The sequence below is a fragment of the Meleagris gallopavo genome, chromosome 6, assembly GCF_905368555.1.
Source record: "Meleagris gallopavo chromosome 6, MGAL_WU_HG_1.1, whole genome shotgun sequence".
Lineage (NCBI taxonomy): Eukaryota > Metazoa > Chordata > Aves > Galliformes > Phasianidae > Meleagris > Meleagris gallopavo.
In genome coordinates this window covers 49,086,889-49,223,302 of record NC_139409.1, presented here as the reverse complement: position 1 = coordinate 49,223,302, position 136,414 = coordinate 49,086,889, and the positions used below count along the sequence as shown (strand labels likewise).

At 40.1% G+C, this 136,414-nt stretch overlaps 3 protein-coding genes across 6 annotated transcripts; 1 reads left to right on the top strand and 2 right to left on the bottom strand.

Annotated features, from left to right (window-relative positions):
• Window positions 1-15,047: 15,047 nt before the first annotated feature.
• Window positions 15,048-41,621, bottom strand: RALA (RAS like proto-oncogene A). Of its 3 annotated transcripts, XM_085226685.1 has the most exons (6): window positions 41,454-41,621; window positions 30,472-30,517; window positions 24,848-25,000; window positions 23,651-23,859; window positions 20,158-20,332; window positions 15,048-16,986 (listed from the first exon to the last, which is right to left on the bottom strand). In XM_085226685.1, the coding sequence occupies exons 3-6, from the start codon at window positions 24,959-24,961 to the stop codon at window positions 16,864-16,866; spliced, it is 621 nt and encodes a 206-aa protein (XP_085082811.1). In that variant the 5' UTR covers window positions 24,962-25,000; window positions 30,472-30,517; window positions 41,454-41,621; the 3' UTR covers window positions 15,048-16,863. The 3 variants fall into 3 exon arrangements, with proteins under 3 accessions (XP_085082811.1, XP_085082810.1, XP_085082812.1); XM_085226684.1 differs by lacking the exon at window positions 30,472-30,517 and having other exon boundaries at window positions 41,454-41,619; XM_085226686.1 differs by lacking the exons at window positions 30,472-30,517; window positions 41,454-41,621 and adding an exon at window positions 28,550-28,691.
• Window positions 41,622-54,175: 12,554 nt separating this feature from the next.
• On the top strand, window positions 54,176-69,329 carry LOC109368347 (mediator of RNA polymerase II transcription subunit 1-like). The gene is made up of 17 exons (XM_085226675.1): window positions 54,176-54,458; window positions 55,460-55,563; window positions 56,648-56,732; window positions 57,101-57,155; window positions 57,582-57,714; window positions 58,725-58,753; window positions 60,398-60,469; window positions 60,574-60,648; window positions 61,701-61,771; window positions 62,577-62,642; window positions 63,162-63,270; window positions 63,980-64,104; window positions 64,437-64,549; window positions 66,052-66,247; window positions 66,568-66,663; window positions 67,097-67,205; window positions 68,224-69,329. The coding sequence occupies exons 1-17, from the start codon at window positions 54,395-54,397 to the stop codon at window positions 68,582-68,584; spliced, it is 1,863 nt and encodes a 620-aa protein (XP_085082801.1). The 5' UTR covers window positions 54,176-54,394; the 3' UTR covers window positions 68,585-69,329.
• YAE1 (YAE1 maturation factor of ABCE1) lies at window positions 69,105-76,762 on the bottom strand. 2 transcript variants are annotated; one of them, XM_003207324.5, is made up of 4 exons: window positions 76,528-76,762; window positions 75,254-75,557; window positions 73,884-74,005; window positions 69,105-71,041 (listed from the first exon to the last, which is right to left on the bottom strand). In XM_003207324.5, the coding sequence occupies exons 2-4, from the start codon at window positions 75,476-75,478 to the stop codon at window positions 70,612-70,614; spliced, it is 777 nt and encodes a 258-aa protein (XP_003207372.1). In that variant the 5' UTR covers window positions 75,479-75,557; window positions 76,528-76,762; the 3' UTR covers window positions 69,105-70,611. The 2 variants fall into 2 exon arrangements, with proteins under 2 accessions (XP_003207372.1, XP_019472237.1); XM_019616692.3 differs by lacking the exon at window positions 76,528-76,762 and adding an exon at window positions 76,264-76,463.
• Between the last annotated feature and the right edge of the window lie 59,652 nt (window positions 76,763-136,414).

The window sequence follows — 136,414 nt, the reverse complement described above, 5'->3', positions numbered from 1 at the left end:
GCAATTCTGGCAAGTTGAAATAAATGTCGAAAGCGTAAGAATTTAAAAAGCTTCATTGTCAAGCTTCAACAGATCTGGGAAACTTTAAAGCAAGATGCTGTGGTGGATAGCAGCATTACAGGGCAGTTATTTCTCATAGGTGTGAACAGCTGTGATTTATAATGTCTTTAGAAGAGTAGTAATTTAATTAAGTGAGTTAGCTCTGTGCAAATGTCCGTACTGAAACACATAAGATTTCAGCCAGGAGGAGCTGAAGCTCAGCATAGGAGAGTTATTGAAGCTGTTCATAAGAGAATTGTATTAGAAAATGAGTTTCTTCAGCTCTGTACATATACAAAGACTTAGGCCACAACTACTAAGAAGCAGCTCTAAGCTCTCTACTACCTAGCTAAATCATTTGTCCCAACTAAAATTTTTCACGTTATTATTTCACGTGCTAATTCCACTGGTAGCAAATCTGTTTTCCTCCACTCAAGCACAACACAGACAGACAGACATCCGGGCAGTGCCTGCTCTTTGAGGAGAGTCCTACTTGCCACGTGTCTAAGGGAATGAAACCCCTTCTGCATGGTATTATTAAAGCAATACAGGCCAGGTATTTCCTCAACCTGGACACTCAAGAACAAGAAGCATATGCAGATTAAGGATTATCATCTCCAAATCCTTAGTTTTACATCAAAAGTCTGTATAGTGCAGAGAATCTCATGCAAGCAGTTATCCTGTCTGTTGCTGCTTTGTTCCACAGAGCAACTTGAACAACTTTCTTATAATAATTGCACAACTGCAAATTAGGTGAAACCAAAGGGGAGACTACACAAAAATAAGAGTTTTAAAGAAGTGAATTAAAGTGGGGTTGTTTGTGGTTTTGCTTGTTTGTTTGTTTTTGTTTTGTTGTTGTTTGCTTTAGCAAAATATCATGAAATTTACACATTTTGTATTTTTTCTGTATGTATATGAAAACAGTTCTCTTTGCTATTCCCAGTTTATCCAGAATGCAAAGTACTACTAGATAATAATCATAGAATATCTCGAGTTGGAAGGGACCCACAAGGATCATTTTGTCTAACTCCTGGCTCCACACAGGACTAACCAGAAATCTAATGATATTTTGGAGACCCTTCTAGAATTCCATCAGAAACAGTTTCCTACTCCCCCTCCCTTGACACAGCTCCGTGCCATTCCCTCAGCCCTGTCACTGTCACACAGAGCAGAGCTCAGCGCTGCTCTCTGCTCACAGTGAGGAGCTGCAGCTGCCATCGGGCCTCCCCTCAGCTCCTCTGCTCTGGGCTGAACAAACCAAGGGACTTCAGCTGCTCCTTATACACTTTGCCCTCCAGACCCTTCACCATCTTTGTACCTCTCATTTGGATGCTCTCCCCTAGTTTTATGTTTTCTTACTGCAATGCCCTAACCTGCACATAGATCTCAAGGTGAGGCTACAGAGCACAGCAGGACAACCCGTTCCTCTCACCTGGCTGGCAGTGTGTCCCTGATCATAGAATCATAGGATGGCCTAGGTTGAAAAGGAGCACAATGCTCATCCAGTTCCAACCCCCTGCTATGTGCAGGGTCGCCAACCAGCAGACCAGGCTGCCCAGAGCCACATCCAGCCTGGCCTTGAATGCCTCCAGGGATGGGGCATCCACAACCTCCTTGGGCAACCTGTTCCTGATACACCACCCCTTGGTATGGTTGGCCCTTTGGGCTGTGAGAACATGTTGCTGACTCAGATTGCTGCCAACTAGAACCCCCAGATCCCTTTTCATTGAGCTGCTCTCCTGCCTCCTGTACCCGTCTGTATGGGTTGCCCTGTTCTAGAGGCAGAATCTAGAAAATTATGTTTTTAATTCTCACGCAGTTGGTGATTGTCCAGACCGGGACATTAATGTGGTTAAACAGGACATGCCTCTTATGAAACTGTATTAGCTGTGACCAGTGACTGCAATGTCTTTCAGGTGTTTTTAAATAATTCCCAGATCTTACCCATAATTTTGCCAGGCACCGAATGGAAACTGACAGGCCTGTAATTAGTGGGGCCTTCTTTTTTACCCTTCTGAAAAAAATGGATAATATTTGCCAGTTTCCAGTAAAGTAGGACCCCTTCAGATTCCCAAGAGCATTGAAAAATAATTGAGAGACTTCTCATGATCACATCAGCCAGCACTTTGATTAACCTGGGATGAATTCCATTGGGCCCCAAAGTCTTAAATGCATGCAATTGGAGCAGACAGACAGAAAGCTTGGGCACACCCTGCAGCCTGAGGCTGGGATGGCCACATGTTCCCTAGGAAGCTCTGTCTGTGTAGCTGTATTGGCTCCTGTGGCTGGAGAGGGCACAGGGGTGCAGAGGACATGGCTTTCTGCTGGATGTGGGTGATAGCTGCTATTTGAAGTGGCAGAATGATAGTGCCTTCCTTGCACACACTTTTGGGAAAAAACTCAACCACAAACACTAAAAAGTTGTTGATTTTCTCTCTTTCCCTTTCCTCACTCCTGCAATGAAGCATAAGGAGGAAGCACTGCTTCTGTCCTGATCCTCCTCCACCTTCTTGTCTTGACATCAAACAAAGGCAATTCCCTAAGCCTGCCCTGAGATGCCATGTGAATGAGCCCCAGTCCTGAGGAGCTGGGCCCAGTCCACACAACACACAACAATGACATTTCTTTACTGGGGAAATCAGGAAGACACATGGGTAAGCAAGGATCATTCAAGCTTCGTGGGTCAGTGGAAGAATTATCAGGAAATGAATGCACCATGTGAGCCTGTGGGACAATCTTGCAGTTGGGGCTGTATCAGCTGATGGGAAAATCATGGGATTTTCCCTTGTGGAAGCAGGATGGCCATCTAGGGGAAGAGGACCGAGCTCAGTCCTCCTTCAGTGCTTAGAGAAAAGGGTTTTTTTGTTTGTTTACTGACTGCCTGAGAGCAGTGAGCCTGTGATTCCGCTACAGCTTCACCTCTTGCAGGTGGTTCCAATTCAGTCAGTTCTTCTTCTAGTTGTGGATCTACATCCATGGGCTCTCCATCGCTGTCAGGAAGGGCCAAGTATATGGGCGCATTGGCACTGAGCCTCCCTATCAGCCACCACGTCTTGTTAGGAGGAGGAACAGTCAAGCCCTTTAAGAAGAAAGAACACTAGTCTCACTTGCAAAAAGACTCAGGTAGGAGAACTGACCTCAATCCTCCTTGACAGTTCTGGAAAATATTTCTGTCCTAGCTGCCTAAAAGCGATGTGCCTGTAATGGGCCTGCCCTGCTGCAGGTGGCTCCAGTTCAATCCATTCTTCCATTTGATGTGAATCCACCTTCAAGGGCTCTCTCTCTCTTTCAGGCATGTCTACATTGGCTTGATTGTACTGCTGCTCCCCATCAGCCACCACTTCTTGTTCTGGAGAGGATCCGTCCTTCCTCTCTGGATGAATTATAACTGTTGCTCACACTGCTATCAGACATCGGTGTTTTCTGTTGGACCTGCTTCTACAAAGTTCTGTTTGTATTGGGAAACGTATTTGCTCAGTGACTTGTGTTCTTGCCACAGGCTCAGTAGATGAAGCAGTGAGGTGGCTTGTTACGTTGAGACGCCACTTTCTCATGGTGACAAAAATGTGGCATTCTGGGGAGTTGAGACCTATGGCATGAGAGTTTCCCAGTTTTGAAGGCAGAGGAATGGCAGAGGTGCTTGGTAGCTCTTTCCTGGGAATGGCTTCCTGATGCCTTTTATCTTGCCAAAGGGAACATCTGTTCTTTTAGCACAGGTTGGGTCTCCAGCCTCCTTTTCATTTCATGCTTAGGGTCTCATCAACTCAGAGTCATCTCTGTCCTCCCCTCTTCCTCAGAGCTCAGAGTAGAGTTGATGCCAACTCTTTAGGAGAGATGAGGGTGGGAAATGGGAAAGCAGGGCTCATACAAGCCTTGGCCATCAATAGAAGAATTGCAGGAAATGAGTGCTCCACGTGAGCACATAGGTTGGTGCTGCAGTTGGTCTGTTGTGCTCGCAGTAAAATCACAGGATGTTCACTGGTTGATGTGAGCTGGCTGGGAAAGGTGTACAGACCCCAGCACCCCTTTGATGGTTGGGGAGAGGTCTCTGCAGGCTGCCTGATACCAACAGTGTGGTGACCACTCAGCCCTGTTGAAGATAGCTCCAATACCATTGCTTGTTTGACATATGGAGGAGAATCCACCTTCCGTGAGCTCTGCATCATTCTAGGAGGTCAGTGTTCATGGATTCCACATCTCTGCTCCTTCCTAGAAGCTGTAGCTTCTTTATGAGAGGATCATTCATCTTCCCACATTCAAAGAACCCCGTTAGATCCTGGTTTTAGAAATCCAATAAGTTTTGTTTTTGTTTTGCTGATAAAGAAATGTTTCATATTCAGAGAGAAGCAATTCTTAAATATTTCACATAGCCTTTCATTTTCCTTTCCCATTCTCAACGCTTTCAAAACAGCTGTGTTGATCAGAGTCTGGTTTATTTATCTGGACTTCTTAAGGCTCAGCCAGCACCTTGAACTGTAGTTGGAGCTACTAATTTGCTGTTTGTGCTTGCTTCAATTTAGAAAACCTACAAAACATCCAAAATACATACAAATCTATCCAGCCATCACACTGCAAGTGAATGTTTCTCATGGGTAGCACATAGCCTGATTTCCTCCTTAGAGAGTGCATAGACCAGCAGAGATGCTGCAAAGCTGAACCCACACCCCAGGGTTGGGACACACTGCACTCTGCTTGCTTTTTGGTAAGCACAGATAATGACCATACGAGACATTAGAAAGTTCAGTCAGGCTGATTACGTCTCCTCTAATGCTAAATGTTTGTAATGTTTAATATTACTTAGGAGGGCTTTGGAGGGTAAATGATTGCTTATCTGCTATGCTGACTTGCTTTTCTCAAAACAGTCACAAGAGAAACATAATTCACAGTGCAGTTAAGGAGTGACTGCTGGACAGGCTTAAAAGGGAGCTCCAGAAAGCAGTGTACAAAAGTCGAAGGCCAGGTGACTGTTAAACAGGTGACACATAAAGCAATGCTATGACTTCCTGAAAAATAAACATTCTGTTCTCTTACACTACTAAAATTAATTTCAATTTTGTGCACTAATTTTTTCCTCCAAGCTTCTTGACTCTTGATTTCAGAACTTAATGGGGTCTCAAGCTCTGTGGTTTTACCCTTTTTTTTGTCCTTCTTATCTTTTATTTTACACGATTACTTTGAATTTTCTCACTGGAGCTGTGACTTTACTGCTTTCAAGTCAGCACCAGTTTCTTCAGATGATTTGGTTTTGTTAAGTATCTCTGTCATATCATCTTGAATGCCATTCCAAGTGCTTTAAAAGCAGAATTTGTTATCTTTTTGTTATCTTTTCTTGTGGCTGTGGTAGTTTTCTAGCCACACTGTTATCTAATTGGTGTTACCTAGCCTACATACATGCTACTTATGCATCTGCTCTGCCAAACACACACAAAAGAAACAACAACAAACCACAAAAGCACCTACTTTTCACTGTTGTATTTTGATACCTTGAATGCAAAAATGATAGTCTTCTATCATTTTTCCTAAACCAAGCTGAAGTAATCCTCCTGCCTGAGTTCTGTAGATCTCCTTCTATGAGCCTTCTTTTACAGGTATTATTTAACTCCAGTCTTCACATCTATTCCACTTCATATTTCTTACTATCATCAAAGCATTCGTTATGTATTTTTCTATTCAGACACACTGACTTCAGGTTTTCTCTTGTGGAGAAAACATCTCATTCATTTTTCTTTTCTGTAACAGTGTCCCATAGGATGGTGATGGAAATAGCTGACACACCTGCCATTTCAGGAGAGAACATTACTGTCAAAGGAAGATTTTTGTAACCAGGGCAATGCTGCATTTATTTTTGGTAGAACTGTTTGTTTATGAAGACGCTCTGCATTATCAAAATTCTGTGCAATTCTGGGGTCAGCAGCAGCACACTTTATCTCTTCCCCGCTGTTGTAAGTGGAGCACTTCCAGGTTTAGCCTGAAAGCAACAACCTGGAGGTTGGTTGTAGCTTTGCCAGTATTCATTCTTGCTGACAGCATAGGTGAATATTCAATAACTACGAAGAGGTTACTCAGTGCATGGTGTGACACATACCCAAGCACACTCAACCAAACAAGTACCCCATCAGGCTGCTAGCACATTAAAGGCAACAAAAACAAAGCCCATAAAGCCGACAACCACACATCACAGAGCCAGGCATAGAGAGCGTGGATAATTACGTAGGACAGATCTGGGGAATTCAATGCAGGCTGCAATTTCCAATTTACTCCCAAACATTTGACGGCATTTCTGGAGCACGAATGTATTATTTGGAAGAGTTGTGTGATTAGCAGAAGTGAGCTGGTGTTTTTGCATGTGGAACGTGCCTCATGACTTTCCAGAGAAGCTTCCTAACGAGAAGCTAAGTTTCTGATGACATTGAGTTTACTCTGCCTTGCAATTATCTATGCCAGATTACAGAATGATTTACCAACAGCGGTCATGCCGGTGTCAGCAGCTTTCAGCCAGCAAGCAGCGGAGGCTGAGGATTTGACACTGAAAACTTATAAAAATCTATACATTCTTGACATAAAGCATTTCTGAAAAGAATTCATAAAATGAAATTCCTTGGAAGCGTTGAAGGAACTGATTGACAGCACAGTGCCAACTGCTCGCTTCCGGAGGAACCGGGAAATTTAGGGTTCATCAGGACTTGTTTTCACAAGGCTTGGCGGTGAAGAGTAAATAGGAGGGGAAAAGAGAATGAAATTAGAAGATTCATTTTAGCAGTGTTTGCTGCGATGGTGTGGAAATCAGCACTCTGGTCAGGTCTGGCCTGATGCTCCATAGCAAAGCCAAAAATTTACACCTCAGGAATAGTGTTTGCAGTTATCTGTTATTCTGAAAAGTGTTACTGTGTGCCCAGCAGATGAAAACAGTGGCAAACACTGGAAAAACAAACAAACAAAAAAAAAAAAAAAAAAAACACTTCCAAAGCTGCAATCTGGTATCTGTGATTCTTTTCCTTCAGTTACCTAGAGTTCTTTGAAGTTTTGTTTCTAGTTTTCCATGTCAACTTGCTATTCTTCTTACAACAATAATACTGGTCTCCCAAGCATATGGAGAGCTAGAAATTTATTTTATTTTTTTTAAAGGAGTCTCTTGTAGTGTCTCTTATACCTGCCATGAATTCAATTAGTTTATTATCTTCAGAGGCTTGTGTGTTGTTTGTTTTTGTTTAGTGTGGAATCTTAGAAGACAGACATTATTTTTACTCCCTGAAGAAATAAATATGTAAATTTCTTCTCACCATTTAAAAAAGGTAGTAAGAGGTCCAACTGTGCTATCTTTTTGTACTTGTTAATACCTCTGCTATTTCTTGGCTGCTGTTTTACTTGTACCTTGTCCTAAGATTTTTTTTTTTTCCCAACCAGAGGAACAGTTCTGTGAATTGGGATATCCACAGTTGGAAAAGACAGAAGGATGAAGACCTTAACTGATCATGGCACAAATGAATTTACCATTGAAATTGGCAAATGCAACCTTTATACCTAGAAAAAGTTGAGAAAGATTAATGCCTTGTTTCAGTCAGTCAGATCATTGTTTTTGATCATTCTACTTCAGAGGATGATGAATGTACAACAGGTGCAGAAAAGGCTATGAAGATCAGTGGTACCAAGTTCCTATTTTTGGGAGAGACTGGCAGAGCATGGTTAGTCTAGCATAACAAAGACAAGGAGGAAGTTGTGTGGTTTTGTAAATTAATTTGAGAGTAGAAAAGGAAAAAAAATGCCAGAAAGAAGAACTGGTTGCACTAAAGGAGTGCAACAAGTGCAACTAAAGTTAGTGCAGGCAGTTACAAACAGTCATAGTGCAGCCTGCAAATGGACATTTATTACTTATGAAAACAATGGGGTTTTGGGGTCCTAGTAGAAGAAACCTAACAGTGAAGCCCAGCAGCCTTGATCAGTTTAAGGAAGGCATTTCACTGTTCATGAAAGAGTGATGTTGCCTGTAATAGGAGGGCCATGAACTTGGTGGAAAACAAGTAGTACTTCTACTGTATGTCTTCAGCTAGTTAATTTCTGTTAGGGTTTTGGCTTTTGTAAGTGTTCAGTACCAAACATTCCACACTGGGATGGAGTTCTTCTGACTGAATGAACTGAAGCAGGTTAATTGAGAAACGTTTCTCTGCTCTTGAACAACACTCATTAACAGGGACTCACTTTCACCCTTTTGCATCTATAAGGAAAATGCTCCTGACCCACAGCACATTTTCTCAGTCAGGTAACAAAGAGAACAAGAAACAAGATATCCCAAGGCTTTTTATGGATTAATAGAGTCATTTTCCTATAGTATATGTGCATTGATCTATCTAAATCTCTTCTCTTTGCTTTAAAGCAGTTCATTTGAAACAAACAGAATCTCTTCAAAGCTTTGTTGTCTATTTCCTTTCTGCAGGCACCACTGCTAACTAACAACAAACTGAGCAGAGCTTTCTGGCTTTTCAGCAAATGAAAAGTCCCTTCTGAAACAGACATATTACCTGCTAGTGGGAGGCATGTGCATAGTCACTTTTGCCCAAACTACTTTGAGAAAGCAAGCTATTCTTTACAAAGCTATCAGGCTAGAACTTAACTGGTTGATACCAACTTTATCTGTTGCTGAAGCAGTCTGAAAAGCGCGTGTCACCCTCCTTCCACCCAGACTCAAAATGCAGAGTCCTATTCAAATATTCAGAAGTACCATGTCATTTCTTAACAGAGGATATGCTTTCTCTGCTGACTGAGCTCTGCCCAAACGTACCAAGACCTTGACTCACTCAAACGCGTTGGGACCAGCAGAGGGAGCAGCAAACAGCCTGCAACTTCATGTGAAGGCCAACTTATTTGGCATCATACGCGAAGCCCTAAACAAAAAGGGCAGTGATTGTTTTGAAGCCATGCTAGTTCCTTATACAAATGCTTTGGCAAACCATTTTGCAAATGGGAAAAGCTTCCCTAGAGGTCAGCATAGCAAAGAAGACGAAGTTTGGAGCCTGAGTTAACAGCAGTATTTGTGCTGCAAAAAGTCTGTTCATCCTCCAAGAACTCTTGTAGGCATTGCCTCGGATTCATTGCCCCCAGCTCTCGAGGCAAACTAACACCATTCACACTGATCTCCCTCTCAGTCTCGGGGATGAAAAGTAACATGTTGAACAACTTGAGACTTACTGGGAAGGTGATAATCCTACATCAAAATACAGACTTCTGCCTCAGAAGTTGTGGGAGCTAATTTTCAGAGGTGCTAAACATTCAGCTTTATAAATGAGGGTGCAGAACCATAAAGACATTTCTAGTTTACAGCAGACATCCTGTATTATGTACAGGAGCCTTCAGAGGCTACACCAACAAAATACTACATAGATTAGAAATGTGGAGTTTTTTGCAGACACCATTTATCCAAGTTTCATTTCAAAGGCAGTCAGAAACCTCAGACTGCAACCTGAAGCAAAAGCCTGTTTCAGTTTTTTGACCACATTAATTATGAACGAAGAGCCACGTATAGAATGGCCTGCAGCCATTCAGCACTAACAGAATGCTAAAACAGTAACAGATTATTTGTCAAAAGAATAAAGAGATGTAGGAAGTTGCAACAGAACAAATGCAGAGATTAAGATAAAAATTGATGTCTCCACTGCACTTATCAAGTCTCAAGAGTCCCTCACCAGTGACTGCAAGTGGGAAAACCACAGAAGGGGCCGTGCACACTGCTGTGCCTTGCTCCTGGAGGCCTGTAAAAATTTGACTTCAGCTAACTTTCCTCTGTTCTAAAAAGCCACTTGCTTCAGTTTACTCACAGCGCATCCTTTTTCTGTAAGGCTGGAATAAGTTACTACAACGTGGTCCTTGATTTCAGCCTCTCCTCTCTGTGAAATGCACCGTCACAGAAAAACCAGCCAAAACGCTGCTTCAAACTTTTATCTTTCTACTAGTTCAAACCAAGAACAATTTTTCATCTCTTTCTTTGAAGAATTCCAGACGTGGGGAACAGTAGCATGCTTGCTTCTCTGTTCTTTGGGCTGACATTCTACACTGGCATAAAAATACTTTGTTTTGCAATTGGGTTGTTTTTGTTTCACATTTCTCCATATTTCACTTGTGCAGTTGCAAACGGGCTGAATGATAAACTGTAACAGTGCCTTTGGACACAGCCACTTCAAACCAAGATGAATTCTGCTCATCTACGTGCATACCAGCACTGTGAGCAGCGGAACTTGAGCGATCCAACCATCAGTTGGACACCAAGGTAAAAGAAGTTACGCAGGTCCTTCTTAAGTCTTCTGTCACTTTGTGAAATTAAGCCGTAATATTTGCTAGCATATACATTATTCCAAGTTCCATAATGGTCCTGAGAAGTATTTTGCTCTGCTATCTGACTTTCCATTCCATTTCTCAGGGCTGTCCCATTTTAGTCCTGACGCAGATACCAGATCTGCTGCTTGGTGCTACCACAACACCCCTGTTACAGTCAAACAGCTCTGATGTGAGTGAGCTGGGTGTAAATCTGAAATTTTCAGCAGTTTGTGGGCTTACCAATGCAACCAAGCACAGCACTGAGGTTGCTGCTTGGAAAGACCATCGGCCAACAGCCACAGATCCAAGAGAGTCAGGTCTGGTCTTTGCCATTCCCACGTCAGATGTTAGCACCGTGCTTCCAGGCACACAGTGGAGGAAAGGAACTGTCAGCTGAAGGAACATCATTCATTTCTACCTTCAAATAAAAGCACCTGACTTGAAACCTCCGCTGGATTATGGTAGCACTGGTTGGCTGGTGTAGCACACTTGTGTGAGCCATGTGTTAGCTGCAAGAGATGCTACCTGCATCTAAGAGAAGGAAGAACAAAGGTAATCAGCGGAAACACCTAACTCTGTGGTTTCTTCTTGCTGCTGCTTTTCTGATTTTGCTTAAAAAATAACCGCAGCCAACTATGATAAGCTTTTCTGAGTGCAAGAGGGATAATCTAGTTGTATTATGGAAAGATTAAATACTTTTGTTTTTAATCTCACTTTCACAGAGAAGGATCAAGATCTTAACATCAAAATATAATGCAAGGTAATGAAAAACATTCGTACATTTTCTTCTGCAGTCCATCGTCATAAGTGTACTCATGTGACTAGAGGATTATAAATTGTTTAAAAAACAAACAGCAAGGAGCTTGTTCTAAACATGGTTTCTTCTGCCTGCTGATACATCAGCAAACAGAAGCATTTAAGGAACCAACAGCATTGTCCTATTTGGAGTTGGGTATTGCCCTGGTGACTGCAGCAGCTGTTCCTGGCATGGGAAGCACTATGCCACAACCTCTCTCTAATGCAGACAGGAGCTGGAATCATAGAATCCCTGAGTTGGAAGGGATCCCTAAAGGCCATCTAGTTCAACTCCTCTGCAATGAACAGGGACATCCACAGCTAGATCAGTTGCTCAGAGAGCCCTCCAGCCCAACCTTGAGTGTTTCCAAGGACGTGGCATTCACCACATCTCTGGGCAACCTGTTCCAGTGCCTCACCACCCTTACTATAAACGACCTCTTCCTTACATCCAACCTAAATCTGCCCTGTTTTAGACAGTTTCCCCTTGTCCTGTCACAACAGACTCTTTAGTAGAGTCTGTCCCCTTCTTTCTTAGAGATCCCCTTTAGATACTGAAAGAAAGTATGAACTAACACCAGTGTCCTTGTACTAGGGCAGCTCTGCAGCGGTCCCTGTGGATCCCTGTCCTCAGGGTAGGACCACATGGAGAGGTCTGATGGGCGTTCAGTAGCACCCCCAATCTAGATACCTCAGCTAGGCATAAGAATGCTTAACATTTATGAAGTGTTTGGGAAGTTGATGAAAAATACCCTTGTTGCCTTGCGGATTTAGTTAACAGTGCAAAACAGCAGCAGTGCCACAGCCTCATTTTTATCTACTTAGTCCTTCTCAAGGCCCTTCTGACACTTGCAGCAGCTACAACAACCCACAGGTACCTGTAGAAATGGCGTGTTAGCTTATTGCTCTTTTTACACTCCCCCAGGCTATTTCAGGCTATTTCAGTAGGCATTTTGGTACTTACCAGACAAAGAAGGAAGATTACTGTTATTTAAAAAAAAAAAAAAAAAAAAAAAAGGAATGACTACTATTAAATACAATAGTCTGACAGCCTTTTACAGAACAGGTCCCCCATTTTTAGCATTGAAAAACTCTCTCGTAAGTCTTCAATAGACAAGAGAAAAGCAAAAATAAGTACCAGAAGCATACCAGACATGCTGAAAGTGGTTGAAGGCAAATACCAATTCATTATCTCCAGAATTGCAGTCCCTGTCTAAAGTACAGCATTAAAAATGCATGGGCACCCATGAGGCACAAGCCTTCCCAGTTTCCTCCTTTTCCAACTACACATCTGCCCATCCCCATGCAGCTACAGCCACCTCTGTTACACATTTGCCCCAGTGGGGACAGCCTCCTTACTATGCTTTATTAGCAAAGAGCAGATTTCATTCCCAGATCCAACAAGCCTCTCACCATTCCCCTGGTTCACTTAAAAACTCCACCCATAAACACTGAGATGAGTCGTTGCCCTCTGAACATGCTTTAAAATGAATGCTGTGTTGCTGGACTACAAGGAAACAACCAACATTTTCTTAAAATATCAGAAATTAAGAAAAATTAAGTTAAACTGCAGCTAATGCCAAACCACTTAGGAGCTCAAATTTCTGAAGCTTCTACATGAAGCACAAAAAAATGATTGAAAAAATAATTCTAACAGACTGTCTGCTACAGGCTTGTTTCTCTTTCCAAGAAAATTTCCAAAGTAGTCCCTGTCGTTGGGCATTATTAAACACACATCCTCACCTCTGTTCACCTAAGAGCAAGGGGAACAGTGGAGCGATGAAAGATTTTTCCAGACATTTTAATAGCATTCTGGAGCCTGCTTACCTTTAGCACATAGTTTTATGTTGTAAACTATCCCTCCTTCCATTCCTTACTTATAACACCCTGTCATATTAAGAAAAGCAGAAATCAGGTAAAAAAAAAAAAAACAACACAACCATAATGCCCTTAATATTGCAGGACAATGTTACACAAATCAAAACAAGCACCTGCACATCATTGTTATGGGTCTGAGATGCAACCACTACTGCTCTCGTTCTTCTCAGATTTGTATTACATTATTCCCCTCTTAACTCCTCACAAGGGTGAGTTGTTCCAAACTATCTTTTATTTTATGTACAGGAGTTTTGTCTGCACAAACAGGAGCCCACAGCAAAACTACAGCTATGCAGCTGCTTGAGGGCAGCTACAAAACCAGCAACTTCCACCTAGTAGGAAAATCCAGGATCTTGGTAGAAGGCAACCTTGTTTTGAATCAGTGATAGCGAACCACTCTGGTAACTGTGGAAAGCAGAACAAAAACCCTGTTAAGGTTTTTTCCAACAACTTAAGTTTGGTATTTTTCCATTATACATGGAAGAAAGAAAAGGTTAAAAAAAAAAAAGACCCTAGCAAGCAGTATCAAAACTGGATCTTCTGAATATTCTCCCTAAATGGATTGTATCAGTGGTTAGTAAGATCCTGTGAAAATCAGAAGTCTCATCATCTGCCTGACCCTGGGCAGATCTCAGAGTTTGAACTTCACTTTATTGACAAAGAAGCTTCAGTCAGAAATATTCCAGTTTGGTAAATGTACTTAGAGCAAAAATTAGCTTGAACTCAGCACTAACAGCACTGGTGCCTTTCCTACCACTCGGTTTTAGTAAAATGCAAAGTCCATGTGGCAAAGCTCGGCATCCCCAAGAGGTACCCAAGATTTTCAGTAAGTCAGTTTCATACATAGATAAAATATTTCATTCCTGCAGATTAATATGACTGTAAGGCTCAGATACTGCTTATATTTTAGTGTATTATGATTGCCATTTGAACTTGCAGAGTATTTATTCTCTGCACTGCACTGACGCTGATGTCCCTCTGAATGGGAAAGCACTTCCTGCACACCATGATGCTTTTTTGGAATCAAAGAAAACTGTTGGATGTTGCCTTTGTTAAGCTGTGCTCATCAGGAGGCTTCAGAAGCTACCAAACAGACCGCTGAGCCCTTACCCAATATTTCTGGAAGTCCCTTGGGTTTATAAAGCTATAAAAGAAAAAAGTGAGTTAGCATTATAATATTAGTTTCGTACACAACAGAAGACAACTTTATAGCTTGTTACAAATTAAGGAATCTGTCTGGCCTGCAGTTTTATAATACAGCGTATTTCACAAAAGGTGGCAATAGGATTACCAGCATGTTAAGCTAACTTGGGAGTGAAATCCCACGGAAGGCTTTAATCCTGCCAGTGTAAGAAAGCATCCTCGACTTCTTGGAGGAGAAAGAGGAGAGAAAATGCTTACTGAAAAGGCACTTCAAGCAGGTGAACCTAGCAGTTTCAGGCACAGAAGTAGGCTAAAGCATGAATTCATGATGCAAATGGATCACATATTGGATGACTCTCTCAGGATGTACCAAATCCTATTATACACAGTTCAACTTATTTTCCCTGCAAGCTGGAGAAGCAAATTTACATAATCCCAGAAAATGCTAGAAGACACAGCTTCAGAAGCACTTTTTTTTTTTTTTCTTTCCTTAGACTCATACAGGATTTCCTTTTTTTCTTTAAAGCAAACAGCAACAAAAAAAAAAACAAACAACCCATCAAAACAAAACAAAAACAACACTTCCCGTTCTTATGGAAAGGTACTTCTGGAACACACCTCAATTTTGTCTGTCTGCTTTCTGATATTCCCTGGTATAGCAAGTAAGGATGAATTAGCACTGGATAAAAGGTAGCACATGCGTAGTCTCAGCTTTCACAAAGTGGATTTTTTAATCAGACTAGTTAAATTTAATCTACAATTTTGTTTCATTCACATACACTAAAAAGACCTCTGGAATATTTCAGTGTAACTGCTTGACAGCTGGTCTCAACTACAGCAAAGAAACGTAACACATACTGTGGTCATCAATTAACACTGCACGAGTATTTAAAAAAAGTGGAAGTTTATTCATCTTTGAATGGCTCAAATAGCAAATAAAAGGACAGGGTAAGGCATCAGCCAAGACAAGTTTCTTATGTCTGGTGGCTTCATAACACCTCAGCTCCCAGCAGACAGATTCCAAAGCAAAGTCACAATGTTAGTGGTTAGACTCCCTGGCTAAATAGACCAAAATGAGTACACAGGAAGATGATGTCTGGCTCATTTGCCATAGTTACATGAGTAACTTTAATTCTGCACTTGGCAGTCTACTAACACACATACAAAATTCCTACTGATAAATATTTAACGTGACAAATATTACTTCTAAGACTTGAGTCCCTAAAATGTCTGTTAGCATGAAAGTTAAATATTTGTTACCTAGTTTGCTTGAGCACATTTTAAATTGTCAGTTATAGGCTTACACATGTATAAAAAGTGTAACAGTTTGTGGAATTGATCCAGTCCATCTTACCCCAGAGGAGTCCAAAACCCTCAAACGTTCTGGTATATTTTTAGTTAAGATGCAGCACACTCATCATGTGCAAGTATTCCTGCTATTCTGAAGCAACTGAGGCAGTACATTTTGTTTGGGGATTTTGGATGTCCACGGTAAATGTTTCTGTATTGCAAAAGCATCTTTGATTGTTTAATATCAACATTAACTAGAAAAAGTAGCTACAGTGTTCCCCATTTTAAAATCAACACAAAGTAGACTAAACAGTACAAAACCTGCAGTGAGCTTCAGCATAACACACTGTGTTCCTGCAGCTGAGTGTCGGGAACACAAAAGAAATTAACCGATGACACGGAATTTCCCGGACAACATCTTAACTCAAAATACAGTAGCGCTACTGAATCAGCTCCACTCCACCCTACTCCAGGGAGTTAAAACCCAAGGAACATCTAGACAAACATCTACTTGCAAAGGGAAGCTTCAAGGTATCAGTACGTTAAGTTTTAAGCAACCATTCCAGGCTCGGATGTGCCACAGGCTTTTGACTTCCATCTTACACGTATTCTGACCTTTTAGCTATAAGATACCATATAGTTCACCAAGCTACAGATGACTGAATATGCTCTGTATTATTCACAAAACCATAGTATGGCACACGTTTGAAGAACAGACACCGCTAGCAGACAGCTAGTTAGCGAGATCATTCATGGAACTGCACTCTGCAGAGAGGGCAGGCTCGCACTGATGCACAGGGAGAGTCTCCATGCAACAAGCTGAAAATACACCCTTGACTAAGCAACCTGCTATTTTAGGTTTTAAAATTAAGGCATATTCAAATGTTTCAATGTAAAAGATTACATCACTCTTCTAGGTTAATCAGGTAACGCGGAACCACGTAGAATTTTCCTCAGCATAACTGTTGGCATATACATTATTCTTTCCTGATTTGCATAACTCCATGGCAAAACAACCTCTTTGTTAGGTATCACGTTCACAACTGGAATTTTCAAGGCAACAAAAGACAAGACAAAGTGACAATTATCAATGATAAAAAAGTATGCTTTACAAGAAACCACAAAGTAATATTTCCCCGTTTACTAATAAAGAAAAGACTCCCCATGAAACACTACATTCAGAAGAAATGTGAGAAGGTAGGCGATCATGAAATGGTTTGCTTCTCTTGAAGCCATATCAATCTTTTTCAGTGAATTTGACTTTCAGTGCAGCTCCAATTCATGCTTTTAGTGGTACATTACAATTTCCAACATGTTAGAGTAATTTCAGTCACTTGAGCCTTCAATGGCATGCTTATAAATTATGGTTTTTTATTAGTATGGTCAAAGTAGGAAAGGAATTCGGGGTTTTGATTATAAAATGCAACATCTTTCTCTGATCCTCTTAGCTAGGCTTTTTCTTTTCTTCTTTCCATTCTTCTCTTTGCTGTCTTCCATTTTTCTGGCTCTAATTTCTCTCATCAAATCAAAAAACACCTGGAAAAGATGGAAGAACGTAAATGCCAAAACACTGTCAGACCTCTGAGTTACTTCAGGTTATCACTGATGACATCTGCTTCTGGTGGTTAGAATATAATCAGTTATACATTATCAGTCTGAGCAAACAAAGACTAATCCAACAAATCTCTCACTGGTTTTCAAGGCCAAGTCCATGCGATGCATATCTGCTTCTTTCATGGTACCTGTAGTTCAACTAGCTTCTGCTGTTTGCTTATGAATCTTGTCAGAAGAATTAAAGCAAGATTCATGTCGCTATCTGGGGTTTTATTTTTTTTTTCCCCATTTTCTATCTACATCTTGCTGAGGAGACTCAGGGAAATCTGTTTGTATTTTGAGAATATTCAGTGATGAACTGCAAAGACTGAAGCACTGCTACAATTAGTTCTAGTAGCACACACTACACATTTCACAGTCACTATGCCCCACGATGCAAATCTAAACAAAAAGTGCAGAAAAAACAAATTAGCATTCCCTTTAAACACGGGTTATCAACCATGCAACTACATAAGCTATTTTTAGATTAGGTATCTCAAAGTATGCAGAAACTTCATTATTATCAAGTAGCTTAGTAGGAAACAGAAGTTGGAGACGTATCAATGACTCATTTAAGAGAGGAAAGACTGTAAGCTAAGGCCTGTGACAGGGAGCCTAAATTACTTCATTCATTAAGACAATCTTGCCTTAGAGAGAGCTACAGAAAAGAACTATTTCATCTTTGTTATCATAGCAGATCATTTGAACAGTTCTAAAACTTCTCCATCAGGAAGACTTCCCTCCTGATCTGTCAGGGGGCTTGATCCATTTCTATGCAGCACAGACAGGGCAAGGACTGAAAAACTCTTCTACAGACCACAGCAGGTATTTTTATCTGCAATTACACTAATCTCATATTGTCTGCAGAAAAAGCATAAACTTTCATTACAGAGGATATGAGAAAAATCAATGCAACTATGCGTTTCCATCAAAAAATACAACTGCCTTTAGGATACTACATGTTGAAATTGCTTGCTTTTACTTAAATCTGTTTTAATGGTATGCTGCAACTGTCAGCTTGCTTAAGCTCTGGCACTGTATCACAGCATCTGGGATACGTAACCTAGTGTGAGAAAATGCTCGTTTGCTTACTGTTGTTACCAGAGTGAGTGAAAGCCCAAACCCACCCTTCTGGAATTTAGAAAAGCACAATTTTTTATAGAATACTAACTTAAGTTCATATAATTAACCCCGTAACTTCAGATGCTTTAAGAAAACAAGTAACTAATACCTGGTATTTACTAGGGCCAACAAAGCCTCCTTGGGAGCAGCCCTGCTGAGGAGGACTCAAGGGTTCTAGTAGATAAAAAACTTAACAGGAGTCAGCAGTGTGTGCTTGCAGCCCAAAAGGCCAGTGGTATCTCCTGGGCTGCATCAAAAGAGGAGTGGCCAGCAGGGTGAGGGTGCTTTCCTACTCTGCCCTCGTGAGACCCCATCTTGAGTACCACATCCAGGTCTGGGGCCCACAGCTCAAGTAAGATGTGGACATTTTGAAACAGGTCCAGAGGGAGGCCATGAATCTCTCTAAGGAAGAAAGGTTAAAGAAGCTGGGCTTATTCAGCCTAGAGAAGGATTAGGGGAGAATTCACTGTGGCCTTTCAATACTTAGAGAGCTTATAAACAGGAGGGCAACCAACTTTTTACATGCATAGACAGTGGTAGGACAAGGAGGAATGGTTTCAAACCAAAAGAAGGAAGATTTAGATTATATATCAGGGAGAAATGTTTTACACAGAGGGTGCTGGAAAAGGTTGCCCAGAGAAGTTGCAGATGCCCAATCCTGGAGGTGTTCAAAGCCAGTTTGGATGGGCAGCCTGACCTAGTGCCCGATTAATTTTACAGGCAAACCTGCCTGTAGGACGGGGATGGGAACCACATGATCTTTGAGGTCCCTTCCAACCCAAGCCATTCTATGACTAATTCATGTCAAATCAGAACTCTATGTAATACATATCAATCTGGATCCATAATGCCACCTGTTCCAAAAAGAAGCCTTGAGCTCTTTAGTAGCCTGTCATGTGAATGCAAAAGTTATTTGCATAGATTTATATTTACTTTTGCCCCCCTGCTGCTAAAAGATGATGAAACAGATTTGGACGACCTCAGAATTTCTGCAAGACTGAAATAGGTGGATGTTAACTGCAGTTATGCACCAAAACTGAAAGCAACTGAACTGCTCTGCATTTAATTGACTTAATGTTCCCTGCAGAACAGCATGACATTTTTACTTTAGCACTGAACAATCCGTTTGTTCACAATGACAAGACAGATGACAACAGTAAAGTTTAAGTTATTGCAAAACAGTACTCCTAATACTGCTGTTATGCTTCAACTACTCATATGTAAGCATTTACATTAGAAAATTTCTGGGTCACCAAGTCTATCAAGAGATCTGAAAGAAAAAAATCTGCACTTTAAACTGAGCTTCTTACTTTTGCCAGATGTCTATTACTTTTTTAGTCTACAAGGCTGACAGTTATTCGAAATGCTATGTTTCAAGAAGTCCTGCCTTCTCAAGATGCAAGTGAAATACTTAGAACTAATCAGTAATTTATCATCTTTGTGCTTGCTTATGACCTTCTGATCCAGGCTTTATCCCAAAAAACTCTGGAGGCACTTTTGGGTCATTTAGAACGTAAGAGTAAGTCCATTCTTCATCGAAACAACACACAGGCATGTGGTTAGACGAGGGTAGACAAGATTCCAATCCCTCCCTTAGTTTTCTAAGCCATTTTATTCCTCAGACAGCATTCTCACTGTCTAGAAGCAGTTTTATCTTCCAGTTACAGAAAACACAATAAGGCAAGGCTAACACAAGTGCCTCAATAACTTTTTAACAATAAAAGGTCTTGTCTAATGACTTAACTCATCACAGTTTAGGATGCAATACCTTGCTGTGCCTAATGCATTCTCACTGTTTTATATTAAGCAACTTAGTCATGCAGTCATCACAAGCTATAGTAGAAAAGCATTTGTTTTAAGATCCACACCCCCCCCAAAAAAGAGGCTAAAATAACTTGAACTTGTAAGCTATGACCCATAGAAGACAAATGTAAAGTAAAAACTGACAGAGATTCTTTTCATTATTAGGTGAGTTATGAGGCAAGTTATTACCTTGTCAACGTTGGCTCGTGTTTTTGCAGAAGTTTCCACATAGTTAACATTCCACTGGTCAGCTCTGTTTTTTGCTTCTTCTATAGAAACTTGCCTTTTATCTTCCAAATCTGATTTGTTACCTACTAGCAAAAAAGGAACATTCTCATCTTCTTTTACTCTTAAGATCTGCTCCCTAGAGAAAAACAGAAAAGCAAGAAGAAATTATTTTATGGAGTATTTTATGGAGTACTGTTCTTAGAACACAAAAATAAGAATGCGGACTTAAACATTCTTCCATCCTATTCCTTTTATACTCACTCTTTTTATGAAGCTTACATAGCAGACCAAGACAGACTATTAGTCTTCCAGGAAGGAAGGAAGATGAATCAGTAACAAATTAAACAAAGTAGAACAGGTGAGAATTTAAACTAATAAAGTTCTCCTTTTACTAAAGTTATTACTTGACAGTAGTTCTCACTGCCTTTATGCTGCTATTAGCAATCATAATTTTTAATATACCCAGACTACATTCTTACATTTGACTTTTTTTTTTTTTGTGCCACTGATGAAATTAACTAATTAGGTAGTAAGCTTAACAAGAGAAAAATCTCATCCTTTCAGGAATCTTTCTGAAGTCACTTATATTCAGCCCCTACAGAGATCTTAATTCAGTTATAAGCCAGTGTAAGGATAACAAGTTGCACATGCATCAGATTTTTAAGGAAAGATCCTGTTTGAACCACTACAATGAAGAGTTTAAATTTATAAACAGAACCAAGTACTACAAATGCTTTGGTACATCCATCTGAAGAACGCTGCTCCTGGAAGACGAGCATTCTCTCTTTCGCCTCAGAAAGTTGTACAAAGTTAGCAGTGAAATTTAGCCCTCCATCGTGGAACAGTTTCTGAAAGATCAACAAGAAGCACAAAGAACCACATTCCCTTTTCTGGCTGAGGTGAAGCCTATTAGCAGATTTTATGTAGAACAGAAAGAAACTGGAAAGATTCAACTGATCCTGTCACTATCCTTTGATTGGGCATACATCAGAATCCTCTTGTTGGTGTAAGATGTTTTCCTTTTTGTAGCATTTAGTTTTGTTGAGTTAGCTTCTCTTTTTTTTTTTTTTTTAAACCAACAGATATGCATTGGAGGCAGCTTGTAACACCACATTCATCTCTCAGATGTAATTAAAATAACATTCCTTCCCTCCCTGCTAAATAGAGCAAGTGTCACAACTGTGCTTGCAGATATTTAGTAGTTTGAATAGCCAGTGGATTAGGATGAGTGGAAATATGAGAATTCAGGACAATGACAGAATCTGTTAAAATAAGACTTTTAGATAAAAAACTAGATACACCAGATTGAAGTCTAAAACTTAAATTCTCTAGAGCCTCTTCTATTCTACTCAAAGCAGGAACACATTTTATCAAATCACCTTTCAAATATTTAAAAATTTAGTCCTTGCAGATCTGCCTTCTATTGAAAAAAAAATTACCTAAAAGAACGATGGTATTTCAGAGCCCACTGGAAAACCCATCGAAGACTGTAACTGGTAGTGAACAGCTCCCCTGATGCCATTCAAGGAGAACAAATTTCTATGGAAAAGCTAAAATGTCCAAATTCTTCTTCAGTCATTTTCTTTTGCATCCTTGTCTCTTAAGTGGTATTATCTCAGGCTGCTCAACAATGCCAAAGGTATTTTAACTGAACCTTCCAGTAGATACAAGGTATTTTTACACAGAGCAGAAAGAATACAGTTGTTATGAGGCCTATTTTAGCACTTAGGCTTCAGTAGTTTCAAAAACAACTTGAAAGGCACTTTAAGAATTGTACTGGGCAGTGTTTTAATCTCTGCATCAAAGGGCTTTTTTTCTTCCATTTCTTTCCTGTTTCAGCATACATATTGTCAACACTCACCTTGGCTTAAAAAACAGGACTTTTCTTCTAGATTCACAGAAGATGGCAGAGGGCCTCTGAAGAAGCCATTTGGCACTACAGAGCTCAACCATACTAACCAGCCCTCCAGGACTGCCATAAGTAGCATAAGCCTGTTAATCAGCCTGGGCTCCTCTCTCTCTCTTTAAAGATACAAATACATGCACTTACATACTGAGAAAAATAAATTAAGAAAAAAAAAAAACATACACCAGAAGGGGACAAGCTTTCTTTCTCCCCCCTCCATAACTCCTCCTCCACCCTTAGAGAAGATTTTAAATGTATTCTATACTTAGTACTAATTAACCTGAGCTATGATAACATCTCTAAGAATGCTTATTTCAACGAGATGCAGATCATTTCCTTTTATATCATCTCCCTCCAATTCTGCTTAACTTTGAACTGCTGAAATTTTGGAGGAGTGGTGACTTTATTTACTGTATATATTATATAGCAATGAGATATTTTTCTCTGTAGATACGTGGAGGGATGAGTGTTTTAAATAGGCTCTCAAGCAAATTTAAATACACATAATATGATGATGTCTAAATCTCCTACCATTACAAGGGTCTTAATACTTTGCATGCTTGAAAAACACTTGAAAAATAATTAAAAAAAACAACTAGCCTAGTAAATCTTCATCCATACCTAGCTGACAAGAGAGAGAGGCTGTGGATGTGATCTACAAAGATTTTATTAAGGCCTTTGACTCTGCCTCTCACTGTACCCTCCTGCAGAAGCTAGCAGCCACAGTTTGGACAGGTACACTCTTTGCTGGCTAAATAAAACTGGTTGGAGGGCCAGGCCCAGAGAGTGGTGGTGAATGGAGCTAAATCCAACTGGTGACCAGCCATGAGTGATGTTCCAAAGCAGTCAGTACTGGAGCCAGCCTTGTTTAATATCTTTACTGACAATCTGGACGAGTGTACCCACAGTAAGTTTGCAGATGACATCAAGATGGGAGGAAGAGTCAATCTTCCTGAGAGCTGGAAGAGCCCACAGAGGTGGCTGGATGAGCTGAAGCCTATCGTATGAGATCAAAAAGACCAAGTGCCAAGTCCAGCATTTCAGTAACAGTAATCCCATGCATCACTACAGACTTGGAGCAGAGTGGCTGGCAAAAGCCACATGGGCCAAAAGGATTCAAGCATGTTAGTTGACAGCTGGCTGAATATGAACAAGCAGTGTGCCCAGGTGGCCAAGAAACCAGTGGCATCCTGGTTTGGAACAAAAAGTGTAGTCAGCAGGATTAGGGAGATGGCTGTCCATCAGTACTCAGCACTGGAGAGGCTGCCTATTCACAAACATGATTCTTTGCACTGTAGTGTAAGTGTAAAGCAGCACTGATTTACAAAAGGCATCTGCTCTGTTGCAATCATCTGTTCAGTATTCAGAAGCAGAGCAGCAAAGATATCTGAAGTGGTACAAAGATAATAAAGTTTGTTAGGCATCTCTTCAAAGTAACGTGACTACAGTCATCTATTCTGGACTACCAATGATAGTGCAAAAAAAAAAAAAAAAAAACCCAATTATAAGAACCTCACTATAATTGCAATAACTTGCCTTGTAACCTACCTGAAATCTGCAGTAGCTGCAAATGACTCCAGCTCTGTAATAGAGAAAACGCAGAGAAAGCCTTCTCCACTTCGGAAGTAGTTGTCTCTAATTGCAGCATAGTCCTCCTGCCCTGCTGTGTCCAATATATCAATTTGGACTTCTTCCCCATCCAGAACCACCTTTTTCCTGTAGCTGTCAGCTTTGGTGGGCTCATAATCTTCTACAAACTAGAACCAAAAATTTTACTGTTTGAAAACCAGGTCAGTACAAGGCAAATGCATCTATTTTCTTTATGGATATAACAAACATTTCATATGGTTACAATAATAAATAAGCCCATGTATTTAGACTACATAAGATACTCAGTTATTCAACATAGCTGAAAGCAGGCTCCTTTTTTCAGCCATTACAAGGAAATTTTAGAAGGAACTGAAAAACATCAGTGGCCATGCACCAAGTGTCTACTTTTGGTTAAGCACAGCATCTGGCTGCATTTCATTAAAGTATCAGACATTTCTGACTGAGTACATTTAGTATCAATTTTTAAGGGACACTGAAGGCGTAACTTCCATTTCCTAGTCAAAAAGAATGACTTTCACTGACAAAAAAAAGTAGGGAAATGAGAAAAGATTTTTTCTTCTTCTTCAACAGCAACATAAATAAAGGAAAAAAAAATTGGTCACTTCAAGCATCAAGCAACTTATTGAAGCGAAGTATTTGAGTTTGAGTTTCAATACTGAAGCTTTAACAGGTCTAGTAGCCAATGTGAAAATATACTGTGAAAGAGTAAGTTCTACAACCACTAATTGCCTAAAAATCTGAAGGGAGGGGGGAGGATAGAAAGGCATATTTACATATTTACAGGTGTCTCTAAAGGAGAAAACTCAGAATTTCAGAATCACAGAACAGTTTGGGCTGGAAGGCACCTTAAACCCCATCCAGTTCCAATCCCCATGCTGAGGGCAGGGACACCTCCCAGTAAACTAAGCTGCCCATGGCCCCATTGAACCTGGCCTTGAACACTTCCAGGGATGAGGTGTCCACACTCTGGACAGCCTGTGTCAGTGCAAAAATATTCGTGCTCAATTTAACAGTTGACATTTGTACATCATATACATGTAGGCCTTTCCAGAAAATAACTGTACCAATTAATGCTCAAGTAACAACACTACACAGTAGACATCACACAGGATATTTTATAGGGTACCTTCTTACCTCATCATACATAAACTGTAGTGTTAAAGCAGATTTTCCTACACCACCACTTCCCACCATGATGACTTTATGTAAAGCCAGCGAATTCTGCCCTTTGGGCTTATTTGCTGCCATCTTTGGATTACAGAAAATTCACTGGTATAAAATGAAAACCTAGAAGAAAAAACATTGCTTCGTTAGTTTTCTCCCTCCCACATGCAGTGTTTAAAATGCATTCATTTCAAATCCCTGCATATCTCAGATTTAGAGATATTCGTTTCAGTTCTGTTACCTTCACTGAAAACCACTTCTTACTGGAAATCATTCCACAAATTATAACAAGCTCATCTTTCTTTTTTTTTTAGTGGCAAGAAAGCCATCACCACCTGCAAAGGGCACAGGCAGGTTCACAGCATCCATCAACAATTAAGGGAAAAGATTTACATTTTGGTACGTAATGCTTTCTGTTAGAGACATGGCATTTGTCAGGAATTCCTCTTAGTTTACTAAGAAAAAATTGTAGAAAGGAAACCACAGTGAGTCAACACAAGAAAGCATGAGATATGACAGCTGCAGGGGAAAAAAAACAGACATCTGAAGGAATTTCCAGCTTAAATAGCAGGCACTGGGACAACAGTTGCATCAACAAGGATCGGTTTTGTGCACTTTTTCAGAGAAAACCAGGCAAGTGTGTCATTTCAATCCTAAAAATAACCTGTTTCAGCAGGTCAATCAGGAGCTGAAAGAACAATCTAGTTTAGGCAGAGTGCAAAGAATCAACTTGTCTTTGCAGACTACAAACACAGTTACCCAACGTACTACAATAGCTGTTCTAGTCCCACAACTGCTTGGTCAAACACAGATCTCTGCACCTCAGCAGTATCGAAGGGCTCTGTGACAGTTCATTCCCACACATGCTCTAATGTGCATGTGCACATATACAGGAAATAATCCCATTAGATCCTGGGTGGTTTGTTTGTTTTTTTGAATCACATAGTTTTTAGCAGAACCCCAACCTTCTCATCCCACACCTTCCTTTCACTCCTTACCTACCCCAATAATAGCAGTACTGTACTTGTGTTTAAAGGAAGATAAAACATTCTGTCTTAAAAACGCAACGCAGGAAAGCTGCTGCACAGATTTACAAGAATGCTTAAAATCTCATCAGAATCCCCTTCCTCCAGAGATTAAGGTCAAAAGCTCTAACGTCCAAAATGCAAAATGACTCCTGTGTTACAGAGGATGTAAATACACAACACATCTACAACAGCAACAGAACCAAATAGTTGACAAGAAAGCTCAGGAAGAACTCACATGGCAACACAGGTTACACACAGAACTATCAGATAATAATACAGCTCAGTAATAAGATGCCTTTACTTCTGACAACCTCACACTAAAATTACGTTCTCCTGCATTGTGAATCACCACTGTGTGCAAATCAAACAATTGGAACATCAAGAACAACAATTTCCTTGAAACTTACACCAAAGTCCTTAGCTGAGGACACGTTTTTGTCAGCAGTGAGGCACTTACATAGAAAAGCATGCTGACTGAAATGTCATTAAAGATTGAACCAATCCTTCCTGCAATTAAGATAAACACAGAAGAAATCTACATGAAGAACTCTGGATCACAACAATAACACTACCTATTACGCTGTCAAAGAACTCTGAAAATGCACTGAATGTTAAATGGCTTAAATTGTTTCTTCCAAAAGGGTTATCTAAGAGAAATGAGCACGAGTGAGCTGCTGCACTAATTACAGACACATAGCAGAGAAACATAACTAATGTTACGTTACCGTTTTTTTTTTTTTAAAAAAGGAGCACAAGAACAAAACAAAATTGGGTTTTGGTCATTGAAGCTTAAGAAGAACCACTGCTTTCTTTGTAGTCAAGAGGGAGCATAAGAACATGAAAATAACTCCAAGCTGGGTACATTTTCAACCTACTACACCACATTTTGAACTACTCAATAACGTTTTGCTTTTGCATTTTTCTCTAAAGAGAACGTATACCAAAAGTTGTGCTTCTTTCTTTGTAACATGTATTTCATACAAATAATACATAGAAGCATTCCTCTGAATCAGCAACTGACAAGAGCTAATTTTGACAAGTTTACAATGCAATAAATACTCCTGGATGCACAAATACTGAGGCACCAGCATACACAGGTATGGCCACACTAATTCTACTGAGCAACAAAGCAGAGTATTCTTCCACAAGAACGTCAATAGTGCAGGAAATTCAAACGAATTCAGCAGGACCGCTGTCAGATGTGTCTCTGCAAAATCAATACCACCATTTGCTCTAATATATGAGTCACGTTTCACTGTAACACTTGTTGTAAATTAACTTATAATCTTTAGGCAGACTGATCAATAGGAATATTCCTATTCTATGAGAAGCTCCGATTCAGCTAGTAGGATTCCAGCATACAATTCGCTGCCACTTGTTCTTTGTCCAGCTGACAAACTGCTTTCAAAACAGGAAGATCCTTAGAAGCAGTCAAGTTAGTGAAGATGCTTCTTGCCACTGAATGTTCTTCTAAGATCTTCTGGCAGGCAATCATTTTCAGAAGCCCTGATAACATCTTTTCAAAGAAGAGTAAGATACAAAGTGAAAGAAAAACTCAGAATTAAGAAAAACCTGACCGAACCAGTCATCAAGTCATCAATAACCATCAGTGAACAGCATCCCAGTAGAAATCAAAGACAGCTAAACTTCATGCTACTCCATTTCAAATCTGAAAGATAAGCTTGTCACCAATACTCCGTCCCACTTTGTAGTGGGAGGAGGCTCGGTGAGGTCAGTTTGCTTTCAAGTTCTTCACAATCCAACAAAGAGAAGACTGGCAAATTCAGGCCTGCTGAAGGGAGAGTACAAAAGCCCAAGAAATAAGCTACAAACTGAGCAAGATTCTGTGCAAGTGACATTCAATCCAGAGAGACGTCCCAGAGCAAATACACCACTTGAGAGAATACAGACCTCACAAGTGATGTTACTGCCACATACCTCTACCTTTTCCAGTCTGCCTTTTAAAGCAAAGAGGAACATAAATTTAAATTTTAACAGTAAAGTATGCAAGATGTTTCATGCAAAGCAAATGTTCCTATCCTTAATTCATGTAGCCATTTTTTTTTGTGTTCATAAAGATACGAGTTTTGTTCATAGCTGAAAGTACACTTTCATATTTTGTTGTAGTGTGATTTATTTTTTCCACCTTGACAATAAAAAATTGTTTTGAGTTCCGAAGACAAACAGAACAGGCTGACCCTGCAGTAGAAGCCCACGTTATGACACAGCGGAGGAGCTCACAGGGACAAGTAGGGTGTTGTCAAGAGCTGTGTAATCCGTCCATACAGCTCAGCTTTTTACCACACCCACTGGCAATCCCCACCCCAGCAATAAAGCTGATGTGATATACCAGAGTTTATTTTTAAACAGTGCTTTGCGTAGTCTAACAAGTCATAAGAGAAGTGAAAGCTTAACTGGCTCGACAGTGTACTCCCATATCTTCATTTGAAGGGTGAGAGCTGTCTAAGCACCACGCTGTGGATCTCTCCTCACCTATGCTGCAGATAAGCTCCTAGAAACTGTCCTTCACAACATGTATGAGCACAGAAATGCACAAACAGATGTGTCTCAGTGGCTGCTCAGCTGAAGTAAGTTCTGCAAACCCCTACAGCTGCTCATTACCTGCATGCAGATAAGTGCTCACCCCAGTTCTGTGCTCCGTCTCATGGCAGGCTTCCAGCTGGAGCCAGGATCATTGATGTAGAGCCAGGTTAGGGTGTGCTTAGATTACATCAGAGGAACTGAAGGAGAACCATCTAGAATTCATGTTAGCATCAGCCACAACAGTCCAGCTGCAGAAATCTATTCGAAAGGATGAAGAGTAGGGAGAAAAACAACCTAAGATCACTCTGGATAGCAAAAGGAACTTGTAGCTGGATGAGTAAAATGTATCTCTTTCGAATGACTAGCGGCTACCTGTAGTAATGCTAACTCTCCCAGAGCTGCACACCTTGCACAGCAGGTCCTCTGTTGAAGAAATACTGAGTGCCCACTGGATTTAAACATGGCATGCAGCTCCACCCAGCACAGGAACAAACAGGAGAGTGTTCCTGTAGAGGGACCCGAACAAGGAAGCTAAGTGTGTTTGCATCATGTTAACTCTTGTATAAAGTCTTGAAGCATGGAGCAGCTATCCAAATTCACAAGAGCAAGTAAGACGATCAGGTACCAGTACAAAGAGAGGTTTTCATCTCCAGGAACAAGGTTTTATGGCCAGATATCTTTGCAAACATGTGACAGTGAAAAAAACCAAAGTAGTAATTTCTGGTCTCTCTACTGCAAGTGTCTTTGTCATCTAAATTCTCAGATTCTTTCTGGAAATTAATTCTTACAGAAAAATGTGCTCCAAAACAACTAACCAAAGCATTCTATAGATGTGCAAACATGGCCTTCTGTGTACCAGCTTAAACAAAGCAATGGATGTCCAGCTCACATTGCATCTTTTCTTTTAGAAGGAGCACTGATACAGATTTCTCTTTAGCTAGCAGCAAATATTCAGCAAACATAGTGAACAATCAGATCCAAGGCATCTACTCCTGCCAGAAGGTACCTGACACTGGCCAGCAACCCAAAAATTAAGGAAGAATAGATCATATGATAAGTTGGCCTTATTTTCAAGGGAAACTGACTAAAAGGGGTCAAGAAGTTACGCTGTCCATTTTGATCCCTCTAGAGTCTCATAAATGCAATCACAATGAGAGCAGACCAGGGAAGGAGAAACATTACACTAAGTCACGTCATCACAGGCACGAATTCAGCTGGCATTTTCTGCAGTGCTATACATAAGGCTGAATGCAGGCTTTGTGAAAATGCAGTTGTCCTTAACAGGAGAACTTTCATTTGCTGCAGGCATTTGTGTGAAGGAGACTGGTTACACACAGCTCTGTGTTTTAAGATAATTGGTACAGTTAGCATACTAGATTCTAGTTAATAAGATGGGATAGTGGTGTCTTCCTTCAATTACAAAACAGTTTCTTATTGTTAGTAGTTTTATAGCCTTCATAATGCTATGGCATCAAAACTGAACTCCAATTCCTTTGCTTCTGTTCACTTTAAGGGAAAATTATGTAAAGATTTGCAGGATGGTAACATTGAGTTTATTACCCTCTCACTTCTATGATGAGCACTGAGGACTGTTTCACATAGAGAGCATCAATAACAACTTACACGTCACCTGATTTTGTTGTTTTCCCATTCATTCCTCTAGAATTCAACAAATTTGGAGGAACACAAGTGATTTCATTGAAATACACGAGCTATGGGTATGATATCAAGAACTACAATTAGTATGCTTTGACTGGAATACCTCCCAAAAGGCAAAAATTTACCAATTGCTTACTGAACAATAATAATGGAAACCTATGATCCTCTGAACGAATTTCTTTTTTAAACTAAGACCTATTATTATGTTATTACGTACTTTAAGCTTAGTTTAAAGTATCATACCAGAAACATTAGCTGTAATTTCTTTATTTCATTCTAAAGTGAAAATTGACTGTGACTCAACAGTCCTAAAGTAAATTTCAGTATTGTCCAGTTTCTCAAATTCTCTGCAAAGTGACTCACAAATCTGTTGTTCCATATGCCTTAGAGGTGACAAAAGTTCAGCATTCTGGGGAAAAAACAGAAAAGCAAGGATAAAAAAACCAGAGTGAATACATTTCATTTCCCTAAGGACCATCAATAAATTTAGTCTTATTTATTATTAAAATATCATGGTTTCATCCAGTTACTTCATTTCTTATCGAGTCCAGTAGCTTCAGTTCAGTTAACAACAACAAAATCACTTCAAAATGCATGGGTCAAAAATGATCAGCACAGACTAGAGTACTGGATGTAGATTATCTGGAAGACAACTCAGGAATGACTGAGATATTCCTGCAAGAAAAATGTTCCTTGAAAAGGAAGGAGGCAAATCCAGGCAAACAGAGCCTAGTCAGTCATCCCTCCCAACAGCTGGTTGCAATTACAATATTCAAACCAGATCAGCAGAAACACCCCATGACCTAGGAACAGGCAAGATACACGAGGATGCAGCACAGTGCCAGCTGTTTTAAGAATTGGAGAGTAAGGAGTCTTTTTAGGTTAGATCAGCGTTAGCCTAATAAGCAACACCCCATGTCTCAAGTTTGATTTGTGTTTTTATTGCAGTTTAAACATGCAACATCTGTTAAGCTCAGCACAGAGTAATGCCAGTATTGTATTAAGGTAGAACAAATACTTCAAAGATTAAATCATCACTCTGAACTCTTAGTAGCAGCTTAAAGAAAGAGGAAATCAAACTTAAATTTTCTATCAAACCTTGGAAATAGCTAGCTTCATTTGAAAAAAAAAAAAAAACAAAACATTATTCCATACCTCAGAACAAGTTAGAAACACTTCCACAATAAGTCCTCTCTCCTAAAAATAATCCTTTGACACAAACTGAGAATTTGGATTCAATTTCCCATGACTTCAATAAGCAGCCAAACCATATGCAAGCTTCAGTAAGAACCTTCTTTCCAAAGCTGCCTAATGCTCACCGTAAGAGGCACATATCTCCCCCACACCCACAAAACAAACTTACTGAGGTTCCTATACTTCTACTAAGAGCAGTAAAGAACAGAAAACTGATTGCAGATCAATCTCTCAGCAGTAGGAAATATCCTCAGGCAAGAGACCTGCATTTCCCAGCTTCCTGATATGGGTACTTAGAGCTGTAACTATACTCAGACACTGAATGAGAGTCAACCTCATTATCAACAACTCCTCCTCAAGTAACTGAGGCCCAATCCATTTTAAAAATTATATTGGGCTGCTGTAGAGAACAGTGGCTCCCTACATGGCAGCAGCACTATGCTCTTAAGGTATCACCACAAGCATCGAGACCCCTCCAAGAAGTCACTCAACCACAAGCAAGCAGTGACCAAAGCTCACAGCCCTGCTGCAGCCAGGGCTCCCACCAGGCCTTGATGCCAGCTTTTGGGCACAGCTGGGAATTGAGCAACAGCTTCTACAATGAGACCAGGGATGCATATCACATTCCTTAATTTCAGCATTTGGTTCCCAAAAAAACCTCTAGGCATCCTGCAAGTAGAGGAGGCATCTCCACAAACATTTCTTGAAACCAATATGGAACGGCAAAGAAAAGCCTTCATGAATTGAACAGCAGAAACATTTTGGAACACAACCAAAGTCTTCAAATTTTAAACCTCCCAGAGTTACTGAAAATGAACAAGCTGTATCACCATCCACATAAACTGCTAATAAAACACACAAATGAACCCAACTGCATGTCTGCAATACTGCTATATATGAGCAGTATTCCCACCCTCACCTTTCTGGCAGCACTGATGTTAGAAACAACGAGGTGAGAAAGCAGCTCAGAAGTCTGCCTGGACAAAAACCAACCTCCACAGGCTTTTGGACAGATCTAAACAAGCTTGCTGGCACCAATGACAGATGAGAAAACACACACAAGGGAAAAGCTGGACTGCAGCAGCTCCAGCCTACAAACACTGCTGAAAAACAATGCAAGTGTTACAAGGCTCCTCAACTATTTAGTACCTGCTGAAGATTCCTCACCTTTTATAAGTTACCTAATGCCTACCCTTACCCTGCCTTCCCCTAGAATCACCAGTGCTGGAAAATACCTCCAAGATCATCTACTCGTCCAACCACACACCTACCAACAATATTCCCCCATAAAAGCCGTGTTCCTTAGCACTACATCTAAATGTTTCTTGAATGCCCCAGGGACAGTCACTCAACCATCTCCCTGAGCAGCCCTTTTCAGTATCTTACCACTCTTTCAGAGAAGAAATTTTTCCTAATTTTTCCTGAACCTCCCCTGGCACAACTTGAGGCCACCCCTTCTAGTCCTATCCCTAATTACACAAGAGAAGGCTGACCTCCACAACCTCCCTTCGCATAGCTATAGAGTGTGCAACTGTCTCCCTCCTCTTCTCCAGACTGAACAATCCCAGCTCCCTCAGCTGATCCCCTTAAGACCTGTGCTCCAGACCCTTCACCAGCTTCACTGCCCTTCTCTGGACACACTCCAGGGCCTCAATGTCTTTTTTGCAGTGAGGGACCTGAAAGTGAACACACAACTCCAGGTGCAGCCTCACCAGTGGATGATCCCTTCCCTACAACACTGTTTCTGACACAAGTCAGGAGGCCATTAGCCTTTTGATTACCTGGGCAATACAAACCCACACTTTTACATGGTTAATTTAGAGAATTAAGGTATTTGTTCTGATATAAATTAATTTACCACTGTAACAGCAGTCATGGTACAAGACTGCACAGCCGTTTCGCTAACTAGCCTGTCACATCCATCCATGCTAGGGTCAGAGAACTTGCAGAGGTTAATCCAGCAAAGATTTCCTAGCACAAGCAAAAACTAAGGAGGAAGGAAAGGGTAAGACTGAAGAGGGGGACATAAAGAGAAGCAGCTTTCCATACCAAATACTTGTAATTAAGTATCTCAACAGAAGTCAATTCTCACTCATGGGAGATGCTATGTAGAACAGCTGCAAATATTGAATTGTACTCAGCATTTCCACAGCGAATAAAGACAACTTTTCCCCCTTCAGATAAACATAAGTGATAAGGCATAGCCTACATGGATAGATTTTACTAACAGAATCAACAACTGAAGGCCAACCAAGGGAAACACTTTGTGAGCATCGTTCAACTAGTGTCACCAAAACATACTAGCCAGAGGTATTTTCACCCTGCATTTCAGGTGCAATAAAGCATGTTAAAAAACCAAGATTTTGACTGGGACAAGTCAATACATCAAACACACTTGCAAAGAACTGCTGCTTTTCAGCTATTCTGGAAAGCAAAACTGGAGTTCTCTAGAAGGCACTGTGCCAGAATTTGCAGCATGAGCCTCAGCATTACACTTTAAAAGCAGTTAAAGAGCTCTGCTTCAGCAAGTTGCTCACAGCATGTTCAGTGCTTTTTAAAAAGCCTTTTTTCCCAACCGTATTTCAAAAGAAATCTCAAATCACAACAGTGTGCCTTTTTTGTCCTTGTACACTTACCCTTCAATATCTATTGAACGTATTTAAAAAAGATTTAAACGCAAGCATTTTGACTTGGCTTGACAAAGTCAAGTGTTTAAACAAAGTCTGAAGAAAGCTTCCAAAAGATGTATTTGAAATACACAGGTTTGCTAGTACAGGTCCATAAATAAACATTTTCTCTAACATAAGTACCACATTCATTGTTAACAATCCAGTACTTCTTTATTCAGAAGTTCAGAACATCAGGTGTTCATTTTCTAGAAAAAGCAAATATCGGTACAGTCTTTTTAAAAAAGATAACACGAGATCCCCACTCACAAAGACTGGTGCTCCAGCCAAATAGTTTCACTGCTCTCTAGGCAGAAAAGTCAACTTGATACAGGGAAGTCTTGAAACAAGTGGCGCCAGCAAGAAACAAATTTCCTCATGGAAAGCTGTGCCAGCACACCAGCCAAACTGAAGCTAACACAAGAAGAACTTGCTGGATTTTGCATTTCAAGACATTCCTTTTACTCCTCTAAGGAATCATCCAGCTGCAGTAAATAAACATCATTAGTGAAATCTGTCCTGGCAAAATAAGTAACCGATCATTTCATGGCTTGGCCACATGTGGTATCACTCATTTACAAACATGCACATATTCTTTCCTGCTAATACTGTAAAAGTATTAATTTTGCAGCCATATTTCCTTCAGTAACTTCTTCCTCTCCTGTTAACACTCCACACAGTGCAACTTGCTCTTCCTAAAATCCTAATCATTTTTCTGTTTTATTCATGGCAGAAGGATTTCATATGCAGGACTCACTGAGACCGGTTTGCAAATACACGAGGACTTGCAATTAACCTTTTGAGCAGGTGATTCAAATACAAAGCAGTTACAGACCTGATGCTGCATGTTAATACAGCATTCATGAAGTTGAAACACCACTGAGTCTGATCCCTTCCAATTATAGATACTGTTTATTCTACAACTATTAGGTCTACCATTTGAAAACTCAGCAAGAATCCATCCAGTAGGTTTAAACGACCCAACTAATTGCTTTTTAGTTTGATATATGCTTGCCAGTTGTATGACACACGGCAGCTTAATGGCTATTTAACATATCACAAAACACTCAGCCACTAGAAATACAGCGTTTGGTTCATGAACTTATTGTGAAGTTTGAAGTATTCAGGTCAATTTGCCACTTTCCACGCAGTGCCAGTGCAGAATTAGTTTTGCAGTCACATTCCAAATTCAAGAAACCCTAGAAAAGCCACCAGTAAAGATGTATACATCTCTAGGTGGGTCTCGGGCTCTCTTCCTCTGGTCAGCCACACAACATAAAAGCTACAGTGGCATTCCAGGAGCAGTCACAGGCTACATCCAGCTTGTTTTCAAGGTCAGTCTTTCCAGGGAAGTACTAGAGAAGTCTATGGTGAAATCTGGTATCTTCATCTACATTTAACCAAATTAATTCTACACACATTGCAACACTAAACACTGCCCAAGTGTGAACTGTATTTCCTTGAACTTGTAAATTCCAGTCAGAAGTATGTGACCTAATATCCTCTCAATACTGCACGGCATAATATAGGATTTCCCCTGGCCTGAAAAACCTTAACTAGTGCCGACTTACAAAACCATTTTACTTCTAGCTGATCACTTGCACGCTTTCAATTCAGCTGCAGTAATCTCTAATAGTGTCAGGTCTACAGAGTCAGAATCTAACTCTACAGCCTTTTTCCTTAATACACGTACAGGCTGAATATTGTATAAAGTCTGGAAAAGTTTCATGTGTTAAAACTCACTTCTGTTGTTGCCAGATAACAGCCAGCAGGAAGGACCTTAATCTGTTGAGAAAAACACTTCCCTGAAAATCTTTCCTTCAAATTGCTGACAAATCCAAGAGTAACTACAGCAGCCTGAGTTAGCTATAGCCTTTTCGGTGTTGTATTATGTTGTACCTCACTGCTCACGTTTCTGTTAAAAATAAAACACCAGCATTTGGTTACAAAATTCTTCCTCCTTCAGTTTCTCCTCCAATAAGTAGCTTTTCCTCTGTTTGTTAAAAACAAACAAAAAACAACTTAGAAAGACCACAATACAAAACTTTATCAAACAGAAGATGATTTTCTTCCAGTTGGCCAAACTACAGACAAAATCATTTATACTAATATCGTTTCACAATGTTCTTCAAAATACTCAAACTGTGCATGTTGCACATGTGACCTCATTTCTAACTGCTGTGTCTTATACAGAATGTCTTCACTGGATAATTTCATTCTTCTACCCCTTCTGACTCCTAAAGCTGTTAACCACAAGCACTTGCAAGACAGAAAATAAAACAGATGTTGGTTAACCTTCATTCAATTAAAAAACAGAACACAGTCACATAAGCTTTCCTCCTACAAAATTTCCACATGCACCAAATCAACATTACCTGGGAAGACCAAGTATGTTAACAGGCTAGCAAAGTTTCCCAAAAGCAAAGCAAATGATGCCACCACCAAAAACAAAACCACAGGGCCCTCCCAAGCTATTTGTATCATTTAAAAAAAAAAAAAAAAAAAAAAGGCAGTTCATATCCCAGTCTCTGGTAGCTGAACAAAAAGCTGCTGAGAAATAGCAGCATTTTGGTGATTGGTAACTGCCCTACAAAATTATTTTTTAGGTGCAATTGTGACCATAAACCCATCAGTAAAGCTAATAACTATAGATGCCCAGAAACTCAGAGTTTTTGGCTGAAGCCAGCTGCATGGTAATACACAGATAGTTGTAAAATACTTTGTGCATCACCACCTATGGGCCTCAGAACATTATCCCACTACAGCTCATAACCCACCTAGTTCTGAATGCACGAAATGCTGGTTAGCAATGTCTGCATGGGGTGTCCTTACAGATGTTGAAGATGTACTGGTTAAAAGCAGGCTTCTTCCTTCTTCAAAGCAGCAGCAGAAGGGTAAACAGCAGAGATCACAACTTAAGATCTAAGTTATTATCAAAACAAGATTTAAACAAGAAGATTGAGACATAACTTGGATAATGGTTTAGAACATAACTCTGCCAAGTCCAAAGGGCTGCAACAGCTCCAGCACACAGCCACAACAGCAAGACAAGTTCTTCTCTGAAAGAGTGCTGCAGCTGAAAGACATCATTCAGGTAACATGGCACTTTTTAAATATTCCTGAAATAAATGCCACTGTGTTTTTAAATGGATTGTTCTAAAAATGGCTCCTTACGTTGCACTACAGTTAAAACTAAATTAGTAATGACACAAACCAAAGTAGTAATTCAGACTAGCAGCTTTCTTAAACCTATTATTGTTCTTACTGCAATCTTCAATTAACAGGGAAAAACAATCCAGTAATACCATTTTATGCATCTCAACAAGTCACACTGCACATCTTCCTTCCTGGTACTCCAAAACATCACAGACCACACAATTTCACTACTGAAGTTACATGCAACCATCTCTTTTCACTGCAACATGAAGTTCTTAACAATTTAAGAAGGTGAACTTGCTTAGAAGAAAGCCATTTCTCTGACAGTTAGCCCAAAAGCACCTGCTCTGCAAATTCTGAATGACCATGCATTCCTAAGTCCAGACTCTAGTGCTTTCTTCCCAGGCTAAGTTTTTTTGTGTTATTATATACCATAACTGTATACCAGTGCATAAATATAAAAAAATACACACCAGGAGCAGGAAGAAAGGAGGCTTTAGCAATTCAAATTCACGCAGACTAGTGCTGCACCACTGATATTGCATCATGAATCATGTTAGTTTAAAAAGCCCAAAATATGTATTATACAGTTAAAACTCAGAGACCATTTCAAAAATGTGAAAGTCAAAGGATTGAAGGCACAAGAAGGTCCAATGAGCCTCTGGTGATGGGCACACAGGACCAGTCACTGCAGCACTGCAATGAACTCTCAAGTTAGCTATTGTTAAGTACAGATTTTGACCTTATAGAAACCAGATGTTAGAATGTGTGATTTAAAGCATTATTCTTTAAAATCCAAGAAACCTGGGGCTTGGAATGAAGTTTAATTTGCACGTTATATGCAAAAGTGGAATTAAGTGATCAACTGTCTAAAAACTGTGTAAAAAGGTACTATCCTACCAAAAAAAACACACTCAGCCACACAGTAATTACTTTTATTCAGTTCCTGAATTTGCTCATTTTGACCTCTGTAGTAATACTGACATAGTTAAGAAAAAGCTTCTCCCAGCCGTGCTGCAAGTAGAGCCTTCATGTCCATCATTTCAAACACTCTCCATGGCACCACTTGACAAGCCAGTGGTGTCTCCAACATGACAGACATCACTGGGCATATTGCACTGCTCAGTAATACTCTTTCCTGTCTTTACCAGTTATGTCATTTTGAAGTCTGAAATAAATTCCATAGGGTAAGGTATGGAAGTTGTTAATTCCAGCTAAACAAATGCCCTTTAAGGAGAGCACAGCTCTACTGTGCTACACTGGATACCAGACTACCCTGGGAGAGGCTTGAAATGCCAGGTTAGCTATCCTCTGTGCTGCTGGACATGCTTCATTCAAGGGGAGAACTAGCAAAAGGACAACATAGTGCATAGATGGCTTTTCTTGTTTTGAATAGGACCTCCACGTTTGGAAGACTTCCATGTTTACCACACTCTACTCAATGTTGATGGAAACATTTCTGCTTGCCTACATGTGGGTGTTACACATAAGTGTTCTCAGACAGTGGGAGACAAGAATCAGAGTTAAAGATGGAGTCTAACAGTGACACAGAAGAGGACAAGAGGACTTTGGAGTAAAATGACACATGAAGCAGGGCCTGAATGCATGGCAGGTCCTTGCTACCCACCCACTAAGCACAGGTGCAAAGCTCCTTTGTAAAGCCACATTTTCTTTAATTTCCAGAAATTCTCATTTGGTCATACAGTGTATTTACATGCCAGTTTTCAATGAAGTTGCGTGGGCCACCCTGCACCAGGCATTCCCTCAAATGATGAGGTAATAAGCTTTCTGTTAGAGAAAAAAATACAGTATATTAAATGAGCTGTACGGGTAGGAATTTCATCTATAGTGTAATTACTTGAACTAAGGAGCCAATACCACAGAATAAGCATCATCAATTCCACTAGGTAACGACTGCAGAGTTACTATTCAACCCACTCTATCTTGTGTGTGCTACCTTTTTTGCATTCCTGGCTCCCTTCTGTATTACCATCGTAAACTGATTACAGCATAGCTTCTTTTGAATTCTCTACAGTAACTGTTTTTCATTAGACTTCCTCTTTACATTGTCTAACATCTCCTACACACTTGTTTTTCCATCTTTCCCCGTTGTGCACAGCACACCCATCTATGCCCCAGCAGTGCTGGGAATTTTGATGACGCCAAACTAATCCTAAACAAAACATGAGCAATAATGACTAAGTCACCCTGTATGCAATCAATTCTCTTTCATCAAGAAGTTCTAGAGCAGCATTACTTAGCTTGTATGGCATTTCTTTCCCATCTGCATCCATCCCTTAGTCCAGTACTGTTTTGTTTGTTTTTGGAGGAATTTTCGGAGGAATTTCAGATTTTACTGTTGTGGAAAGCTCTTAAGACTCAGCCTTACGTGCCCAGCCCTTTGGACACATGGGTTCACACCTACCAAAAATACTGGACACACCAGTCCAGTGGTGGCAGTGACCACCAACAAACCCTTGGTTGGCAGGTGCTCGCTCCAACTCCCACTTGTTAAGGAAACGTGCTAAGAAGCAAAACAGGATTTAACAATTCCCTGGTCTGTCTGCAAACCAGATCTGCTCCAGTTTAAGGGACTCTAAGCTCTTCACATCCACAAGGACTGGACATTTAAGATTCTGCATACTTCACCAGTAACATTTCACAACTATCCTGAGCTGGTTTTCTGCAACAGGCAGAATAACAGCATGAAACAATTTATTCCCTTAGAAATTCACATGACGTTTTGCAGAATGTCCAGTAGAATTGCACTAATTATACCAACTGTTCTATTTTCTTGCTTCATCACATCCATTCTTCATTACAAAGGAAAGAGCCTTAAAACAGCCACCTGGTAATTGAATGTGTGATGTGGGTAGGTTGTAAGGTATTCATTAGAATACTGTCACTAGCATATCAAACTGCCTCGTTCACTTAAAACACATCTCAATTTAGATTCAAAGTAACTTCAGTAGCTGGGAGATACTGGAAATTCACTGGAATTTGGCTGTAAGCACTCCTGAGGGGGTGAGGAGCTTCCTGCCCAGAACACAGCATGCATGTGATCAGTAGCTTACTCCCAAGGCCACCGTATCCTATAGCACTCTCCTGGTTGGCAAAGCAAACAAACCTAATCAAAGAGCTACGTGACTTTTTTTCTCATACAATTATTTTTTCTCCAATTGAGAAGCTGCAGGGCAAACAATGCTGTTGGCAATTAGCCGAGATGTTTGCCTCAACAACTTTTTATGTAACAAGATGCCATACCTACATTACTGTTTGTGACTCCCAGTAACTGGAATACATCAGGTTCTAAGCTGGAACATCCTCTGCTTCAGCAATTTTATCCTCCAAGTCAGATGCACTCGAAATCTAACAGGGGTAAAGGCTCATCATGGACAGAACATTCCTGTTTCAGGGAAACCCCTTTAAAAACATTTGCAAGGATGCCAACGTATGGCTTAGTGGTGGTTAAGAACACAACTGTGTTTAGAAAAGTAAACCTGACTATGATCTGCCATTCAGTAACACAGCATATGTAACCCCACAGCTGACTTCTCATGCAGGGATCTGGAGGTTTCCTGGACTGTTCTGTGCAAGAGCAAGTCACTTTAATTTTTAACTTTTATCACTTGAATGTTGGTGGGAAAAAAAAAAAAAAAAAAAAAGCTTAAACTCTCACGAGCATGGATTAAAGATTTTACACCCTGCAGCAAGAACCTACAGATCACACAGCCCTGCCATGAATGCTCACAAGCTCCCAGAACTTAAATATTGAGCTATTAGATGAGTAAGCAGGCTAAGAAGAAGAGGCTTAGGGTCATTTCGAGCCAGGGAACCAACGAGTGCTTTCTGTCAGGGCAGCACAGCGATGCCACAAGACAGACACACGGCTCGGACGCAGACATCTCCACGGGAGACTCCTGGGACGGACACGGCCCACTTCACACCTTTATTCCGAAAGACGTTCAACCAGAGGGAAGGCGTGGAAGCCAGCAGCCGCCACTAAAATCCCCAACTCCCGATCAACCCGAGGAGCCGAGAGCCGCTTTGATTCGGGGAACGCGCTCCGCACCTTTTGTATGGCAGAAAGCCGCCTCTCCCGGCCCTCGCAGCGCTCCTCCTGACGCCCCCAGCCGCAGGGCGGCAACACGAGCCGAGCACCCGCAGCGCCCGGCGGCCCCCAGGCCTCCCCCCACGGCCGCGCCGAGCCCAGAAGAACGGAGCTGCGGGGCCGGGCCGCGGTGCCCCCCCGCCGTCGCTAAGAACGGGCGCCGGCCCCTCCCGGACCTCGACTCCCCCCTCCCTTCCCGTTCGCTTCTCCCGGCTTACCTGCGGCCGGGCTGCCCGCCGGAGGAGCGAGTGAGGCGGGCGGGGCCGGGCGGGGCGCGGAGGGGAGCCCTGGCACCGCCCCCGCGCTCGGCCGGCGGCGGGACGAGGGGCGGGGCGGGGCCGGGCGGGCTGCGGAGCGAGGAGAGCCGGCGGGGAACGGCGGGCGGAACCCGCTTCCGGGAAAGGGGCGAGCGACTTCCGGTTGGGAGCGCGCAGGGGCGTGGCTTCAGCTGCGGGTGGGGCGGGGCTTGGGGTGCGGCCGTGTGGTGAGGCGGGCGGAGGTCCGCAGCCGGCTGTGTGCTGCCTTAACCCGCCCGGTAACTCACGTTTCCCGCCTGTTCCGGCCTTATCTTTTGAGCGCGACATCCTTGTTTCGTGTCTGCTGCTCTCCCCCCAGGTGATCTTTGGTCACGAGGCGCGTTCTTCAATGCTAAGGAGATAAGTCGCAGACATCTGTCGCCGAGTTTATCAGCCATGATTTTTGGCGTGGAAAGCAGAAAAGGAGCCTTCCCTGAGGGACCAGTGCAAGCTGCACCAGCACTCACTGGCATTCACTCAGCATTAAGTTCAGTCTAGAGCTTAGCAACTATTATCATTCCCACAACGGACATGAAGCACCAAGATTCCTACATTATTATTTTTTAATATCCAGGGATATAAATATCCATGCGTGAAGGGTTCTATAGCCCCCAACCAAAACGGGGCTGAAAAAGGAGAGTTCCCATTTTCATAATCAAAATTCAAATAGCAGCTTCCCCAGTATATCTTTCATTATAAAGTCAGCAGCTTAATTGGGAGCTTTGTGTAAACACGGCGTGAGCAATGCGGAGTAACCTAATGATAACATAGAAATGGGCTGCTAAGTACATATTTGTATTTTATGAGGCTGCAGCCATTCTGGTGTTTGCTTCACTGAAGACACAGCTGGCAATCAGAGCTTCAGCCAGCTGGGCTTTGTTTTTTTTTTTTCAGAATGCTGGTGAGAATGGGGGAAAAACATGAGCAGAAACTACACAGGCTGTCTTGAGCACTTTTCTCCTCCCTACAATGGCTGTGTGTGGTTTCCAGGTTTGGTAGTTGGAGTTTTTATCAGCTCTGATGGAAATCTTCCACCTCCGTGCTAGCACAATGCAGCCTTTGTGTGCAGTTTGCAGAGCGGGTGCATTTTAAGACCTGTGCTGTTCTCTGTGCTCAGCTTTGTGCAGGTTCTGACATCTTAGACATGTAGCCAGTGTTTAGGCCACCTCCCTCTAGGCTTTGGTTTCTTGGGCCTCACATTTCAGTATGAGCTAATTTCTGCACACTCCTCAGAGTCTGAGAAACTGTTAGCAATAAAAGAGCAATCCAGATGCAGTTCTTTATGATTTATTACCAGAATAAACTCATTTACACAAAGAAATTTTGGATCCTGTTTAAACTAGAGAAGGAATGCTGGTAATACCAAGTCAACAGAACAGTGAAAAAGAGACACATTTTGGGTATTTCACCACAGGGGAACGTTTGCATACTAATTAGGCTTAGTCTCTTAATGAGACCATAAAATTGTTGAAGAGTAATAGAATGACTCTGTACATTCTGGCTCAGGAGCCTTCAAGAATTTCTGGTCCAAATTTGGCATCTCTGCATATTTACACGCTGTATTAATTTATAAATACCTATTTGCAGCACTCCTCAGTTGAAAGAGTCGTAGTTCAGGTGGCATTAATACTGGTTCAATACTTCCTACTGTGCCAAGAAGTCAAAATTAACATGTTAATTTTGCCTCCAGTGATTATTCTGTCCCGAGCATCCACATTCACCTGAAATCATGCAGTTTTAGGGATCATTAATTGTAGGAAAGACATCACTTGTGGCTAACAAAATATATGTGCAGTCGCTGGTGTCTTCCCTTTCCTGATCCCTTCACCTTTTATTAATCAGTAATCATACCCCTTCACATTGCATGGAGGAAGGAAGCTCCACTACTGACACTGACAAAGTCTTTGTATTGCTTTGATAGCTGTTTGCATCATAACAAAAAACAAAACAAAACAAAAAAACACCGAACAAATACATTTTTTTGGTCACTGGCATTATGGTTAGATCAGGAGTGAAACTCTGAAACTAAGCTGTTGATTGTCCTGCTTTATTCTGCTTTGATTTGCATTGTAGAGTAGTCTGTGAGCACACAAAAAGGGTTTGCTTAGGAAGAGATGCTGAGGTGCACTACAGGAGTGCACCTAATGCACTTACACTGCTACTGAGCATTCTGTCTAGGGAGCAGACCAGAGCTGGTTGAGCTGTTCCAGAATGACCTTCCCTCTGTAACAGATACAGTGTGATTGTGGTTACCAGGTCCTTAATCCAACTGTTTCATGCTATAGATACGCTTCTTCTGCACCACTCTGCTTGATAACGTAAGCACAGCCTTTCTCCTTTTGAACTCCCTTTATAGCTATCTTGTTTGAGACAGCAAATGATATTCTATTCTGAGTTTTTCCCATGGCCCAAATTGCATATTATAATGCAATAAAAAACAGTTTATAGTAAATCCCTCAACCTTTGTGTGTGCCCTGGCACCTTGCCTAAACCAAGTGGAAAAAAAATCAGCTCTTCAACCTCAAACTAGCATAAATATTTCCATGGAAATGCGTTACATGAATATTTCCCATTCGCTCGCTAACAAGTGACTGTAGTGAAAGCATCTCTACAGAACTTGTGACACTTTAGGACATTATTCTGGCTTTTCAATGTCAGAAAGCAATTGGAGTGTCAGAGTGAGTGTTGTAACTCTTCCCCTCTGTTGACTGCATCAGAACTTAGGGTTGGGCTGCACAAGGTAATTGCAAGTCTGAACTCATCAATGCTTTCTGCTCTTTAGTGCTACACAGTGGGCACCCAAAGCAGATGTGGCAGATATTTGTGTGTAGCTCTAAGGATTTACATAGTAATTGTCCTTTCTTGTTGTTTTTAAATGTATTACTGTATGTGCCAGAACAGTTCTGCGCATGAGATACTTGCAGAGAAAAATTACAAACTGTAATTAAGCAGAAATTTAATTAAGTGCCACTAGTATTTTCATTATTTACCATAATTATAGAAGAATTATATAGAATATAGAATATAGAAGTTATTTCAGAAAGCTGAGGATAAACGAAATACACAAAACATTTCCAAATCTTTCAGAAAAGAACAGTGATGTGCAGCTTCCTTACACAGGTTACAAAATTAAGAACAAAACATACATGTTCCCATTACAATAGCACACATTTTATTGCACACAATAGGTATCTACAGCATAACAAATTTAACACTATCATTTTATTTTAGATTTCTATTGATATGAATGAATGAACCCTGATCTTTGGAAAGTGCAGTCTTCACCACCATGCCGTACGTAAAACAGCTGTTCTTCCTTCGGAATCTCAAGAAATCTTCCAGGGTGAGAGAGTCTTCATTTTGCTGAGAACAAAATGGAAAAGAAACAAAACCACCTACTGGTTTTTGTGGATACCCTCCAATTGCAGCACAGGATCAATTAGGCTGGCATCTGCAGTGTCTGTGGGTGTGGAGGCCTTTGTGTTGAGTTCCTGAGCTGAAATCAATACAGAGTTGATAGGATTTCTTGGTATTATGGGCAATTTCTTTTATGCTGCCTGCACAGCTGTATTAGAATTTATTAGAAAGCATTTTATTACCAATGCAAAAGGATGTGAGAAATGTATTTGTGATTTAATGGAGTTTCAAAGTAGCAGGACTGAAGAAAAGAAACCACCATGTATTCTGGGAAAAATCACCCACCAACAAAAGGAAAGAGCTAGAAGCTTTCACTTGCCACCATCTTGTACCAGTTACAAGAGTTCTACATTACAGAGAGGATGGAGCTACAGACATATATACTTCTGGAATCAAGTTTATTTTCGTGCCTAATACCAGGTTCCACAACTGCAGGTTTTGGTGGACAGCCTACTGAATTGGAATTCAGGTAATTTTCATTTTAATCTCACTTTGTAAGTGACTCTGGTCTTGACTAGTCCATTGTCTGCCCCTCTTCCATCCCAACTTTCATCTGCCTTCTATATGTAGAAGTTGAACTCTATAGGGTAGAGATGGCCTTCATCTTTGTTTTTGAAACTTGTATAGCATGTACAGGAATGTATTTATGATGTGCACAGATAAATGTAAGCTGCTAACAAAATGGAGCAATCCAGTTCAGATTCTGAGTACTACACATCAACACATACACATATGAGAAGTTTGTGTGGGCAGTTGCTCCTACTACTCTGACTCAGTGCAAGGACATTTCAGTGTCACTTGACTGAGGGGCTTTCCATCATCAGTGACCACCTCCAGTCCTGTTACATGTATCCCCATACACTTGCAAACAGATACGTACAACCTAAAAACAAGATAGTGGAATTACTGTAATAAACTGTTGGCTAATGAGATACCTGCATTTGCTTAACTCTCTTTGCTTTCCAAGTGATGTTATTCTTAGTACTCCATCTAGGCTAGTCATGGCACTTTGCCCTCACAGCTTTCTTACCATTGTGTCTATAGAAGAAATTCTTTGAAGTGTCTTGAATGAGAACAAATCTGAGAGTAATGTGTTTCTAGTCATTTATGCCATTGTTCAGCGGAGTAGTGAGAAACGACATAACGTTAGATGGTGACTAGGAATCTGGAAATCTGAGATTCAGCTGTTGCAGCACTACTGGCTTATGGGATGTGAGAGCAAACACAAACATTACTAGGAACACAGTTAAGAAATTACCAAATTTCTAATTACATACAAGCACTAAAATACATAATAGTGTTTGCTACATTTATAGTTTAACTAGCTTGATTTTACAAAATAGGAGAGGAAAAGTACGATTAAAATGCTTAATCCAAGCAGAATGATATAAAATACGTAGTTGGGACTGAGCTCCATTATGGTATTATATTTCCTGAAAAATGTGTTCCTCCCACATACACTATTTTACTGAAATCAGTATTTTCCACTGAGTGCTGTTTCTTTTTCAGGCTGCATATTATATAACCCAGTTCCTGATATATATTCAGCCAGAACACTTAGACCTAAGAATCACCTCCTGACCAATGTTGGTTCAGAATAGCTCGAAGTAGAAGTCATTTTGCACTTGTGTATAAAAAATAAAACAAAAATATTGTGGTTTTTTTTCTTCTAATCTTAGAGATGTCTATATCAATATTTCTTCCGTCTTTTTCCTTTAATGCCTTTTCTGCTTTCCATACCCCTCCTCTTCTCTTGCTCCCATTCTTCATAGTTCTACTTTTTCACAATTTTTATGTGCTTTTTCGGAATCTTTCCTCTTGTGTTTCTGCAGTCTCTTTCTTCGTCCCTTTCTTTCTTCCTTTGAGGGCTTCCTTCTTACTTCAGTTGGAGATTTGTTACAGTGGAGCCTGTTAAACTAACTAAGCTGCAGCTTAGTTGACTTCAGCTGTCACTTTCTCTCCCCCATCTCCTTTTTTCCCAGTCTGGAAAAACAAGATAATTAACTTTGTCTCCTGACCTTTGAGACCTACTAATGGAAAATTCTCCTTTGCACAGTTGCTCTGTCTTTCTCTATTTCACCTCTTCTCTACCTCAGTTGCCTTCTCAATGCTTTTCATGATTTTCAGCTCCTCAACTAACTCTTAGCTCCCACTCTCCCTCCTCCCCCCTTATAGCAGTAACATTTTCAATGCGGACCTCCAACATATCAGTGTATTACTGATTTTGCCATAATCTACGGGCTATTTGCCCTTTACATGCATTTTGTCTTGATTTTGAAGGAGTGCTGGAGCAGCTTATAAATAAATGGTTCCACCGATTTCAGCTACAGTCACCAAAGAACTTGAATAATGGTGCAATTTCTGCTTCTGGCTATAAAAATGATGAGAAGTCATAGAAAGATGAGAGTTGTGGATGAACAAAGAATGCCCAGTTATGAATATCGCTTATGCTGTCTTTTATAACCCTGGAAATGGAAAATGTTTGCGTGTGAAGCCAGCCTTTCTGTGTTCAGTTCATGAGGTTAGTTTAAGTCACAGTCACATGTCCCTCATACCTTTAGGAAAAGACTCAGACTGTGAACACTTGGAGAGTATAGTGCTAGCATCAATCAGAAACCAAATGTAAGCCAGCTCCTGACTGCTCTGAGGAAAAGATATGCACTGTCAGAGTCAGTGCATTTCAACATCCATGACCATTTGCTACCAACCTATTTTTTGATATCTTTCTATACATCTGGCACAAAAAGATCTTAATCATTTTCAGTGAAAGGAGGAAGCAGTCAAAGCTTGTCAGCCATTACATGCCTCAGTCTGCAGTGCCAGAAATGTATCCAGTAAGCTGTGATCTGAACTGGCTCAGTCTATATGGCTGTAGTGAAATAAAATATAGAGAAAAGTATTGTGATGTTACTGTCAGGGACAAAATATTTACACTCCATAACTGTGGAGATGATGTAGAGAGTTAAGGAAAGGTGAAAAAACATCCTGTAGCATTTATGGATAGCTATAAACTGTAGACCATATCAGACTAGGCTATGAACTTGTTGCTTCATAAAAGCTAAGCGGCATTGGATTTAGCTAACGTTGGATGGCAGAACAGTTAGGATAGGTAAAAGAATTGAATGCATCATTATTTTTGATAAACACTGACTCATGTTCCTGTTGCATGCTCATTTTGTAACCGTGTCACTGCTTATTGCTGTAAAATCCCATGGCACTTCGTGAAAAAAGGCAGTATTACCTCTGATCTCCTGACCAAGCATCGATTCGGATAATCGCAGTGATACCTCACACATCCTGCAGTTCTAACTGGAAACCCTGGTTTCCACTTACAGCTCTGTGTCCCAGTTCTGTATTTCAGCTTACTGTGGGCTGTTCTTTTCTCTGATTGACAGTTCAGCCGAGGGCTTCTGGAAATACGCGATTCCAGTACGCTGCTGGAATTGGGCCAGTGAAGATATTGCAGTGATTTTTTTATTTTTTATTATTTAATTCCTTAGCTGGAAAAAAAACAACAACAACAAAGTCAACACTGGAGGAAAGATTAGTAGAGAAAGTGCCTATCTCCCCCCCAAAAAAACAAACAAATGGAAACACAAAATGCATGTTGCTCTGAATACTGTATTCCCAGAATATCTTCCAAATTGTTAAACTTAAAAAGGATCAACGATCTGCAACATTTTCCCTTTTCTGTAGAAAACCTAGAGCATCTTCATGGAAACAATTAACTCAAATACAGGAATATGACTTGAAAAGCTATTGATCCTTTGTCAGCAGAACAAAGTACCAGTCACTGAAATGGAAAAATCATCAGAAATGAATGAAATACGAAATTACTGAAAATGTTTTCACACTAATCCCAATGCTCCCACGGTGCATGCTGTCAAGCTTATTACTGTGCCAGGAATATAACAAGATGCAGAAAACAAATGACAAAAAGTAAACAAAGTGGCAATAATAATGGATTTCTTAGGAGGTTTCTAAGGAAGCATATGAATTTTAGTACAAAGAGGATAAGATAACCTCTCATTATCTGAGAGTAAGAGAAGATTTATCTGGGGAAAATTATTTTGTAACTGTGCACATTAGAGTTTCTCTTAGAAGCAGTTTTTGCTGAACACACGAACTGATAGTAATCTAGAGCAGGTGGGCATGCAGGATTCATGCAGTAGTTCCTCTTATCTGCTATTGGCTGCTTAGCCAATTGCTCTTTTTTTAATCCATTAACTGACCCAGTTAAAGATTATTGTATCTAATAGCCCTGAGATGCTATACTTAGAACACTCTTAATTATTTAACGTCTAACTCTTCTCTGGAGCATGGAAATTTGATGTGGTAGTTCTGAATACTGGAACAACACCTTGGTCTGAGGAGCTTTCTGACAGTACTTTAGTTGTTTCTCATGTGTGATCTTATTTAATGTTGCAGTTTTGTGTTGGTGTGAAGGGCTACTACTTGTCTTGGAGTATCGTTATGAAAAAATGGCACTGTCCCTGTGGTGGCAAAACTATTTCAGATTGTTTACCTAAATACATACATCTGAGACAGTGGAAAATATTGCATATTTTAAAAGTGAACCTGAGGCTTATCAACTATTCCAGACTGTGACTGCTTACACTTCAGGTCCTTGTTTGTTTGCAGGACGGCTACTGTGCAGACAAAGCAAGAGTGACTTTGCTCCCCTCCATTACTTTGGGATCAGTCTTTTCAAGAACAAATAATTCACTTTTCTCCTTATTCAGAACATGATCAAACCACAGGAGTCACTGTCACATTCACAGGGACTTCAATAGTCCCTGTGACCTGGGTTGACAATTATGAAAATAACCCCAAAAATACCAAATACTCCAAATACTGTGATATGGTATGTGCACATGATCTCATGTTCTGGACTGAGGCAACCTACTTATTTTGCATTGGCCATGATATCTGATCTTGCCTAGCAGAAAAACATTTCAATACTTTTTTTTTTTTTTTTTTTAAGTAAAAATAAGCAAAAAATGCTTCCATAGCATTGCTGAAAATATTTTTAAATGGGTACACATTTAACTCACAGTCAAAGCTCATGATTACACCTGTAGGGATTTTAATGCCAGTTTTAAAAACAGATGAATATGTAAAAGCATAAGCCAAGCTAAATTTAAGGATGTGAGATCTATCACAAGTGAGCAACAACATCATCAATTTACTTAATCACCTTTCACCTCCTTTGTAAAGGCTGAAATGCCAACATATTCATAGAATCATAGAATCATAGGATGGCCTGGGTTGCAAAGGCCCACAATGCTCATCCAGTTCCAACCCCCTGCTATGTGCAGGGTCACCAACCAGCAGACCAGGCTGCCCAGAGCCACATCCAGCCTGGCCTTGAATGAGGCATCCACAGCCTCCTTGGGCAACCTGTTCCAGTGCCTCACCACCCTCTGGCTGAAAAACTTCCTCCTAATATCCAACCTAAACCTCCCCTGGCTCAGATTAAAACCATTCCCCCTTGTCCTGTCACCACCCACCCTCACAAACAGCCGTTCCCCCTCCTGTTCCTCCCTTCAAGTACTGGAAGGCCACAATGAGGTCTCCCTGCAGCCTTCTCTTCTCCAAGCTAAACAAGCCCAGTTCCCACAGCTCCCAGCTATGCACAAGACCACCCAAAATGCAAACCCAGTGTCTTGAGAGCATTGTCCAAATGCTCCTTGAACTGCAGCAGCTTGGGGCCACGATCACTGCCCAGGGAAGCCTGTTCCATGCCTGACCACACTGTCAGTGCAGAACCTTTCCCTCACCCCCAGCTGCCCCTCCCCTGGCACAGCTCCATGCCGGTCTCTCAGCCCTGTCACTGTCACACAGAGCAGAGCTCAGCACTGCCCTCCACTCTCTGTGAGGAGCTGCACTCCCGTGAGGCTCTCACACAGTTTCATGTCCTTCTTATACTGTGGCACCCAAACTGCTTGAGGTGAGGCCCTTCCCTCGCTGGGCTGGCAGTGGCCCTGATGCACAACCCCTGGGCACGCTGCTGGCTGAGATTCAACTTGCCATCAACCAGCACCCTCAGATTCCTTTCCATGGTTCTGCTCTCTTGCCTTTTGTCCTCAAGTAGGTGCGTAAGTCCTGGGCTGCCTCACTGCAGGTGCAGAATATGGCATTTGCTCTTGTACAATTTCATGCATTTGGTGGCTTCCCAGCCATCACATTTGTCAAGATCTCTCGGCAAGATCTCTCTGCCCTGGAGGAGGTGAACAGCTCCTCCAGCTTAGTGTTGTCCTCAAACTTAGCATACATTCGCGTCCTGCATCCAGACACCATCTCCAGACCAAGCCTTACCTTGACAGATTAGGCACTTGATCCTGTAGAGAGAAGTGTGATTTAAAAGGCTTAAAGAACATCACTGATTTTGTTAGCTTGCTTTCTAAATCTCTAAAGTATGAAATAAAATCGTAGGAACCAAATAGGAATTAGGCATCTCCTGTTAATGCCATCAGCAAAATACACTTAGTGCCTTTTTCTAGTTGGACCTACAGATGCTTACCTCAGATTGCTGATGTTGAGAGCAGAGTCAGTACTGTGCAGAAGCCTTGCAGAAATTTGAGGAGAATAAAGTTGTTTGTTCATTGCCCTCTTGCCAGAAGGGCCAGAAGGGAACGGGGAAGGGAAAGCAACCAGGTAGGACTGATCCGTTAAGATAAAATTATTTACTAAGTTACAGAAAAGGAAAAGGATAATAGTTATGACTATACATGTATACATGTATATAACATGTGATGCACAAGCAATTGCTCTGCACCTCCAAACCAATGCTCAGCTAGCCCCCTGAGCAATGGAAGAGCCAGATGAGCTCCCACCTCCTTCAAAATTCCTTTCATGTGATGATATATATGGTATGGAATATCCTTTTGGTCAGTTTAAGTCAGTTGTCCTAATCTGTTCCCTCGCAGTTCCTTGGGCCCTTTGCTGAGAATGGCCTTGGCTCTGTACAGAACTGCTTAGCTATAAACATCGGTGTGTTATCAACATTATTTTTCTCCTAGAACCAAAAACACAGCATCATACCACACACTCTGAAGAAAAATCCATCCCAGCTGAAACTAAGATAGCCAGTATCTCTCCTGTCCTCAGCTTTCCACAGAAATTCTGTGGCTGGTTGAAAGTGACCAATTTAATATCATTTGGTAGGGTCATGGTGGAAACTTTGTGAAAATTTTGTCATCGATGAATAAATGTTTAAGCTTGAAATACTGGGAAGGAATGGATATTTGAGAGTTTTTCAATCTGAAAACATGTCTCCCACAGTATTCTAGAGGAGCTGGCAGCCCGTGGCTTGGACAGCTGGGTAAAGAATTGGCTGGAAGGCTGGGCCCAGAGAATAGTGGTGAATGGAGTTAAATCCAACTGGCAACTGGTCACGGGTGGTGTTCCCAAGGGGTCGATACTGGGACCTGACCTATTTAATATGTTTATTGATGACTTAGGTGAGGGGATTGAGAGCACCTTCAGTAAGTTTGCAGATGACACCAAGTTGGCAGGAAGTGTTGATCTGCATGGGGGTAGGATGTTCCCTACAGTGGGATCTGGACAGGCTGGATCGCTGGGCTGAGGCCAATGGGATGAAATTCACCAAAAATCAAGTGCTGAGTCCTGCACTTTGGCCACAACAACCCCAGGTTATTTAGACTTGGGGCAGGGCATCTGCGTGGAAGAAACTGACCTGGGGGCATTCATTGATGATTGGCTAAATATGAGCCAGCTGTGTGATGAGGAACAGGGAGTGATTGTCCCTCTGTACTCAGCACTGGTGAGGCTGCACCTGGACTACTGCGTTCAGTTTTGGGTCATCACTACAAGAAAGACATCAAGGCCTTGGAGCATGTCCAGAGAAGGACAGCAAAGCTGGTGAGGGGGTGGGAGCACAAGTCTTATGAGGATTGGCTGAGGAAACTGGAATTGTTTAGTCTGGAGAAGAGGAGGCTCAAGGGAGACCTTATTGCTCTCTACAACTACCTGAGAGGAGGTTGTGGTGAGGTGGAGGTTGGCTTCTTCTCCTTGGACAGGATTAGATTCTCCTAATGGCAGGACTAGAGGGACTGGCCTCGAGTTGTACCAGTGGAGGTTCAGGTTGGACATTAGGAAAAATTTCTTCTCCGAAAGCGTTGTGAAGTGCTGGAGTGGGCTGCTCAGGGAGGTGATTGAGTCATCAGCACTGGAGGTGTTCAAGAAACATTTAGATGTTGTATTAAAGGACATGGCTTAGTGGGTAAATATTGGTGGTAGATGGAGGCTTGGACTGGATGATCTTGGAGGTTGAAGGTCTTGGAGGATGACCTTTGTAATTCTGTGATTCTATGATTCCATGAAAAGCTTCATCCATCAGCTTAATCTTATGGATTCAGCAAAATACACCATGACTGCAAAAGATCTCCCTCAGTTTCTGAATTTCCAGTAGAGGAAGAAGTATTTGTGGCTCGTAGGAAGGTACATCATTTGTTCCACACATAAACCAGCTCTCACCATATTCTAGTGGGACAGATGGAAGTTCTAATAAAATAAAGCCCTAGTGATAGAGGAGAAGAGGATGACAGTAAAAGTTCCGATCTCCACTTCTTTCTCTGGATGTTTCTGGGTACTTTAGAGGTAGCTTTGCAGGGGATGGACCAGCACCCTAGCATGGGACCCACTGCGGACAGCAGGGACAGCAGCACCAATTACAAGTTCATAAGTTGAGAGGTCATAGATAATTCTGGAAAGATGTCTGAGTAATAAATCTTCTCTGTTGTCAGGCCCTTTTACTCATTCATTTAATGGTGAAATCTCAGAGCGAATCTGTATTTTGCCTCTCAGAAGGAAGTAGAAGCAATGGTTGTAATATTTTGGTTGTGATTCCATTGGTTAGAAACATTCTGCGTACAATAGTTCTAAAAATGTAATGTTTTTCTCTAAGAATCAAGCACTAGATTCTTAACATGGACATAGAGTCTTTTTCTAGTAGGACCTACAGAACAGCTTTCTGTTTGAAGACAAGTACCTGCTTTTTTGCACGTACTTCATAGCTCTCCTGAGATTTCCGTGCCCATTTTTTTCTGTAATCTCAATGAGGCCATCAGGCTATTTACTTTTTACTCAGGTACATGCAAGCAAGCCCCAGACCATCTCCCTTACTCATTATGAGGCTATGTCAGGCACTGCAGCACAACTGATGACACAGCTGAAAACAGAAAGCATGCTGTAAGACAATTTGAAACAGCCATACAGGGTTTTATGTAGGAGATATGCTTATCTTGCTGTAGACCTAGCATTTAACCTAGCATAAATTTCAAGTGAGTGCCTGTACAAAGTGCCTGCCAGCTCCTGGGACCCATCTTGTGAGGGAGCAAGCTACCTGCCTTACACAGCACCTGTGGGTGCTCTGGTGCAGCTGCTTCAAGTAGGAGCCCTGGTTTCCTGTGGTGTGGGTTGAGATGGAGGAGCGTGGTGGGCAGCAGCAACTGCTGCTTTTCCCCTTCTGCAGGCCTCAAGGCATGGGTGAGTGGGAATTTTCCCTTGGTAAGGGTGTTTGCAAGAGCTTTTTGGGGTTTGCTTCTGTTCCTTTCTCCAGCTGAATGAGGTTGCCTTCTTTTTAGTGAGTTGGGATTTCTGCTCTTCTTCTGCTAGGAGAAAGATACTGTCAGGCCCCACTCACCATCCCTGCTTGCTGTATGCAGTAGGTGTAGCAGTCTCCATACAGCCTGCTTCTGAGAGGATGGTTCTAATGTAGCAGCTGTGTCCTCTTTGTCAGAAAAGCATTTTGCTATGCTTCTGGTACTAAGGAGTACAGGGCAGTGTGGGACAAGCTGCAGGGCCTTGATTGCCATTGACTGATCAGTCTGAAGTCTCACTGTCTCAGGCTGGTTCATTAAGAATTAACCGCTCCTGGTTAATTCCTGAGTGGTTGTGGATGAACCAAATCTCAACCGAAGTACTTCATTTGAGTCTTTAAATTCTGGATGAATGTTTATAAAGAGACCAGTGATGGGCTGAAAACACTGTTTCTCCTGGCCTCATTTTCCTTTCTTCCTATTCTAATGAGGGGGGAAAAAAAGAAAATTGCAACGCACTGCATTTTGAGATTACCTCCCAGCAAGTTTTGTTTTAGTGAGCTCTAAGTGGGTATAGAAATCTCAATGCCTGAATCCCATGGCAAGTTCAAGGCTGTAGTATTTCTCAATATTGCACGTATGAGATCGTGCGTAGGTAAAGAAAGTCAAGCTGTTTAACAAGCTGAAGATCTTGCAGCATCTCTGTATTTAGTATGGAGATTACTTGCCTATGCGGTATCCCTCAACTTCCTTTCTTCTGTCAGAAGTCTTGCAAAAATTAGCTATCTGTATGCAAAATTTGTTGAAAAATAAACCATTGTTTTCTTTCCTCCTCTTTTGAAACATAACACCTATGATCTTAGTTTTATAATTGTCTTTCTCCAACTTTTCTAGTTGCCTATGTAAATACATAGCATTATATTTAGAACATTTTGACATATTTTTTAGGTGCTGTGGCAGTTATTTCTACAAATGCTTTAATGGAGCAGTTGTATCTAAAATATCAACAAAGACCATGGACTGAAACTCTGAAACTTGTCCATTTTTGCATGGTAAGAATCTCAGATTAGGTGAGAGAAGGATAACTCACGTTAGAGCAAGTTGCCAAGATAACTCAATAACTGCTTGTCTTACAAAAACAACAGCAACAAAAATTTTAAGCACCCATTGAGGCCTGGCTTTTGACTTAACAGTAATAAAATGCACAGATTTGATACTCTAGTAGTTGTTTCTTGCATTAGTTTAACTTTTCTGGGATTGGTAGTAGTAGTCTGATACTTCGATAATGAATTTCCATTCATTATCACTAGTGTATTTGTAGTGTGTAAAGACAACTTCTTATTTATAGAATTGGGAAAAAATGTTATTTTTGCAAAACTATCCTGATGTGCTTCAGCTGCTCTTTGGAATTCTTTCTGCTGTGATCTACCTTAAATCAGTACATGCTTCTTGCCTTTCCAGTGGCTCATGATATATAAGAATCATCTCTGTAAAAGGCAGCTTACTGCAAGTGCTATGAGCGTAATATAAAAACTTGTTTCCGTGCTTCTTCATTTTTAATGCTTAAAATGCTTTATTAATGCTTAAGTGTTCCTCTGAAAGTGATGTCCTGACTTTGACAATGCTGAAAGTGTTTCATCACTGGCTGTTCTTTGTTACTTGAAGTGTGAAGGAGTTTTCAGGGAAGAATACGGAGAGTTTACTTGCCAGTTCAGCTACAACTTATACCCTGACTCTAACCAAGTCAACCCATAGTGCCTACTGAGCTCTCCCTTTCACTCATTCCTTCTAAAACATAAACCTTTGCGTTTTTCTGGTTGATCTCTGGAAGCGTGGTGAAAACAGCTTATGTTAGGAGACACAGCCTTTACTCAGCCTAAAAGCAAAGGGAATGGAAAGTGGTTTTCTGCACCAAAGGCCTCCAATATGTGATTACTGCACTGTAGAGTTTTCATGAATCCACTCTGGACTGCCCCTTCAGAGAGAGCTACAATCATAGCTCACCTCTGTGCTTGATAAAAAGAAGTATTGTTTTGTTGGACTGCGCGTCAGAGTTCTGAAACTTGCAGGCAGTGATGTGCTTTTGTGGCTGTTAATTTATGGGGTCTTTGTCTCTTCTTTTCCCAAATGTGCTAGGATAAGCCACGTCCATCTCCTATCAGTAATGCGCCAGATGGTCCGCTGCTCTCATGCATGGAGAAGTTGCAGAGGACTCTAAATGGTAACAAACTGTCAGTTATCTCAAAGTCTATTTTTTTAGCATTCTTTCCCAGTTCAGACAACTGTATGATTCTCTCTGCTGGCAATATTCTGCATGGTGAAGCCAAACGTGCAAACACAGAGGTGGATGTGTTACAATACTTGTGACTCATCTTTGGGTTAAGCCTTCAGGCTGCAGCTACTCTTGAAGTCTGAGCAGAAGCTCTACTCAGCACAACACTCATTAATCACAGTTGTCATTAATAACAAGAAGTCATGCAAGAGATATCATTTTTTTTATTACCTAAATCACCCTATTTAGAGCAGGATGATAATGTTTCTCCTTTTCAATCATTGCAACTTAATTAAATAACGTTTCCCTTATTACAGATAAATCTTTGTTTTCTGTGATGAACAGATTGGAATCTTTAGCCAAACAAAAAGGGTAAGTTTGTTTATTAAAAAATGCAAATGAGCAAGCAGGGCCCCATGTCCAGTGAGGAATACCATCTGGATGGCTTATCAACTACATTTTTAGCATGGTGTTTTTCTGGGATGCATCACTTGGAGTGGACTTAGCAGGCTAATTGAAAGTGGCAGTTATGGAGGAGGTTGAGGGAAGAGAGGGAATTTGTATCTAGGTCCCAAAGCTGCAAACTGAGATAAACAGTTTCCAGCGAACTGACACGACAACATAAAGAACAGAGAAAGGTTATATTGCCTGGTTGGATATTTTTTATAAGCTGAGCCAAGGAGAAGTTATTTTTAAAGCATCCTTGGTGTCTCTTCCCACAACCAAGTAAACTATACTCATTTCCTTTTTTCGAGTGACATTCAGATACACAATTTTTTTTTCCTTCTCTCTCCTTAGGCTTAACTCTCATGTTAGCCCCAGTGGGACTGCCTGCTACATAACCTCAAACATGTTTTATATAGAAGTACAGCTGGAGAAGGATGGAAGGGTGATGGATGTAAAGCTGGCTCACCTTGGAGAGGCTCCTGTGGTAAAGTTAATTTTCTGGCTGTCACCTCCCTGTAGTTTCTCACCTGGCTTTCAGCTGTGATGTCAGAAAGTCTTCAACTTCCTTTTGATTTTGTCACGCCTGGCAGTCTCTGCATGACACTAGGCACCCATTAGGCATCTGAATTCTCACCTAAACTTACAGCTCAGCACAGATGTTAATTACTGTAGCTCTAAATATCAAGGTGAAACTCAGCTGACATGCCCAATTTCCAAGAAGTTTCTGGTACCCTGCATAAATATAGAATTATAAAATAGTCTCCTACCAAGATGTAGTGCAATATATGTTATCAGTGCAGATGTCTTTGAATGTCTTGGAGCTTTTACCAGAGAGCTTTTTCCTTCTTCATTCTTTTTAAGTATATGCATTCCTGCTAATAAGGATCCTTTTTTCCTGCAAAATATTTGAGGTATTGGCAAAATACCACTCCGCAGTTCACACAGCATCTTCTGCAGTTGTTTGGTGCTACAAGTGAGCATTTGGATCACAGTTAAAACAACTAGCTGGTGCAGACTAATTGTCTGTGGGTGGAAGCATAAACTATGATCAATAGCCCTGTGCTACTTAAATAGAATAGCTTGAATTTCCTGGAAAAAAAGGGACCAAACTAACTGCAAATTAATGTAAAGCACAAATGCTTACTGATAAAAATCATTTGATGCTGGACAGTATTACTAGGGAAATGCATAGCCAGGGAATTTTAGCACAGTAACTGCCTATTAAAGGAAAAAACTGGCAAAGGTGCTTTTTTTTTATTTTTTATTTTTCCCCCTGAAACTAATATACCAACAAGTTATTTCAGCTAATTATATCCTCTTCCACAGAGTTCTCGTAGTTATGATAATAAAATAATATAATGATGTTAGTTTGATATTTTTTTAATAATTTATAATTTAAAGTAGTAAGGAATAAGCTTATCATTATCAGTGTGTTTCTCAGAGATGTTTCACGAATGGTGATAAGAAACACGAAACTGTTCTCTCCTGTTGTAGATTTGTGATGACTTGGTGCAGCACCTAAGGTAAAGAACTGTGTGTGGAGTCTCTTGTTGAATGGAAAGGAATTCCTGAGTCTTGTTTCCCTGAATGCTGTGGAGAAGTCAAGGCTAGGATGGTTTTGGTGTAGTAACACAAATTTTTTTGTAACAAAACAGTACAAGAATCTGGAAACAATAATTGGAGTTGAGAAAACAACAGACTGACACCTTTTATGGAATTTTATGTGGGAGGCTGGTTTCAGTGCTCTGCAATTGAAGGTTGATATTGTTATTTCCAGATTACAATCTGTAACTTCAAGGATAACATAGAATTTTAAAAAGATGCTCCGAACTTTACTTTTTTCTCAAGTCACTTCATTGAAAACAGCTAAATTGCATCTGCTTCTGTGGGTGGTAGAGAGCAACGTTGTACAGCAGTACATTGGCTCTGGCTGCCAGTTGAATGTAGCTGTTGGATACTGGTATTTTTGTTGGCTTCAGGGAAAAAAAAATAAAATTACAAATCAGGCCTGCACCTTACACATCCAATCAGAAGTTCCCCAGACAATCTTATCAAAATTCCGTATTTACTAATAATGAACATGTTTAAGGAACTCTATTCCTCTTTAAATATCTTGGCAGAACATTTGAAAAGACAGAATAATGATTGATTGCGTATTTCATCTCTCTTTTATGTGGCCCTGTAACGCATCATCATTTTTTTTCTAGTCCTCTTTCCTCATAAATGAAGTTACATTTGTTTTTATAGGTGTAAACAGCTGTCTTGGAGCTTTAACTTGCATTTTTGTAGGCTTTTTGACTCCTAGAGGCGTTAACTGCCAGCAGTTCTGTTCTGAGTGATGGCAGATAGTACTCATAATGCCTATGGTAACTACTTGTCAGCGTTCTTGTTTTTGTGAGGATATGACATAGAGTGCAAATATCACTTCTACAGTGCCTAGTGCAATATTTCAATTGGTCCTAAGGCACAGCTTGGCACCACGTGTGTGCCTGTACCTACATGCCTGCTTCCCCTCCCTTTCCCCCGCTTCCCAAACAGACCAGTTGGAAAGTCATAAATGAAGTAGAGCAACTTGCTTGCATTTCTGTGTGGGAAGGATTTGTCCCAGTGTGAAAGTCCAGCAGGTTTTACTTGGCCTGTCTATGGCCACACACTGCAGCCCTACCTGCACACAGAGAGTGGAGATAAGCCTTGAGCATGGCCATCAGTGTGACTGCAGCATGGGAGAGTTTAGCAGGGTGCTGTGAAGTGCAGTGTTAATACAGTCCTTGATATTTTGATGAAAAGAACATTGTATGAGTGCACGGTGTTAGGGAAGTGTCACTAGATGACTAGCTTTATTGGAACATCAGGGAGAGTGCTTGCAGCTGATGAGCTACATCTTGAGCTGTCAGATTTGTGTATCGTGCACATTTATTGCTTTCAGTAATGCATATTTAAATGGTGTCAACTATAATTACATTGCTTTTTGCAGCAGAGCCAAGGATTTACATTTCCTGGTATCTTCTAAGAAAACTCAAAAGCAGTACTGTTACGTGCCAGATCTGATAAGAAGGGAGACTATGTCGTTGTTTCAAATGATGCCTTTTCTAACAAGTTAGGTATAAAAAAAACTTACTATCCATCTCATTAAGTGGTGTGATAGTAACTGGTTTTTTTATTGTTAGGATGAAGAATTATGACGCATTTGGAAAGATTCTAGAAGACCTGTCAAATCTGTATCAAATTCCAGGAAACAGGTTGCAACTAATTGTTACTTGGAAGATTTAACTATCCATAGACTATCCATAGTCTAGCTTTTGTGTACTTATAAGCACAGTAATGTATCTTCTCTCTCTCCCAGTGAAATGAAAGCTAAGGGTTACCTTGCATTGCAGTCCCTTGAAAAAGATCTTTATTCAATGTCTCTTCTACACAGGTAACTTGAAGTCTACTCCTTTCCCTCCTTCCTTTCCCTTTACTTCTAACTCTGCCCCTGCATTTCACTACAAAAAACCAAGGCAGCTGATCTAATTACAGAACAGGATGTGGAAACCTAATGAATTTTCTCCCATTGGAAAGCTGGAAGACTTTTGTGGTTTGCCAGCCTCAGACACACCAAACAAGATCAGCTGCTGAGCTCCTGAGGTTTATCTTAGAGACTTGCAGTGAAATTGGTTAGCCACCAGCCTGGGCGTGTGTGTGTGAAAACAACTGCTGGGAGAAGACAGAATGTTGTGGAGTCATTGAGAACTTTTTTTTTTTTTTTTTAGTCAATCATTTTTTTTTTAATCCCATCTATTTTTGCAGCAGTAGAATATACCTTTGGTAGTCCTGCTTTTTTGGGTATCTCATTTTTCTCTTCAAGATCTAGAGAGGAGAATGGGCGCAGTATCTTTCCCTCCATCCTTCCTTTTCTCATTTCTCCTTTTGAGGAGCAGGCTTACAGATGGATGTGAACAGATTTCCCAAAGCCTTCTGGTAATTCAACAGTGATTTTTCATTCTTTTCAGAAAAGCAGAGTTGAGGGCAATGCTTTCCTTCTTGACATGACATCCTTGCTAATATTACTTCAGTTAAATAGATTATTTGTCCCTTTTATGAGATCAGTTAATGCACTGCAGAGCTTTAATGCACACCTACATAACTGTACATTTACAATCATATTTGAGGTTTGAGATCAGCTCCATTTGATTCAGTTTATCCAGGTTATTTTTGCCACTCTTTGCTCAGTCATGCCTGTATTTTTGTTCCCTTCAATTCTGGTAAACAGCACAACAAATTTCAACCTGAAAAAGCTGAGGTGCAGGGCTAAAGCTGGAAGCCTAAGTAATGCATGAGTGGAATGACAGTATTTTGGAAGCTGATGTAACAAATGGAAACATGATCCACTCCCCAAGAAAGCACTGTGTAAATAGTGCAAAATATCCTTTACATCAACCTCACCAGCTCTGCAACTTAGGAAACACTAATCAAGATGTTTTGAACTAGATCACAGGATGTAAACAGAATTACTGAAGTACTTCATGGAAAAGTAGGACACCTGGTGCCAAGAACTGGAGGTGATTATTATTATCGTTTCCTTCACTAGTTCAAAAATACTGTAATGAAAAACCCCACTGCACTGATCTTGTTTTATTTTATTTTTTTATTTTTTTAATAGAAAAGACCCTCTGTTTTAAGTGCGTGTGCTTTATGGACTTACTGGGTCTCTATTCTCTGATACTGTAGAGACATCCACCCAAGGAGGAAAGACAAGGAGGCCAGGTGGCTTATCAGCTACTGTAGCAATTGACTTCGCAGCTGCCTAAAAGCAAAGCCACAAAACTTTGAGGTTATGTGGGAAGCCACATTTTGGGAGTAACTGTGAGATGGCAATGGCAGCAGCCCAGATAATACCAATGTTACATAAAAGGCAAATACAGTAAATTTTTATGCCCTATCAGTAGTGAGCTTCAATTGTAAGCATGTCACAGTTCATAAAAGTACTTCTAATAAGTGCTAACATTATGCTGTTGTGCAGCAGTATTATGAGTTCTTATATTGCAGACTAGTTGCTAAAAGCTAGAAGTTCAGCTAATATCTCTTAAGGCACAACAAAAGGTTATTGTGCAAGATAAAACTTTTGAAAGATGTCTGATGACTTCGTATATTGGGGACTAACCTGTTAAACACTAAGAAAATGCTGTGATTTGAACATATGCTGTAATTAGAGATTTTAGTAGATTAGTAGATCTTACGAGGTATCCTTTCTGCCCATCCTGTACTTTTCTTTTTTTTTTTTTTTCCTTTGCATCAAGATACCTAACAATTTTTCTGTATTGACATGTATACTGATGGTTTTTTTTGTTGTTTTTAATTTCTCAGGAACTCCTATGAACATTGAATTTTACATTTCTCCATATCAAATTTTGGAAGCAGAGCTCAATCCTGGTAAAGCTAGAAAACCAGAAATATATCATTTACCCTTCTCATTAAGCAAAAGACATTAATGAAACTCAAAAATAAGTCAGAATTGTTACTGTGTCCTCACTCCACGTTGAAAGTTTCCTACTGGAAAACCTAGGACGTTGTTTGTTTTGCTGTCATTTCCTGTTAAGTGAAACAGAACGATTTATGTGATGCTGCTCGGCACAGTTGCAATGTTCATCAGCAAACTGCTTTCCCATTTCTTGCCTATTGATGCAAATTGAAGCGAGTGTGGTATCAAACAGAACAAATACCTAGCCAGCATGAAACAACAACTCCAACAAAGTGGTGGGTTGATCTATTCCGTGGCATAGCCCAGCTACTGCTGGAACCACCCATGGGCAGCTCTGGCCATTCAGTGTGTGTGGTCTGCACTTCTCCTTTCTGCCCAGCTGCTGTCAGTTGAATCTCAGCTTTCCTGACTGATAAGTTTTGTATTAATTTACTCTGAAATGGGGAAAGTAAGTCTCCTTTCTCCCCCAGGTTCTCTGGTGTGTGGAACAAAAGCAGTCGTAACTGTTGAAGGCACGGATACGCTCCACAGACTTCCTCTTTCTCCGCTGCTTGTAGACTCTCAAGCTGGAGAAGATGGGTGAGGTTCTGAGTGCTTCTGACTATGGCAATGGATTTACAAATTGCTGGCGTGGACCCCAGCATAACTTGCATTTAGACTCTGCTAATAGAATGGATACACAGCTTGCCGAGGAAGCTCTGTGCTGTTGATGTCCTTATCCCCTAGAAGCTATAACTTGCATACCTGTGGCTTTTACTGTTTTCCCAAATGAACTTTAAATTATTATGTCGCTATTCAACTGTCAACTGCACAGAGTTATGGGTTTATTCATAGATTTGAAGCCAGAAGAAGCCACTGGCATATTACTTAGCATCCTACTATTCAACAAGCAATACATTTCTAGAATAAATGAAGCATGCATTAAGGTGTATTATACCTAAATCATGCAAAGTAGTTTGTCGTGCCACCATAGACACTGACACCGTATCTCGTTCCTTCGGTACGAGCCAGCAGGGAAAATCTGAAGTCATTCTCCAAAATGAGTCACTACAGACTGATTGAGAGCAAATCTTCTTGTGCCCTGTTCCTCAGTTTTCCCCACAGCTCATTTTTCCTTTCTGCCAGTGTTCGCATTAAACTTGTTTTAGTACACAGGGGTTGTAGTTGCACTTAGAATGCAAAAGGTCAGAGTTTACAGGTCAGAGTAAACCACTAGAGACGTGATTATGGCCTTGCCCTAGAAGTCTTTGTTTTATATATAAAAATCTTTTTTGTCTCTTCTCTCCAGCAACCCTACTTTTTTGCCACTGACTAATGAACTCAGCATGGATTTGTCAGCTTGTTTTTTGCTGAAGTTTCATCAGCCTATTCCTCTGTCCCTATCCAATATTGAAGAGATACAGATGCTCACAGGCATGTTACGACTGTTTTTAAGACTAAGTAATTTCTGACCACTCATTGCTTACTTGCTTTTTATTTCCACATGGTAATGTAGTACAAGTTAAAACTGGATTCTGGGGTAGAAAATCTTCTGTACTATATCAATTTGTACATCAACTGTTAGAAGCCAAGGCAAAGTTGTTAAACACTATCTAAAATATCTTGAAGTTGTTGATTACCATCAGCAAAAAAGGAAAGAAGGAAGGCTAATGTTTTTATGTCTGTGCATTTTCTTTAGTTTGTAAAAACTAGCTTTCATGTACAATCTAATCTAAAAGCTAATAAAAAACATCATCTGTTTTCAGGAATTCAGATAACTGCCTTGAAACTAGCTCCTTTGTATGAGCTGATTATTCAATCTGCCCTTAAAGAAAAAGGCAGTGAAGATTTGTCTACGCACAAATCCTGTTTCATTGTGGTGAGTATACTGCATGTTTGACAGATGTTATCCTTGTGCAGTGAATACACTGAAATATATTTCTCCATTAGTAAACAACACAGGTTTCCCAGAACCCCAAAAGGATTTAAATACTCTTTAGAAAATAGTTCAAATTACTTAAGAAATAACAGATCCTTTGAAGTAAGCAAACTTGTCATCTGTGCTAATGAGACACTGTATTCATGGCTGCTGAAATACTAATTTGTCTTTGTGCAATCCAAATACTTTTTAAAATATTGTTCAAAACTTTATCATTAATGCTTTAATAAGAAGGAAACTTACTGTCTGGTGTGAGGAGCACATCTAAGATTGACACTTAGAAGTGATAAACATGCAGCAAAACACTGTAACAAAACCAGGCTTCTTGATTGAATAACACTGAAAATACTGATTCCTTTTAGAGGGACTGGCAGGAAGAAAAGTGTAAAGCATTACAACTGTGATGTCAGTTACTATTTAGAGCCATGGCCACTTAACTGCAGATGGCTTCTTTTCCAAGAACTATCTTATTAGAAAAATATTTCATTTAGGCTGTTTTAGAATAGAAAATGGTGGCTAAGATGCTTTGTCTCAAAATGTGTGTGCATGGTAACTACAAGACAAGCTTCAAAGATCTCCTTCCTCGGAAACACTATATTTTTTGCAATTCATGGCAACAAGAGAATACTTCTTTCCCTTCAATTATCAGCATCACCAAGCTCACTGCCTATGTTCTTGGATTTGGGGTTAGTGCTGCAGAAGATAGCAGTAGTGAACTTACACCACGCTGTAATCAAGTAGCAAAGTTGTCATCTATAAGACCCATAAGATAGGAAGTTTTCATTTCCATTAGGGACACATGACAGGTTCTAACTATTCAGCAGTTCTCTAAAATACTTGATGATTGTTTTGCTTCTGAGTTTTAAGACTTTATTTACTAATTCATTTCTAGAAATAGAGTTCTAACCCTAAAAAAAAAATGTAATGGAAATCCTTCTATTACACAGACACACACAGAAAAGCTCTTCTATTTTCTTATCCAGCTCTTCTTAATTTAGACCTTGCTAATTAACAGACCAGCACTGTTCTTAAAGTGACAGCTCCCCAGATGGTATCCTGAATTAGGCAACATAATATTCCATTTCTAATTGATCCGAAAATCACTGCCAGCTCTACTTTGCTCCTGAGGGCAAAGATCTTGGTTGTTAACCATTTCTATAGTCTGTAAGGCTGCTAAGAAGAATTGGACTTGAACTCCTGAGTACTTGACTTGTAGCTTTGGATAAATTACACCAATATGCTTTTGCAAAATGATCTCATTTAGCTTCTGTCTATAGATTATACTTCTACTGAAATGCAGAGATACATGATGAAGTTGCTAGAAGCGTGCCTTCCAAAAGTACCTTTGCTGTCAGATCATGCGATTGCTTGGCAATGTTGGGCCTTAATTTCTTTGTTTTTTTATTTTCAGTGTTTCAAATGTCACCGTATTTGTTGTTCAGTCTCTTCCAGATTGCCCAAAGCACTCTTATTTCATAAACAAGGGCCCTGAAAAATCAAATTTAGCAGGAGCTTTGGTGAATAAAATCCCATTTACCCACCCGAAGTGTGTGCCTGCTGTAATAGAGATTCTTCGACATCAAATGGCATATAACAGTCTTATTAGCAGCTGTGTCTCTGACAAGTGTATAAATGAAGGTAGGTTGTGTGGTTGGAAGTAATGACAGAATATGAGAGGAACTAACTTCTAAACTGGTTGTCAACAGATTTACTACCCTCTTGCCAAAGCTGTCATTACTTGCAGAGTATTTTAAATGATTGAAAATCCTTAATTCTAATTATGTACTCTGAATATTAAAAAAATATATGTATTAAATCTCCTAGAAGGATAAAATATGCTGTAATGTAATGAGTAATTTGATTCTATTGCACCAGTATTTGTAAAATTCTGACATGTAATTCTGCCAAGAGTCCAGGCTTAATGGGGAAATACCACTAAATAGTAATTTTATTTTTAGATGACTCAGAACTGCTTTACTTTGAAGTGACACCACACAAGAACACCAGCTTTTCTGTCTTCTTCATTCATCCGATGAGAGAGAATTTAGCCTGTGGTACGTGTGGAATAATTTCTGTTATCCTTTTTATTTGGCTGACAAGGAGCTCGGTTTTATCACAACTCCTGCCTGTGCTTCTCAGTTACAAATTCTGTGGGCTGCCCTAGATGGTGTGCAAGTCCTTGGAAAATACAAAGTAGCATTTGTTTGTAGTTGTCTTAAGTGTTCTGTATTCAGGCTAAAAGGGAAAGTGAATTCAAATGTTCAAGTCCTTATTCTGTCTTGACCTGCAGTTAATTAACAAACTTTGACATTTATTACTGATCGTTAGTATGTAAGGAAAAACAAGTCTTAAGCAAGAGTATTGCTGCAAGCCCCCTACCTACTGGTTTCAGTATTGACTCTCTTGATGTTTCCAAAACAGATAAGATCGTTTTTTGTTAAAAAATACATATATATTTTGAAATACTCATATTCTGTTCTTGCTTAGTGACTATTGATGTTGTAACCTCCAGAGAAGTCCAATGCAGCCTTCATTTACATCCCCAAGATCCAACTCTAAATTCTAGTGATGGCTTTATATCGAGATCTGTGAAGTGGTAAGTAGTTTTATTTCTTAATACTTAGAGTAAAGGTTATATGTCCATTTAATAACCAAGTCCATGCAAATATCATGTGCATTAACAATGCCATAGACTCATCAGGCTGATCAAAAAAATTCCCTTTGAGTTTTAAGAGTGAGAATGAGTTACTTTAGTTTTTTAAGTATTTCTTCCACAAATTTAAAAAAAAAATGATGATGAAAAGTGTTTCTTTCTGGTAGAAAATTTGTGCATGGTGTAATGGACAGAATAACATTTACCTAATATCAAACAGTGCTTCTTTTTTCAAAAGATAAGGCTACAACACTGTCTCTGGCCTGCTTCCTGAAGTTAGAATTCCAGGAAAGGCCAGTTGAAGTGGTGTATGAACGTATGCAACACAAAGGGCTAAGAGCACTAATTCATTTTGCATAGGTTAGCACACAACTATTAAACATTTAATGACAGCAAGATCAATGCAGCCTGGATTTTGGATTTGTTTAGTTAGTCTTGTCATAAGACACTAGATACTATTCTTGGAACTACATATCTCTACTGATAGAATGGGGAAAAAACACAAAGACCTGCCAGTAGAGATACTGGTTTAGAGAACAAAGGCTCTGTACCCATCTCATACAAAACACAAAAAGCTACAATTAAAAAACCTCAGTGAAAATGAATATATTTCAGTATCATTACTTTAGGTTTTCATTTAAAACACCTTTTTTTGACCTCACCCTCCCACTTTTTTTTTTTTTTTTTTTTTTTTTTTTTTTTTAATAATCAAAACCTCTTTGCACTGGTAAACATGAAGGATGAATCTCTTGAATTTGTTGCATCAGCACAGGTTTCCAGTATGGCACATGTAGGTATACTGTAGTTACAATGTAATGCCTATTAGGTTGTACAATGCAAAAAGCAGCTTCTTTCACAAAGCATATGGTTTATGTGTCAGCCACAGTTTAGAAAAAGTAGTACTAATTTGAAGAATGGATGAAGCCTGTAGTAGTGATTAATGTTTCATTTCCTCCTTTAGCTGCATGTCAGTCCCAGTTGTCATGAGAGCTATTTTCAGGAATGCTGCCAAGGTGGGAGCTGATAGTGAAACACAAGGCACAGAAGTAGACACGAAACAAAAACCCAAACTGCAGTGTGAGCAAATTATTGATTCTAATAGTCTTGAAGAAAGTCTTTCTGTAGCTGGACAGCAAGATCTGGTTAAGACAAATAAGGAAAGTGTTCCAGACAGCCCAGAACAAAGACTCTCTACAGCCAAACTGGAAACTTTGGGTGATGAGATGGAAAAAAGTAACACTACAGTCAACACAGAAACTTTGTCCAGAGTGGAAGGAAGTAATTCCACAGCTAGTACAGAAGCTGTAATGCAAGATAAGTGAAATGCATCACATAATCTATTGTTTAATAATTAAGCAAGAAAGCAATACGTTCCCAAGCATAGCTTGCTTTTGCAGTAGTAGTTGGAGAGAATTTGGCAAGCTTGCTGTCTACTTAATTTCTGAATGGAGTTTCCTGTTTATGCACTACTAACTACATTGAAATAATACTCTTCAACTTGCACTTCTTCATTGGTAACCACTGGTTTTGTTTCATCATATCCTACTGTAGGATAGAAAAAAAAATCATTTTGATTTATGTGATGCAGGTCGTAACATAACGAATGCACTATAAACAAAGTATTTATCAGTGTGTCAGTATTATGTTAAATAAATTGAGAAAAAGCTGTTTGAGCAATTTCTGTCATATATAACATATGCAAATAGCCTTACTCAATTCCACTATTTCAGTAACAAGTTCAGTATGAGATTTTTAATTGCACAATTATTTGTTGTTGTTGTTGTTCATCTAATGCAGAAAGTGCTACTGAACTGCAACCGAACTTAAGGTATAACAACTCCATGGGAGGATAATAGCTTTTATTAAAAAATTTACATTATTTTTTCCAGACAATCAGTTCTTAATTCTTGGTTTTGGCTTCAAAGTATAAAACCACTCTAAGCCTTTTGTTGTTGTTGTTGTTCTAGTTAAGTCAGTTGTTCAAAACTTAAGTTTTCTCTGTGTAGACCTACTTTGCCTGAAACGTGGAAGAAATTTAAAAGCAAAATAAAGTACACGAACTCTTGACTTAGTGATTAATTACTATAAAAAAGAGATAGGAAATCTTTTCTTTGTGAATATCTAACCAGAGGAATTTGCAGCTACAGTTTAGGCATATGTATAGGAACCATTAGGTCATGGTGAAGGGGTGTAGCCAGCCCTGATAGCACAGGTGAAAGCAATTCACCTGGGTGACTGGAAGGGGTTGATCTTAAGGGTCCACCCCTACCTAACTTTATTTAAGGGCTGGCAGCCCCAAGGAAAGCATCACTACCTGGACATCACCCTTTGGGATGCTTGGTGAGCCCTGATCCTCAGAAAAAGGTAAGGGGTTCCTTCTTTATTACTGCTGCCTTTTATGGGTGATCCAAAACTCGTTTAAAGCAACTGTATCTGCTGCCTCCTATCCTTATAGCAAATAAAAGGAAAAGAAATCAAATACAGAATGTTGGAACAGAAATACAAAGTTGTTAGGTACGTGTTTGGCTAACCATGTTTTCAAGAGATGGTGAATAAACCTGGTTTCCTTCTAGAGCTGGAGAAATACACTGTAAAAAGAGAGAGTTCAAGATTAAGGGACTAGCAAATAAACACAAAAATAACACAAGGGCATTCATTAGACTAGAAATGTGTGATGTAGTCTAAAATGGTAAGAGCAGTCAGTTTTCTGTTAGAACAGCAACGCAACGCAAGTTTGACATTTGAAAAGAGTGGTGTGCCTTCAGCAAAAGTGAAATAAATAGAACTGTAAGAGGGGGAAAAAGAAAACACAGTGAAAGTGCATTACACGGTGATTATAAAAGGTGAGAGAAGTAATCTGGCAAAAGATGAAAAAAAAATTTTTTAATATAGTAACAACGGAAACTCCTGGCACACTGGAAATCAGCAGAGCCTGTTCTGTTTTGTATAGTTAGCATGTAATCAACAGCAGACCGTTTTGCAAGACTAGCTTGTCCACAGCACTGGTCAGGTTTTTTCTTTGTTGTTTGTTTGTTTTTAATAGCAGAAGATGTTGCTTGAGGGTCCTGATCTATTTTCAGATACCAATAGATAAAATGAGGTGAGAGGACAGATTTTGACATAGATGAGAGACATGACAGTAAATCACTGCAGAGCTTTAAACATCACCTCCCTTTTCTGTGGAAGATACACTTCTGACTGAAACCAGCTTTTTGGGGGCCAAAGTGTGGTAAGATTTACAACCTCTGCTTGGAAACATCAGATCAGACTTCCCTAAAGTGAAGCCTGGACCCACAGAGTGAGAATCCAATCCAGCTGAGATAACTTGAAATAGCATGAGACAGAAGAACTAATGTTCCAGTTGACGGATGTGATGGAGTATATCCAGTGATAAGCCCAGTTGTTCTACCAACCAAATAGTTTGCTTTTTAACCCAAGCAAGAGTTGACTTGTCAGGATCTGTAAAGAGTTTCTCCCTGCTGTAATCAGGCTGCAAGGAACCATCCTCACCATTATTTCTACAACAATTTTCACCACATCCGCCAACACGTTCATATTTTTCAGCATTAACTTCACTGCCCTCTGTTCCAGCTGGAGCTATATGACTAAGGTCCATGTCCTGAACAGAATCTAAAATGTCTCCAACATTTGGTTGTAGTTGAATAGAATTCAGAGACTTAAGTAGCTCTTCTTCGTGCTTTCCAACGACCTCTAGAAGGTTATTTATCTTTCCTAAAGCAGAATCATGTCCATTAAGATGACACCAGGATAAGAGAGCACTGAAAAGTGAAGAAGAAAATAAAGTCAGTGCATGTAGTCATACACGTTTCCAGCTGCTGAAGGGAGAAAGCAGTGTGACAAGAAATCTGCACTATACGAAAACTTCTGAACATTTCATTTCCATTTCCTGGGAAAATTGTGTAGATGAAATAAATTTCCTTGAGGGGAAGTGTTCATCTGCCTGAGGCTAGGAAGGTCCTACAGAAGGATCTGGACAAGTTGAATCAATGAGCTGAGGCCAATTGTAAGACAACAAGACCAAGTACCAGATCATAGACTTTGGTCACAACAACCCCGTGCAATGTTACGGGCTTGGGGCAGAGTGGCTGGAAGGCTGTACAGAGGAAAAGGATCTGGGAGTGTTGTTTGATGCTCAGTTGAATGTGGGCCAGCAGTGTACCAATGTGACCAAGAAGGCCAACAGCATCCTGGCTCGTATCAGAAACAGCTCTGATAAAGCTGTACCTCAACTACTGTGCTTAGTTTGGGCTCCTCACTACAAGAAAGACATTGAGGAGCATGTCCAGAGAAGGGGAATGAAGCTAGTGAAGAGTATGGAGCACAAGCCTTATGAGAAGCAGCTGAAGGAACTGGGATTGTTAATCTGGAGAAGACTTGGGGGAAAGCTTATTACTCTTGACAGCTACTTGAAAGGAGGTTGTTGCCAAGTCAGGAGCTGGCCTTTTCTCCCAGTGATAGGACTGAGCTTGCACTGTCCCGGCGAAGGTTCAGGTTGGGAATATTTATTCTCTGAAACAGTGGTGAAGCTCTGGAACAAGCTGCCCAGCGAGGTGCAGGGATGGTGCAACCTCGAGGGATTTATGAAATGTGTAGATGTGGGCATTTAGGGACATGGCTTAGAGGGCAATGCTGGTGGTAGGTGAATGGCTGGAGTCAATGATCTTAGAGATATTTATCAACCTTAATGATTCTATGAATAGTAAGCTTTCTGATGTAGACTCGGTTCTTAAAATACAACAGAAAAAGCATTTTTAAGAACACTCTACACTCGTGTATGTAATTCATAGAATCATTTGATTTGGAAAAGACCTTTAGAGGTCATTTAAGCACCCTCTGCTTGGGGATCAGGTGGCTCAGAACCTCATCCAGCCTGACCTTGAACATTTTCAGGGAAGCATCCACCACATCTCTAGGCAACCTGTTTCAGTGCTTTGCTATGCATATTCTAAAAAGGTTTTTCCTTATATCCAGGCTAGATCTCCTCTCTTTTAGTTAGAAACCATTTCCCCTTGTCCTATCACAACAGACCCTGTTAAAGTGTTTGTCCTTTCTTATAGCCCCCCTCTAGATACTGAAAGGCTGCTATCTGTTCTCCCTGAAGCCTTCTCTGCTCCAACAATCCAAACTCTCTCAGCCTGTCCTCAAATGAGAGGTATTTTATTCCTTGATCAGTTTTGTAGTCCTCCTCTGGATTTGCTCCAACAAGTTCATGTCTCTCATGTACTCAAGACTCCACATCTGGACACAATACTCCAGGTGAGGTCTCACCAGATTAGAAGGGCAGAATTACCTCCCTCAACCTGCTGGCACTGCTTATTTTGAGGCAGCTCAGGATACAGTTGGCTTTCTGGGCTGTGAGGACACACTGCTGGCTCAAGTACAGCTTGACATCCCCCAGCAGCAGTGATAATGGAGATTGTCATGACCCAGGTACAAGACCTCATACTTGGCTTTGTTGAACCTTATGAGGTTCACCTGGGCTTACTGCTCAAGACTATCCAGGACTCTCTGGATGGCATCCTCTCCCTCAATCCTGTTGACTGCACCACACAGCTTGATGTCATTTGCAAACTTGATGAGGGTTCTCTTGATCTCACTCTTGATGTCACTGATACAGTTAAAGCTGTAGAAGAGCATCAGACCTAGTATTAATCCCAGTGGACACCATTCATCATCAATCTCCATCCAGAGATTGAGTACGATTGCACAACCAGTTCCTCATCCATCAAACAGTCCACCTGTCAAATCCATATCCTTCCAATTTAGAGGGACAGATGTTATGAGGTACTGTGTCAAAGGTCTTATAAAAGTCCAGATAGAGGACTTTTATAAGTGATGAGTAGCTCTTTCCTTGTTCACTGATGCAGTTATGCCATCATAGAAGGCATTGTTTGGTCAAGCAGGACTTGCCCTTGGTGGAGCCACGCTAGTTGTTTCGTATCACCTGTCTTCCATGTGCCTCAGCACTGCTGCCAGGAGGATCTGGTCTATTATCTTCTCTGCTACAGAAGTGAGAGTGACAGGCTAGTAGTTCCCTGGGTAATTTGTACCCTTCCTAACAGCAGGTGTGAGGCTGCTTTTTTTCCAGTTACCAGGGACCTGACTGACATGACTTTTCAAATATCATTAAGAGTGGCTTGTCAACTACATCAGCCAATTCCCTCAGGACTCTGGGATGCATCTCAATGGGAACCCGTGCACTTTTGGATGTTCAGGTTCCTCAAGTGGTTGCAAACTTGATCTTCGCTAACAGTGGGAGGGAGATTGCTCCTCCAGTCCCCACCTTCCAATCCATCCACTCAAAGGGTGTGTGAAGAGCAGCTGACAGTGAAGACTGAGGCAAGGAAGTTGTTGAGTACCTCAACCTTCTCCTTACCTGTTATTACCAGCCTGCCTGTACACTGAGGATATACGCCTTCCTGCATTTGTATTCCCTCTATTCAAAAGACTTCTCACGCTGCTTGCTTTGGATAGACTTACAAAGCACTTTTTAAAATTAAAAAACAAACGAGCAAAAAACCCAAGCACAGCCACATATGCACACGCAGCCTCCACACATACCTTCCACATGGACAGACTCCTAAGAGGTTTGTAACTTACTTCAGGGTCCCTCTGAATTGGCCACATGTAGCCATCAGCTCAGCACCTTGTCTATAACCTTGATTGAAGCCTTCCTGGAGTGCAAGTTCTTTCCCAGCCTCAACACCATCTCTATAGCCCTCCTATAACAGAAGTGGTGAAACAGGCTTTTCACAATGTGCAGAATTGAACCAACAAACATTTCACAACAATAAAAAAAACCTAAAACAAGCACCCAGTCTCTTAAATCACAGCTTTTTTTTTATTTGAACATCCCACTCAGCTACACCACTGCCAAACCAAAACACATTTTTTGCAGTGCATTATCATTTACTGTTAGTGCTGCTGATCTGTTAACATGCAGTTATTTTCTAAACAGATCTCCATCTAAGTCAGAAAATAAGGAAAGTGTTTTGCTATAGACAAGTCTGCAAGAAAGCACTTTTTTGCAATGCCCAACTCCCTTAAAAAAATTTCCTTGGAGAATTCAAATTTATTTCTTCATCCTCTGATCACTTTATCATACAAAGTAGAATAATTCTCAACTCTTTTCACGTTATAAGAATGAAAACTTCTATTTGATCATGAGAAAATAAAACTGGTGGCCTTGCTACAGAAATAGCCAAAAACATTATTTTGCCCAACATACAGCTCTGTCTTCAAGAGATTTTATGATTTTTGTAGTATCTACTCACAAAATATCAGGGAAATTCATTTAAGAATGATAAGCAGCTCCTTAAAAAAGCCAGCCTTTATAAGGGACAGAGATGCAGGAAATTCTTCCTTGGAGAATAATATGAAAGTCATTATATACTTCCTCACCAAAGCTTCCATTTATGTTCTTCAGCCTATTGTTGTTCACCCACAAGATAAGCCCTAGTGGGCCCAGTCTGAATGAAAACATTTGTCAGAGAAACCTGGGTTTATGTATTTGTTTTGTTCTCTGCTTTCATAAACTGTATTTTCCACTAAGAGAATAAATAAGCCAAAGATCTACTCAGACCCTTAATAGTTCACAAGAAATATTAAAAAAAAAAAAAAAAAAAAACAACCCACCAACAAATATCCTGTATTCTCTGTTAGCACTGATTAACCTACAAGTATGAAGCAAATGGGTTACATGAGAATTTAACACTGCCTTTTAGAAATCACATGGTTGTGTAGAGGGAGTCAATGTCTCTTCTGGTATAACATTACTGTGTCCTGACAGGCTACTAAGATACTAACTCCCTGCTAAATTTTCTTAACATTCAGAAGAAACCAAGCCACAATAACTTTTGTACAGCCCTTCTTAGTTTTCCCATTTAATTCAGCCACATGTATAGCAAGATATGTTATTGATAAATCTAAAATACTTAAAAAGACTGTAAAAATCATGCTTATAGAAATACCTTCAATCTTTTTTTCATGGTGCTATTCCATTCTTTCTGTACTGGATACATCTCGTCTGCATCTTCATCAAATATGTCCTCATTGGATCGACTGGCTACGACTTGTACCCAGGACATAGCAGCAGTGATGACACTTAACTTTTGTTTATGGTGTAAAGCAAATACTGAGAAACTCTCAGAAGTCTCCCAGCTAAGCATCAGATTAGAAATAAAAGTAAAAAACATGAGTTCTGAAGAGGTGATTATTCAACCGGTACGTTTGTTTCCACATGTAAACTGGATGCCATTTACCACTGGAGCATATCTGTCAAAGGAGACAGAAATTATCACTGGTAAAGCACCGTGTGTGATTTACAAGGACAATTTAAGACTAATTTCTTCCCTTCTTCTTACATCAGTAACAAACATGCACACCAAACTAGCATTTCTAAATGTTGCTAGTTACATGAACAGCAGACAGAAACAACGTTATGCAGAGCTATAAAATTTTGATAGCAGGCATACAGCTTGTAAGAGTGTGTTAAATTATGTGTGCATCTAATTGCCTGCAATATTCTGACCTCGATAACTGATGATGACTTTCACCTTTGATTTTCCGTTTCCCAGCTTTGCCAGATGCTTAACATAGTCTTATAGATCTTAAATAAAAAACTACTGCTTTATTTTCTGTATAATTTTTTTTGTATAATTAGTTAGTTCTGATGTAAAAAGAGGAATAAATAATGTGATTATTTCATCTTTTGCACTGAGAAAACCAATCACAACTAATTGGTGGATATTTTTACAACCCACAAAATGGTGTTTCTTGCCATTATGTCTTAAAATAGAGAAAGTGAGAGGAAATCACACTTTTGGGCTCACCATATCCAATTTTTACCTTAACCAAAGCTTTCAGAATTTCTGGTAACATTTCATAGAGCCTTTGGGAATGTATTAAAGCAGTTAAACAGCTGGTCTGAGAACTGCAGTTCTTAAATACAGAGATCACTAATGTGAACTAACTGCTTTACCAGCTTATCCCTTCCAACGTCCAAAGAGTGGTGAAAACATCCAAGTAGTCACAACTTTACAGCAGCACTTCAGGCTTGAGAAATTACTGTTTTTCAAAATACTCAACAAGACAGCTCGCTCGCTACCGGATGTTACATTTCCTTAAACCACCGGCTCCCCACAGGCTGCAGGACTGAGAAGATCCAGCCCTCTTCCGACCTGACGGCAGGCGGAATCCCCCCCCAGCCGGTCCCAATTGAGACCCCGCCGCCCTCAGCCCTCACCGCGCCCGCCGAGTCGCGGCGCTCCTCCGCTCTCAGGGGGCCGCCATCTTGACTGAGGGCACGCCAGCTTCACTGCCGTCGGAAGCAATAGGGGAGAAAACCCTCATTTCGGTCGAGGGCGAGCTCCGCAGCCCGTAAAAAACCGCCACCTTAATCAGCAGCTCCGTGACTTCAAAGCCCGTCTAAGTCATTGGAGGCTGGCAGCCATATTGAGTACGGGCACGGGCTTACAGTTTCCGCAAAGAGGCGGGACGGGGAGGCTGCAGGCTCGCGCCATGAGGGAGCGCGAGCAGCGGATGAAAGGCTGTTCTCAAGCTGTCCTTCACAGCCTCAACAGATTTGGACATCGCAAGAATAAATCCTTTTTAATGACAAGGGTGCCAGCAGGAGTCAAGCATTTCGTTGTTATCGCAAACAGTAACATCATTTTGACACAAGTGCAACAATTATTTTGTTTTTCTTGCTGCTCGCAGTATTTGGTAGATGAGCTTATGCTAATGTCTCATCATCATAAACATAATATGCGCCAACCTTGAATTCAAGTTGTGTATTTCTTCACATTGCCAAATATAATGAATGCTTCTGCATGTCCGTGAGCGCACATGCACCTTGTTTAGAGCAGTGGATCTCCCATAGAACTATAGAATGGCCTGGGTTGAAAGGGACCACAATGTTCATCTAGTTCCAACCCCCTGCTATATGCAGGGTCACCAACCAGCAGACCAGGCTGCCCAGAGCCACATCCAGCCTGGCCTTGACTGCCTGCAGGGATGGGGCATCCACAACCTCCTTGGACAATCTGTTCCAGTGCCTCACCACCCTCTGTATGAAAACATGAACTGGGCTGGCTGTGCTGCTGCACTCACATTCACTCCCCAGTGACTACTAGATGTCCAACCTTCTGTCCTGCAGAAGGCTGGTGAAACTCACCAATGTAGAGCAAGGGTTGTTGCCATGGAGGACAGACAGCAAGCCTGTCACAGTGCCACAGGAACGGAGAGATGGATGATCCCCTGCTGGGACTCAGCCATAGCACTCTATTTCCCCTAGTCTCTTTTGTTTTGCAGGCAGCCTGTTGTCCTGCTCCCCTTTCTCAGACATTCATTGATAGTTGCATGCTGGCTGAAGAACCCAAATATGTCTGGAAACTGTTGTGTGAGGGAATGAAGCACCAGTGGTGCCTTTGAATGTCCAGAATTGTGCCTTAGCAATTAATGTATATGGCACGATTGCTGATTTCCTAGCCCTCTCCTGTCACTTCCACCTTCTATGTGGTCTGCCATTTTTTAATCAGGCAACGATGCTGAATACACAAGTGCAGGATCACAGAAGAGCCTTATAGCAAGAGAAATGCATGAACTCTCATGACTGGTTGTAATGCCATGACAAAATATGGGTGCTACCGCCCTGGGCTGCTGGATCAGCCTATTTCTTGCTTATCACTTTACATTCTTTACCCTCAGCTGCTTGCTATTTTAGGAAAGATGCATAGGTCATATCTCAGAGTCAATGTGAGTTCCCTATATTCAGATGATCTCAGTTTAAATGTCTTATATTTACCATGGTTGATAATTCTACACACGTCTGTTTAAGATAAATCCTTGTATGAGGAATAATGATGAAGGCTCATATTCTCACCCCTTTCTTTTAGAAGTAGATAATTTGGTGACTCATATTGTGTAAATAGAGCAGCACTATTGGATTATGAAGTGCACTTGCTGAAAACAAGTTAATTGCATGCTGCCGACCTCTACAGGGCTGCTAGCAGGGCTTGAGAATGAGGTGTAGTGCTTCAGGGTGGCGGTGTTTTCCTAACCTGTGTGTTCAACATAAAGCAACATCTATGTATTATGATGATGTTTTGCAATGACGCATTCCAGAGGATTAAAACACATGAGCAATATTTCACAGGCTACAAAACTGTTCTGGGATTTCTGCAGAATAAGTACATAAGAAGAGTTATCCCCACATAGTGTGAAAAATAAACAAGGAATCGATTTGTGAGTCATTGCCATTTCTCATATTAAAATCTGCATAATTTTAGCCAGATATCTGGCATACAAAGGTACCTTAGAACCAGAAGTGCTTGGCTCAGCAGTTTTTCTCTGCATATCTGGAGGGTGTGTGTGTGAGGTTACAGGGGGTCTTTACGCAATTGTGCAGAGCTTAGGATTGTCAAGGCATTCCTGGAGATCATTTGGAAAGATTTTTATCAGTATGATCTTAGCGTTAAGTTCTGCCATTAAGCAATCAACCAGCAGAGATATCCAAAAGTAAAATATATGAATGTAAAAAGAGAAGCTGCACCTTTATAGTTACAACTGTGCATAATGGTTCTGAGAAAGGATTGCTGCCATTCAGATCAGTATCACACACGCTCATCTTTCAGTCATCAGAGCCCTTAACCCAACTTAAAGGAGGAAGCAGTGGATTTCCTCATAATTCACAAGGACCTCTTGGGATTCCAGACTTTTTTGAAGGGTGATTGTTTACTGTAGCCAGGACTTGTTTCATGTATGGGCTACTCTGCAGGACAGGATGATCAAATCTTCAGTTGAATGATTTCTATTATAGTGTACTGTTGTCTCTGGCAGAAGTAAGGCTTTTGAAGGGCCCAGGACAGAGTGTAATCTCATTTGCAATGAGATTATACTGTCAGTTATCCCACACTCTTATTACTTCTCTGACATCACATTGTTTTTTGTATTGAACCAACACAGCTATGTCTCATTGGCTCTAATTTTGGAAGTAGTTTAATCCTTTTAAGAAATTACATCTCATGGATGGTATTTGGATGGATTTCAAGAAAATCATTAAATCAGTGTTCTCTTGTTCTCTGCAATAAACAACATTAAAATATAATGGGTGAGGAATAAGAATATTGAAACGTCGGGAGAATAATGGCTATCAGTATTTAATAAAAAATATATGCATTGTCATCATGTATATGTATGATATTTCTAACTGTAAATCTCTCCCAAAATGTGTATTCTGCCTATGGTCAGATCTGTTGTGTTTTCCAGATATCTGGCTCTAGTTCTTGGTCAGATTCTAGGCTGCTTTCCTTGTATATTTTGAAGAACAGGGCATGGATAAGCCTCCCTACATGAACAGGGACAACCTACTCATGCTCACGTGCAGCCAGTGTTGCTGTTCTGATCTTGGCTCTTCTGTGCATTTTGCCTTCGTGTTAGGAGTGATGGGGTTCTCTGCTAACAGCTGGCTGGTGCAGTAATAATACAGAGACGTCCTTAAGTCTTTTGCTTCCAGACCCACCACAGAGAAGGAACGTGACAAAACAGTGAGCTAGCGAGTTAATTGCAAGGTCATAAACTTAATGAGGTTTTAAATATTGCAGCTCAAGCATAGGAGACTACAATGACCTTAAATTAAACAAGAGGGTTAAAATAAACCTCTGGGATCTATGTTTATTGTCAGGGCATGGTAATAAACATATATTTCTGTGTTTTCCTATAACATCTTTTATTCTGTATATTAAGGTGATTTACTAGTAAAACTCTATCACTGTCTTGTGAGGGTAAGTAATACACAGGAATCACTGTCCTTTTCTTGTGAAATAGCTTGCCTCTTCTTCAACAGCATACACTAATATTATACCCAACAATTCAGGTCAAAATGTCTCAGTTATTGTCAGGAGAAAATGGAGGAATATGGAAGAGAGCTAGAAATTAATGAACGTACCAAAGGTAAATGTCAAACATTTGCTTCAAAGCACCGCAGGAATCTTAATGACTATTTTGCCTTTGCTTCTCACCCAAGAGTTTTTAAGGGAGAGGATAGTTTTCTGCTTATTCCTTTCCCTGAACTAACAAAGCACAGAAATGTGATAGTTAAATGTTACAACAGGGTAGTTTTCCTATTTGGTTAATCGTAACTATTTCAGGAACCAGAGGAGAAACTTGTTAAAAATTCCATTTGCCAGCTTTTACTGAATTCTAAGTGGAAATGGTTAAGCAAAAGCAGTATTTTTTTTTTCCTTCTCTTTCTCCAGGCTTGCTTTGAGCATCCCCAGGGAAGCCAGGCTTGCAGACTAAAAAACTACTCCGAATTACTGTGTACTAAACAGAGCAGCAGGTACAGTTTATTAACACTGACAGAGTTCCCCTGCATCTGTCATTTTCTTTGGTTTGCTCCTTGGATGAGTGAGGTTTGTTATCTCCAGGTATATTCCATATTTTCATCCTGAAGCTTCAATAACAACGCCATCACTGCAAAAAAGATGGTATGGCTGAGATTAAAACAAGTTATATGTATCTAAGAGAATAATATAGGACTACCTGTGCTTGTTAGACTGTACAACAGAGATGCAAGGAAGGAATATTCTTAATTCTCAGCAGGGTAAGGTCTTCATTCAATTCATAGTGAGAGTCTTTTTCAGTGTGAAATTCCACATGAAAAGCAAAATGTTATGTCAATAAGAACAAGAAAATATAATAGATTTTACATTAAACACATTTTAGCTGTGTAGCTGTATCATGTATCTAATGAAATTGAAATATCTGACTTTTCTTATTGTCAATAAATCGGGACTCCATAGCTTGGTGACTCAGATTTCCTTTAGATAGCTTTTTCTATATTACTGATTGCATTATTTATTTTATACAGAGCTGCATTTTGTGTTTGCCTAACAATTGATTATAATATGCCAATGATTACTGTAAATGCAGTTGCTCCAAGGGAACTACAGAATTCCATTTATGAATTTCTCCAGTGAACTGCATCTCTGTTCAAATCCCAGAGATATTACATCACACTTGCACAGCTTCAACAGGAGAAAAATGCAAGTTCTTTTCCTTTGGCTAAGAGACGAATTGCCCTCTGTTTTATCCCTTGTATAAACTCAGGCAAATGATGAAAAACTGCAGGAATAGTAGCTGTACAACGCTGATCCAATTGTCTGAAGTAACAGAACTGCTAGAAGGCATAAAACTTGTGGAGTGCGTTGATTTCTTTGGCATCTGAAACCACAAGAAAGCAATTGTATCAGTAACAATGCACAGTTTCTGAAAGGTTGAGGTTTTGACAAGGGTGTTTAAATGGTGGATTTTGAATTGCATACATACTGTGAACAATACCAGTACAGCATGTATGCCATATCTGCAGCTTATAATTGGTTGTTTGGCTGTGCTAGCATAGAGGCTGCTGGGCAACTTGTATCCTCTGCTGTAAGAGGAGCAAGCTGGCATTGCTAGGCCTTTGCCACCCTGCTGCAGACAGAGACTACAGCACCTGCAGGGCCATTGTCACCTGCAGTTGTCACAGGGTTCTGAGGAGGATCTACTCACTTAAGACAAAGCACAGTATAGCCATGCACGGCAAAATGTTTATACCCCTTTTACCCATTTTTAACTCATGACTGCTGCAGCCAGGTGGGTTATTAGATATTACTGTTTTGCCCCTGCCAGAGCAGCTGGGCAGTGACTTTCTCCTTCTCTTTGCTCCTCTTCTCCCATTCTTAGTCCTCTCCTTCCTGTCTGGAGGAACAAGTACCACTTTGCTCATACCTCTGGCTCTGAGTTGTGCTCAACCACCTGGAGGTGATGGTGCTCAGGAATTTATTCTCCTGCCTTTCCTTGAATTTGATCATACCACTTCTCCCAGTTGCTTTCTCTGTAAGTACAGATATGGTCATCCTTCATAATTTTTGTTGATGTTAATGGCACTTATCATCTTTAGTAGCAAGTGCAGAGTCCAAGTAACTAAAAGACTGGAGAATTTGAGATTTATATAAGATTGACCGTTGCACTTGCCATGTCTTGAATATTACTTGCTAGTCTGGAATAGACCAAGCATAATTACTCCAAATTTATTTTTAAGGACGTAACTATGTACATACCTACCTTTACTTTGCCACTGAATTTTTCCAGGCATAAAACCAATGCAAAAACCCCTTCAAATACCGGCCATCTCTTCAAGTAGAATTAGACATTTATTTTCCCATTGAATTCTTACAGTCCAGTGCTTGTCACACAAGTTACTTAGACAAATGCGCTGCTATTCAGGCACTTACAGATTTCTGTGGGTTTGGGTCGAGTTGGGGCAGTTTGTAGTGTGCAGGATCACAGAGGAGAACTTTGTCATCATATTTTCAGAATGGAAGACTTGCTAACTCTTTAAGAACATCGAAAAAACAGTGGTCACAAAACCACCACCAGATCAGGTGCAGACTTTAGGGTAATGGTATGACACATGCAAAATCCCAAACTACCACCTTTACTCATCCAAAAGCTCCAATGAGTAGAGTGCTCTGTGGTTGCTCGCAAGCAAGAGGCTTGGATCATCTTTCAAATAGCAATAAAGAGCTTCTGAGGTCTTCAAAGAGCAAAAAAAAAAGGAACAGCCTTCTGTTTTGTGAAATAAATGAGGTTCATGCCTTCACCTTCAGCAAATGATACGTGGCATTTTGTCACTGACTTGCAAAACAGAAATTAATTCAGCACCACCTAAAGGCCAGAGTCAAATCCATGCCAGTGTAACCGCAGTCTGTTACAGAAGCTGAAGTGGAAGGAAAGGAGGTTTGAGGCAATTTGTGCACAAAGATGGCAAAAAGATATCCAAAGAAAAGAGATATTTTATATCTTCTTAAACCAGCTTCCAGTCTTTTCTCTAACTCTCATGTTTGGTAACGAATGACTCTGATAAACATGTTTCATAGCAATAGCTTTATTTGGATAGTTCATCTATGGTGAAAATCACATCTTAAAATGGAAACTCTTATAATTCTACATGTGTAGCAATGACAACGTGTGGTGTAAGCTTTGAGAATATCACCCATCTGTAGACTATAGGCTCTATGTCTGTTATTTCTAAACATGCTATAAATCAAATTTAACCATCAGTTCTGCTCCCAGAACATCAGAATTTTACATTTTAGTGTTTTTTTTTTTTAAATAATATAACTAACTTAATTGTGACTCTTTCTGGGAGAGAAAATATTCTCTATCATGTTCCGTTGGAGAGCAACCTTTATCATAACATTTGGCAAAGATATTTCCAGTTTATTAAAGTTATTATGATTTAACAATTTGGCCAAGGAATATCTCCAATATTCCAATATTGGAGATTCCAATATGGAAAATGTGTCCCATTTTTTTCTAGGGAGAAATAAAGTAGTTTCTAAATAATTTACTCATGTGCTAACAAAATGTACGATGTACATTTTATCCTCATGCAATATTAGCTTCTACAAAACAATCTCAGAATATATTAGGATATAAGATGATGCATGAAAACATAAAGCCTTATTTTGTCTGTCACACTCTCATTCCTGTGCAATGGCTGCTTTCTTTTTTCAGAGGCTCAAGCAACACAGAAAAACTTTGTTTGCTGAGTGACTGATGGAGTAATGGAAATTAATAGTAGCCCCTACAAACACCATTGATTTTTTAAAGTCTCAAAGATTGACACCTTATCTTTGTATTTGAAACGAGCGTATGTCTGTGCGTTGTAATAAATGTAGGTATGCATGTATACCCTGATACCTGTGAGCATCGTCTGCAGACTCTGAGGTGCTCAGGGGTGTATTTCAAATTCACTTCAACAAGGGCACCAGGCTGTGTTATAAGGATTTCGTAAAACTCCAACCCTTAGAATCTTGTAAGTCATCTCTTGGATATCCTACAGGCGTTCTTTCATAAAGCTTTCAATACAGAGCTGAGAGGACTGTGCTTGTGTGTGCGAAGCTGCCCTGATTGAAATGCCAATATTCTCTCTTGAGCTGCACTCTGAAATTTACTATTGCCATAAAATGGAAGCAGTCCCTGGCATACCAAACTAAAGTGGCTATGAAGAACAACGGCTAAAACCCCTCATTTATTTCATGGTTTCAGTTTAATTGACATCAGCATTCAATCCTTCCTACTGTCCTATTCATTGTCTCCCTCTCCTGGAGATTCAGTCTAGATTCAGTGGATTCAGTGTACAGCAAATTCATTACTGAACTGCAGCACGTCCCCCTCTGAAAGGAAGGAAAAAGGAATTCACACCATAGTTAGAATCATAAGCATCTAATTACTTGTTTTTCTCCCAGCCAATTCATTTATTTATTTTTTTAAAACATTTAGATATTTCCCACAACAACAGCAAACCCATTTCCTATTCCAAGACTCTGTTGAAGGAAACTATGCTAAAAGGATATTTTTATCTGTCTCTCTTTCTCCAGATGACCTGCCAGAGTGTAATAACGAACATTTCTGAATAATTCATGAAATGGTTGATGGGCAGAAAATATTGAAAACAATATATTTTAGGTATATTATTTAATCAGTAGCAATAAAAACCCTAGTTTTGCAAAGAACATGAATAATTTATTTTAATACTAATAGATGAGAATTCCTGAAATATACTATTTGTAAACATGGCTTAACCAGCTCTAATCAGAAACAGGGAAGCACGTGCACTAGCATCGTACAGTGAAAATGTGTAGGCAGTGATGATGAAAAATGCTTGAGGGTCAGTGGTATCCATTTGTCCTGTAGGGGTTGGGGCCCAAAAAGTCCTTGGAATTAGGGTAGAAGACATGGTGTAAGATGAATAGAGCAAGGAGGCAGATTTGGTGAATATTAAGAATGATATGCAGTGGTGTTGGGGATGGGACACAGCACGTGGAACATAACCCTCATGTCAATGCAGTTTCTTGGGAAAGAGGTTTGAGGAGAAGGATATAGTGACGTATTAGAGGTATTGTGCTACAGAAAATGTTTTTTAATGCTGAACACACAATCACCCTGACGTTCTTTTCGGCTCAAGGCAATCTGTGTGGTAAAATCACCCTCCACAACCTGGCTTCCTGGTAGTCCTCTTGTGTTTGTGGGACAAATCCTCTTCTAGAGCTCTCTCTGACATTTGTGTGACAGTAGTGACTGTGTGGGGACTACATATTGGGGCTCAGCTATGGTGAGGGTGTTATTTGGGTTAAGATGTTTACACACTCTAGGATAACTACCAAAAACACGAGTTCATTCTGCACTCACCACCTTTCTAAAACACACCAAAAACACAGTAAAAGTTAGAAGCATCCACTGATGAGATTTTGTGGCAGACGCCACATCAGCGCTGTGCAACACATCAGCATCTGGACTTTCTTCTGGTGAAGGCAGAGCCGTTCATGACATGAAGCAAATTTGCTTTGGCTACTGTAGATGAGAAATTAGAAAAGATACTGTCACTTAATGTTAAATCTGGCTAAGTCAAAGGATGGTCTACTGTGAACTTAGATTCTGCGTGCATACCTGGTAAGCAGCCAGCAGATTCAAAGTACTGAACCTAAAAGAAAAAAAAAAGAAAAGAAAGAAGTTAAGTAGATGGTAGAAGCACTGTCTATACTCAGTATACATTTCCTTTAAAAAAAAAAAAAAATAAAAATAAAAATAAAAATAAACCCCAAAATATTGATAACTCTAAAAATAACAACAGGATCAAAAGAGCTCTCTGCTAAGAAACTGTGATGTGCTTTACAGTAAGTAAATAATGTAACAATGCGTATAATTCATTAAATATGACTAAATAATTTAAAATGATCTGTAATTTGAATTGCTTCTGAAATTACATCGTGTCCCCTTCAGGAGAGTTTTGTGGACTTATTTTAGTTTAAGCTCTTCATTTTGAGTTCTTCCTTGTAGTCATTAGCATTAAAAAAAAAAACCAGAAGAACAGTAGGTAAACCATTATTTGGGATGAGTGTCAAGAATGGAAAAGATTGCTTGGGTTGAGAATGAAACCTTTCTTTGTCAGATTAGCTACTGGCTCCTAAATGTTACTGTTGAGAGAAGAGCAGGCAGAGGTAAGAGGATATTATGTCTGTTCTTTCAGCTAGATGTTGGCAGATTTGCAAGGAGTCCATGTCTTCTCTTCAGTATCTCTCGTGCCCCGTTTTAGGGCAGCAAGATGTAAGAGTGGGCTGTAGGTTGTTGGTGAAACTGGCTTTGCTGACACTGGTACAGCAACTCCTTGACTCCATAGGCAGAATTTCAATCCATGTGCCGCAGCTCAGTGCAGCCTCTATTATAACGGGGGGCATGGGGGCTGGGGGTGAAGGGGGGTGGGGGATGGAAGAAGGAGGGGTTGTTCAGCAGCGTTTTACATCTGTGACAATGAGAGCTTTGTGAGTAATTGATGTGCTATTCCTTTTTTGCTGGATCGGAACCAGTGGCTTGACCTGAACTATGTCACTGTCCTCCTGCTGTATACATTTCCCCCTCTGTAACAGAAAGTGAGAAACTTACAAATTTTGAAGCCAAAGTAATGAGAATTTGTGTAGCTGTATGAAACATGTTTTCCAATATACTGCCATAGATAAAAATCACAACAAGTGTACTTCAGATTAAACAAATGAATGAAATTTAAGACTGATACTGAAGAATAAATTTGGAGTGGCTTTTTCTGGTGGGGGGAACTCATTAGACTATGAAAGTTAATCACACTGTGCACGGTACCCCACTGGCAAGACATTACTCACTGCAAAATAATTCTGTTTGGGGAGTTTGCATGCATATTGGATTGATAGTGATTCACTGTTTATTGAGATTTTTGGTTCGCATCTCATTTATGTTTATGCCTACCAGACAGTCTTTATTTGTCATAGTATTTCTTAAGAAATTCTTTTTTGATCTTGGATTTGAGTGTATGCATGAAGAAGATGCTGTACAAAGAAAGGAAATAGCAGTGGAGCAATATTAGACAACACAAAAGACTAGTGATTGCTAAGGGTAAAGAAAGCAGATAATGACCACAAATAATAGTTTAAGAGAGAAGTCTGAACTAATGTGGATTTTGGTTCTAAGGACAGAGTCTTAAAACAAAATATACATCTTACTGTATTCCTAGACTTCCTTCACTTTGGGGATATAAAGTCAGAAAAAAAGGCTAAAATGGGCTTTCTAAGAAATCTCTTTTCTTATATATTCTAAGCTGGTAGAATCTCACTGCCTGAGACACAAATAGAAGTCCAGTATGCTTAACACTGTGTTGTAAGCATAGCATAGAAGGAGCTAGGTAAAAAGCAGCAGATACCTAACTCAGTCCCTTCTCAAAACAATAACTAGGTTTGTGTCAAGTGGGCCTAAGTTCAGTCTCCACTGTTGAAAAACAAATCCTGTGGTACTGCATGTTTGGAATGTTTGCATGTTTGCTTTTTTTTTTTTTTTTTTTTTTTTTTTTCCCTCCCCCCTTTTGAACTGATTACTGGAATAAGAAAGTCAGACAAGGATTATGGAATCCATGAGAAATCTTTCAGCGATTCAGGTAATGGAAGAGTCTTTTCAATCTGTACCAAAGCTTTATGAACAGGTGTTAGGGTATACATCCTTGAGGAAGAGTTTTCCCAAGTAGATACCAGAAAAATTTTTGATAAATTTCAAGCAAAAAGGTCTCTTGCTCTGGCCAACTCTGATAATTCTTCAATATGCAGATGTAGAAACTGGCACAAACTCTTGGTTTTGTCAGTCTTGCAAAATTCAGCTACTATTCAGAGATGATGTTCATGCAAATTAAAATAAGAAAACAACTATTTCAGCTCCATAAATATAAATGGGGGAAAAAATAAACAAACAAAAAACAAAAACCACTAAAGAACAGTCTTAGATAAACCTATCAGGCAAAAATAATAAACCAGGAAGTCCTTCTGTTTCTATCATGTAGCTAATTATCTGCTTTCAACTGTGAACCGTAAGTCTTGAGACATGACACTGAAGGAGAGCTGCAGTGAGTTTTAGTGAACTTAGCTCTCAAAAAGGGACAATACAAACAAGAATTAGTTGCAGCACAACATTTTTTTTGTCATTTAACAAGACGGAGAATAGGAGACAGTGGCATCAATTGCTTGATATAAACTTTGAGAGGAAAACTATTTTCCGTTAAACTGACATAAATCCAGAGTGACTGGAGGAGATGGTAGATGGAGTTGAAAGATATTCAGTAACAGTTGAATCTTTAACTCTACAACATTAAAGACAATCATGTTAGAAATCTTTCACTGTTATAAACAGAGCTTTTGCTCAAGTAAATTGAAATAAAATGCATATTTCCTCCTTCAGGATATGATTTTTCCCAATGGAAAGTACTCAGGAGGCAGTACCTAGGAAGAACAATCATGAACTATTTTTTTCAGAGGAAGAGGAGAGGACAATGCAAGGAAAGGCTGGGAGATTTGGAAACCCCTCAAACAGACACCAGATATTTTGCCATGCACAACAAAAAGAACAAGATCTTGGTGTCCAAAACAGCTCTGATGACTAATCCTGTGGTACATCTGTACTGTGCATTAAGAGCTGAAAAGCAGATACTGCTTGGTGTTAAATGAAGTTCACTTTTTCTGTTCAAGCTTTTACATGTAGTCTGTTAACCAAGAAGTGGCCCCAGTAACATAGAACATGCCTAAGGAGCTCACAGGAAATTACAACTAGTGATAGATATTTCTCAGAAAATATATCTGGTCTTCAAGTTCTGAACATTTTTTCATTTCATAGAGTCACAACTGAAGTGATAATCACAGCTGGATTGGGCACCGTGTCTCACAAGACCAAGACAACTCAAATTCATTGTTTTCATGGGGCCCAGTGGCAAACAGAAATTACAGCATCCCTTGCCCTGTTGCAAACATTGATTTTTTTCCTGACCTCTTTCAATTTGAGGAAGATTAAAAACTGTCACGATTGTTTTCAGACAGTAATTTTTCAATAACCATTGATGAAAAAACACTCTATTTTAATATCTGTGTATTCTTGTCTGGAACAATGTAGATATACAGAGTGGGCAGATTTTTGGTAATTACACTGCCATTTTATCAAGTTCTTTCTCATTATATATAGCTATGCCTTTGGAGAGCTTTAGGGAACTAATTGTTTGCTCCTGTTCTGAATAAAAACAAACCACAAATGAACCGTGCAAATTCAGTACTGTTAGCTCAGTAATGTGAGTGATATGTGTCATCATAAATATCCTTTCTTGTGATGGAGTGCGTGAGAAAAGATTTTTCTTCTTTTGCCTACAATTATCTTCACTTTCGCACAGCTCTCCTCTGGCCTGTAGGTGGCATAGTCAGAATGTGGATGAAACGGATAAACAGTAATATACTTCTGTGAAATAACTAATTCTGAAAAACAATGCTTTTGATATGTATCTACTATTGTTTATTGAAGATTTGGAAGTGCAGAAATTGCTCTAGTTTTAGAGAAGCATAAAATAGAAAGGATTTTGTTGCATATTTCCACTGCTAGCTGTCTCAGGTTTATCAGCTAAAAATATTTTTTTCTGAAGTCTTGTTAAGATGCCTCCAGATCTGATCTTGCCTGTCTTGATCCCATTCTTTCTCCATCCTTCTTCTTACTCTTGTTTCTTCTTAATGCCTCTCTATCTCAGAAAAAGATTTCCTCTATGGAAATTCCACTTCATGAAGGAGAGAGATTTTGGAGCCTTGAACTCCTGTAAAACATATAAAAGAGTGAATGCTTAGGAATGGTTTTGAGTATGTCAGTTTAAAGGTTTCCCTTTAATAACTACCTGAAAAATGGGACTAAGGAGAGAAAGTTTTATATCTTACATTCTGTGATAAAATGTACAGTGCAAAGAAGGATTATAATTTAAAGAAAATTTAGCCATGTGATTAATTAGAATTGGTATCTTCTTGACTTGAGCCTTCTTTACTCCTCAAAGGTGAGATGAAATGATAAGCCATTATTTCATATTATTTGAAAGACATTTGACTTGGGAGATAGGACCCAAGGTAGTAAAAAAAAAAGAATCCTTGATTTGAACCATGATTTCCTGCAAGATTTCCATGCTTGTTGTCATAAACAATCATTTATATAAATGCATTAAATTATAAGGCAGTGCTAATTATTGCAACATGAAATCAGACTTTAGTAATTTTGGATAGGAAAGACACAAAAATGTATACAGAAGTTCCTAGATCTTGACATTTGTTTGACATGTGGATCTATATACTACTTGCTTATGTATTTCCAGATAACTATACAATCTTCTGCAGAAATTTTAAAATATATCTAGAGATCATACTCTTGGCTTTTTTAACTTAATGTTGTCATTTCCCTCTGACTACATGAAATAAATAATTTAGGATTTCCCTAGCTAAAGCAGATAAGTGCTACTTTAGAAAGCACTAATGGATGTTTCCAGCAAATTTTAAGATCCAGTTTCATTACCTGACTATTTGTGTTCTGATCCAAATATTTAAAAAACTTCTTAAAGTAGTATGAATGGAGCCTTGAAGTAGAAGCTCAATAATAATCCTCTTGCTGACCATGCTGCACAGTTAAACACTTTGCCATGTATTTGCCTCAGACACTTAACCCCTAGACAGTTGCAACACACAGAGTATCACACACCAGCATGACAGTTCTGCTCATGTTTTAAAACTATCCCCTCCTTTCAGATACTGTTGTATATCAGTAAAACATCTTTTGCTACTAGAAAAAACTCTGTGGTTTGTCATTTTAATCTGCTTGACAATTAGCATGGTAAGAAAGTGTGCTTAAATCTCATTAATTATGTTGTAGCTGACACCACACTTGAATTGATTGAAAATGGAAGGTGTAAAAAAAGCCCAGAATCAGTTCTTTACTTTGAAAATAGCAAGATGGGAGGACAGCATTTCCAAGCGGATTCAGATCAAGTTACTGTGAGGGTTTTTTTTTCTTTTTTTAAATGTGATAAAATCAAAAAGAGAACCAGAGAGAACGTTGATTCATTACTTGATTAGAATGGCCATTTTATAAACAGGGGCATTGAAAAAGAAATGTTTAATACCTTATTCCCCTGTCTTCAATACTGATAGTAAACTCTGAGACCTCAGGTGTCCCAAGGTGAAGGACCATGTCTGCAGTAACGATCTGCACCTAACTATGACAATTCCTAGTTACTTCATAGAATCATAGAATCATAGAATGACCTGGGTTGAAAAGGAGCACAATGCTCATCCAATTCCAACCCCCTGCTATGTGCAGGGTCACCAGCCAGCAGACCAGGCTGCCCAGAGCCACATCCAGCCTGGCCTTGAATGCCTCCAGGGATGGGGCATCCACAGCCTTCTTGGGGAACCTGTTCCAGTGCCTCATCAGTGCCTCATAGGCTGCTGGTGGTAGAACCAGAGTTTGGAAAAATTTGATAGAAAAGAAAGACTGAATCTTCTTTAGAAACCCTGTTTTTTTTTCTTTCTTTCTTTCTTTCTATGCCTGGGGATTTCTTGTATCTCTGGAAATATTCTTTTTTTTTCCTTTTTTCCTTTTGTAGGCTCTGAAACTTACTTCTGCAAAAGAGAAGAGAGATGCAACAAAGGTTCCTACTGGAGACAATTTTCCTCCTTCTCACTGGATAGTCTATTAAAACCATAGCATCAATATTTGGAAAAAAAATCACAATTTTCTTCATTTTATAAAAGCAAAACAAGAAACAGTCATAAAAAATTGTCAAGAAAAAAACATTTCTCAAGCCCTGGATGAGACCCATAGCAGAAAACTTTCATGATCTTCATCAGAAAACAAACAGCATATCAGAAACTGAGTTCAGCAGCCCTAACTCACTTCAGCAACCTTACCAAATAGATAATTATTAAAATTACTTGAGTGTCATAAGCACTATTCTCATGAGCACTGATTCCTGATGTTTCATTTTAAAAACCAAAAAACAATCCCTCTATATTTCTCAATAATACTGGAACGTTTGTGGTTCAAAGGCACCTATCACTTGGGAGACTTACCTAGCCCTGTGGATTTTAAACTCAGACAGCTAATTAGCACGTGATTTATGAATGCTTCGTATCAGGGAAGAAATGTCAAGTTATTGGAAAATCTCTTCATTTCTTTAACGAAAGTTTTACAAAGTGTCTTTACAAACTGCATTATTTCCCATTTTAGAAAAAGGGAAAAAATCCTAAAGAGCTTTTTAGAGTCCTTTCATTTTTCCATTTTTCAGAATGAATTATTGGCTTTTTTTTCTTTTTTTTTTTTTTCTTGTTTTTAAAGCTTTTTGGAGGAAGAGATGCAATGTGCCTGTACATTTTTTTATCACATTCTGGCAAGCAGAACTCTTTTTTTTTCTTGTATATTATTTATTTAAGCATTTTTCTATGACTTACCAATGTTCCCATTCTTTTAGAGAACGCTTTACAAGAAACAAAAACTTTAACTTTAGAACCCGCTGCTCCAGTGCACTACAGTTTATGAAGACAAAAATGCTGTGATACGGTATGGGCTCTGCTCTCAAGAACATAATGTGAAAATGGTAACTAAACAAAATTAAAGATAATAAGAGCTGTTTTGAGGGAACTGCTGCAGGTTGGGTACAGCATGTGTTCCTTAGTACAAATATCAGAATAAAAAAGTTTGGAGCCTGACTGAGCTGCAGCAATAAGGATGGACATGAATTATATTTTTTAAATTATTTACAACTTCACAGTATCTGTGGCTTTAAATTATTGATGACAGTGACAGCAATTCTCAATGAGACAAAGCATCCACTGAAACAGCAGCAGAAAGCTGTAGTGCTGGGGACTGGTTTGGTTCAGTCCTTCCAATCCTTCTTATTAAGGAAAAGTGACACTTCTCTCATGCTTGAAGAGCAGAAAGAATAGGAAAGAACATCATTTTTAAAGGAGAAGTTTCCTGCAATAGTTTTTTATTATAGAGTATCTCTCAGAACTCTTGGTATAGCAGAAAAGTTCTAATTGGATCACTTGCTGCAAAGATCTTGCTGGATCTTTGAGGCAATTGACTGCATAATGTTTGCTGTAATACTTTTTTACATGAAGGGTTATAACAGACAAAAGGTCCTTGCTACACTGTGAAGGACGAGGTAATACTGTTAGAGACACGCTATGGGCCACATTTTTTCATCACCTTTGCCCCACACTGCATTGTCCAGAGCAGTGCAACTCCACATCAAGGAAATACCTCTAGACAAGGCTATCAGCTTCTCCAGACTTGATAGAAGTACTTGCACCTCTCCCTAATGGCAACAACCATCGTAAGTCTTGCAGATCATCTATCTTTTTTATTACTGCCTCTCTCTCCTGCTGACCTATGTGGCTGTAATCTCCTCAATCCATCTCCGTGTATGTGAGTGCTTCCTAAAAAACTTCTGTCCTGGTAGATGCAACAAACCATGCCTGTTTCAGTATGGTGGTGTGGGGCTCTGGTTTTCCTACTGATTTATTCGACTTCACAACAACAATGCATTAAGTGAAATTCAGGAAGAGAAGCAAGTAGCTTTGTTGAGCTGTCTGGATTTGAGGGGCTGGTTAGACCCACTAATAACAAAAGAAAAGATTCCCAGTGTGAAAACATCAGTGAGCAGTATATTTTGGCAGATGTACTTGGGAGTGGAAGAGCACCGTGTGCAATATGAAATTGCAACCTGTACTTCTGGGGATCAGGTGCTGGACTGGGTAAAGACAAGTGGTGTATTAAGCGTGAGGAAATGACTGAAGAACAATTCTCTGAAGGTAGTGATTTTCACTGGAGGGGAATCATGCCTCTTCTGTGTTCTCTTAGGTGTGAATAGAGATCACAAGTCCCGTGCTGTCCTTCAGGAAACAAAGATCTTAATGATTTACAAAATAGTTGTAGGTGCATAAACACACGCCAAGCAAACTGCAGTGCTGCAAGGATGGAAGTGTGCTACTATGATTTTGGCTAAATATCACTGATGGGCTTGGATTAATATTAAAAGGCCATGGCTGTCCTCTGGTTGCAGGACACTAAAAAGCAGGAGTTCCACTCCCGTACTCCCTTAAGGGGATCTAAATAAGGCTCATGTGTATAGCCTAGAGAGGCCTTCAGCTCTGCAGCTTTCCATTGCCCAGGGCCATGCAGAAAGAGTAGCCCAAACCTACATTGCTTGAGGGGATAGTCCTTCTCTGCAGGAGAGCAGCCTCATCATTTGCAGTACATATTGTCTGACCTGAGCCCCATGTGGTGGCCATAAGATAATTAAAAAAAGACATGCTTTCCTTTTCTCAATCCCTTCAAACTAACTATTGACAGCACTATGTGTAACCATGTAATCCAAATACCCTAAGGAAGATCAAGAGATATGGACTAACTAAGCTATCTGACTATGCAAGTGTACTGTACAAGATGTAGAAATCCAGGAATGGATTTGCATAACTGTATTCAGGTAGTCATGATTGAAGCAGCATATTAAGGTGAGAATTAAAGGAATTAGACAGACAGATAGAATTCGGTAAGATGGGCCTGAGAAAAAGCAGTGTGAGGAAGCTTTTCATGGGAATACCCTTTGACTGAAGAAGCCAGGAGTAAATAAACTGTCTTGTTCTAGTTCACTGGTATTTAGGGAAACAGAACACTGCTATAGAAGTACACAAGATTGCCAAGATAACCAGGATGCTTGGTTCCATCATCCGTTTGTCTTCTTTCTAACAGCAGCCCAGTGAGCCCTGACATCTGGTTTCTTAGGTCAAATGTATCTTGGTTCCACCTCCTCAAATCACTGAAGCAGCGTATTACTTTGTCATCATGTAGCTGATCTTCATCACAGTCATACCATGCACGCTCACAGTATATTTTTTGTGAGCTCAGTTTCTTACACAAGGATTTTTCCAGTAGTAGTTAATAGTGAGATTGCTGATATCATAATAAAAATTGATTACATAGTTTTTGATTCAAAAATACTTGGTATTCCAGGTCATTGGTACACAGTGCTGACATCAGATAGCAGTTAAAAACATAAGGGTTTTTAATACTATCTTGCAGAATTCAGAAGGAATATTACATTTTGTAGTTTAGCCATCAGTTAGTGGTGGCATAACTGAAGAGATGATGATAATGAGGAGATCTCTTTGATGACGTGCTGTGAAGAGATGGAAACAAATGAAAGCATGTAGAACCTACCTTCAGACTCCTGTTTAGGCTAGTGCTCTCCACACTGAAGACTTCTTCATGGACAGAAGAATCCCAAACTCAGCTTGCCTCACAGTAACACAGAGGCAAAGAGCTGGACAGGTGCTACAATTCCTTCCACTGAGGGGGAGAAGAATTTCACTTTATATTGCACTTTCTCATCACCAAAACCGTGGCTGGAAAGTTGACCTAGGGAGGAAACTTGTGGGTTATCATGGGTATAATTCCGTGTATCAATCAGTCAATACAGGCTGCTGCTCATACAGGTCTTTGGATACAGATCTTTCTCTTCCCTGTACTCAAATACAACTTATTTAATTTATGGATTTTTAACCAGGACCTATACAGATATATTTAAAAATGAAAGAAAGCCACAGTAGCTAACAGCAGATGGTGCTAAAAGACCTGGGATTAAGAACTCTCCAACTCTTTTCAGTTGTCACAGAATAAAGATACTGAGCTTTTGCTCTCATCTAAGATATATCTAATTAGAGATAATGCAGATACAATAACTAGTACAGTTGGACTTGAGAGAAAAAAAAAAAAAAAGGAGATCTTCGGCCCTTTGATACCAATAATTTACATGGATATTTAATACTCTAGAGGACAGTGAAGACAGAGTGATATTCAGCCCAATTCATAGAAGGCTCTTTGTTCCCCCACATTTGGACTTCTGGTAGAACCTCATGGAGGAGATGTTCAGTGCTGGTAGGAATCTCAGTATGGGGGAATTTTTGTCTGCCAAATCGCTGAGCCCTATCAAGGAGATGGAAAGACAGGATCTTTCAAAGGGATGAGAGTCAGAAGACACTTGCATTGTATTCCAGAGGAAAGAGAAATAGGAGTTATTATATTTTTATTTTTATTTCTTTCTCCTTACTTATTCTTTTCTGTTTATAAACAACATGGTAGATAGAAGAATAACAAATCCATCATCAAAAAAACCCGTTACAGTTCCTTCACTATTAGTACAGTGCTTATTTGCTATCTCTTCAGACACCTGATCCCCGATGTTGTTTTACACTTCACTCAGTTTCACAAAACAAAGTTTGGTGGTTTGTGCCACCAGATTAAAAAAAAGTTTTAACGCTCAGAGGAGCCTGTTTCAAGCTCCTCATTAATCTCCCACTGCATGAAACTGGTCCTCAGCTTTTACATGGGGTAGAATAATGTGCTGTATTTTAAGATGCTTACACTTTCTGCATAGATTCTGGAGTACAAAATAGAAAAACTTCAATAAGAAGCATAAATTCATGTAACTGCTATCAAAGATGTAAAACCTTGCACAGAAAATAGCTTTATATTCTTAAATTGTCATATCTGCATTAAAAACATTCAGGCAAGTGTATTAAAAAAAAAGGGGAGGAGTGAGCAAACTACTAATTGCATTTCATAGTAAATTTTAAGAGGGAAAAAGGGCATTTTTGTTGTTTTGAGTTGTCACCACCCAACAGATTCTAAGCTAAGAAAGCCTAATATAGAAATGAAAAGGAAAAGCATGCAAACTTGGTTTTAAGCTTAGTAACACTGAAATATTCATGCATTCGGTTAGTACAACAGTTATAACGCTTTATCTTCCATTTAATTTTCCTATAGGGTGAGAACTCTAAAACATGGATCCAACAATAATAGATGGCAGCTATTTTAAAATATGTGTAGACTTCAGAAAGACTAATGTTTAACTGGATTTCCTTGGCACAGTTAAAACAGTGACATTTTCATTCGTTTTACTCAAAGAGAGAACTCTCTGTTTTTCTAACACAAAATCATTCACTAATTTAAATGTGTGTTTTAGAAACTAAGAATTAAAAATTTCCTAGAGGTGTGAATTAATTGAGAGAAGAAACAAAGTATGATTTTTTTTTCTTCTGATTTGATTTTTTTTTTTTCTATTTGACAGTGGGAAATTCCACAAACATATTTCCTCACAAGTTTTATGGCTTATGATACTGAATCCAAAAACATTGTAGAGAAACATAAGTTCTATTATCAGCTGGAAATTCCTCCTTCCTGTTTTCATATAGCAATGTTACAGGTGACCATTGGAGTACATTAGAGACAAACAGAAAATCTTTATGGATTCTTTTGGCATTCACTGAAAACTTTCACACAGCTTCAGAGTAAACCTCTTGCAAAATTTCTAAACTGCAGTAGGAGCCTATCTGGTTGACTGCCTTTAATTATGTGGGAAGACACTTCCTTGTAGACACCTATTAGCAGAAAATTATGTGCTTAAATACAGGATATCTCTGCTTGGATGTGCACTGTTATTTCTGGTAGCTCTGTAACTGAGTGTTCAGACATAATATTTGAAATGAGAAGCTTGATTTTCTTCCTTTCTTGGTTGGCTGTTCAACTGCCTATGACTTCTCCCTGCTGGACAACCAGCCACCTCAGCAGGGGCATCATTCTGGACTCTATTATGTGTAAAGCCTGTGTACTGCAACATCAAACCTAAATACACCTAGAAAAAACTGTTGCAAATTGCCTGCTTTTCCTCTCTCACCAGCTCTCCTCAGTTATTGGTGTGGCTTCTCCAAATGCTTATATACTGTGGCTTGCTCCCTCCTTTCTATGCTTGTGGAGCAATATTTGGCAGTCTTCCCTAGGGACTTCAGAGGGAAGTTTTGCATTTGAGAAAGTTGTCATCAAAACTTCTCCTGCCTTCCTGATTCCCTCAGATTTGGTCTTGGTGTTTCTCAGCTCAGCATATGCCAGCTGGGAAGTGCTTGAGCTGAACATGCTTAGGCTGCAATCCCCTCTGAAATAAAGGTGACAAAGTAGAGACAGCTAGTCTGACTCTAGGTCATTCCATATGGCAAACAGAAATCTTCTTTCTTAAAAAGCACAGATAAGAATTTGTATTATGGGCCCTGCATAAACCCATAACAAGTAAATTTCAGAAAATAAGAGATCAAATTCCTTGCACTGACTTACCTGTACAGCGTGTGCCTGTCTTAACAGGACTGCTGTAGCCCTTAACTCTCTCTGCAGAGAGGTGAGAGGCTGTGGCTGTCATTGACAGTGTGAGCATGCCTGCACTTCAACAGCTGAGTAAGAGGTGATGCCAGTCCATCAAAGATGGGACAATAACCTACAGAACCCAAGGTGGGGATTGCTATTAGGGTCCATTCTCTGACATGTCGAGGACATAAGCCAGGTACAGAAGCAGCCCAGGTGGGACTAGAGATGAGATTGCACTGTAGGCTCCAAATCAATGTAGGAGACAGGGCTGGAGAGCAGTTACATACAACACATACCCTAGATCTAGCCAATAAAATGGCACTCCTATAACATATAATGCAAGGTAGAGCTAGAGATGCTGGGCTGAGCTTAAATGGGACTTCTAGACCAGTGAGCAGAGGGTATAGGAGATGGACTGCTCATGGCTTTTAGTGCTCATAGGACCCTGATGGGAGCACCAGAATCCTTGGCTCTTTCACATTTGACAAGAATATGAGCTGCAAAGCGTTTGCTCTTCAGCTAAGAAAGGAGATAAAATACAGGAAACAACAGACACCAAGGACTGTGTATTTCACTGATTTGAGAGGCACGTGTCATTCTCGTATGCTTTCCATCACCTGCTAGAAGTTGCCATTTCCCACTCGCTTCATTTCCGAGCTTCCATTGGTTTTGTCACATCTTCCTTCTTGCCAGTGGTTGTGTGTTCTTTCCGGGCATATTGCAAAAGTTCTCACTGCTTTTCTCACTCTGACTGTGCATAAAGCAGCACTCAAACAATCAGATAAAGCAGAACTCCACTGGGATTGATAAACTGAATGATTACTGATCACTTCCTGGTCTTTGTAAAAGGCAACAAGAAAAGAACTGGAGTGAAAGAATGGAAAAAACTGAAAGCTCCATCGGAGCCAAAACACTCTGGAGGTCTGGAATACTCATAGGAAGCTTTAAATAGCACATTTCTCTGTGTTTGCAAGCATGCTTTACAGGGAAATTTGCAGAGTACGGCACAATGCAACAGAATAGTGAAAAATACAAACTGAAGACAAAAACAGAGAAGAGTTTGTGTCAGAATTAAGGCTGAAGAGAAATTTTTGAAGGCTAGGTATATTTCCAGTAGGAGATGAGTCTGAGCAGAATCAAAGTTCTGGGGGCTACTACAGAAAAAAACAGAATTAACTCCTGATGAAACATGTTGAGCTTGCCAGACAAATAAAATCAACCAGTCCACAGTAATGCTAGGGAGGCTGGTCAGCGCTCTGAGCTTGAAGACATCAGAAAATCCAAACCACTATGAGCCACCTGAGGCAGAAAAGCATGCAGAGCTCAAAGTTTCAGTCTGGCAAAAACAGCAAGGGGAGCTGGCATGTATTCTTCTCCCAGGGTGTTTTATGGAGAAATTCATCTGTATTTTGATGGGATGGAAGGCATGAAGGTTTAATGGAATGACGTTTTGATCTGGGAAAAAACACTGGCTGAGCATGGCTGGAGGCACAGAACACCTATGGAGAGAACTAGAACTAAACTGAAGAAAACTTGAATCCTGTATGATGGAAGTCACATACCTGGAAGAGATACACATGTAGATCACAATAAAGCTGAAAGTATCACTGACATATCTCTGATAGATGAATACGGAGCTACAAGGATTTCTTGAAATGAGGAAGAGTTTCCTCTAATTTGTGTGCAGAACCCTAATAAAGGATTGGAAAAATGAATTCAGAAGCAGCTCAGAATTAGATCCTGCAAGATGAGATTGTGACTTTCAGCATGGAGCAGCCATGTGAGTGCAACACCAGCCCAGCCACCTAATCAGGGAAGAGCTCTCAATCTATGTGAGCGAACATCTGTAGTGAAAATCAAGGCTCTCTAATACAGCTCTGACATCGTTTTGACACTTATCATCATGTTGGAGGCAGACTAAAACGCATTTAAGGTATGTATCACTATCACACAACATTATAAACAAAAAGAGTAGAGTAGAAACAGAAGAAAAATGCGTAGGGACCAGGTTCAAGATCAGTGTCAGTTTTAAAGGTAAATGGAGGTCTTGGAGCTCTGAGTTCTGCTCTTGCCATTGTTCTGCCCACAATTTCTTGCTGTTGCATTTTTCTAACAGCCCTCCCCAATGACAAAGTTATGTTTCTACATGCTGCCTGCTGAACAAGCCTTTTCGCCATTCACCTTTGAATTTTAGAACATCTACATAGTGTTAAATTTGCTGATTGTCTAAAGAAATGAAAATGTGAAAGTGCTAACTTCTGAGAGAGGGAGGATCAATAAGTAGTAAGTTTTTCTAATGAGTAACGCTGTTCTGCATTGTGCCCAGACTGTCTACTGAAACAAGGCAAGATTTATCCTATAAATATCTGTACTGATGTCATTGTAGTTTCACCACAAATGGAACTACCCCATTAGCTGCACTAGAGTTACATTAGGCATGAATCAATTTTTAAATATATTGATCAGCATTAGGTCATGATCTTTCCATGAATATACACTTAAATTCAAGTGCCCAGTATTAAACTGAATTATAGAATCAGCCAAAAGTGTAAATACAACAATTTTAGCTTACATAAGCAGTAATAGTTCAAAAGTTCCTTTTTAGTTCAAAAGGACATCTGCAAAGTAGGGTTTTTTTTTTTCCCTTTTTTTCACAGTTTTTTTCCACCACATCTCATGAGAGATTTACAAAGAATGTTCTTTATTAAAGGCTAGGCTCATCTCCCATGAGTTCCTATAATCCAGTGAAGACTATTTTATTTTCCCTCTCCTCTCCTCTCCTCTCCTCTCCTCTCCTCTCCTCTCCTCTCCTCTCCTCTCCTCTCCTCTCCTCTCCTCTCCTCTCCTCTCCTCTCCTCTCCTCTCCTCTCCTCTCCTCTCCTCTCCTCTCCTCTCCTCTATCTTCCTCTCTTCCTCTCTCCCTCTCCCTCTTCCTTTCTTTTTTCTTTTTTTAATTTTTTTTTATGAGAAATGGAGATATGTTATGTGTCTCTTAATGATATGATATATGAGATAAGTTTACATTCATGAGATGAGGTGTGGACATCCATTTATAAGCAGAGGTAGAAGTCCAAGTTTAACAATAGATACTGGGGCACTGAGAGTAACAAGAACAGACCCCTGCATATTACATCTTTAAAGAAAACGATTCACACAGATTTCCCTGTCAATAGATTCTGCAAAGAAAGAGGTATGGGTTGAACAAGTAGCTCCTTCCCATACTCCAAAGCACTGGCAGAAAAAACCTTACCAGGTGCTATCTAGGGTTATTACTGCTTATTCTGTCCAGATATAGTTCAATTGAGGTCATGATGATATTCTTGTCATACTGGATATCAGTGGGTGGCAAAACTGTCAGTAAATCCCTCTAATTGAGACAGTACCAATCATTTCCCTTTTTTTTTTTTTTTTTTTTTTTTTTTTTTTGGTGAGTCAATAGTGCATTATTCTACACAGATAACTACAAAAATTCCAGGGACAGTGGGTGATTTTGAAACCAGAAATACCTAAGTCCACTGAGATCTTTATGTGGACTACAGCAGCTAGGGCATCACTTAATCCTGACTTTAAATTCTCCTCTGGTAATGACTGTTCCCTCCTGTTATAATGCAGGTGTACTGCTGTGACTCTATTAGTTGTTCTTCCCAGAATTTCACTACAAATGATTACTGGAACAAGGAGCATCAGTGGGTGGGGAGAGAAGATTTATATTGTAACAAGATGATGTACTCCGTATGGTTTTGATGGCTACCAGTGTCTGCTCAGAAATTAGACATGCTATTTCTCCTTTTCACTACAAAACACAAATTCAGCTGTGGTATTCGTGCAAGCTCATTTGAAAGATATATGATACAGTGTATACAATACTTATAAATTCTCAATGATCCTTACAGATTTTCTGTTATCTTGTCATTTAGCATCTGCTTTAACTAGAGATTCCTATTCAAACATATTCTGACATATTAACTCTTCTCCATAGAGCCATAGATGCTAGAGCCAGAACAGAAGGCAGCTAGCAACTCCTGGCTAGCAACTATCTCCCATATGTAAGATTTTGCCACTGTAGTATACACAGTGCTTTTACAAATCATTCAGATAACTCTTCTGCTTTAGCCAGTCATAGCATCATAGGATGGCCTGGGTTGAAAAGGCCCACAATGCTCATCCAGTTCCAACCCCCTGCTATGTGCAGGGTCACCAACCAGCAGCCCAGGCTGCCCAGAGCCACATCCAGCCTGGCCTTGAATGCCTCCAGGGATGGGGCATCCACAGCCTCCTTGGGCAACCTGTTCCAGTGCCTCACCACCCTCTGGGGGAAAAGCTTTCTCCTAATATCCAACCTAAACCTCCCCTGTCTCAGGTTAAAACCATTCCCCCTTCTCCTATCACCATCTACCCTCACAAACAGCCGTTCCCCCTCCTGTTTATCTGCTCCCTTCAAGTACTGGAAGGCCACAATGAGGTCTCCCTGCAGCCTTCTCTTCTCCAAGCTAAACAAGCCCAGTTCCCTCAACCTTTCCTCACAGCGGAGCTGCTCTAGCCCTCTGATCATCTCAGTGCCCAACTCTGGACCCGCTCCAAGAGCTCCATGTCCTTCCTGTGCTGGGGGCCCCAGGCCTGGACGCAGTGCTGCAGATGGGGCCTCACAAGAGCCGAGCAGAGGGGGACAATCACCTCCCTCTCCCTGCTGGCCACCCCTTTTTTCATGCAGCCCAGATCACAGTTGGCCTTCCGGGCTGCAGGCGCACACTGCTGGCTCATGTCCAGCTTCTCGCCCACCAGGACCCCCAAGTCCTTCTCCGCAGGGCTGCTCTCAAGGAGATCTTCCCCCAGTCTGTATAAATAGCTGGGATTGCCCCGACCCAAGTGCAGCACCCTGCACTTGGCCTTATTGAACATCATGATGTTCTCATGGGCCCACTTCTCCAGCCTGTCCAGGACCCTCTGCATGGCTTCCCTTCCCTCCAGTGTATCGACTGCACCGCTCAGCTTGGTGTCATCTGCAAACTTGCTGAGGTTGCACTCGATGCCATCATCTGTCATTGATGAAGATGTTGAAGAGCATTGGACCCAAGACTGACCCCTGAGGGACACCGCTTGTGACCAGCCTCCACCCTGACACAGAGCCACTGATCACAACCTTTGGCTGCGTCCAGCCAGCCAATTCCTAATCCACAAAACAGTCCATCCTTCAAATCCACACCTCTCCAATTAAGAGAGAAGGATGTCGTGAGGAACCATGTCAAAGGCTTTGCAGAATTCCAGAAAGATGACATCCATCATCCTTCCCCTGTCCACTGATGATGTCACTCCATCATAGAAGGCTGCAAGATTGGTCAGGCACGATCTGCTCTTGGTGAAGCCATGCTGGCTGTCTTGAATCACCTCTTTGTCTCATATGTGCCTTAACATAGCTTCTAAAACATCTGCACTTAACTCCCTGTTTTTTTTTTTCCACCTTCCATCTGATCTGTATCTTTTTGATTGCTGTCCCAGCACTCAGTAGCATTTTCCTCCTATTGAAGACCCAAGTATTCCTCTTGGGCAAATCCCAGAACTTCTTGTCTACTTTTTCTCTAACAGCGGACCTAGCAATTAACTCATACATCTGTTGGAGAGAGAAAGTCAGGGAAAAGCAACACCTGGAAGAACACAAGCATACATAGACTGTGGAAAAACTATGCTAGAATTGAAGAACTGTCATTTCTCAGTTATCTTAATGAGAACAGACCTAGATTTCTGTAAGATTGTTACTGCCTGTTGAAAAAATGGTATGAAAAGAAGTGTGCTACATGATAGTTATTTTAAAATGTCCAAGATACTGCAGAATACAGTATCAGAAGTATATCTGGAGATCATCTCTTCCAACTCTCCTGCTAAAGCAAGTTCTACAGAGAAGCAGACTCCAGAACCACTCTGGGCAGCCTGTTCCAGTGCTCCATAACCCTCACAATAAGGTTTTTTCCTCATGTTAATACAGAACTTCCAGTGTTTCAGTTTGTGCTCATTGCCCCTTGTCTTGCCACTGGGCAGTGCTGAAAATCATCTTGCCCCATCCACTTCACTCCTTCTCATTACATGTTTATAAGAGTTGCTAAGATACTCCTCAGACTTCTCCAGACTGAAAGTCCCAGGTTTCTCAGCCTTTCCTCATATGAGAGATGCTCCAGGTCCCTAATCATCTTTGTAGCTCACTGCTGAACTCTCTCTAGAAGTTCCCTGTCTTTCTTGAACTGAAGAGCCCAGAACTGATAGCAGCACTCCAGATGTGCCCTCACCAAGACAGAGTATAGAGGGAGGATCACCTCCATTGCCCTGTTGCCAATACTGTTTTTGATGCAGGATACCAATGGTCTTCTTGGCCACAAGAGAGCACTGCTAGCTCATGGTCAACCTGTTGTCCAACAAAACAAGCAGGTCCTTCTCTGCAGTGCTCATCTCCAGCAGATCCCATGAATGCCCAACCTTTTGGCTTACCTGGGCTGCACTGAGTAAAGAGGTATTGTCTTGGGCTGCGTATAAAATATGAAGGTCTCTCCATAAAAATGCCTCTTATTTTTTTTCCATGTAACTACAGCAGATAGAAAAAGTACAAGAACACTAATTGATAGAGCAGATTCTCAGCTACCAAACACTGCTTTTCAGCATAGTCACCACCATTAGCTATTCATTCTGGCCAGCAATGAAGCCTACATGCCAAGCTCATAAATATCTGCACCAGTGGAGGTGACCCACTGTTGCTGTTGCCACTGCTGAAACACATTACTCACTGCCTCACTGTGCTCACACACAGTTTCATCTCCATAAACATTCAGCAAGCTTTGGCAATTGTCAGTGGGTGCCATTTTGTCTGCATGGAGGAATTGAATGACACACATTTGCTTCAGATCTACTCCCATGTTACACACCATTTGTTCAGACTGCCCCTCTGCTGCCATCTGTCACAGGGTAATAAAATGGAATGGAATATTGGTGGAAAGCATCAACCCTACAGCCATAGCACAACATGTAATAAAATAGGAGGCATTATTTTCAGAGCAGTTTTCATAAAATATATAATATAGTTAATGTACATAACTTTAAAAAAAATGATTTTTACTGTTTTTTATTAAAACAAAAAAGGAGAGCAACAAAACCATAAAACCAGTAGGATTTTTGACATTGTTATGAAACTAATGTCTCAGTCTGGTTTGATGGCAATGACTGCAGTGTTCAGTGAGCTCTCAAGGTGCTCATCAGAGATTTTTAATGAAGTTTTATTATTCCTGTTCTTCATCCTTGAAAAAAGTTGGTCGCAAATGAATGTACTGCCAAAAGCAATTACATGAATAAGGCATGATTGTGAAGCGAAGAGTATTTCTCTCTTACTTATAAGATAAGGCTTATAAAAGTCCAGTAGAGAGGCATAGTTGGAATTTTGAATTGAATATCTGATTGCAACTCTACATATTTCATTTTGAAAAGTTGCAGGTCATGTGTTTATGTTGACTGAAAACAGAGTCACAACTGTAGCAAAAAATTGATTTTTTTTTTTTTTTTTTCCAATCTTCAAACATATTCTCAAATGCTAACTCTTGTTCTCAATTCAAGCATCTCTATTCAATAACCTGTTAGTTGCTGGGAGGAAGTAAAATACTGTGAGCATTATGGTTCTGTAGAACTACCTTTTCCACAGTCCAAATGAGCTCTTTCCTATTTTCTTGATGATGTGTATGTGAAATATCCCCCTACATAGCAGAGGGTGCAGAGGCAGGGCAAGGGGACAGCCTCAGTGTTGTGTGCAGTGTGGTGGTTGTTCCTCAAGCTGGCAATGAGGGCAGTGTGTCCTGCTGTGGGGTCCGTTCTGTGTGAGGGAGGCAAGGAGGGGACATGGGAACCTATGTGAAAACTCTAAGGTTCCAAAAGGAGAGACAATTACTGTCTTTCTTTTTTATAAGAGAAGACTTGTTTTGTTTTGTGGTTTAATTTTTTATTATTTTGTACTGTTATTTTAAATTGTTGACTGTCTAATCTTGAAAAAAATGTTCAACTGGAGCTTCTGGGCTGGATCTTCCTGCTGAAGTTCAGCACTTCTTCCTGTCTGAAGTCTGCTTCTCTATAGGAACAGTTACCTCTGTCACTTCTCTGATCCCTTCTCTGCCACTACGGAGGGATGAGGGATGGGGACAGGAAGGATGGGCTCATGGAAACCTTGGCTGTCAAAAGAAAAGTTCCCAGGAAGCTCCATGTGAGCCCACGAGATGGCCCTGAGTTGGGACTCTTTCATCACAAGATCCTGTGATGTTTGAGGCTCCTGGGAGTTCAGGTCACTGTGCTGGACTCCTTCCGTTGCCCCAGCACAGCAGTTAGAAGGATGGCGTCTCTACCCTGCTCTCTTCCTTGGGACTAGGTGGAGAAGAGATGAAAGGTCTTGGGGAGGATAGAAGGTGGGGAATGGGACGAATGCGCTCATAGGAGTCATGGCTGTCAAAAGAATTACCATGAAATGAAGGCTCTATGTGAGTCTGCGGGATGGCCCTGAGTTGGGACTTTTGCTGTTAATGGTAAACTTACAGGATGGGAGGATCAGTGCCTGTAAAAGGGGGCTGTTTGAAGGGAGGTAGCAAATCCCAGCGCCCCTACAATCTCTGGGGTATGATCTCTTTCTGGTCAGCCTGATAGTGATGGCATGGTGACCGGTTTGCTCCAATGCAGGTGAATCCACTTCCATCAGGTCATCCTGCAGAGGTGGATCCACCTCCAAGGGCTTTCCATCACTGTTACACAGGTCCACCTCCGTGGGCTCGATGTCATTGCCCATTTCCATCGGCCGCGTCTTCTTGAAAGGTGGCTGCTCTATCCTCTGTCCTTGAAAGAAAAACTGCTAGTATATCTCACTTGGAAAACATCTGCCACTGGCATCTTTAGCTCAGCCACTGGGGTTCTGAATGCAGGGTCCCCGTATTTATAGGGCTCAGAACAGAAGGTGTGCATGGTAATAGGATTCTGAGCGTCCAGTGTTGACCAAATCATGGCAGTTGGGAGCTGTGGCCTATGGCCTGTCCTGTGAGACAGTTGCAAGAACAAAGCAAGAGGATCAGGGAAGGGGGGGGTCTCAGTCACTCTGCAGCTGCTCGGAGTGGAGAAGTCTTGGGACCAGACAGTAATAGGGAAGGGGCAAAGCATAATGACACCTTACAGGCTGCCGTGGGAGATGCAAGCCTTAAAAACTGTTGAGTTTGAAGGATTGCATCAGTTGTCCTTTCCTATTCCTCACCCCTGCCTCTGGAATGTAAGAAGGTGGCATCTCTTCTACTTTGATCCCCAAAGGAGAGGGATGGGGAGGAGAGGGCATGCTGTCTTGTGGCTGTACTGGGACAATAGGAGGGATCCACTGGAGAGCCTGTGAGGTCCTTGGGGCCTGGTGATGGGGTTTTCCACTCTGAGAAAAAGAAAGCCAATCAGGAATTGCTGTCCTCAGCCTGTTCTCTCCATGGCCACGAAACAGGTGGTTGAAGGTGAAGCCAGACCTCCATGGCAGCACACAGAGAATAGCTGGATATCACTCGTGCTTCTAGATAACTAGTTTGGATGGATTGTATCTCTACGATCTCTGGAATAGGTGTTGAGCAGAGAGCTTAGGGGCAGGGACACAGGTTTGCCTGTGGCTATCTCCCATCAGCTGACTCCTATGTACCTCAAGAAACTGTTGTTGAAGTAAGAGCTAAGCCAGTTGTATTCATATTTCTGGTGATGGCTGTGCTTATGCCAACATGATACCAAGTAATCTCAGCGAGAGCCTTTATCCTGGATGTTTGCAGTGTTTTTCTTTTGCTCTATCAAATAGTGTCATTATGTTCTTTGTATCTGTTGTACTTCCCATGGAAATAAATAGGAGACTTTACTTTTGGAGCAGCCTACATGGATTGATTGTGCTGTTAACAAGCATTGACATTTTCCTAACAGATCCTAAGTAAAAAGAAGTACTTAACCCTGCTCACCAGTTCTTTAAAGCATATCCCCAAACTGAAATGTTAGACAAGTCCCTGTGATGCTCTTTATTGCATGCTTTATCACATGGTTCTACTCCACTTACTTGTTGAATATTTAAAAAAGAATATTTATAATTGCTTCATTTCTCATCATTTTTTCTCTCAGTTAGAAAAAAAAAAAATAATAATTCCAAAGCTATTTGAACCAGAAAAAGTTAAAACTTCTACTTTATTTCCTTAGAATCAGAATGGTTTGAGTTGGAACTCTCAAAGATCATCTAATTCCATGTACCCTGCTCCAGACAGGGTTGCCAGCCACTAAATCAGGCACTCGATTGGCCATTCCGTGGAACATTCACAACTTATCCAGGCAGCCTATTCCAGCACGTCGTCACCCTCCCACTGAAGAAATGCCCTGACATATAATCTAAATCTCCCCTCTTTTAGTTCCCCCAGTCCTATCACTATCTACCCATGTAAACAGTTGATTTGCCCTGTTTATTAGCTTCCTACTGGAAACTGTAATTATTAATTATTTAATTATTTATTAGCTTCCTACTACTGGAATGCTGTAATTATGTCTGTCTGGAGCCTACCTTCATCAGGCTTTTTGTTTGTTTGTTTTTATTTCTCTTCTTCTTTTCTCTCACTTCATTTTCTTTCTTTTCCTTGCAAGTTCAGCGACACATGTTGTTTTCCCATTTCATATGTACTTTTTCTCATAGTTTTGGCTCCACTTTAAACCCAAATAATTAAAGGAAATAGGTTACCAGTTTCATTTTGGAAGAATGTATGAGTTAAAAAAATATATAGCCACATGGAACATTTCTTCAGGGATATGTATCCTACTGTGTTTTTAAAAGCTATATTCTTTATATAGTTGCTAGCTGTTTTTTCTCAATATAGGTCCTTTGATCCTACTCTTTTGTTAGTAATTAAGTAATAACACTAGTAGCTATTCAGATATTTTATTTATCTGGAAAGCTCAGTTTCAGACATGTAGGAAGTAGTTAAGAAACTTTACATTATCAGCAGATCAGTATCTCACATATTTTCCTTTTCAGAATATATTTCTAAACAGACAATAGCAAGATTCTGAAAGAATGCCTTTCTCCATTTTAAAAATTTGTTCAGAAGGATTCTGAGTAACACTGGCAAGCTGCTAATGTGTGGATTAGGGTTAGGGTTAGGGTTAGGGTGTGTCTGGATTTACCTGGGAATATTTTAAAGAAAAAGATGGGAATAAGGGAAAGATTCATCAGGAATCTTTATACTTTTTCTTTCATAGAAACACTGCAAAAAAAAAAAAAAAAAAAGTATTTAACTCTTTGTTAATGCCAGCTAATGGCAGTGGGTTGAAAACTGCATGAGAACTGCAGGATCGGGCTACCAGGGTCTTGAAGAGGATTATGTAGTTCTGAAATAGTAGCATAATGTACTTAAGTATGATATAAACATATCAGAATCATAACATACTTCATCCTCTTGTTGCATTAACTCTTTGTAGAGAATTAGGTACAATTTGATTTCAGGCAATTCACTGTTTCTTTTTCCCAAATGATAGCTGTTACATGTTCCAATTAACTGGAGCAGAAAAACAAAACAAAACAAAACAAACAAGAAAAACAAACAAAAACCCACTCATGGGTACAGGCAGAGAAATCTGCTGAAAACCTGTATGTCAGACTAAACAGTAGCCAGCATCATGCTTTCATCATGAATAAGGCAGACCATATACTTGGCTTCTTGGCACTAGTGAGTCTGCCCCTGGATTTCTGTGTCCAGTTTTGGGGCCTCTCATTTCAGAATGGCTGCTGAGAAACTCGTGTGGATCCAGAATGGCTGCCAGATAACTGCAGAGGGGATAGGGAGGGAAGCTGAGCTGTTTCAGTCCTGCAAAGAGGAGGCTGAGGGGAAGTTTCATAGCATCCACAGCTGCTGTCAGGGAGCTAATCAACAGAGGTTCACAGTAGTATAAAACGGTATAGCCCAAGGCAACAGCTGCAAATGATACTTGGTTGTTTCAGGCTGGATATTAGGAAAAGTGTTTTATTAGGAATATGGCACAGCATGGGAAAATGTTTCTTGAATGTAGAGAAATCTCCGTCCTTGTAGGATTTCATGACTGCCAGGAAAAGCCACTTTTGTCCTGTTTGGTTGTTGGCAGTAGGCACATGTAATACAGGAGGCTTGACTAGATGTATCCCAGCGGTCCCTTCCAACCAGATTATCTGCTGTTCTTTGTTGGTCATGTTTCTGGTCAAATTCAAAGCAAAAAAATCTTAATCACTACAAATGCAAATCTCTGCAGAGCCAATTAAAAGTTTGATTAGAATATTTAACCTGCACTGATGCATGCAGTTATTCCCCTGGAAGTGTAGGACAACTCCTGTGTTGGACCTCATAAGATTCCTCTCTACACAACTCTCCCACCCATCCAGGCCTCCCTGAATGGCAGAATAGCCTTCTGGTGTGTCATTCACTCTTCCTATCTTTGTATAGAGTCATAGAATTCCTTGAGTTGGAAGAAATCTTTAAAGATCATCTAGTCCAACTCCTCTGCAATGAACAGGGATATCTTCAGCTATGAGGGCTGCTCCAAAAGAAATTCTGCTGTTTTATTCTGTTGGGTCACAATGTCAGAGGCAGATATTGGTGGAAGTAGGGTAGGTAGGTTTTGGTTAGATGTTAAGAAAAATTCCTTACTGTGGGCATGGTGAGACAGTGGAACAGGTTGCCCAGAGAGGTTGTGGATGCCCCTTCCCTGGAGACGTTCAAGGCCAGGTTGAGTAGGGCTCTGGGAAACCTGATCTGGTGGTTAGGCAATCTTGCCTATGGCAAGAGGTTGGAGTTAGATGGGCTTTAAGGCCCCTTGCAACCCAAACCAATCTGTGATTCTGTGATTCTTTGTACTTCACCTTCTCGTTCCACCCAGCATCCAGAACAGGACGTTCAGATCCAATGCTTCCCATCCTGAAAAAGGTCTGTCACTTGTGATTTCCACCAGTTCTGAGAGATGAAATTTACACCTCAGTTGGAGCTGTCCTGTGAAAATTGCTTTGAAGCACACATAAAAATGGCTGTGGTTTAATCTCTTCAGTATAACTTTTCCTTAGCAAGCTTCATGTTTCATGCATACAAATAAAAGCCAAATTTTTATGCTATCTATGTTTCTTTCCTACAGGAAATGCAACTAAGAGAATAGTTATTGTTATTTCTGTTTTTAAACTTATTTTGTTCTCAATAGTTACAGTGAGTAAGACAAATATTGCCTATATCTTTGTCTGGTATAGGTACGTTAGTCACAGACAGCTATATAATATAGAGAATGCTTTTCTGCTATGACTAAGACCAAGGATTTTTTTTACATATGATGCTTTCTTTGAAAGCACTGTCATGGGGAAATAATTTGTTCTTAATTTTTGTCCAGTTTTTGTTGCTGTTGTTGCTAGTGATAGATGTGTAACATGCATATATGACAAGGGCAAAATTAAGCTGCTCAAATCAGACAACTGACTGAGATTTTTAGAAATGTGTTTTGTCTTTGAATAGAAAGCTAATTTCTCATCCTTGGAGCAAAAGCTGCTTACATGTAAAAGTAATACCTTCCCTCCACAAGGATCTCTTAAAAACCTGTGAATTTTCTGCTTTAAAACTCATTTTCAGTCATTTTTTTCCTCAGTAGCCATATTGACTAAACAAACAAAAAATGCACTCCCCTCTGCAAATGCAGATCAAATTGGATTCTCTATTTTAACCACAGGATTTTGACAGATCTACAGGAATGGATTTTGAACCATTAAATGGGAACATTCCTTACTAATAAGGTATAACATTTGCTATGTTCTTTAAAACACAATTAATTAAAAGCAGAGTGAAAATTACTTCTTAGATTTTTGAATCTTGGTAGTACTTCTGAAAGAGTTTTATGAGAATGAGTTGTTATCAGCAATCTACTGAAGCTGAACTCTGCTGTGACAATGTTAGCACTTTAATTAGCTGATATTAAAAAGAAAAATACCAAAAAAAGTGAACATAATTAATACTCTCTCTATCCTATCTCTGTGAATCAGTGGAATGGGTATAAGTTTTCTTTCTCTAGTCTATAAGGAAGTAACCATGATGCCTTGTTGAAATAGGGACACATAGTTCCTCCACAGCCAGTGGTGGAAAAGTAGTAAGCTCTGTGAACTGCAGCCTTGGGGACGCCCTGCTGGCTTTGACTGCCTTCAACAATCTGCTGCAAATTCTCAATTTTCATCTTAAAATAATGCTTTTATATTTTTGCCGTGAGCAATTACAGGCATCACAGATCACAGGAAAAACAGATGTGCTGCTGGCCAGTTAACTTAGTCTTGCAGAAAACTGTCTTCAGCCAAACAGCAGCAGATGGCAACTTACCCCTGTTCCATTTCATTACTGCAGTAAGGTGTAAATGTCAAGGCTTGTAATTTGTACCATGTAGATATTAACATTTTTAAGCAAAGGAAATTTTTTTTTTCTTTAAAAAAATCACCACACAGAGTAACAGTTAAGAAACATCATTGCTTTTTTGACAGTTGTACAGAACAGACAGTCGCAAACTGAAGAAACAGAAATATCTGAGCTTCCAACAACAGAGCTGTGTATGTTACATGGGTTTCATGTATGTAGGACTCTGAGCTGTGACGTGGTTAGAAATGTAATTCAATTACTGTGGAATTGCGCTTGAAAGAGGTTATGCTGAGAGCAGGAAGGAGGTGGGTTTTTTCTCCATTCCCTCCACACCCACCCTCTGAGCAAGCACTGGTTCTCAGAAATTTATTTTAGAGTCTGTACAAAGTAGACAACCAGCTGTTTTCAGAGATTGCTTAGAAATAATCACTAGGACATTGTGTTGTACATAATCAAGATCCTCAAAGGCACTTGGGTGCCAAATTTAAGGGAGCAGGTTGCCTAAAGAATCTTGCAGCGTTTGAGTTTGAAAAGAAAATGTCTTTAGGCTGTAATATTCACTTGTCATCTACTGACCAGCTACTGATTCAACAGATTTTTTTTTTTTTACCAGGAAAAAAGTGATTCAGCATATGAAAAATGGAGTGAAACAGAAGATATGGAGTGATGAGAGTGAAAATGAATAATTTCCACATGAATAGTTCAGTTATGTTTTGTGATTTATTAAAGGAGTCCATATAATAAATACTTAAACAACACCTTTCCCCTGAAAAAAACAAAATGCATTCTTACTGGAATTCATCAATTAAATTATAGTAATCTTGATTAAAATGCTCATGGGACATACCGGAGTTCTTGTTCCTAAAGGTTTTTGGCAAAAATAGGTGAGGACAAAATATCAAGTGTTCTTTCAAGATAGCAGCTGAGCTTCTATCACCGAGCAACTCTACTCAGCTTGTCTATTCAAATCTTTTCATGGAGATGCCAAGAAACACCTTTGGTGCAAGCAGACAGTGCCATACCATTGCCCAGCTCTGTTTGCTAAAATGCACAGCGACCCAAAATAGTCCCTAGACAAATGAGCTGGTTATCTCTCAAAAGTGTGAGTGGGACACAAGGATGTCCCAGCTAAATGTTTTGTTGTTTCTTCTCGAAAGAATAATCAGATAACTCCGTAAGTGAATTCCTCCTTTGGTTTTGTGAGCATGTGGAACTTAAATGTTCACATTACAGGTGATTTCAATGCATTTTGATACCAGTATTTCAGCTTATCTGAAGAAAACAACTGCATGAAACTATGAGCATGCTTTCCTAGTACAGATTTTTAAAGGTATGGTTTGCTGTATTATTTAAAACTATCTTCTTCAAGTTGCCTACAAAATTGTATTAATATATTTTTAAAATTGTTGACATTTACTATGTTATTTCTCAAGAAAATGTTCTAAAACATACAAGTCATTCAATACATTCAAGTTCACACTCTTGAAATTCTAATTTTTGCAATGTCTTCGTGGAAACAGGCATACAAACTTAATTCATTACGACATAATGCCTGAACATGTGTACCTCTGCCTATGTGAATGCTTCCCCCTGTATATCTACTTTTTAATGAATCCTCTGCATGACTCCCTCTCTATTTTTGTGTGAGAAGATGGTTAGTTACTGAAAATGAGAAGGTTGAAGTCTCAAGCTGTGCAGTTTCCTATGCTGGGAAAAAGTGGCATGAAAACAATTCAAAAATATGATCACTAATGCAAGGAAAAGTTTTAAAAACTGTCAGATAATAGTATGTTCCTCAAGACATCCCTAGAATTAAGTATTTTTGTCAATTATTTAGTAAGTGCCTAATTTGCTACTTCTGGGGAAGAAAATTACATGGTTGCTTCTAAATTATTAAACAATATTTTGATGATGTTGACAGAGCAAATAGCAAGATATCGACCACAGTCATCATGCTATAGACAAATTCTCACAGTTTTCCTTTTTATCTTTTTTTATGTGAAATTGAAGAGAAAAAAAATGTCATTAACTGTTACGAACTATATGTGCAAACTACGATTAGAACCTATGCCAGGAGTTCACCTTCCTTTAGATTTTCTTGTAGAGTCACTGATTTATAGGGATTTTTCTAAGAAAGCATTTAGGTCTTCACAAAGACACTTGATTGTACCATACAGTCAATTTCCTGGCTTTGCAGGATTTTCACTCTTCTGCTAATCATTAGCTTCAAGGTCTATTTTCATTCTTTCGAAAGAAACATATGCATCTTTAATAGCATTTTAATAAAAGGATATCTAGATTTCAGGTCACTACAGTTATATCTCATTTTTAAAGCATATTCATTAGAAAAGTTTAATTATTTTTTTCTAAATTTCAAGTTTTGATCATATTATTGTAAATGTCATGTACTCAAATGTTGATTTCCAGAGAGCTCAAAAGCTCATAATTGGGCATGAGGCAGACACAACCTGCAGTTATAGGTGGAAGAATAAGGAAGAGTTTCTGATAGACTGTGGTCAAGATGAGTTTGTTTTTGTGATTGTATGTAACCAGCTATCATATCTACCATATGGACAGAAACTATCCTAGGGGAGAGCTTACTGTGTTTTGGAAGAGGTGAGAGATTCAGATGAGAGCAGGAAGAATGAGTGTTTAGAGTGGATGCACTGAAGTGTTTTTTTGAATCACACAACTTGACAGACATTTAGAAATCATTTTTGAATGCACTTCTGCATGCTCTCAGGAACTTATTTTCTTTGAAGGACAACCTCCACCAATGCTCTTAGAATAATTTGCCATCTTAGTTCAAATTGTATATTCATTAAGAGCAAATCTTGGCTATCAATGATTGCAAAGAGGAAAAACATCTCTACTGACACACTGCCTCAAGAATTGCACGAGTACGCCCAGAATTGCACATACAATTCTTTTTTCCCCCTGAAACTTAGTCAAGGTGGCCATCCTATAAACAAAATCTTGGCTTCGTAGTCCCAAATTATATTTCTTTTCAGTGAGAAATATTTCAGTAGAAATTGAAAATATCTGGGCAAATCTCTTCCTTCTTGCCTATTTCTATTTTCTAGTCTCACATAAAGAAGATAGGGATCATACACCTAGTCTGATTATCAGCCTGTAAGCAGTGGTGCTTAGAATTCAGTGGTCCAAAATACCAAAGAGGAGAGGAACTCAGAAAATATAGATGAATGAAGTGAGAGATGGAATTTGAAAGCAAGTGGAGGGGACTTGTGGATGACAGTTTGCCCGGTAAGGTTACTGTGGATTGACTCCCTCTTTCTCCAATACAAGGAAACATAACATCCTGCTATTAGGAAAGCAGCAGCAGAGACAATTCCGTTCACAGTGATTATTTCTTTAAATGAAACTGCGACTGCCCTGGCTTTTGGATTAAGAAGAGTTATTTTAATTACCAAACTAGTATCATGCAATACAGACTTTGAAGTGAACAGTTAATCCCGCAATATAATATTAACGTATTAAATTACTCTCTTTTGCTTTTTTGATGGTTTTATTTCTCCAGGATTCCCGTGAAGTAGAAATAAGTGTTAATTCTGTGTAACATGTCTGACAGGTCCTCTGTTCTTGACCAGAAGGTTACAAGATTTGTCTGGTATACATTTATAATAAAAATGCTGAAATGTTTTGTCAGTGAGAATCGCTGTAATAGAGGGAGAGAAAAGACTTATCCTGATTTTAAGCTCAGTGTTGTAATTCTAAATGGTTTTCTTGGAGGATGCTTAGCTTATGAAATCCTCAGAAAAAGAAAGATTAGTTGTGCATTCCAGGTGATACTGGAATCACGAGCAACTTCTGGTAGTGTCTAATAGTACTTCTAAGAAATAGCTCTTTTCCTCCATGGATATCAATGGCCATGTTGAAAAGCCTGGCTTGCCCTACTGTAGAAGATGAGAACTGAAGCCACCAACGCAGCAAACTGTGTTACCACAGATGGATCATCACTTTTACTGATGTGCTCTTTACACAATAGGTGGTTCCAAAAATCTGAATGAATTTTATCTCCACCATAAGTGGAGGTAAAAATTAAAACTGTAAGTTCAGTCTTTATTGTAGAATCTTTATGAGAAAACCAACAGACATTATAGCACAATTGAAATGGGCAATAAAACCTACGGAATTTCGCATATAAGGTCCAAAATTCTCAGAAGTTACTTTAAGGCCATTTTTATTGGATGAGGATTATAGGTATAGGAGTGTCTAATTTTTAGAGAATTGGTCCCGTGATATGTCAGTGCTTAGTAGTTTGGTACCTTAGGTTGCAGCTGAGTGTTTGTACAGAGCCAAAACATCTTTTGATAATCACTTCTCTTTCTTCACATGCTTGCTATATTTTCTCTGGATGTTTCTAAAGCAAAACTCCAGATTGCCTAAATCCTAGTGTGGGCACCAATTGGCAGGGATAGTCAGAGGAAAGAAAACTGGTGGTGATTTCCTTCCTTCCAAAAGAGCTAAGCCCATGTCTCAATGCTTCATTCATTAACACCTTTGGGATAAAGCCCTCCTATCTCCCTGCACTCTCATCAGATTGCTGCAAGTGACAGGGAGCCTCCCCACTCAGCTATTAGGTCTAATGCTGTTGCCCAAGAGTCAGCTGCTGGGATTTCTCTCTCCACTGGAGAAGTCTGTCTAACAAGAGGTGAGCTTCACCTTGGCAATTCCATATCAGATAAATAAATAGAAATATCTAATATCACGACCTTCCAGTTCCACATATTCAGCAGGTTTCAACAGTGTAAGCAGTCATAGTTCAAACCAAGAATATATAAACACAAAGATTAAAATGCCCTTTTGTCCTAGGACTTGACACCTTGCAAGGGAGGGATGTAGTTGCTTGTGCAGCTCGTGTCTTGCCACTGTCATTACCAGTGCGACCAGCCCAAGAGGCCAGAATACAGAGCAGCCATCACAGCCAAAGCACTGGATTTGTCTCCTAAAAGTTTTTTTCAGGAGAAAACGGTGAGCAAACGGAGGGGGATGGAATGTTACTTTATATATGGCAAACAAATTACACTGTCATTAATATTGCAAGCCTTTTTTGTGGAAGAAAAAAATCCCTGCTTTATTTTAAGATTTTTAGTATGGTTTATTCTGAGATTTAGAAAACACAAGAGAGTCAGGCCTTCCAGACAAATGCATTCACCTTGACGGAATGCATTTGCAGTAGCTTTACAACAATGGCCTAGAGAATACTTGCAATTCACATTGGACTTTTTTTTCTTCTTTTTTTTTCCTTACTGCTTGGAAAATGGACCTGGTTCGCAGGCCTAATTCACAGCTACCACACCTACTCTCTCTGCCCAGAGAGCGAAGAGAATGAATAGGTCAATCACCTGACATATTTCCATCCAATTTCAAGGGTAGAATGTGTTCATTTTCTGACTAATGGCATGTCATTTTGCAGAAGCCTTTGGTCGCGAATTAATCCTGGAATCAAAACAGATTTTCCGGGGAGCAATCTTCCATCAAGTATTGATTTTTTTACACTCATGGAGTCTGTACTCCCTAATTTAACCTGACAATGATTCTGCACAATGGGCTGGGAGCACCTTGGCAACTCACAGAAGGAACTTTTAGTGTCTTTTCTTTCTGCAAAGTAGTGGGGGGCAAGGAAGCAGGAGGAGAAAAAACTCAAACAACACACTTAGTCACTGGGGGAGTGTTTACGGTCTGATGTTTTATTTCTTACTATTTGGAATGGAGAAATAATGCTAACTTTAGAAGTAATGTAAGCTGGAGATGTCTCTGAAAGGACCCATGACTCTGTGAAATCCTGTTTATGGCAACAGTCCCCTGCTGCTCCAGTACCTCTTCCTCACCCCAGCACTCTTGGGTGCTAATAATACAAAACCTGTAATAGCATCTGTAGTTGCAGCTGATGCTTTTATGAGATGACATTTTATCCTACAGTAAATAAAGAAATAAATGCTTACAAACAAAGAAACGTAAAAATGCATCCTTTCCCAAAACAGTGCTTTTTTGGTTCTGTGCTCAGAAGTCTAGCTACAAGAGCTATTCCTTGGTTTTGGATTCTCTTACAAGACAAACTCCTTTGTGTCTACCTCTCCACACACTCTGTATTAAACATCTGGTTTTTGTGATTGTTCTATTTATTTGACTACTTACACCAATGAGAAGAGATGAAAAATCTGCCATTATGAAACAATAAAACACAACAGAATGAAAAGCTAGAAATCACTTAGAGACAGGAAGATTGATGGGACAAGATGTGAAAGAAGAAGCCATCAGAATCTGCTTTTTAATAGAAAACTAGGACAGGGCATTTTTGTTTTTGATGATACTACTGCAGAAGCAAAATAATGCAGTGTAATCACCATTCCCAGGTTAAAGCTCCTTTCTTATAGATGAGAAGCAATACATATATTTAAGAGAGAGTGGGCAAGGTGCCCATCCTTTTGCCTTATTCTGAAACTGAAATGGAAGAGGTTTTAAGCATTTTGCACAAAGGTCTTTGCAGAAAAATAACAACATCTCTGCTGATGATTTCTCCATTAGAAACGCCACATTACTGGAAACATTGCTATATGACCTGAAGAATAATACTTTTTTTTTTTTTTTTTCCTTCTCTGCCATTTTAGAGACACTCACAAATTGAGAGTTATATTGTTGGAAACCATTTCTCCCCTCCCCCCTTTTCTATATAGCAGCCTTTTAGCTTTACAGGGAATAGAAGAAATACAAAAGACATTCTTCGCCTAAGAGGAAGAATTTTGGGGAAAATCACACCAGCCCATCTGCCAGCTGGACAACCACAGGCCTAACAAAACCATTATGTTTTTAGGCATATTGCACCAGATAATTAAGAGTTGCAGACCTGACTGTGCAAATTTCAGAATGGTGGAACTCTGTCGCTGTCTGTGCTAAATTCAAGAGAGGACAAGAAATGCAGAAGAGGAAAATGGATTCAGAAAAGGCTGAATCTCATCCTGTGCCTCTTGAATCAGGAGCTAAATTCCTGAAAACTTCAATTCCAGAGAATAGCACAGAAAACAGTTGATGAAAATAAATAAGCGGAGATATGCAGAAGAGGTCCACATAGAGCTTCAGTGATGATATTCAGAAATAAACCAGGACTAGTTACTTCAGAACACTAACAGTGCTTTATTATTTTCCATTGTACTATTTTAGGGATACCTTGGAAACGGCAAGATAAGTGTTTTCTGGCCTCATCAAAAAGGTTAGGGTGAAGAGCCCTTGTGTGAAAAGTTTTGAGTGATAGAATGTGTTTAAATTGTTACAAATGTTTATAAAAGTGCTTCTAGGCATAAAGATGATGACTGAAATCGTACACAGGAACAGCTGAAGACAGCTCTCTCATTGTTAAAGAACTCTTTTCTTGCAAGCTTTTTTCCTACTTTCATCTCATTTTCCAGAGACAGTTTGAAAGAGAACTGCTTCTTTTCTTCCTTGTTTTATGAAAGTGCCTTTGTACATTAGCAAAGTGCTTTAATAACACGCACTTTGTAAAAGTCAAAAGTGCTCTATTACCCGTAAGTATAGAAGTAAATAGCACTTGTTTTAATTGAAAACATCAAACTTTTGTAGCTCTAAACACATCAAAGACACATCCATTTGTGCTTCTGTTCCAAAAGGTGAATTCCACTGCTTTTAGGCAGACTGTGACAGAATCAAGCTTATTAGAGCTACGAGAAATTTTCAAATTGAAATGCCTTTCAACCTTCAAGTGGTTAAAATATGGCAATGGTTAATGCACTTAGCATGTGAAGCTGCTTTGAAACAGCAAGCAGTTGAACTGATTGTACCCATAAGCTGAGATGTGCTAACTGACCATACGCACTGCCTGAGGTCAGGCTGCCTTCAAGGTAACACACACTGGCTTGCATTTTAATGAAACAGGTTAATCTCTAGGTTAGGTAGCAAGGGGACATTTAAGCTGTTGTGTTTTACTTTACAAGAGCGTGTGCTCAGCCTGTTACTGGGGCTTGATTGTAGGACAGTGTGGTTTCGAACCACTGTAACTTGACATTTCTTCAAGTGTCCTTAAGCTTTATACACACAGAAAAGTATAGTGCCTTACTTACTGTTAGTGTAGTAAAACTAATTCTATACTCACTCACTTTTGAGCCTACAAGGCAAAACTTAAAAGGCTCAAGGAGAAGCTTGTGTTTAGTTGGTCAGTTGTTAACTTAATCTGAAATAAGATAATGTCTCACAGTGGGAGTAGGAAAGTTACTGGAGTGATTTCTGAGCCAATTAAGTTACATTAATAAAGCTTTCGAGATCAGATGAAGGGTGCCAGCTATGGCATAGACTGCAGGCAAACAATGACCAGTATCATACAAGCATGGCTTATCAAGCTACCATCTGTCAGCAGAGCTGTAGTAACTGTGATTGGATTTCATTTTGATTAAAAAACTAATGGAGAAGGGACAAAGAAAGCAAAAATCAATCACATCCCAGCCATCAAAATACTAATAAGTTTTAAAATATTTGTTAAGGACTTGACCTTCTGATTTCTACAGGTTTCTTGTCCTGAAGAGGGTGAACTTTTATTCTCAGAAACTGCCTGTCTGCATTTATTTGTATTATCATTTGTCTAAAGGTTTATATCAGGACCCAGCTGCATGGTAGCAGCACGTTACCATCTTTCTCTGCCTGATAAGGGTGGCAATAGTGCTTGGGGTCTTCACAGAGACCTATGTGAGCCCCCTGTACATCTTCTACATTGAGACTGTTTGATGCTTTGATACTTCCATGTGGACAAAATCTCCTTCATGTCTTCATCAGTCTCTACAAGTAATGTAACTGCCAGAATCTTCCTGAAAGAGAAGGGATGCTGCAATCACAGCAAGAGCCCAGGACCAGAATCGGTCCCTGATTCTCAGGGGAACCCTGATAATAATTCCTTGTCCTCAGTATCACCAGCAGCTTCAAAAGTCATAAGAAACCACTCTTTAAAGTCAAACTCAACAGGAGAAATACATTGCTTTTTCAACATAATCAGTAGCTCAGTAAATTCCTTAGCCTCCTGCTGCTGCACTTTGCAGCGTGGGCAGTAGAAATTATAACATGAAAATTATTTATTTTTCAAATTTCAGAAGTAGAAAAGTATCCATGCAGAATATAGACTTTCTGGACTATATTTTGACGCCCACAAGCCTGTAGTCAAACTGCACCGTGTTAATGTGAGATGTAGCACGTTTCACCAAGAACGTTCAGCTAGCACCAGTATTTATGGCAGGGGGAGGAAGATGGCATTAAAATTAAATCGCCTTTAGAATCCCTACTTTCAACTTATTTTAAAAGCATGTTGAGTCCCCACTTGCTCCTTTTGAAGTGGCTAGTGAAGGAACAGTGTTTTCCACTTTCAGATAGAAGCTAGAGGCCTGCATTTTGACTTCAGAGCTTCACTTCAGATCCTCTCTGAGAAAATATATTATTAATTCATTATCAGTCACTCCTACATAAGGATGCACAAGGTGTAAGACATATCGTTGAGCATATCCCATATAGTATGCAGGGGGAAAATAGGGATCAAAAAGGGAAAATAAAAGATCAAAAACATAGTGTGCACTTTTTGTACATATCCTTTCAAACATTCTTCTTGCTTTGTATTGCTCCAAAGGTGAGTTGTTTAATTAGAGAAGTATCTGTTTCACTGGCTTAGGTTAGATCTCCCTGCTTGCAACTAAGAAGCAATCTGAACTGTCCTGTGGTGCTCTAGCATTGATGAGTAAGTGTGCATATTGTCAACAAAACAAAAAAAAAGTTTCAAATTAGGTTGCCAAATACCAGTAAATGTGTTCCTAAGGTCTAAACTCTGTTTATTCTCCCTTTCCACCTCTTCGACACCCCTTCTCCCCACTCCTGTTTTTTCTTCCCTGCTTCCCCTTTCTACTTCACATTCTGTTCTGTTCTTTCATTCACCTTCTCTATCCTCATCCCCTTCTTTTGAGAACTCCTGCCTGAAGAACAAGAACCGTGTTTTTAGTGAATCAATACATGTATGTTGCTCTGAAAATAATGCCCCCAGTTGATTTCTGTGAAAACTAGAGTTACAAAGAGCACAATAACACCATTTGATAGAGCACATTCTCAGCTAGAAAACACTGTTTTTTCAACATAGTCACAACCATGAGCAGATTCATGATGAAGAGCTGATTGAGATGCTCTTCATTTCATGGCTGTCAGGAACATGGCTGGTCTTTCATGTTACTGTCACAACTGCTGGAACACAACACCCACTGTGTCGCTGTGCTGACATCCAAAGTTTGGCCTCCATAAAAATGTTCAACAAACAATGATGAATATCAGTGGGTGCATTTAGTCTTATTATCGTGATTGGACTCGGCCCACTGATGTAGCCTATCAATCCCCTCTGCAGAGCTCTCCTACCCTCAGTCAGATCAACAATCCTGCCCAGTGTGGTGGTTTCTGCAAACTTAATGAGGGTGTGCTCAATCCTCTCATTCACTGATAAAAATGTTAAACAAACTTGGCCATAGTCCTGAGCCCCGGGAGTGCCACAGGTGACTCCATTCACTGTGACATGTTCAGCTTGGCCACCCAGCCAGTTCTTCACCCAGCAAACTATACATCCATCCAAGCCAGGAGCAGACAGTATTCTCTCAGAAAAGGATGTTGGAAATAGTGTCAAATACTTCACTGAAACCCAGGTAGACAACACAGAATAGAACATCCTGAATAGGAGGGGACCCAAAAGGATCCCATCACTTGACCCCTATGTACCTCAAGCATCAGGAAAGTGTTTGACACCTAACATCAGGTAAGGAGGAAAGGAAGGTGATTCTGTTTCTGTGCCGTGACTAAATTGCAAACAGTGTGCCAAGATATCAAGCAAACCTTTTTGGAACTAAGGAAAATGTATCTGTGTTGGTGTTTTTGGTGATGACCTGCTTTGTTCGTGATTCCATGGTACCAGAGGATCCCAACACATTCTCCTTTTCCGGAGGGCTTCCAGTGATTTTATTTCATGCCTCATGTAGATACAGGATGTAATACTGACTATTAAACTTTCCTCTGGACTAATGAGAGTGGATGTTCCCTTATAGCTTCTTCTGAGCTCATTTGCTTCCTTTGGCTCCTGCAGTTTTTGGGAAGGTCACTGAACAGAATACATCTTTAGAGAACTGCTTGTTGGTTCTTTGGCTTTGATTCTTTGTACACAGAATGGTCTGCGTTGGAAACAAGTTTCAAAAATAATGTAATCTCTCCCAGCCATGGGTAGGGACACCTTTCTCTGAATGAAGTTGGTCCAAAACCACACTCAACCTGGCGTTGAACACTTCCATTTGATGGACTATCCACAATTTATCTGGGCAGTCTTTTCCTCTGTCTCACTGTTCTCAAAGATTTCTACCTTACATTTACTCTAAGATAGACTTGTCCAACCCATGGCCCCAAGGCTGCATGCAGCCTGGCACAGCTCACAGTGCAGCTTAGCCTGTGCCCCTTGCCATCATGGCAGTGGCTCTTCCCTGCTAACCTTGCCTACAGCCATCACTCAGCAATGACCAAACATCACTGTGCTATTAGCCCTATCTGGGCTGAAACTAGGACACTGCAGTGCCAGATCAAGTAAAGGCAAACAATTTCATGTATTTTAATATACTGGCTGATCCTGTGAATGGCAAAACATATCAAGCTTTGCTTTCCATTCTGATAAAGGAATTTGAGAATAGATCTTAAAATTGCAAAAAAAAAGTTATCAATATTTTGTTATATTTGCAACTCTGCAGTGAACATAAATGCATGACCTGCAAATTTTCAAAGAGGATGTGTAAAGTTGCATTCAGACATTGAACTAAAAAATCTGATTAGTTCTCTTTACCAGACTTCTATAATCCCTATCTTACCACAGAGAGATAACCCTCCCTCACCATCACATCTTGTTCACGTCATTGTTTTGGCAGTATCTTCATTTGTGAACAAGTGTTTTGAAGGATGAAGTAGAGTAGAAGTAAAATTTCATCTAAAATCTTTGATGAACACTTTCAGAGCTCACTGAGAATGGCAGCCACTGCCATCAAATCAGAATGAGTCGGTAGTTTCATAACGAGGTCAAATATCCCACTCGTTTTCTGGTTTTGTTGCTCTCTTTTTTTATGTTTTAAAAACATATTAAAAATAAAAATGTTTTGTTACTTATATGCATGGACTATATTATATAATTCATGAGAACTGTTCTGAAAGTAATGCCTCCTGTGTTATTAAGTCAACCCATGACATCAGAGGCAGATGTTGGTAGTATGACAACAGAGGTTCATAGAATCACAGAATCATAGAATGGCCTGTGTTGAAGAGGACCATAATAATCATCTAGTCTCAACACTGCTGCCACGGGCAGGATCACCAACCAGCAGACCAGGCTGCCCAGAGCCACATCCAGCCTGGCCTTGAATGCCTCCAGGGATGGGGCATCCACAGCCTCCTTGGGCAACCTGTTCCAGTGCCTCACCACCCTCTGGGTGAAAAACTTCCTCCTAATATCCAACCTAAACCTCCCCTGTCTCAGTTTAAAGCCATTCCCCCTTGTCCTATCACTATCCACCCTCGTAAAAAGCCATTCCTCTCCTGTTCATATTTAACCAAAAGGCTGGACACTCATGATTTGAACTCTCCTTAGGTTTAAACTGTTCCCCCTTGTCCTGTCACTGCAGGCCAGGAGGAAAAGCTTTTCTCCATCTTTCTTATCAGCTCCTTACATGTGTCAAAAGGCTGCAATAACATATCCCCACAGCCTTCTTCAGGCTAAAATCTCACAGCCTTTCTTCATAGGAGAGATGATCCTTTCAGCCAACCTTAGACAAATTTGGATTCCCTGGGCATGAGGGAGCTCTCCAGCCTCTCTGTGCATGAGTTCCAGGCAGCTTTACAGATTCTGTTAACTGAAGACACAGGGATTAATCCTCAGTAAAACATCAGAACCCTGAGAGATCATAGCCAACTTGTTCTGCTACTCAAAATAATTTCCTCCAATAGGTCGATAATGTGTGCAGAGGTACCTCCAAAGATGTTTTTTGGATACATCTTTATCCTTTGTATCCTATGCAGCTCAAAAGCCTTAGCAGATACACAAAGAAGGCTGTATATGACTTGTAGGGCATTGTGCATAGATACCTTCTCATCTGGGAGCATAATTTTAACATGAACTCTGAGTTAAAGAATTTTTTAGCTGTTTTGCTCTGATGTTTTACTGAGGATTAATCCCTATGTCTTCAGTTAACAAAATCTGTAGAGCTGCCTGGCAACCATACCCAGTCCAGTGGATTAATTGCTGCTCAGTCCTTCACATGGTTTGCAGCTGATTCTGCCCCAATGACAGTAGCAACTCCACATCCAGGTGGGCCCACTTGCAGGCGGCTGGCCAGGGACAGTGGATACCCCCAGCCCTCTTGGGACACGCTTGCAACCCTCTCACTGAAGGGTCTCCATACATTGACTGGAGCCCCTGAAGGTCCCTGTGCTCAAAGGGAAGCCATTCTCTTCAGTAAGCAAAATGTTACAGGGGAGCCATCCCCAGGAAAGGGGCCCTCATCTCCCCCACCGTTCCTCCTTCAGAACTGGGGCAACTCTCAGCCCGTAGGCCCCAACTCCCAACACCGCCGTGTTTTGATCACCATGGGACATTCTTAGAATGACATCACCATGGCCTCCCGATGTCACAAGCCATCTCACAGCCTTTGTTCTGAGCCCTATAAGCAGGGGCACCTAGTCCTTGTTTGTTATCAGCTTTGCTGAGCGAGGACTAGTGTTTAGTTGGTAGCACATGTGAGATAAATGTACTAGCTTCATCCCAGCATGGTCAGGAGGTTAGAGTATGCCAAAATCTGGTGCAGCTTCTTAGGGAAATATTATGGTTAGAATACAGGAGAATAATTAAGTTTGAAAGGACCTTCAAAGGTCATTGGCCTCAATTTCCCGACCACTTCAGTGCTCACCAAAAGCTAAAGCAAATTAATGAGGGCATTATCCAAATGCCTCCTGAAAACTAACAGGCAAAGAGCACCAATGACATTTCTAGGAAGTTGTTTCAATGCCTGACCACTCCTGTGCCACACAATTTTTTCCCAGTGCTCAGTCTGACCCTCCCCTGGTGCAGCTTTGTGCTGTTCCCACCTTACTATTGATGCTCAGGAGCAGAGCCTTGCACCCCCTGCTGCTTCCCTTCCTCAGGGAGCTGCAGAGAGCGATGATGACACCCCATATCCTTCTCTTCTTAAGGCTTATCAGCCTGGGTGGACTCAGCCTCTCATCACAGGACATGCCTTCCAGCTTTGGTGCCTCCTCTGTGTGGTTTAAAGGGTGTTAACATTATTTTTATGTTGTGGAATCCAGAACCGCACTTAATATTCAAAGTGAAGCTTCACAGACAGTAAACATAGTGGGATGAGCTGGCTGTGCTGTGTTTAATGCACACCAAAATTCAGTTTATCCCTTGGCTATCAGGCACAATGCTGCCTCCTGCTGAACCTGCTGGCACCAGCAGGTCCCTCACTGCAAAGTTGCTCTCAGGAACTCAACTCCCACGTGTGCCTGTGTCTGGCATTGCTCTGTCCCAGGTGTAGGACACAGGCATTTACCTTTGTTAATCTTCACGTTGTTGATGACTGAGCTCCTATCCACAAGGATCCCTTTGCAAAGTCTTTTTTCTCTACAGAGAGTACGTCCTGTTTCAGTGTCATCAGCAAACTTGTTTTTAACATTGCCTCTTTGGCTTTCCATGTATTTGCTAATACATTCATGCACAGGCACACACGCACATTACCTACAAAGATAAATGCTGAATTCTGGAAACCAGAATAATTGTCAGCAGAGTGGAACTTTATTTTCAAATATGCAGACATCTCTGTTGGTTGCAAGTATTAGAGTTGGCGTGTTTTAAATGTCAGCACCATTTTAACATCTATAGAAGTCTGTAAAATTAATGATGAGAGAGATTCTTACTGCAAGTGTATTGGAAATGGCAGCACTCAGTTACCTGTAAATGTTAAAACATTGTCTACTAAGAGCTGACAAAGACAATCAGGAGATGCATGCTTTAGTTTGTCAGACGTCCAACCCCCAAAGACCTGTTCCTGCTCACTTTGTGTTCATTTGAATGCTTCATTCTGGTGCCAGGAGGAGTGGTCTGACCCAGGACTGGGATGACTTCTGCCCTTCTGGGGTGCAAAGAGGTTTAAGCATCCATACGTCTCTTCTCTGAGGTTTTCTGCCAAAATGCAAACAAAGATTGTTTCAGCACTTTGGAGGTTGTGGATACCAACTTCCCAGCGGTTCATAGAATCATAGAATTATATGGGTTGGAAGAGATCCTTCAAGGCATCCACTATCTCTCTGAGCAACCTTTTCCAGTGCCTCACTACTTTTAGGAAAAAAAAAAAAACAACAAAAACTTCCTTATGTCCAATCTAAATCTCCTCTCTTTTCGTTTGAAACCATTTCCCCTGGTCCTATCACAGTGCTGAAGAGTTTGTCCCATTCTTTCTTGTAGCCCTCCTTTAGATATTGAAAATATCTATCTCCATGCTGAACAGCCCCAGCTCTCTCAGCCTGTCCTCAGAGGGGAAGTTCCATCCCTTGGATCATTTTTGTAGCCATCTCCAACAGGTCTACATCTCTCCTGTACTGAGGACTCCACATTGGAATGCAGTAGGTGAGGCCTCACCAGCTCGGAGTAGAGGGACAGGAGCACCTCCCTCGAGCTGCTAACCACGCTTCTTTTGATGCAGCCCAAGATATGGTTGGCTTTCTGGGCTGTGTGGGCACATTGCTGGCTGACGTCCAGCTTACCGTCTACTGATACCTCCAAGTCCTTATCAGCAGGGCTGTGCCCTATCTTTTTGTCCCCTGGCTGTCCGGACTGACGACATCGGTGTTCCTTATGAATTATGTACTTTAATGTTAGCAGCCCTATTACTTCAGATTGCATTGGGTAGTGGAAAATAACCAACAGCTGACATCATTCAACACCAGCACAGATTGCTTCAAGTAATTTCCAGTAGTGAGAAGTTATCTTGGCAGGATATTTGATGTCTGAATTTCATCTATTTCATGACATAACTTGCTGTTCAACACTGAACTGGACATCTGAGAGGAAACCAGACTACCCTTGATTTTGAAGTCTGAATACGGAGATAGTTTCTTTTACATCCCAGTAAGATGCTTCTGTTTTTTTTTTTCCTTATCTATGCTTTAATAAACTCCCTAAAAGTATCTAGGGAAGACAGTGCTTAGTGTAAGTAAGTGATTATTTGAGTTTTAACAGTAAAGATGGCACTGCAGCTCAAAATCCCAAATGTCTCCAGAAAGATTAGTGACTGAAAGGTCACTAATCAAAATTCTCCAGTGAGTTTCAACACAGACACTAGACTTTTTTTTTTCAGTTTTCATTCAAGTCTCAATTGTCATTTACTGCCTTTGAGGTCACTTATAGTCTAATCTCCAAATGATCTCCTGCTCACCCCCTTTTTTCACCTGCTCATAAGAGGACTTATTATTTTAAAACTGCTCCAAAGTTAGGCAGATGTATTAATATCGTAACTTGCAACTAACTTGTATTAATACCCCCTTCTTGCAACTTGCCTCCCCACCCAACAACAACAAACCTTTGTGAATTTTGTTCCAGGAGGATGTGTAAAAAAACACTTTGAAAAAAAAAGTTGTTAAGAGTTTTATATGGTTATTTTATGTGTGCATTTCACTTTGCTGCAGGCAATGGCAGAAGAAAAAAAAATCAATCCATATTTGTGCAGAATGAAAAGATGAAAAGAAAATAAACCTTCCAAAATAATTAGCTCTACAGTATAGGGAATGAAATCACCAAAAATACTTGACCTGTTCCCTTGCTGCTGCTGCTGAAGAACCTTTAAAGTACACAAATACATTAAGAAAAATTGTTAGGAAGGTTTATTTCAAGGAATAGGCTGCTCTTGTTCTGGGGAGGACATGGGAAGCCTTTTGCTGAAACCTGGAACCTCCCAAACTCCAATTTAGGGGTGAATGCTTCAAAGTGCAACTGAAGCAAAAAATAACATAGCAAGGCATTTCTTTAGAAAAAGATTTTGTGGTTCAGCCATTCTTTCAGCAACGGTTTCAAATGTGGCTGCAGTAGCCACATCTGAGGCATGTTTGTATGTATCTATAAATACGCTATTACATATATTTGCATAAACACATTTGCTTTTTTGCATTTGTGCAAATATAATTCACATATATATGAACATAGTAAATGTGGTTAATCTAGAATCCTTTCCTGTTAAGTTTTTAAAAGGTGCAGAAAGAAAATGTAGACGTAATTGGTTTGGTTGGAAGATACCTGAAAGGAAGTATATTTAAAATGGGAGGACTTCTGAATGGCTTAAACATATAGCCTTACTATGACAGTGCATTAACAGGGGCCAACTCCAGCAGGGAAGATTAATATTACTTATAAAAATACTGTTGTAGAATGTTTGTTGTACTGCCAACAACACAGTAGAAGAGGTGATTTTTTTGGTCCATGGCAATGATTTTTCCACGAGGTACTGAGTAATCATTGTCTACAATGCACTTTTTTCCATCATAAAACCTGTAGAGGGAATAATATGGCCCTCACTTTTCCTCTGGCTTCTAAGAACTCTGAAATATATACCTTGTGCCAGTACTCCATAAACTCCAGTTGTGTTCAAGCACTATGCAACCTGAGGCTACCAAGATCAATAAAATTACTGAACCCACAAATATTTCTGTGGTTAGGTTTTGTGGTGAGTTTAGAGAAGCATATATCTGTATGTAGGAAAAATAGACAAAGAGGCCATTGTTGGTAGGAGGAGCAAAGTCTGCTGGATATAGACTGCAAGGCAGAGAACATCAGAAATGCAAGGTTCATGCTTTGATGCCAAAAAGTATAAATTCAAGGGATGCAACACATTCAGGAAATGGATTTAAGGAGGATGGATGACTGGCTCCAGCAATTTCTAATAAGACGTAGAATGTTTCCTGCCAAGGTCACTGATTTTACTCCATTTTATTATCAATTATTAAATATCTCTTCCTCTTATTTATTAGTTTACAAGTTGTTTTCACATGAGGGACACCATTTTGTGTTTTACGTGAGGGGAATTGCTGATGACAAATCAAGTTCAAAGCAGCACAGTATTTGTAAAAGGAAAACCACTATTACTTTTGATAGTGGCTTGCACTCTGCCAGAAGTCAGAGATGGAAGGACAAGGTCTATGTAGGGGTATATAGCTTGATTTTTTTTCTCTTTTCTCTCTTGCTGTATGTGCTATATCACATATTAAGAATTATAGGTCTTGATTTTTCTACCAGTCTGATATTTTAGATATACAATAAACTTTTTCCCAGCCTGGGTAACAATGAGTGTGCTAAATGGTCAACAATTGGCTTTCTACACAGATATGCTCATGTCCAGGGCCACCTTACCATATGAAATAAAAATCATGAATTTTTCTTTTCCACCAGAATGTCAGCTTAAGTTAGAATTTATGAGTCTGAGAGGAAAAGAAGGTCTTTGGTCATGTCATAATGTTAAAAAATTAATAAAGAAAAAGGGCAAACTTCAATATTGATATGAAAAGCAAGATCAAATTTCAGTTCTTCTCACATAATTTGGTACTCAGAGGAAACGACCTCTGAGGTTCATTAAGAAATATACAAGTATTTCTGGCATGTCAGTCCTCAAACAAATAATTCTCCTTTCAGAATGGATATGGCAAGTTCTTCATGTTGCCAAAGGAAAATAAAAAATTAAATATTACTGAGTGGGTGTAAGAGAGCAAAAAATTCAAAGAACAATCATAAGCGATGTGAATCTCCCTAAAGGACACATTGAAACTCTGAGGCAGTGAATACTTATCTGCTGTTTTGGGAGGAGAGTATGGTGTGAGGATTTGGATCTAGATGACAGTTCTGTGCTCAGCCTTGTTCTCCTTCCTTTCTTTTTGCACCTTTGCCTGCAAATTGTCATTGGAGTAGTTTGTGTAATTTGTCTTCAGTGTGTTTCATTTGCAGCAAAACTAGTTAGCTTAGAAAATTGGGATACCAAGCATTGAGATTGTTGCAAGTGAAATGAGTCAGTGAATGAGAACAAGCGAGTATCTGCTGCAACATCTGAAGAGGCAGTAATGTTAGGCAGGTAGGGTTAGGGATGAAAAGGAGTAATAGTTTACTCTATTACTGTCATACATTTGCCTACACCGGGAGAAACATATGGATCGTCATCTTTTGAAACTTGTTGCCTAGCTAATGTGGGTATCAGGGTGTTCAGTAAGACTGTAGATTGCATCTGCCAGCTATCTTTGTAGTCTTGTCTCCAGTCAGATTTTGTTGTAAATGTCAAAGGCAGAGGAAAGTAATGGATGAAACACTGAAGAATCTGAATGAAAATCACTACGATTGACCAAGCAGAGGGGGGAAAGACCTACCTTGATTATCTGAAATGTCTTTAAGAATGACCATAACAGCTCGTGAAAGAAAAGGGCTCCAGAACTGTTTTAGCCTTATTAGCTGCATTTATTAGCCAGCCTTGCTATTTCATCAGTGCGTATGAGATTATCCATTTTAGAGACTGGAAGATCAGCTGCGCTGCACTTCCCAGCTCCTCAGTGCATGTGTCTGAGGAATGAATTTGCCCCCTCATTTGTATCTCCCACACTGGCATATGCATACTGAATGCATTACTGGATGCAGCACTGCAGCTACAGTGCTGGAGTATCCATAGACATCAAGGACTTCGCTGGCCTCTTCTCACCCACCCATTTGACTGCAGAGGTACTGAATGCAGCGAGCTTATGAGATTCTCTGAAAGCAGATGAGCATTAGAAGAGGAGGAAAGCACTGAAAGAAAATGTCCAAATCCCATCCAGTTCTAGATCCAGCACTCAAGCGAGCAAGCAACAAAGCTAGATAAGGTAAATCTGGTGGAGGTCATGGTGGAAGTCATTTCACAATTTGAAGCTGCTGCTCCTCAGAAACAGAACCTCATATTCTTTTTGGATATCAGCTGACCTGTTTAGAGCCTTACAATTGTAGTATTGCAAGAAAACAAGGCTTGTCTGCTTTAAAATTACCAATTTCAATAAAATGCATCCAGTATGCATATTCTTGCAGACTGTAGTAAACAAAAATGTCCTCAAATTTGCTGCAGATTTAGTAAAACTAGTGAATGAATAGTTGTTCTTATTCATCTCCTGTGTTCACAAGTAACCAATTTTTCTGATTTAAATCCTAAACCACAAAGGCACACTTTCAAATACAATACTTCATTTGCAGTTGCTTCTGAGATGCTATTCCCTGCCTTTTAATGACCATGGTCTAGTACCATGGAATTGAACTTTTATCGCCTAGAATTTTTTTTTTCCCCTAAATTAAATATAACTATTGGAAATGAAAATGATGGACTACCTTCTTTTAAATACAGTGACTTTCTATAATAAAGAATAGTTTTAAAGAAAACAAAGGCATACCTGTTGTGCTGAGAAAAAGTTTGGGTGCATTTATAGTAATTTAAATGCATCCCTGAACAAATTTCTTCCTTTGAAGAGCTTAGCAGTGGGCTTCATGAAAGGAGGAATGCAAGACCAGACAGCCCACTGGTCCTTGCTTATATACTTTTGACTTATTGGTGAAGAAATTTGTAAATAAATCACTTGAAAAATGCACAGCACTGGGAGCACCAGGACTGGTGAAATCTAGTCTCCAGGGATGAACATCTTCTGGTGGCTTGTGAACTCAGTGCAACTTTTTTTTTTTTTCTCCTACAGATGATGATTTTACAGAAGAGCAGTTTTTCTCCAATTCCCTGTTGATTCTCTGTGTTGAATGAGTGTTGATCTTAGTGCAGCCTTTTTTTCACCTGGGACTCTAACCTGCCACTTTCTTCTCTAGGCTATTTCTATTAAACCTGAAGGAACTTCAGGACATCTTTAAGGCTTATTCCCTTCTTTCAGGTCAATTTTGAACTGGACAGTGTTATAAAGATTAAAATGTGTGAAGTGCATTGAGATTAGAATTACATGAAGTCTAAGTAGCTGAAGGAAATAAACATGGAATGAGTTTTGTTTCTTCATGATGTCAAGCTCACAAGTCTATGTAAACATTTATGTACTTGCAAAACTGATCACTTATCTGAGATAACTGTTAGATGCTGGTGTTTTTTGTATATAGGCACATTCACTTCGAGACACTGTAAAATTAAAATATGTTGATATAACTAAAATAGCAAAAACCATGTAATAATAATAAAGAAAAAATGTTCTGCCCTTTAAAAAATGTGAATGATTAATAATCAAGGAAGATCTAAATTAGTTTGTGAGAAATTATTTGTATAACTCCAATAAAATAGTCGTAAGCTTAACATTTACCTTTAAACATTTTAAAACTTGTTTAGAACAGGCAGCTTTCAATTTTAGCAAGAAATTCAAGCCATTTCCAGACATAAATGTAACTTGTCACACTCTCATCTTCAGCTGATGTCTGGGGCCAGAGGACTTTTGATATTACACCTTTAACTGCAGTAGAAGAAAGTATGTTATAAATAATACAGAGTCCTCACAAGCTTGATGTACAGTGAGTGTATGCTCAGCTGATACCAAGTGACTGATAGGCTTTTATTACTGTGTACAGCTGTTCTAATACGTCTTAGGAAGAAACACATTCTGTCAGTTAGCCTCTTCCTCTTTCTCTCTCTCTCTCTTTTTTTTTTTTTAAATGCCTGTTTTGACTTTTTCAGAGGTGGTTATAATTACATATTACCTGTTGAGAAATGTCGTGGATGATATTGTGACCCATAAAGTGTATATGCTGGTGTAGATCTTTGATCTCTGCTCTTTGTGTTCCTGGTTACACAGAATGCCTGATGAGTTTTGATGCCCAGACTGGCTTATAATGCTCAAAGTCAGGTTACTGCTGCAATTAGTTGGCACTAGATATACAACAGGTATGACATGATAATGCTGTAATTTCTCTTATTAGCGGTCAAATTGTGAGTTTGTTAAGGTATCTTCAGAAGGAAGGATTTTAAATGCAGAAGAACAAACAATGGTATTTTTAAAATATTTAACGGTTCGTAGTCTTGCATTTACCCTGTTTTCCCCAATGTTGTCCCCCAAATTATCTTCAGCAGCATTTATGGTGTCTATTTATGACTCTGTCTGTAGAGTCAAAGATGCACATACCATTCATGATGAGACAAGGCCATAAAATCATAAAAACAAAGAATCTTTTGAGTTTGAAGGGACCTTTAAAGGTCGTCTAGTCCAACTTTCCTGCAATGAACAGGGATATCTATAGCTAGATCAAGCTGCTCAGAGCCTGGTCCAATTTGACCTTGAATGTCTCCAGGGACAAGACATCCACCACCACTCTGGACAACCTGTTCCAATGCCTCACCACCCTTACTGTAAAAAAACTTCTTCCTTATATCCAATTCAAATCTCACCTCATACTGTTTGAAACCACTATCCCTATGTTTCCACAGATAGTAACTGAAAATAGCTGTTAGTATCCAAGAAATAACCTCTTTCCTTCAGGAAATGTAACTCCAATGAGTTTCGGAGGTCATTTTGGGGATATTTTCATTTTCCCTCGTATAAGAAGATACAAATGTACTGAAAATGTAGAAAGGACAGAGACAAGATGGCAGAAAAACACTTGAGTACCTCCTTTGAGAAAAGAAATTAGAGTTCTCATATCTTTGCCTTCTTTTTATAACAGTTGATAATGAAAAGAAAGATTTCCGTTTATACAGGAAAAAAAAGAAAAAAAAAGATATCAACAGTGCAAGCAAACACAGCATTTTTAAAGTCAATAGTATTAAAAAGTAGCAGAAATGATCAAATGTCAGCAGAAGTTCTTTAACTGATTTAAAAAAAAAATGAATGAAGCTGCCTCAGGATATCAATTGCAAATTGCCACACAATTAAGGTTCCTGCAGTTCAGCATCTTATTCACTGTCCTTTAAGACCTTTAGCATCTTGAGATCATTTTAGGGACCATCACTGAGAGAGAACAAATGACGTGGGAGACATTCTTGTTGATGATAAGCTGGATGGGGTGTGGAGTTTTTGTTAACTGAAAGCTAGGAGCTCATTAGCTGAACGTCATCAGTATGTGGTGTGTAAACAGAAGAAAGCAGGACCAGACCTGGTGGATGGTGGTCAGAGTAGAAGCCATTCCACAGTTTGAAGCTGCTGCTCCACAGAAACAGAACCTCATGTTCTTTTTGAACTGCCCCACCAATGTAGTCCTTAGAATTATAGTACTGCACAAGCCATTTTCAGCTCCCCCTTGAGCCTGTATAGGCATATGCTTGTGTCTGGGGCTTGAATCAAGACATAACCACACTGAGTGTGCATGTGATTGCTCGTCGGGCTTTTGGACTGAGAAGTCAGTAGGTGTTCAGGTAAGAGACCATTGATATATAAGTACAAACTGGGGGATGAGAGATAGGAGAGCCACCCCATGGAAAGGGATCTGGGGTTCTGGTTGGTGGCAAGTTGAATCTGAGTCAGCAGAGTGCCCAGGAAGCCAGCAGGGCCAACTGTACCTGGGGGTACCTGTGCTATGCAGCCTCACCTCCAGCACTG

Bases quoted from the DNA above. Each gene is read 5' to 3' on its own strand.
- RALA (XM_085226685.1), bottom strand. From the start codon at position 24,961: ATGGCAGCAAATAAGCCCAAAGGGCAGAATTCGCTGGCTTTACATAAA. The intron at 20,333-23,650 runs GTAGGTTACAAG...GTTTTTCTCTAG, and splicing joins GCAGCTACTGCAGATTTCAG to GGAGCAGATCTTAAGAGTAA. The intron at 16,987-20,157 runs GTAATAACTTGC...CATCTTTTCCAG, and splicing joins CACGAGCCAACGTTGACAAG to GTGTTTTTTGATTTGATGAG.
- LOC109368347 (XM_085226675.1), top strand. From the start codon at position 54,395: ATGGAGGAGCGTGGTGGGCAGCAGCAACTGCTGCTTTTCCCCTTCTGC. The intron at 57,156-57,581 runs GTAAGTTTGTTT...CTCTCTCCTTAG, and splicing joins TCTTTAGCCAAACAAAAAGG to GCTTAACTCTCATGTTAGCC. The intron at 64,105-64,436 runs GCATGTTACGAC...ATCTGTTTTCAG, and splicing joins AGAGATACAGATGCTCACAG to GAATTCAGATAACTGCCTTG.
- YAE1 (XM_003207324.5), bottom strand. From the start codon at position 75,478: ATGTTTTTTACTTTTATTTCTAATCTGATGCTTAGCTGGGAGACTTCT. The intron at 74,006-75,253 runs GTATTTCTATAA...CTTCTGTTATAG, and splicing joins CCATGAAAAAAAGATTGAAG to GAGGGCTATAGAGATGGTGT. The intron at 71,042-73,883 runs GTAAGTTACAAA...TTCACTTTTCAG, and splicing joins CAATTCAGAGGGACCCTGAA to TGCTCTCTTATCCTGGTGTC.